Source organism: Microtus pennsylvanicus, chromosome 21, assembly GCF_037038515.1.
Source record: "Microtus pennsylvanicus isolate mMicPen1 chromosome 21, mMicPen1.hap1, whole genome shotgun sequence".
Taxonomy (NCBI): domain Eukaryota; kingdom Metazoa; phylum Chordata; class Mammalia; order Rodentia; family Cricetidae; genus Microtus; species Microtus pennsylvanicus.
Genome location: NC_134599.1, coordinates 12549733 through 12693911, shown reverse-complemented (window position 1 = coordinate 12693911; position 144179 = coordinate 12549733). Strand labels below are relative to the sequence as shown.

Sequence of the window (144179 nt, the reverse complement as noted above, 5' to 3'; positions counted from 1 at the left end):
CTGTCACTTTCCAGGGCGACAAGACAAGCACACATCAGTTTACAGCTATTCTTCAAGCTAAGCTCCCCTCTTGGGTTAACTGCCAACCAACTCCAGAGCCTTTGGGAGGGGGCAGACTCCAGGCTCCAGGACCTGGACATCCACTGCCACCATATTCTAAGGTAGTGGCATGGTCAACATCTTAAGGACACCATTTTGGGCAAAATTCCAGATTATTTTCTTCCCGTGTCCCTCACAGCTCTTTTCGCTCACATACTTCCTACGGCAGCCACAGCAGGACGGTGTTTAAAGCTAGCAGAGCAAATACCCTTGTTTCGTAGGAAAGTTACATGACTTATCACTGTTTGCAGCCAAGGACTGAGGTCTCCGTAGTCCTGGAATGCCTCTGTGGTCTTGGGGAAGAGTCACACTTTTCTCACTGTGGAGCAGGCCCGTTTCCATAACTAACCAACCACAGGCTGCTTGCCTTGGGCCCCCACTGGGATAAGAACATTGACAGAATGGGTAGGGGCACACACAGGTGCACACAGGAAGGGATACACACAACAGCAGACAGAGGGAGGTTTGCAAGGACAGTAGATTTGCTGACGCCTAGGGGCTTTGTCATGGAAATCAGCCACATCCAGGGACCTTTGCTCTTCCTGACCCCGCCCCCCTGGGGGCGGGGAAGCACACAAAAGACTGACGAGAGTTGTCAGTAGCCCGCTGCACCACTAGGGGTCTTAACTCAACTTGTACAAATAGAGAACACTAATATGATTGATACCAAGTATATTTGGCCAAAGTTCAAATACGTTTTTGATAAAAACCCAGCTTATATTAACGTCCGAAGATATGTTAATTTAGATTTGAAGCCTCTGTATAAAATTCCTCATGATGGAGCAAACTGCTCAGGTGTCTTCATTTTACCTCCAAAAGTCATTTATTTGTGTGGTCTATTATGTTTAAAAGGAAGTCACCTGCCCTGGACCGTATCCCCAAGACAGAGAGCTCAAGTCTCCCGACGATGAGCAGACCCTGGAAGGGGTGGGGTACTAAGTCTAACTGTGCCAATGGGCGACTTCAAGGGAAAATAAAAACACAGGTAGAAAAGCACAGATAGAATCCACAATGTGCCATCACCCAGCAACTAAACTCCGCAGCGCACCAAGGAACGTCTCCCTTCATGGAGGTTAAACCCTTCATGGAGGTTAAACAAAATGCCCGGACACGGCTGCCATACCATGTACACAAGCTTCTGTGGTGGTGAGTTTGGTTTGCATTTAAAATGCTGATAACATAATCAGATTGCATGTGTGTGTCCGTGTGTGTCTGTGTGTGCGTGCACGCACGCACAACATTCCCACACTGGATGCACGGAGGAGTCAAGTGCTCTGAAGGGGAGTTCTTGCATCCTAAGTTATGAGAACCCAAGACACGGGAGGGTCTCATGATGGCATTAGAGAATGTCCTAGTACTTATTGGTAAAAGGATGACAGCAGTTACTTCTGAGAGCTGTCTGTGTGTCCTGATCATCAAAAACATCCCCTTTAACTAAGTAATCCCCTAATTATGACTCCCACGTTCACATCACTTTACAATTTCACTACATGGAGGTTCCCTAGAGTATTTCATTATCATTTTAAATAAAATAACTCACTGGGAGCCTTTCCTTGACATTCTCTAAAGAATAAAAGATTAGGAAAGTAAAGGATTTCATTACTACTAATTTTTTCCTGGTTTATTTTCCTATTAGATTTCATCTATGGCTTCAAAGCTTAAGGGTCACTTACTCGGATTCTGGTTGTTTTCATGATTTAACAAGTTGCTGTCTCATCATAAGAGAGAAGGTGAAGGTTTCATTTCATATGCAGGCTTAGAATCAGTTTTAAGGAATCAATAATGTATATCTTTCACCCCGTCTATACTTTCCACTATGAGAATTTAAAAGTGGCTTTGGACTTAGCACGTTTTAAAACGATCGAACAACCGCGGAACATTTACATTGACCAGTGGCTGGCCGCTACATGCTCAGGTAACCAATCTAACAGTGGAGAAACTCTCCAAGGAGCTCAGCCGCCCTCACCCTCGGCATCTGCGCTTGCGCAGTTCACGACTAGATAGTAAAACTCATGCTTCCTAAGCAAGACCTTTCACTTACGGACACGTCAAAGGGACATAAAAAGTGCAGGCTGCATCTCTCCTCTGTCATGCTTTTCCTCAGCAAGGTCCCCTGTGAGGACTCAAAACACATCCTTAATACATTCAGCGTTCTCTGCATTCCAATCAGCAAACGTTAATTCTCCAACATAAACTCAAGAGGGAACGGGCAGCCACAACACGGATTCTAACTTCAAAGTGGCAAAGGCTACCAAGACATCTCCACAGAAACCCCGGCAAAGCGGGGCAGAAATTCTGATCACTTCTGAGCGAAGCTCATCACAGAAATGGTTTGGTCATTTGAAAGGTATTTCATTTTCATTTGGATGTCAGGAGCCAGATGTCCTGTTTTGAAGAGCTAATACAAAAAGCTACCCCAGGAGTACAGGACCCCATCGGGGAGCACAGGACCTCATGGGCAGCACAGGGCTTACTCCCCTTCCGGAAGGCGACCTAGGAGTTTATTGCTGACTGACCCCCATCTGGGGGTGGTCCGCCTCTGGCTCCTCCTCCACATCCGCACTGTAATCTTCAAAGGCGTCGTCTTCATCTGGAAGCCCCAGCAGCTACAGAGATACAATTGGACAACAGCTGTAAGGATTGCCAGGACTTCAGGCAGAAGACCAAAGACACCGGACCCAAATTCATCTGTACACAGCAAGTATCCCCCTGAACTCAACTCCCCACCACCACCACAGCTTCTACAAGACACATCGAAGCTTCATGGATTATCAATTTCACGGGGTACCTCTGAGAGGCTCCTTTTTAAATGTCAAAGCACAGAGATCCACAAACCACACCTATATGAGGTATAGCCGGCATGTTAGTGAATCTCACTATGCCCAGTGCTAATGTCCCTTCGAAATGTCCCCAAATCAATCCTCTGCTTTATTTACTCCCCCAAATACATGGGGATATTTATTAAGAGAAGCACATAGATAAAAATGCTAAGACAGCTAGGATGTTCAACAGCAAAGGGTTAAATTTTATGGCATGTTAGTAAGATAGAATCTTACATATACTTAACACTGAATTTTAAAATTAATGATAAAAGGCACATAAAATTAAAAACATGATAAAATTACATTTTAACTATGATACACATTTTCTTAAAACTCATATGGATGCACAGGGGGAAAGCTGTAATTAAGTATATTCAAAATTGAGTTTTCTTTAAATTACATTTATTTATTTTGTGTGTTTATATGCACTTATATCAGTATGTATATGATCCTAGGACAATTTGCAAGAGTTGGTTCTTTCCTTCCACCGTGTGAAGCCTAGATGAGAATTCAGGTCCCCAGCTTTGGCTGTAAACACTGCAACCCACCAAGCCATCTCGCTGGTGCCTTCTATTTCTGTAAACATTTAGTGTGTGTGAGTGTGTGTGTGAGTGTGTATATGTGTGTGCACACGTGCACGCATGGGGGATAAGAGTTTCTGTAAGATTGGGATTGCAGACAACTTTTTTCCATTTCATCTTTAAAAATCCTTTGACATGTATTTATGTATATGACTATTTGTGTGTGCTTTATGTGCATGCACAGTACCCACAGAGCTCAGAATAAAGCATCAGACCCCCTGAAACTGGGGTTAAGGATGGTTGTGAGACTTCGGGTGAGTTCTGGGAATCAAACCTGGGTCCCCTGAAAGAGCAACAGGCTCTAAACCCTTTCCCCAGCTTCCTTTTCATCTATGTTCCACAAATCCTTTATGGATTATGATATGGGAAACAAGGTAAATTCCAGAGAAATACTTTTAATTATGTATGCAGGTACGTGTTTCGGTTAGGGGCAAGCGAGTGCCGGTGTCAGATCCTAGGGAGCTAGCATTCTAGGCAGTTGTGAGCTGCCCGGTGTGAGTGCTGGGAATCGAACTCAGGTCCTCTGGAAAGAAAGCACTTAACTATCGAGCCATCTCTCTGGCCCCGGGATAGCAGTAGTTTCATTAGAAACTGAGTAGTACTAGTTGGTTGTGAGCAATATGAACTGAGACTTGTGTGCTGGCAGAAAGCCATGGACTTGGGGGCTCCTGGGTTTTTTTTGCACGTAATGACTGAGCAGAGTGACCAAAAGACTTTTCACATGGAGACCCCAGACTTGTTACCTTCAGGCCTCTTAGCCAAGGGGCCCCAATGACCTAAACTTTAGCTGCATTGAGACATTAAAGTAGGCCTGCTTATTCCTCACACGGCTCCTCAACCCTTCTGCCACCCTTCCTTCACTCTCCCTGTGGCTCAAATGGGGGAACAGGAAGCCAGAAGCCCCGACTGAGACAAGGTCTACACTCTTAAGTTCTAAAAGTCTCACAGCCTCAGAGCCTTAGGAAAGGGTAAAAATCATCTGTGAAGCATTGCTGGTCACAAGGCTACATGGCCACGGCCAACTGCAGATGTGAGTTGTCCCTGTCCAGCTCATGACTGCTGGTGTCCCTTGAAGGAAAGGGCAGGGAGAGGTTGTCCAGCCCAGGCCCCCAGGGATCTCATGTGTCCTTGGAAGACTAGAGAAGCTCCTTTGTGTCAGCATTGTCTCCTTCTCGCACTCTAATGAGAGAGAGGCTAAAACTGCCTCCCGCGAGAGAAGACAGCTGGCTAGTCACGGTGAAAGCGGACGGTTGCTGTGCTGGCGGTCAGCTTTTAGTTAAAGAGCTGCTGATGACACAGCAGAGTGGAGGTGTCAAGTGACAGAAACGCTGCAATATCTGTCACAGCAGGGCTGCTGCAGCAGCTTCCACATCGTCTCAACAGCAGAAGAGGAGACACAGGATCACCGAAGAGCAACGGACCACTAATTATAAAAGTCAAAGCATCCATCCCATTTGATGAATCTGAGGTGCAACTGGCCACTTGGAGCGTTGGGTTTGGGAGGATTCTGAGGCTCAGTGGGAAACTGTAGTTAGCCATGACATTCATGGGTGAGAATGGTACAGCCGAGGCATGCTTGTACATGTATGTATCCATAATGATCCTTCCCATAGGACGCTTGGGTTACTCACCCCAATTCAAGCCATGCCATAAGAAGCTCTCAATCCCCTCCTAGACTCAGCACGCCTTGCTGAAAAGCATCTAGCAGGCTTACTGGCACAAACCACACCTTTCCCCCTGCTCAGCTCCCTAGCTACCCCCATGACTTCAAAGCACACAGTTCTAGCCTCAGAGAGCCAGCCTCAAGGGAAGCCCTTCCCAGAGGGCAGGAAGCATCCTCCGCTCTGTGAATCTGAACAGCCCCTGAGGTTTCAGAGTGGGGAAGAGAAGATACCATTCATAGTGGTTCTGGACTTCTAAGGGTCCTTGGTACAGATTCTACAAACACCCCGAGAGGATGGAAGATGGTTCTTGACCTGCAGTCTGGAACCTTTGACCTTTGGCACACACTCTTCTCTGTACAGTGATAACTAGGACACTGGCTGCAGCTCAGAGGAAAGAGCTAATGTCCACAGTGTGTCCACTGTCCAGCCTTGCAGGTATGCATCTCGTTGGGCTGTCTAGGGAGTTCTCACTGCCCAAGTAGGCCCATTCCAGCCTCCTATTTCTTCCCTGCAGTGCTGACTTAGGGAGGTCCTCGCTGTGAATGAGCACGCTAGGAAGCAGGAAGAAAGGAGAACTCCCCGCTAGCCTCTGCGTTCCATCCTAGAACTTGCTCTTAGCACTCCTGGCTCACCATGCTTCAGACTGAATGAAAACTGTATGTGCCCAGTGCTATCTCAAGCATCCCCACGTGGTTCTCAAGACCAGGAGATGCTGCGAGACTATACAGAATCACCCAGGAGATGACAGAGCCAGGACTCTCTCTGGTGACAGGCCTGCAATCTTCCCACGAGACCTACCAGGCTGGCTACTGTAGAGATGCCTGTCAATGCCGTGCCTGACACTTGGAAGCTTCTATGTTTTCCACTGGGCAATGAATGTTTCCAAAATGTATCCCTAGTAGGAAATGCATGCAACTCATTTACATTATGACAAACCAGAAGCACAGGCAGGGTGGCAAACTACCAGGAGGTCCAGAAGCCCCATGCAGAATGGAACAATCCAGCACTACTGTCACATGCCAAGGGTGGTGGGGGATCTAAATCAGAGGTAGGGTGACAAACAGCCTGGCAAAGAGCTGGAGCCCTTATTGTGACTGTGCCCACTGGTTCTTACGAGAATATGGAAACAGCAAAATCCCGGCTGACAGGCCTGGGATGGCCAAATGATTCGCGGTGGCTACAACTGTGCAATCCTAGTTTTGTGACTTTTTTTTTTTCAGCAGCCTGGGACTCAAGTTTCTGCCCATTGCGTACAGGAACACACCAGCACTTCCAGGCCTTGCTGACCACAGAACTCCCTTGAACAGTCCACAATCACACAAACTGCTAGGCCCATCGGACCACGCAAGCCTCTACTGGAAAGGAAGAGTTGGTGACACTCAAGAATTAAAGTTCTCTAGGCCCTTGTCACCTGTGGGACTAATTTCAGGTCCTGGGGACAAAGGTGCAAATCACTTGAGGCTGTGACCAGCAGGTAGCACCCCGGAAGGGCACACATCAGGCACTTAGGGCTGGTGAGTTTATGCTGGGAGAGAAGGCATACATGGCCTCTATAAAGTATCCTGGATCAGCTAGGGCTTTGGTGTGTATAGCATGTCCTTGGGGCTTCGAGCATCCCGGCACACTTCTTCCAAGGGAGAGGTAGCATCTCTCACACTTAACTGTGTCTCTGAGTCACCAAGAACACTACCTACAATGCAGACCCTGGCTCAGTGAGCCCGAGGGATCTCTGCATTTCTAACTTGCTCTAAGGGCGTCCAGAAGTGCCACTATGGGCAGCAAGACTGGCTAAAGCATTGCGGGGTTCAGAAACTGTTTATCTTAAAACTCGTGTTGGGTTTCAGCCTTCTCCATATCAGAATGGAGAGGCCGATGCGAGACGAGAGTCAAACGGGCAAGAGTGGCAGATGCGCCGCTAGAGGGGACCTCGTCCGTGCCAAAACTCAAGCTCGGAGATCTGTCTGCTTCTGCATTTTGAACCCTGGGACTAAAGGTGTACGCCACCACTGCCTGGCTAAAATATGACAAGGTTTGAATGTCCATAACAGGAGCAGAAAACAAAAGATACGGAAAAGCTAAATTTCAAAATCCACATGGGCAAAGTTTTCCTTGGACTTTCTGTCCCACTTTGGCAAGCCCAGCACCAGGGGATTCTTCTGTTTCTTCAAGGCTATTGGCCATGTAGGAGGAGCAGAAGCAAGATGGCACTGTTCTGAGCCATGAGGGATATTCTTGTGTGGAGTCATCACTGGCTCCTGGGCCACTGGATGCAACCTAAAGACACTGTTTTCCCTCAGGTCAGTGTCCAGACTCAGGGGAGTATTCTTCTGGTAAGAGCCCCTTCTTGAGAAAAGAAACAATGTAACAGCCTCCTCCTCAAGAAGACTGGGAGAAAGAAGCCATGGGAGCCTCAGGAACAAAGGCCAGACTGGGCCATTACTGCAACATTAGCCCAAACAGCATTCAACACTGCCATAGCTACAGTGATAGGACCAGATCTCTATGGCGGCTGGGGGGCGCGGGGCAGGCAACTCGCTGAGAGAGTAGCAATCCTTCATGTTCATGTAAATCCGGGAGGGTGTGTGTGGGGAGGGGCGGAATCTGGCATTAGGAGACCCTCTCTCCTCTCCTGCTTTGCTTGCTTACCAGCAATAACATCTGACATTTGCCATCAAATAAGGGATGAAAAGAGGCAGAAATGACTGGCAAGGTCGCCATTAATGAGGATCGCTATCACTGGCCCGTTATCTAGATCTCTCATGCGAAGGCCAGGAATAGTCACCCGGGAGTCACTTAAGTGAGGAAAATGACTGTCCACGTTTATCAATGGTCTCTGGAGTCATTACCAGAGCAGTGCTACTCTCGGATGGGGACAGCGAGTGTTGATGCTGTCTGCATTTGTGTGCCACCAGTGAGGGGGGAAGAGTTGGGCTTGAGATCCTCCTTCGTGAGCCCAGAGGCCCTTCCAGTGGAGAGAAACGGGGGTCACTCTAGGTGAGAAAGATGGACTGTTACACCCAGTCCATGCCCTCGGCCCAGGGCAGCTGGACTTTGACAGTCCTGTGTTGACGGTCAGCTTTAGACATTGCCCATGGATCCACGGGGGCAGTGAAACAGAAGCTCGCCCTATTTTAAAGATGGGAACACAAAGGTTAAGAAAACTGCAAGATGTCCCATAGTAAGGAGCAGAGCAGTCTCTCCTCCCTGGGGTTCTCTAAGGATTCTAAGTCAGGCAGCCAAGATGGACCCTGCTTGGGTCAGCTCTCCGCCTATGCTCAATGTGGCCAGCGGATCTCTGCAGGAGGGCACTGCTTGGCACTCTGAGTCTCAGGCAGTCCCTCCCTAATTTCTAGCATTTTTGACCCATGTAAATTATACAGATTTCTAAAAATATATGTTTTATGATTATGTGAATATGATAGGACTCTTAGAGAATAGGGAAAAGAAGAAAATAAAAATCACCCACCACCCGGAAGCTCTTCAGTATGTGCCTCTGAGTAGACATTTATCTTCTTTATAGACATCACCTACCATGTACGGTGGGTTTATTACTGTGCAAAAACCAGGGTTGATAATCTTTTTCTTGACCCTTCCATTACCTTTGAAAGGTTCCTTATCCAGCCATATATTTCAGTTAAAAATGTTGAAATCACTTAGCAAGATATTTTTCACTACCCAAACCCTAGATTCGCTACATAATGCTTCACCAGGCCGGACCAACTCTTTGCACCTGTATTTTGCATGGTATACAGCTGTACACAGCAGTAGAAGCATCCGTTTGGTGCCTACTGTGCACAGAGGTCACCCCCAGCCAAACTGGGCTGTTGCTGAGAAGATTTAGCAGCTTAGAAACCCTAAGGTAACTGCCTTCATTAGTTTCCTCACCTACAAATGGAGAACCCGAGAAACAGAGGTCAAACTGTCTAAGGCACTCCGCCAGCAAGGGCCAGAACTGGGGTCTGAACCCACGGAGCCTACACAAGCAGCTTGAAGTACATGTTCACAAACAACCTCTCAGAAATACTTCCCCCAAGAACCCACAGAGTGGAATGAGATGACGGGGTGGGCGGCCCCGCTCATTCTGCACAGCATCTCACAGGATGCCTGATCTAACACAGGCTCTGCCTAAAGGCTTCCCCCTGTTCTGTGGCTACTGCTGCTTCTAACCAGTGCCCAGATGGCAAAAGCCAAGTATGCTTTGCTGTCCTTTACTGGGCTTTGGCTATGGATGCTTAGTGCGTTTTGTGGGAAATACAATAAATGAGGAGGAGAAAAAAAAAGAAGTAGGGTGGCTGAAAGGAAAAAGAGTAATTTTTCTTCAGAGATCCAATCAGATGTCAGTGTGTGAGGAGATTTCAGTGTGTGTGGAGCAAGGCTTTGTGACATTATTCTCGTGTAGGAAGTGCAGGCGAGAGGAAGGGAGTGCAGTCCACAGAGGTGCCCTGGCCTTGAGGTGATACCGCTCTGTAGGCTGTAGGTGCCACGCACCCAGCTTTAGCAAGGTCACGCAAACAGGGGCTGCTTGAGGCTCCATGGGGCATCCATCAGAAGGCTGTGGCGAGATAAGCCCTTATCCCTGTGGAGAGACTGCACGGGGCAGTGGCTGGAAGGGGGCACAGTGACATTTTAAGGTCCCACATCTGCACACCCAGAAGGCAGCTATCTGAAGGTACAGGTGAAGGCAACCTTGGGGATGCTGCCATGTGGCCACTGACACCCAGGGAATGCGGTGCTGGCTTCCTGGCTCGCAATCCGCCTAACTGGATAAGGTCTTCTCTCCACTAGAATAGCAGCAGCCAGATCCTGCCTAGGCCTTCTTTCTAAGATCAAAACCCCACAACTTCACATAGCGGTGAAAAGCAGGGGACAAGGGACACAGGTTCCCCCCTGACTTCCCAGTCCCACAAAACGACATTCTAACAGCTCCAGGCCCATGCATCTCTTCCTGCCGCCCTCCCAGCCTCAGTCTACCACTGTGACGTTCCTCCAGTGCATGGCAAGAAAGTCAGGTTCCACCTTTCTCTCATTTTCTCATACTCTACTTCAACCCAACAGCGAGGCCAGCTGGGTCTACTTTGTAGCCATTTCCAGCATCCGAGGTTCTTGTTCCACTTTTGCTATTTTTTGAGTTGTCTTTACATCTGCCTGGAAGATGGCACGGGTCTTGCTGCTGCTAGTCAATCTGAGCACTTCAGTCTGCAAGAGGGAACCTCTCAAAAGAGGGTATCAGCATGGCCTTCTTGCTCTAGTGTCTTTAGGCTCTGCAGGACTGGTAAAGTCAAGTCCTTCCACAGCTACGAGATCCAATGTCTTCCTCGACTCCCCTCTCACTGTGCCCAGGTTCCCAGCTCCAAACTCCTGTAGCTACATGGATACCTCCTGTACCCTAGGCTTTCAGATCTGCTAGTCTTTGTGCCTGGACACTCCCACCCCTTATGATCATTGCAGACCCCAAAATATCCTCCTCACTGAAGACTCCTTACTGTTGTTTTGAGACAGGGTTTCTCTGTGTAACAGCCCTGGCTGTCCTGGAACTCGCTTCATAGACCAGGCTGGCCTCAAACTCACAGAGATCCACCTGCCTCTGCCTCCTGAGTGCTGGGATTAAGGGCATGCACCACCACCACCCAGCTCAGGCTAACACCTCTTCCCCTCATCCCTGGTTTATTTCCTGCCAACTTGGCACCTGTTGCGGACACACCCAGGTGTACTTGCTTATCTTGTTTTCCCCCAAGGGAACACAATGTTTTCCACCTGGTTCCTATGCTAGACCAGAGTAGGGAATGGTCCAAATGAGTTGGCGGGCATTCACCACTCCTGACAAGCCAAAGTGGCTTAGAAAATTATCAAGGAAAAGACTAGAAGGCCAGATTGGTGACTGAAATAAGAGAATGTGACAAGAGCCACTGAGATTCCATTTCTCATGATGGCAGGCTGAATGATTAGGACAACCCTTCTCCTGAGAACAGCTAGGACCATTTCACATCAAGTACGGAATTAGCTTCTTAAGTATGGGGAGGTCTTGGAAGCCAGAGAGGTTGGCCTAACCTGACTGGGAAGCAAGAAAGTATATATATACTGTTCTAAGAACCATGAAGAAGGGCTGGAGAGATGGCTCAGTGGTTAAGAGCATTGACTGTTCTTCCAGAGGACCTGAGTTCTATTCCCAGCAACCACATGGTGGCTCACAACCATCTGTAATGAGATCTGACTCCCTCTTCTGGCATGCAGGCATACATGGAGGAATAATGTTATATACATAATAAATAAATAAAATCTTAAAAAAAAAAGAACCATGAAGAAGGGAGTCAATGCCTAGGGCCTCTACGGGAACAGAACACAACAGGGCCCCCACTTTAACCTGGAGCCCTCCAAAGGCCCACACTCCTGGAACAAAGATGAGCTAAGAGAGACAAGATCTGAACCCCATCTTTTCATCACCTAGAATGTCTGGGAACTACAAGTATTGAAGACCACCCCAGGCTGACAGGGCTCTCAAGGCCTGACAGTACCAGCACAAGTCCTCTCTGGATAAGGTACTATCATCTTGGGCATTTAGGCAATGCCACACACAACTGAGGGATACCAGAAGTGCCAGTCAGGAGGCACGAAAGATGCAAAACACTTACCAACCCTGAGATGTCAGAAAGGCAGTTATGCAACTGACCTCCTTGGACCATAAAACAAGCTTGAGCTGCTTAGTGGAGAAGTAGAGACAGCAATTCCACAGCACAGCACTGAATGCAGGGACTACATCCACAGTGGGCAGGGAAGCAAATGAGGGCGGGGTGGGGCGGGATGCTAGGCATGGCTTTGGGAGAGAGAGGGAAGGGATCACCAAACTAGGGGCGAGTATAAACTTCACACACCATCAGCTCTCACAAAAGCAGGCCATCGGTGTACCAGAGAAATAAAGTCCTAAGTCCCAAGAGGGGACGCAAGCTTTATGAAGCGCTTTTGAGAACTGAGACGAGAAAAAGAATCAATAATGCTACCCTTCCCCACAGACACAAACCTGGATGGGCTTTATCTAGATTTGTGGCTATCTTCCTGATACAGGCACGGCTATGATAAAACAAACAAGCAAGCAAAACCTGCACTACTTCCAGGTGCATTTGGGGTCTACGGGGTGAGAAATGGACTACTCCACTATCTCGCAAAGGCTCTGCTTCTTCCACCCTCTCAGTACTTCTCATCTCAAGTGATGCTAGAGAGAGCCACCATTCCCGCACCAACCAGCCCTGCCACATCCCACCCTCGGCCTCCCCACTGCCCGCTACCTTTATACCGCAGGGCCTACAGTGGACAAGAGAAAAGCAGTCATCCCGGGTTTGCCTCTTTCCCAACCAACCCTGCTATCAAGGTGCCCTACAGAGGGGGACAGGGCGGCTTCAGGAGCCACGCAGCACCTACAGGTCGGAAGGACTTGAAGACCTTTTCCAAGATTTCATGGAGCGTCTTCTTGCCGCAGGAAGAGATGTAGTCCTGTGCGAGCTGCAGGAAGGGCAGGCAGTCCTCGCTCTCGCTCCACACGTGCTGGGGCCCCACGGGGGCAGGAGAGACAAAGAACACAGGTTGGTCACCCTAGAGTTTCACCGAGTCATGCATTCAAGGTTGGGTGAAATCCATCCCCCCTCCCCGGGGGTCTTCATTTGTTGGCACGGCAAGGGATCAGAAAATGTCAAATCCGTAGCTCTTTCCCAAGCTTCATGCTCCCAGTCTCACCTGCCCTGTCTGCCATCTGCTCACACATGACCAGAGAGCAGGGAGGCAGACAGACATCAGCCCTGCTCGCCGTCACCCCTGCTCACCGTCACCCCTGCTCGCCGTCACCCCTGCTCGCCCTCACCCCTGCTCGCCGTCACCCCTGCTCACCGTCACCATTGCTCACAGTCACCCCTGCTCGCCGTCACCCCTGCTCACCGTCACCATTGCTCACAGTCACCCCTGCTCGCCGTCACCCCTGCTCACGGTCACCCCTGCTCACCCTCACCCCTGCTCACCGTCACCCCTGCTCGCCGTCACCCCTGCTCACCGTCACCCCTGCTCACCGTCACCCCTGCTCACCCTCACCCCTGCTCACCGTCACCCTGCTCACCCTCACCCCTGCTCACCGTCACCCCTGCTCACCGTCACCCCTGCTCACCCTCACCCCTGCTCACCGTCAGCCCTGCTCACCCTCACCCCTGCTCACCCTCACCCCTGCTCACCGTCACCCCTGCTCACCGTCACCCCTGCTCAGCGTCACCCCTGCTCACCCTCACCCCTGCTCACCGTCACCCCTGTTCACCGTCACCCCTGCTCACCGTCACCCCTGCTCACCGTCACCCCTGCTCAGCGTCAGCCCTGCTCACCGTCACCCCTGCTCACCGTCACCCCTGCTCACCGCCACCCCTGCTCACCGTCACCCTGCTCACCGTCACCCCTGCTCGCCGTCACCCCTGCTCGCCCTCACCCCTGCTCACCGTCACTCTGCTCACCGTCACCCCTGCTCACCATCACTCTGCTCACCGTCACCCCTGCTCACCGTCACCCCTGCTCACCGTCACCCCTGCTCACCCTCACCCCTGCTCACCGTCTCCAGCAGGCACACGCACTGCACGAGGCTCATTTCAAAAGAGGAGGGAGGAGAAAGCAGAACCTCGGCCTTCAAATTCCTTTACTTTGCCTTCAGCTACCGCTGAGGAATTAATTAACCATAGTCTGGAATCACGAACTCGGAACAAGGTGTTCCCTCTGCAGACCGCCCCATGAATGGGGGTGTTGGTAAATTTCTTCAGAACGGAACGAACTTGGGAGAATTTGCAAGGCTGGCAGGGAGTCACTGGGAAGCTTGGTTGTCCCTCATGGCACCATAGGTGGGCATCCTACCTAGGCATCGCTGACCAACCTAGTATACGTGGAACCTGTATTTAGGGTTGCTGTTGTTACTGAGGCTGGGGAACATTGCCTTACGTGAGGAAAGCCATCTTAACGCGTCTTTAAAATGAACACAAGTTTTTCCCACAATGGTCAAAGATGCAGATAAGCTGGGGAAGCAGACGGCGAGGTCTGGATGAAGAAGGCCTAGGTCTGCAGAGCCAACCAGTCAGGAACACAGGGCAGCCCTCAGGTACCAAGGGTCTGTCTCGAGGGTGTAAACTGAGGAGACAGTGCTGAGGCCTGGGAATGGAAGGCGTCTGGTAGACTGGAGGAGACACAGAGGCTAGGCAGTAGGAGACAAGACCTCGATAGAGAAGGACTCCGAGGGGTCCGTGTAACACCACCTGCCTACCACCATTCCTGTACGGAAGTGGGGTATCCCCCTAGGAAGTTCAGTTTGTTATCCTGTGAGCGCATCTCATCGCCCGCCCTCTTAGTCACTGGAGGATGAATAGCTGTGGAGACTTCTAACACAGTTGGGGTCTAAGTGGGGATATGACAACTAAAAAAACCCACCATTTATTAACTGCTAATCAGCTTATAGCTACTGTATTTAAAAATAAAAAGGATTTCATTTTGTTTAAACTACTTCTCTCCCAAACTAAAGGTATCTAGCAGTGTTAGAATACAAGACAAGGTGATCTGAGAAGTCTGGAGAGAGTGTGTGTGTGTGTGTGTGTGTGTGTGTGTGTGTGTCCAGCAGGAACTGGAGAAGCTGGCTGCAGTCACAGAACTAGCTTAGGTGGGGGTGTCAGACTGAAGAATACTAGCTGCCTGTGGGTACAGAGGGTGCTTGGAGCCCATGGGCACAGTGGGCTGCAGGCTGCCCCAGATGGCAGAAGATGCCAAGGAGGCCAAAAGTGAAGTGGAGCAGGTGACAATCACCCAGAAGCTTGTAACGATGCAGATTTCCAGGCCCACTTCCCAGAGTTTCTGAATGAGGCAGGCTACGTTTCAAAACTTTGCATGGAGAACTCAAGCAGTTTTGATACTAACCAGAGCCATGAGCTGCAGCGAAGTAGCCTCCACGGACCACACCCTGAGTGGCCTGCCTCTCCCACAGCGAATGCCTGATGTGAACACTGTGATTACAGGCCCTCTGTGACTCTCCTCTCTCTTACATCAGGCCTGAGCTCACCCAGCTAAGACAAAACGAGCATGTCACTTTCAACAGGAAGGGAGCGTGTTCTACTTTCTATATAGAGATGACAAGATCTGGTCATCAAAATGTGACATTAGATCAGTAAGACAACTCAACCCTGCTGAGTTCTTCTTGTCCTGAAGGGCACACTGCTAGACTTTTGGCTATAAACTGGTAAAGTCAAGAGGGCTCGGAGCACACCCCGGACTCTGTCTGAGCACCTGTTGCCTGCGCTGTGTGCCTTCTCTCATTGCTGCGTAACCATCCTCCCACAGTCGCAGGTTCTGAGCCGTGCATGCAACCTGACCAGGACAGGAATGACTTGAAGGGAAAGACAGCATCTGTACTGAACATGCGATGTTTGTCTGGCATTAGCCTGAACAACATAGAACAATGTGTATTTAATTTACATTCCCACTGTTGTAAGCATCCTCAGTTATCTAAGACAGCATACAGGGAAATGCGTGTAGGGTGTGTGTAAAGATGCCAAATCACACAACAGCTCTGAGCAGTCTCAGATTTGGGCAGCTGAAGAAGGTCCTAAAACCAATTTCCCCATGGACCATCTGAGCTGAAGTCAGGAGTGCCTGCTATTCTTGCTCTTTTTGGGGGAGGGGAGGTATTGCTGGTTCTTTGAGACAGGATAACAGTCTTAGCTGTCCCGGAACTCACTTGTAGCTCTATTTTTAATTGGTGTCTCTTAACCTCAAACTGATGTCTGTCTGTGGAGCAGACAGAACAGAAAAACCACAAGCCACCTTGTGGTACCCAATGTACTAGCACACCCACTGGGAAGAGCATGGTTAGCCATAACTAAGGCAGCCTGCTCATTGTGTTGAACATTCTGTCGGGGAGGAAACTGAGGTTCAAAAGGCTAAATAACTTGCTTGTGGTTACATGCACAGCGGAAGGCAGGGAGCACCCCTTCTTGCATGCATACCCTCAACTACCTCTGTGCAAGCTGCTTAAGGGACCCTTGACTCAGTCACAGGTAAGTGACAGACAGGTTATCCGCAGAGGGGGTCTGAAGAGCTCAGGTGTCCGCCTGCAAACTGTCTACCATTTAGCAGATAATCAGCAACTGCTTTTCCCCATTATTTGGACTCACAGCACCCTGACTTTACCCTCTTCATGATTAGCTGAATATACAAGTGGCTTTGTTCTCCTCTGAAATAACATCTAGGAATAAGGCAACGCCACAGCACACAGGACTCTTCGTACAGTGCTCACAGTAAGAATGGCTTAGCGTATGATTAGTCCACTCGGTGGGTAGGGAAACCAAAAGGAGCAGGCGGAGGGAAGTTTTCCCTCCTTCACACCATCACAAAACCACAAGGCAGCTCCATTTAAAAACACCACAGAGACACGCTCACAAGTTACAACTATGTAAACATACATAGAAGAGATAGCCAGAGTCCCTCTGTGAGCATTGCTTCTTTAAGAATATGACTATTGTTTCTGTGTGGGTTTGAGGGTGGATAAAAAAACTGCACAAAAATGTGGATGCACATATGTTTCTTCTGGGTTGTCAGAAAAGGTGGAACTATTAGGTAAACAGAGCCCTCCCCACAATCAGTAATTTCTAGTGTAGGTGATGGTAGGGTATTTCTCAGTTAACGGACAAGGAAGGAGAGCAACCAATTGGATACATACCTGCATATCTGCTCATGCACACACACACATGCATGCGCTCTCACACACAATTCTGTCCACCTGGTACTTGAATGGCTGCCCACATTTCCCTTCTCAGACTTGATAGCCACCAGGACCTTCTGAGTTGGCAGAAGAGGGAACTGCCATCCAGTTGCTGAGTGCCCACCCCTCTGCCTGGGTGGTACAGGCCTTCCTGCCACTTGCAAAGTCACAACTCCCAGCATGGTGGTCAGTTTGAAAAGGGGCTACATGGGCGGGTGGCCTGAGAAGTGAGGAGACAACAATGAGCTGCCCAGAGGAGTGGTAATCAAAAGAAACTTTGTCCTTGGGTCTCTGGAGCTACCATGGGCCAATCTTCAGCAAGGGCACAGAGGTCTGGGCTATCAGAGTCTCAATTTCCTCACCTATAAAATGGGTATAACATCTACCTCATAGAACTTTCATGAGGCCCAAAAGGCATCATCTTTCAAGGCTGAGCAGATGGGTAAAGACTGGCTCAGTGGGTAAAATACTTGTGGTACAAGCATGTGGTCCTGAGTTCAGATCCCTGGTCCCCACTTAAAAACTTTTAACCCCAGCAGTTGAGGGTAGGATCCTCAGATCTCACTGGCCCTGAGGCAGAAAGTGCCTGTGCTATAGGAACTTAGAAATGTCAGGAGATAGGTCATGCAAAGGCTTGAGATCCCCCTACCCCGCCTTCTAAATGCTGGGCTTACCACCACCATGCCCAGCTCTAGATTGTATTTTCGATACTCTAGAGAGACGCTGGTGGAGATGGCTAGGCTGCTTTCACAGTCATGGAGGGCACCGCACATGCCTTACCCACGATGCTGGCACAACTCTGATGATCTGGACCGCAGAAGTGAGGAAGAGGAAGTTAGGAGGTTTTTAATTGGGGCTAGGATCTATCATATGGATGGCAGCAACATTTACAGTGATTGCCATAACACAGGCTCCCAGATATGAGGGCTGAGCTCAAGCCAGACACGTTCTCCAGCAGCCCCACCAGGCACTGACAACAGGCTGCCACTTTAAGTCCGGTAACAGGCCACAGATATTTAAGCTGCCAGAGAGGGGTTCAAGGATGTCTCTAAGCACATAGAAGTGGGAGCTTGGATGTCTAAGCAGGAATCAGGGCTGCTATATCACTTCTGAGCTAGCTAAATGTCCTGATGAGCACAATGCCATTTGTATGTTGGCTAGCCCTGACCCAGGAAAGATCAAGCCCCTCATCAATGTTTGCAAGTTTTTCAATGATCTAAAACTTTGTAAATTGAGAGGTAAACAGTAAAGTTACATTCCTACTGTTACCCAAATCTTCAGATAGCAGAGATGCCACTTAACTCAAACTTCTTTGGATGCTCTAACAGATTTTCCGAGAAAAACGACAAGACCCAAGAGGTGAGCGCTCTTAGCACACTCAACCTGGCAGATTCGAGGAGCAATATGGCTAAGAAAACACCTGTGGTTGGCAACTTGTTCATCACCGTCTCCAGAATCTTTGCAACAGTGCTAATGTGTCCAAGGAGTTATCCTCTCTTCCTCATCCCCTCCTCCAGATGGTCAGCCAACGCTGTAAAGACAGCTGAGGCGTGCTTACATGAATCAATAGTTTAATCTGTCTCCACTGGGAAAACTGTTTGGGGGTGAGGTCTCAGGATCCTAGGCTGACAGGGAATGTAGGGATCACACCCCCACCCCCCCATCCCCACTTCTGCAGTGCTGGGGCTCTACACATGCTACTCAAGAGAGCTATCCACCAAGCTACATCCTTTATTCCAGGCAAGGGGTTTTAACAAAGGGAGTGGGGAACACCGGGTCCCAGAACTTTAAATTTGCAGGACGCATGCTGTGCCTCAGACTGCTAGATGTACCTAAATGATCGCCAGAGAACTGGTATTAGGAAACCAATTTTGTGGATAGGCAACTCAAGGCAAGTGGACAGAACTCAAATCTAGCTGCCACCCAATGCCAGGAGAATATTGGCCAGGTGTGCACCCAGCCTATGCCTGTCCTGTCTGGGTTTGAGAAAGGTCTAGCTATCTTCACTGTGAACTGTTCTACCGGTGAGATACTTATTTTGAGATTGGGTCTCACGGGTCTTAAGCTGAACTTCCCCATGAATGGGTCTGCGGCGCAGGGCCTGGGGTCCATGTCCAGCTTTGTCATTCCACCTGATGAGCCAAGCCAATTGATGCACCGCCCATCTCCCTCCGCAGAAGCAGCAGCGGCAGCAGCAGCAGCAGCGCCTGCTCCAGCCACAGACCAGCGACCACACGATAACCCTCATTCCCAGCTGCCTCCATCTTACATTTGGGGACTATTATTTATAGTGCTTACGAACATTCCATGGCGTGCCATCCCCGCCCTGCTTCCACGCCTCCCGTCACAACCTCGTGCTCTCTTCCTGCCCTTCCTAAACTGTCAGCGCCAGGATCCCTAGTGGGCGGGATGCAGGCCGAACGTTTGGTCACCGTAATTCCTGGTCCTGGTCCCTCTGGGCCGGGTTGTGTAGGTTCTTTCTCTGGAAAAGCCGAAAGGCCTCGGTGGGGTCACAAAAGCCTCATGGCTGGCCAGAACCTGCACTGGGAACACACACTCCCTGGCAGCTCATTGAAGAGCTAGGGAAGCGTGGAACCGGGAATAGGCGTGCCCCCACCCCGAGAGAGCGCGCTCGCGCGTGTGTGCACGCGCGTGCATTTTCAAGCTCCTGGGCGTAATTCCGCAAATAGGTTCCAAAAGATCTAGCGTTGCGGGTGTAGACAGAGGCTTTGTGTCTTTCCGAGGGATTTGCAGCCTGGGGCGGGGACCTTGCCGGGGAGGGGCGGCTGCAGAGTTGTGTCTAAGACCCCGAAGGGTAAGAACATCTCCCTGGACCGGACCTCGGATCTAGACGCAGGGACTGTGCGCCCCGCCCGGTGGATGTCACACAAGGACTCCCTGGGGATGCTCTGATCCACGCGTCGAGCACGGGGTGGTCGGGGAGGTTGCCACACCTTGGCTCTGCGGCCCCAGGCGCCCTGGCGCTGCCACTCCACCCCACCCAGCCTCCCTGGAGGAGCTCGGGCACAGCGGAGATCGCCTTCTCCAAGTACTCACAAAACTGTCGCCGCTGCCGTTGTCCGGACACAGCACGTAGAAGGATACGCCCGGGTCGGCATAGAAGTCCATCCTGCGCTCGGTCTCCTCGGCTGCAATGAGCTCGAAGGGTGTGCTGGAACACCACTTCTCCGCGACATCTGCCAGCTGCTGGAAGTCCATGGCGGCGCCACCCGCGCCTCCTCCGGGGCTCGCGGCTCCCGGGTCTGTTTACACCGCCCGCTCCGCCTCCGCCCCGCCCCCACCCCCGCCGCCCGTCTTGAAAGGAACCCAAGCACCCGGGGGCCCCGCCAGCCCGGGGCCGCCCCGGGATCGTGACGTCACGAGCCTTGACCAATCCCCGGAGCCCGACCCGGCGCTGCCCGGAGTTCGGTGACGTCAGGATGTGGGCGGGTCGCCCATCTCCGCAGGTGGTGGCGGGGTGGGGCGGAGCTGGCTTCGGACCCTTGGTGTGGAGCCAGTGTAGTAGTCTTACCCCAGCATCTGAGTCGCTCCCAGAACTACAAACAGATTGGCCCTTGCCGGGGTGGATGGTAGAGGTGCTGCGAGAGCCTAGGAAAACAGCTTTGCTATCTTCAGAAATCAAAATTCGGCCCTCCAAGGAACCCTGAATGTGTTTTCTACACTGATTTGGGAGGAAGTGTACTCTTAACACGCAAAGATGTGCTTTTTAGAAATACCTTTACTATGATTCGGCCCCAATTTATGTTGAGTGTCCTAGAATGGCCAACGATTGTGTTGGTTGTTGATTTTGGGGAGTTGGGGCATTGTTTTGCATTTTGAGTTCCTAATGATTGAACCCAGAGTCGTGCTTTTCCCATACAGGCAAGCTACCACTGATCCCCAGCTCATTGGAAAGCATGTGGCCTGACCATTGACTTCACCTGTTGATTGTTCTGGATGCTGCGTGCTCAAGAGACACACTGGACTGCAGGAAGTGCACTTGAAAGGACACATGAAATAGCATCCATTCTATGAATGGCCATCCGTGGTTGTTTTTAAAGTGGGCCTACTGACCCAGGAGGCTTGCTAGCCTCAGTAGGCCATGGCCCAAGCAAACTGGCTGTCTAGCCAAGTCCAGCTAACGCACCTCTTATTCCCGAAAGCTCAGAGGTGTTGTTCCACAGTTATCTGCTTAGATCATTTCCGGGGTAGGAATTTTTCTTTCTCTTGACTCCCCTTAGTCAATTGAAGCCCAAAGGCATCGTGCACAACACAGCTGTCTGGATCTTTTCCTTAGCTTGCCTAGAACTTGACCATGTAAAACAATTTTCTGATTCCACCTGTCTTCCTTGAAACCAGTGTAGTTCAGTAACTGTGGAGTATCTGTTGGGTACCAAAGATGCATGAGGCACAGCTTTGCCCTAAAAAAGCATACTGCTCTATACAGAACCTAAATGACCCCTAAGATTTCTGTCCCCCTGGGTGTACACACGCCCACCAATTATCCTGTCAGATACTAATCTAGGTGCTGGCCTGCAATTCTGCAGAGGTGCTTAAGGCACTTGAGAGAGAGAGGATCCTCTGTGAGCCTGGTGACGTGACCTCTTCACATGTTCTGGGTACTTCCTGGGAGATATCCCTGCCATGGGTTCATCACTAGGAACGGGGGTGGGCACCTGGCTTGGAACAGGTGCTAAGAGCAATCCTAGCCAACAACCAGTGAGAAAGCAGACTGCAAGAATGAGCTGAAATTGACTTTCTCTCAAAGTTTCCAGAGAGAATTGTGCCTGGCTAAGGCCACAGATTCACTTTTGAGAGCCGGTTGTGCACGACTGAGCTGCACTCTCGGCTTCCAGAACTGACGACCACTAAAGGGGTGTTTTAAGTTGCTAAGTTTGTTTCAATTTCTCTCATAGTAATAGAAACAAATAGAGGGGGAAATGAAAGAAACAAGAAGAACAATTACAAAACTTCAATAAAAAATTAAGTGGAATATACTATTACAAAGTTGCAAAGTGGGCAGCACAAGGTTATCTCAAGCATCCTTCCAATTTTACCTGGCTCTGACGTCTAACTATGTTCTAATCTGGAGGGCAAAGTCGCCCTTCCTGGAGAGGCACAGGTGGAGAAAGGAAAGCCTGGAAGCAGTTCTGCTTTGATTACATACTGGGTGGTTCACAGCTTGTCCATAAATCATAGTCCAAATCTGTTCCCGAAAGTGTTTTACTTGAACCTCCTTTCCCTACATGCCTGGAAAAGTGGCCTTTGCTTAGATAAGATTATCAGCCTTCATCAAGCCTCCACCTCCTTGGGCTGGTCTGGGGGGAGGGGCAGTCCAAGTATTCCAGGCCCGAGGTCAGGCCTGTGTCCACTTCAGAGCTTCAGCCTGGCCTTTTGTGTTGTCCGAGGGTGAAGGAACTTCAGGGCCTATAGAACACTTTTTTCTTGTGTTCCCATGAGCCTATTACTATTGTCTGGAAGTAGGAGGAAATGAACGTTTATTACTATCCATGAGCATAGAATTGAACAGTCTTCACTGTACTTAGAAATATATTTCTGTTTCGAAGCCCAGGCCCCTGTGCCCATCCCCCAACTCTTTACCATATATAAGCTGTACCCCATCTCTAATAAACGGAGGCTCTGACAAACTTAGCATGGCCTTCTTTCTCTCTCTCAGCCCATATCTTACAGATAGTGCCTCTCCGGGACCCTGGAATAACTGACTGCCGGGTGGGTTACAACCCCTAGACTGAGTAGCCCACCCAAAGGCAATCAACAGACCTAGATGGTCCAATATCCATGACAGCATCTGCTAGCTGAGATGAACCTACCATACAGGATACCAATGAAATACCTGATTAACAATACCCCCTGTGTTATTCTGTATGATTATTTTGGGTCTGAAGGGCCAGGAAATGAACAAGCTGTTTTTGTCTATATCTATCATTTCTATAGTTTTGAAAGTTGCTTGCTCTTCACTCCCTGTTTACTCAGGTAATAGTTTATCTTTCTCAGGTGTCTTATGGGGATGAAGAGTAAATTAGTTATAGTTTTACAGTTTTCATTGTCACCAAATTCAGTAGACTCTCACAAAAGAGATGTAAAGTTTATAAAGTCAAGAGACATCAAAGCTTTAGCTGTTTAATCTAAGAAAATGTTTTAAGCTCAAAAAGAATATTTTTAAGACTGGTAATACAAGTTATGATTGAAAATGGTTTCAGTATAAAACTTTACTCATTAAAATGGGATAGATAATAGCATACTTTCTCTGAATTTGGCAAATATGAATAAACTGGGCATTGTGAATGAAATTCTTATTTAATAATTGTTTTCATTGTATGTAGTTTACCTGTGTTAGAGTTAACACCTTTTTTTTTATTTAAACAAAAGGGGGAAATGTTGTGGGATGATCTTTTTGTCTACCATGAAGCTGCATCTCTGCCAAGGCACCTTCTGATTGGTTTAATAAAGAGCTGAACATCCAATAGCTAGGCAGGAGAAGAGAGGTATGACTTCTGGGGAGATAGAGGAACTCTGAGAAGAATCTGAAATGTTTGGGGTTTTCCAGCCAAATACAGAGAAATAGGACACATGATACTGAGCAGAGGTAATGAGCCACAAGGCAGAATGTAGATCAATATAACGGATTATTTTAAGTTTTCAGAGCTTGTTGCGAAAAGCCTACGCTAAGGCTAAGATTTCAAACTTAATAAGTCTCAGTGTCATTATTTGGAAGCTGGCAATCCAAAGAAAGCCCATTTCTACATCAAGGGATTCAAATAACCTTGATTCAGAAATACTGGAAACTGAGTTTTACGGCACTCTACTGAACTTGTATATTTTCTTTGTCAGGAATCCATTTAATACAAACATGGCTGCCTTATGAAGAGGGGCATTTTCTGTGAAAGAGTAGAGCTGGGCGTGCATTCCACATAGCGCCTATTCCACCTGCTCAAAATAAGTACCCACGGGAGATGGAGAGGTGCGTCAGAAGTGAAGAGCGCCCTCAGCTCTTCCAGAGGACCTGGGTTTGATTCCTAGCTCCCATATAAGACAGCTTACAAACCCCTGTAACTCTAATCCAGCAGATCTGACGCCATCTTCTGGCCTCTGCTGGCACTCCCATGCATGTGGCACGCACATGCACAGACACGCAGATAAATACAAAGAAGTCTTAAAAAAAATTACACGAGTTCATAGCAGCCCCAGAAAGAAAGAAGAACTTTAAGGTGATGAGACTCAGGCTACTTTTAACAGCAACAAAACAACCTCGGAAGAGGGCATATTCAAAGGATATAGAAAGCTGAACGTGAGTCATAGCAAGACTTTTTAAGAAATCAAGTAGGGAAATGACACCATGGGAAGTATAGCTCCAAGTGTGACACACACAGCTTTTAGGGTCTTGCCTGATTCATGCCCACTTGGCAATGAGGATACCGAAAGATCCATATATAGATATGACGGCATTTCTTTACCAAAGAGAACTAGAATAGCCAGATGGACCAATCCCCATAGCAGCCCACAAGCTAGTGTGATGTGATTCGGCATCTTAGAAAAAGGCCATTGGATGGAAGCCCAGAAAGAGCCAGATTCACCCTGACTATCTTGTGTTCTTGGGTCATTCTCTATGCAGATGCATTTATGACAAACTGCCTCCTGCTGGAGCGTCATAAATGGATATGATGTAGCTCAAAGATACAGCTAATCTATTACCTGCCTAACATGCTGGATTACACACAGCTGGCTCCAGGATGCCATTTTTTCCCCCTCAGGAGAATAGGGCCAACTGAGACCTGCAGTTTTACAGCATCCTTCAACATAGAGGGAAAGATTGCGCACATCACTAGCTTGGGCATCCTGCGCTCCATCTTCCTTAGGAGGAAGTATCTAAGCTAGGGTAGCTGCACATCCAGAGAGAAAACTAGGCATATTTCTTTCTTCTAAGCCCTACCTGGCTCAGCCATTTTCCCAAGTTCAGAGTGACTGCCTTAGCTAGCTAGATAAAGGGAATTCTAAAAGGCTTGAGACAGGAAAATATGAGCACCATTTCCTGAAGGGGAGATTCATGCTGATGAGGCCAGCACTTCTGGAAGCAGCAGTCGGCTAGTTTGGGATCTTTGACATTGCTTCTTCATCGATTTAGAAACTGAGACAACATCCTCTCTAAAATCTTCCTCTGAACAGATAGCCAAAGATTAAGCCACAAATGAATGCTGTCAATTCATCTTCCAGGCAAGGAGCATAGATAAACCTTTTCATCCTGCTGGTATGCCAATCTCTCTCAAGATTTTTTTCTGACCAGTGTCTTCCAGATATCCAATGTGTGTGACCATTTTAGGACCAGCTTCCCCGTGAAGGAAGTGAAACATATCCTGGCCCATGAAAACACAGGTTGGCAGAAAGGAAGGCTCTGTTTTCCTCTGCAATCTTGCAACTCAAAGCTTCTGAGCCTAATCCTAGTACATAACTTTGGCTCTGCTTCTGGGTCTCGATTTCATTTCTCTTGGGTAAAACACATGCACAATGCACACTTGACATTGGCATAGAATGAGACAGAAATCTTACACTCAAGGGGGTGAGACTGGATGAAACTGTCTTTGAGGTACAGTTCCAAGAATGAGAGGCTGAAGATGTTCTGGGCATAAAAATTTTGTCCTAAGAATTTTTGATGAATTCTGTAAAACCTTAAAAACATACTTTACTTTTTTTTTAATTAAAATAAAGATCATCATTTACTCCCTTCCCTTTTTCCCTCTAATCTTTCCTATGCCCCCTACTCCCTCTCCAATTAATGGTTATGATCTTTTTCTTTAGTTGTGATATATGTGTGTATTATATTATTAGCTATGTAATATATGAAATAAATATATAAATATGACTTGTGGGACTATTTATTGTTGCTTGCACATATATGATTTTATAACTGACAGCTTGGTATTGGATAACCAGTTAAGGGGCTTATCCCTGGAAGAATAATTCACCCTTAGCGTTCCTTAGTATCCTGTAGTTCTTTGTCTAGAGGTGGAGCCCAATGACGTGTCCCCCTTCCACATTAGCTTGTCTTCTCTTTGTTCATGTCTTGTTTAGGCATCCACTTTTGGTGCAGGACAATTGTCTATATTCTATCAATTATGTTTTAAATAAATGCTGATTGGCTAGTAGCCAGGCAGGAAGTAAAGGCGGGACAACCAGAAAGGAAGTAGAGGTGGGTCAATGAGAACAGGAGAATTCTGGGAAGGAGGAAGCCCATTCTTCCCCAGTCCTGTCCCAACCACAGAAGAAGGAAGATGTGATTACCCTGCTGAAAAAGGTACCGAGCCATGTGGCTAACATAGATAAGAATAATGGGTTAATATAATTTATAAGAGTTAATAAGAAGCCTGAGCTAATGGGCCAATCATTTTATCATTAATATAGACCTCTGTGTGATTTCTTTGGGGCTAAATGGCTGTGGGACCTGGTGGGAGGACAGAAACCAGGCAGGACAGAAACCCAGACAACACACTCTGTTGAAGTATAATGGGTGAAGCTTTCCTGTCATTTCTAGGAGAAAAGCAATCTCATAGCAGATGCCCTGTGTCGGGGGCTCTGGACCCCTAGACCCTGAATTTTCTGTGACCCCTTGCCTGCCTGAGTAAACATGCTTGCAGCTGCTCTGAGCAAACAACTTACTTTCCTGTGTTTGCAGGTGCTGTGAGCAGGAGACAGGGGAGTGGTTTCTGGTGGGCTTGCAGCTGAGAGTTGGGGTGTGGCCACTGGTCAGGGAGATCCTATATAAACTGCCCTGTAACACAATAAAGTGGGCATTCTTGATTCAAGGGGACATTCTTGTTTCAAGAATGACCTATGTCTCTGTGTCTTTGTGTTTTTAAATCTCCAGGCCCTTGCCCAAGGCTCACGAATGCAAATGCCTTGTAGTGCAGGTGCCGCACTACAGGCATAGTACTGTAGTACACATTGTACCGTAGTACATGTAGTACCGTAGTACATGTAGTAAGATGAACGGTACAGTCCTGGTCTTCTGTTTCTTACATCTTTCTGTCCCTCTTTTTCCATGTTCCGTGAGCCCTACTGGAATGATTTGTTATAGATTTACCAGCTGGGGGCGGGCACCCCCTGGTCAGTTGATCTCTGCATTTTGACCAGTTGTTCTCTGCAACGGTCTCCATCTGCTACAAAGAGAAGCTTCTTTGAAGAGGGGCGAGAACTCGAATTATTTGTGGGTATGAAGATGAATACTCAGAATGCAGATAGTAATTATGCTGGTGTAGTAACGTAGCAGTAGAACATTCTCTAAATCCAGGACCTCACTAGTCTCCAGTAGTTGGCTGATTTCCCTCCTGTTGAGCGGGCCTCACGTCCGCTTAGAGAGCCGTTGGTAACTGCTAAGATATGAGAGCCACTACTGCATCCTTAGGGCTATCTTGCCACGCTGGTTACGGTTGTGGGTCACAGGCATCACAGCCGGGTAAGGCTTTTTAAATCTCATTCATTCACTCAGATACTAGAGAAAGAAAACTGTTGGTTTCCTTTGCAAAGAGGTCCTTAGGTGTTTCTTGGGAATTATGGTGAAACATTTATACTTTTCCGACTGTTGTGTAACAATCATCATTCTCTTTTACAATGTTTTAATTGCTTCGGACAAAACCCATATTCATTTTGTTAGTCATATCCTATCCTCCTCTCTCCTAACTCCTAACCACCAATCTGCTTTCAGTCTCTGTGGCTTTACCTGTAAAGACTTTGTACAAATGGACTCATACACTGTGTGACCTCTTACATCTGACTTTTTGCAATGACAATGTTTTAAGCTCCCGTGTCATAGTTTTCAGTTGTGTCATTGCTTCGTATGGTGGAATCCCATCCCATGGCACAGACTTAGCTCAGTTTGCTCATCCATCCATCACTTGATGGACACCTGAGCTATTTCACTTTTTGGCAAATGTCGTTTTGTATGTGCGTTTTCTTTAAACATCACTTTCCAGGTCTTGGGGGTCTACACCCAGGGGTGGAATTCCTGGGCCCTACAGTAGTTCTATGTTTAGCCCACTGAGGAGTTGCCCAAATGCTTTCCCAGAATAGCTGTGCCATTTACACTCTTAATTACCCACAATGCAAAGGTTCCAATTTTTCTGCATCCTTGCCTTTGCTTGTTGCTCTCTGGCCTTCAGCCTCTAATTATAGACATCCTAGTGAATGTGAAGAGATATCTTATTGTGGTTTTAACTCACATTTCCCCATTGGCTAAGTTCTTGCCAATGAGGTCATAGAAGACTAGTTTCATAATGTGGATTATATTTTAGAGAGCTAACACTCTCAGGGTACAGTAGATCAGTGCTCCTTGACCTTCCTAATGCTGTGGCCCTTTAATACAGTTCCTCATATGGTGGTGACCCCCAAGCATAAATTTTCATCACGACTTCACAACTGTATTTTGTTACTGTTATGAATTATAATGTAAAATATCTGTTTTCTGATGGTGTTAGGTGACCCCCTGAAAAGGGGGGTCATTCAACCTCCGAAGGGGTCAATACCCACAGATTGAGAACTACTGCAGTAAATGGAAGAGTGCTCATTACCCACAGATAGCTTTTCTGCAGACGGGATGAGCTTTGTATATCAGCTGGGTACTCAAAACAGTTACATTTGGCTTGGAGTCAGGAGAGCAATGGACGTGAATACATCCTAAAGGCTAAGACAAGATGCTGGCAAGCTAGTGAATTTACAGCCCAACACAAGCCTTTCTAATCCATTGGACTAAATGGCGGCTGAAGGTCAGTCACAGCTAGCACAGATATCAGCCACTGTTCTTTTGTCCATTGTCACTCTTAATCACTTGTATCTTGGCGGAAACCTCTCAAGGAAGATGGGTACCCATGTCTTAAAAGGTTTTTGTTGTAGTAATGTGAGCAGAGCACTCTGATGAGAAGACCGATGAGAAGACTCTGATGGAAGGCCGATAGGCTCTTATTAATAGTCTTCCGGGGGAGCATTTACTGTGTGGGATCCTGCCCCGGGCGAGTTATTAGTAGTTGAGGATGCACAGCTTGCAGACATTCTATCATTCTTAATAACAGTTGTCTCCTCGGCAGCAAGCTGATTTTTTTCTAGGTTCAGGCCCGAGTTCCGTCACATGCTAGCTAGTTTCTATGAACACCACTTTCATTATCTATAAATATGGAAATTAGCATTCCCATCTCTTAGGGTTGTTTTCAGGATGTGTAAAGACAACCCATTTAACTTCCCACACTGCTGGGTGCACGGACAAAAGACAGCCCGCGTGTTACCTTTGCCTCCCCTCAAAACAGGAATTGAGAGATCCTCTTTACTTTGTGGCTGGGGAAAGGGAGGGATCAGTCCCACAGAGGTCACCAATTTTGAGGGTGCCTTCCTAGCTCACAGCCATTTCCAGTTCCCGGATAATTATGTGCTGGCTCAAAGTGGTGAGCACATAGCAGTGATGTCAGAGCCCTTCAGGCCACTTTGGATTGAACACAGAGATAGAAACGGGACCAAAGTAGGCCAGTCCCATTCCTGTGTGAGGGTTTGGGAATGAGGTCGTAAGACAGATAGTTCCAACTATTTGTAGCTAGTACTACACACTAAGCTAGTATGTATGGCACATGGCTTAGGAACGCTGCCGGGGTGTTAGCTCCATGGTGGGACAAGAGGAGGTATATTCTCAGAAAGAGCAGAGGAGAGCAGACAAGCAGCAGGCAGTATCGATTGCAGCGGAGGGAAGTCCAGCAGCCTCCCTGCTTCTGGAGTTGGCCCTTCCTGAGTGAGCCCTGGGCTCTCTTTCATTTGGGGTGCAGCCCACTTGCTTAGTTATAACTAAAGCCTTCAGGTGGCTTTTCTGATTTGGTGGGCAAGATTTTCACAGGTTACCGATTTAACTGGGCAAGCTTGATGTAATGTCCCATTTGAGACCTCCTTCCATTGATGGCAGAAAAGTGTATCCTATCCAGATAAGAAAGCGTATCAGCTCCAGATAAACTCAGACATTTCCATTTGCTTAGACACTTTAGGGTTCACCCAAATTCAGGATATTCTCATAGGTGACCTTCTCTTTGGGATGTCATGCATGACTTCTTGGGTGTACAGGTATAAAAGAATTATTATAGGATCACCCTATTGTTTATAATACAAATCTTAAGAACCTCACTTAGACTTGGCATGTTACAATCCCAGTATTTGAGATATGAACACAAGATGATCAGGAGTTTAAGAGCAGTCTCAACCGCATTCGAAGCTTAAGACCAGCTCTGAGAATGAAGTCTGTCTCAAATAATAGTAATAATAATAAAAAAAATAATTGTTATAAGGCATCTCACTTGGAACTAAATTTGAATGGAATTGACTTGCATAATCATCATCATTGTCGTTGTCATTGTCATCATTATTATCAAGAACCTGACTCAGAGTTCAAGTATTTTGTTGAGCCATTTCAGTGTGCCGACAGAAGCGGAAAGCCATCAGGTGACTTCTAGGGTGTGCATATACTCTATTCACCAGGCTGTATGAGTTTGAGCTGATTGCTTGACCGCTGGGATCTGAGAATCTGCCTCGCAAGAATACTTTCCATCTTGCAAACCTACCACCCCGCCATGATTCCAGGATCTTCTCCTCCCGGATACTCAGTTTGCGTTCATTCCTCAGTAATTCTGTCACCTGGAGGAGATAAAGGCTAAGCCAATCATAGACTGTCATCTGCAAGAGCAGCTAAGACATGGGACCCATTCTCTTGAAGCCAGACCACTTCTAGTGGAGGAAAGAAGTGCCATCCCATCTGAGAAGATTGTCACTTGTCACTGAGTTATCCTTGTGTTTTGGCATAGCAGGAAGCTTGTCAATCCCTTCTAGTCCCTCCCAGCATGTGATATAGGTAGTTGTAGGCCCACTTCAGACATCCCGGCCTTGTTGAGCAGTATCCACCAAGAAAGGCAGAATGAGGGGGTATCTAAGTGTGGAAGACGTTTTAGCACACAGGCAACTAGAAATAATAGTTGAGTCACTCAGAATAATCATTTAAAACCATGGTCTTTAAATTACATCCTTCAAATATATGGTGTCTATCAGGGCTATAGAACTAATTGAAATCACAGGGATCTTAGCTTGGGTATTTCTTTTTGAAATATCTAAGTGGTAGGTACAGAATAGAAAATTTGCAGAATAGCCAAATACATCCTTGAAGCCTCCCATTTATCTTTTCTCCTGTCTGTTTGTCTGTCTTGTGTGTTTGCGAGGGGTGTGCACCAAAGTACACATGCGGAAGTCAGAGAACAACTTGGAGAGTTGGTTTTTTTCTCCCAACACAGGGGTTCTGGGATGAAGCTTAGGTGGTCAAGCTATATAACAAACACCTTTGCCTAATCTTTAGGCATCTCAGTGACCTCCATTTATCCACAGAAGTTTTTCTTTCATTATAATAAAATTTTGATTTTATAAGAAACACACAATAGGGGAGCTGGAGAGATGGCTCAGCGGTTAAGAGCATTGCCTGCTCTTCCAAAGGTCCTGAGTTCAATTCCCAGCAACCACATGGTGGCTCACAACCATCTGTAATGAGGTCTGGTGCCCTCTTCTGGCCAGCAGGCAAACACACAGACAGCATATTGTATACATAATAAATAAATAAAATTAAAAAAAAGAAACACACAGTAGTAAGTAAAAATGACACATATAAATACTTGTATACTTATATGTTGTGTGGAGCGGCATGCTGCGTTCCCGCCTGGCTCCTACACAGCTAGCTTTATACCCGAAATAACAACACACAAATTGTATTCTTTTAAACACTCCTTGGCCCATTAGTTCTAGCCTCTTATTGGCTAATTCTCACATCTTGCTTTAACCCATATTTTGTAATCTGTTTAGCACCACAAGGTGGTGGCTTACCGGGAAAGATCTTAACCTGCTTCCATCTCAGAGAGGAGAGCTACGGCGTCTGCCTCACTGCCTTCTTCCTCCCAGCATTCTGTTCTGTCTTTCCCACCTACCTATGTTCTGACCTATTAGGTCAAGCAGTTTTCTTTATTAATTAACCAATGAAACAACAGATAGATAGAAGACCCACTTACATCACTTACAAACCCAGTTATGCCATACACACATAAAATAAAAAAAATAAGGAAACATACAGCCATATCCAGTACTATTTTTTCATTTCATTCCAATAATTTTATGAATGTTCTTGACTTTTCATTACTGCAATAACAATGAAGTTTTTTTTTTAAAAGAGTGGGAATGGGACTTCTGATTTTCATATATGTAAGGAAGAATAATTTGATAATTCTCTTTTGCTGCACTGTCTAAGAAAGCTGCACAAAATCTATCAAAATATTTTAATACTTGTATAAACTGCATGATTAAAAAAAGGCCCAGGTGTGTGCCTAACAAAGAGGGGAAACCATCAGAGAGGATGTGAAATGTTCCTACAGCTGGGATTGGTTAAAAGCTACCATGGTTTCTAAAGGGCTGCACCCACAATGAAATCTCAGAAAGCCGTCACTACCACAGACAGACAGAAAAGAACCTGGATGCTCTTAGTGGACAAAAACGATCGTGTGAAAAACAAAATCTTTCTGGTTGGTTTTCTCCCTGAATGTAGATTCAAGTTTGCAGGTAGCCCAGGACAAGATGAGAGCGCCTTAGATGATGATAAGTGACCGAAGATGTGATCTAGGAACCAAGACCTAGAGTGTTCCCCGAGATCATAAGTCATCAAAGAAGCAGTCCAGGAATCAAGACAATTTGTGCCCCATTAAATGATTAGTGACCATAGAAGTGGTCCAGAGAATTTTCTGTGGTGAGTGAAAAAGAGCTCTTGAAGAACTCATCTACAGTGCAGGCCACAGGGACAGTCTCATTGGACAAGTTTGCTAAAGATGAGCTCACAAACAAAAACTATGAAATGCAGGAAGATTCCTTCTGAAGAGTCAAGAGACACACAGGCCAGCGCTTGAAGATCCTGAGGATTTCACATGATAAAATGATGATGTAAAAGAGATTGTCAAGCAATCATGTTTCAAATAATTAAACCCTAGAACATCTAATTAAAACACTAGTAAAAACCCAAAATGGATGAAAGCTGCTTTCGCATGGTAGCTAGGGGATAGAAACTGGAGCTCCAGTCACTGTGTTTGGAAGTCAACACTACCATCTACTGCCCGAGAAGCTTTGGGAGACTTACCTCATACTCTTAGGTTCCTCATATGGCAAGTGCAGATATTAGTAGTGCCCACAGTGATGGGCTGTGAGGATTAATGCCTCCCTCTATACTGCTTAGAACATTGCAAATATGCTGGGAATGGGTGGTTGCTATAGTTTGATTGCTAAATCTCTCTGAAGGCCCGTGTGTTAAAAGCTTGGTCCTCAGAGCTGTGCTGTTGAGAGGTTCTGGAACGATGAAGAGGAAGGGCTATGTAGGAGGTCTTTAGGTCACTGGAACTATGCCTTTGAAAGAGATCATGGACCCCAGTCTCCCTCTTTATCTTTCTTTCTGGACAGATGAAGAGTTTCACCACTCTATTTCCACCGTGCTATCCTTCCTTAGCAAAGGCTAAACCCAACGAGGCCAATTAACCATGGACTGAAACCTCCTGAGAGTTAAACCACTTATCTTTAAAGGCTAATTGTTTTAGATATTTTGGTACAGTTACAGAAAGTTCACCAGCACCACTGTTATAATTATCAAAAAATGGGTAGGGGGAGATTTCGGAAAGAAACAGAATGTCTAGAAACAACACAAGTCACTGAATTTATTTATTTATCTATTTATTCTGGCAATCAAATCCAGAGCCTCACACATGCCGGGTAAGAGTTCTGCCACTGAACCACACCCCAATGTTGCGGGAGCTCCTTCCGCTCCTTCAGCCAATAACCGTTGAGATACCAGCCCATTGGGGTGTGGGCTCTCTTCCTTTAAAAAAGCGGCCACTTCCCTCTCCCTCTTCTCTCTCTCCATGAGACTCTTAATCTCAGGGTGGCGGGTTCGAGCCCCACGTTGGGCACCACTCTGTAGTAATATGAGTGGTGGGGCTGCATCCCCAGCATCCGGCTGCCTGCATGGCTAGCTTATGCCCCGAAATAATTACACAGAAACTGTATTCTTTTAAACACAGCCTGGCCCATTAGTTCCAACCTCTTATTGGCTAATTCTCACATCTCGATTAGCCCATTTCTAATAATCTGTGTGACACCACAAGGTGGCTTGCCAGGAAAGATCTTAACCTGCGTTTGTCTGGAGTGGGAGAATCATGGCAACTGACTGATTCGGCTTCTTTCTCCCAGCATTCTGTTCTGTTTACTCCACCTACCTAAGGGCTGGCCTATCAAATGGGCCAAGGCAGTTTCTTTATTTAACCAATGAAATCAACACAAAACAGAAGACTCCCACATCACCCCAAGACATTGAAATTAAAAGTGAACTGATGAAAAAGAAATTGAAGAGAGAATTAATAAATTAGAAGGACCACTTAAAGAAATTACACAAAATATAGCACGGGGGTAAAGACATGGAAAACATGAAAAGAGTTTGAGAGACCCAAGACTAAGATGGTTCAGTATGTACAGAGGAGGGAGTCAAAGAAAGCAGCAGGGAGAAGCGTGGGGACTGCAGAGAGCCATGATGAGAATTCCAGGACCAGAGGAAGAACAGAATGCTCAACCGAAAGGCACATAATCAATCTAGGCAAGACTTGAAATAACTCTATCCTAGACAGTGTGTGGGAGAATCGCAGAATACACAGGAAAGAGGTTGAAAGCATGACCAGAGACGAAAGACTGCCATCCAATACAACAGACCAAGTGATAGCAGGTCACTCACTAGTTACAGCCAAAGGAGACAACGGAAACCTATTTTCAAAATGTAGAAGGAAAGTAAGCTACAATTTAGAATTTTGTAACTAGCTGAACCAATCAAAAGCGAGGCAGAAAAAGAGATTTTGCTTTTTAGGTAAAGTCTAAAGGAATCTATCATTCATAAAGTCTTACAGAAAATATCACCATGGGTAAACTCCAGGAGGACATAACCAACATCAGAGGGAAAAGGAAGAGAGAAATAGCAATCACCAGAGACAAACAGGCAGGTAAACCTGCCCCACCACTGGGATGCTAATGATCCAATGGGAGGAAAGAATGACTAGCGTAACCTGAAACCAAGCAAGAGCACAAGGTTAGGAAAAGCAAGGACAGCGGAGGGGTATTGAAGTATCCTAAGGTCACATAGCCTTCCGAGAGGAAGACAGAGATAATGGTAAACTTCCAACTGTCCTGTAATACTTGCTAAAAGTTCAAGGGTAACACTGAAGGAAAAGAAACGCAGTATCGCCAAACAAAGGTAAAGGGGAAGAAACCTCAACCCAATGCAGAACAGGGAAGGACCAAAGAAGTGGGGTGAAACAGGATAAAAAGCAGGCTTTCTCTGGTGTTCTAAGTGAACTAAGCTACATGGGTAACTCATATATACAGGCATGCACGCACACACATATGCATATACTTATTACACCTACAACATAAAAATAGATTTTAGATATGAAAAACAAAAACCCAACAATAGCCTATGATGGGCACATTCAAAATCCAACAGTCTGTAACGAGTGAGAAGAATAAAATCACAGTAATTACTCCAAGTTAGGAACCCATGGGGCACGGCTTAGAGGCCACAACAAAAGCCAGAAGAGAGTGGAATTACATTGGTATTAGATAAAAGAAACTTTTTAAAACCTACGGATAAACACAGTGTGTGTCAAAGAGAACTCTTGAGGAGTGAGCATTATTTAGCCCTAAAGGCAGCTTTAGGTTGAGGCCCATGGCTATGGTAACACCGGAGCCATCGGTGGCCTTCATGCCATATGTTAGGAAATGAAATCCTGACAGATGTCGAGACTAATGCCCAGTTTATAGTTTGAGAACAAATACATAAACCCAAGAATCTAGAACCTAGAAAATAACAAAAACAAGAATGTGAATTGATGAAAGTGAAAACAGAAAAAAAATGATGAATGAAATCATAAACCTAAAGCAGTAATAAGAAAAGGAGCAAGATGACACAGACAAGCAGACTGGAATAAGAACCATGCTGGGGGACGTTAACCTTCTCCCTTAAAAACTGACCACAGAGTTGCAGAGACTAAGCTAGTATGACATGGAAACCATAATATTCAGGATCAAAGGATCAGTCAAACATACTGAGGAATTCAGTGGGAAAAGAGGACTCTTCTTTGCAAATGGCATCAGAAGACTCTCAAATGGCCGAGAAACACTTATAAGGAGATTTTCAACATCCTTAGCCATCAGGAAAATACAAACCAAAATGACTCCGAGATTCCATCTTACACTTGTCAGAATGGCTAAGATAGGATGTAGAGCAAGGGGAACACTCCTCCATCGCTAGTGGGAGGTAATGTGGGATGTTCTTCTGTATGTTGTGAATTTGTTTTATTACCATTGGTTAATAAAGAAGGGGCTTTGGCCCATAGCATAACAGAATTTCAGTGGGAAATCCAAATAAGGATACAGGGAAAAAGAAGGCAGAGTCTGGGGGATGCCAGCAGCCACCGGAGAAGCAAGATGTGAGGTAACAAGCCACGAGCCTCATAATAAAATACAGAATAGAAATGGGTTAATTTAAGCTGTAAGAGCTAGTTAATAATAAGCCTGAGCTAATAGGACAACCACTTTGTAGTTAATATTAAGCCTCAGAGGGATTATTTGGGAACTGGAGTACAAATATATACAGCTACTTAGGAAGTTGGTGTGGCCATTTCTCAGAAAACTGGGAATCAGGCTACCACAAGACCCAGCTCTACTGCTCTTGGACATATACCCAAAGGATGTTCAATCATATCACAAGGACACTTGCTCAACTATGTTTATAGCAGCTTTATTTGTAATATCCAGAACCTGGAAACAACCTGTATGTCCTTTAACCAAGGAATAGATAAAGAAAATGTGGTATATTTACACAATGGACTATTACTCAGATGTTAAAAACAAGAACACCAGGAAATTTGAAGGCAAATGGATGGAACTAGAAAAAAATTATCCTGAGTGAGGTAAACCAGAGCTAGAAAGACAAACATCGTATAAACTCACTCATAAGTGGATATTAACTGTAAAATAAAGAATAACCATGCTACAATTCACAACCCCAGAAATATTAGGCAACAAAGAGGGTTCATGAGGGGATGCCCGGATCTCCCTGGGAAGGGGAAATAGAAGAGATTTAGTGAGTGGACAGAGTGGGTCCACTCAGGTTAGGATGGGGACAAGAGTGATCAGTTTGGGGTGTCAGGGGGAGTCCTGAAAGAGAATACTGGAAAGGTGGCTCATTTTGGAGTCAGTTTAAAACCTGGCCCAAGGAAATCTCCTACGAATCTACAAGGAAAACCCCAGCTTAGACTCCTAGCAATAGTAGATACATAACCCGATTTGGCCATCTCCTATGATCAGATTGGTGCCTATCCCAGTGGTTACCAGAGAGGCTTCATCCAGCAGCTGATGGAAACAGATTCAGACCCACAGCCAAACATTAGGCAGGGTTGGGTGGACTCCTGCAGAAGAGGAGGAGGAAGGATTGTAGGAACCAGAGACGTTAAAGACGCCATAAGAAAACCCACAGAATCAACTAACCTGGACTCATAGGGACTCACAGAGACCGAATCGACAACCAGGGGGCCTGCATGGACTGACCTAGGTACTCTGCATGTATTACAGTTGGTCTTCTTTTGGGACTCCTAACTGTGGGAACGGGGCTGCCCCTGGATCTTTTACAGGCCTCTTGGACCCTATTTCTCGTACTGGTTCACCTTGCTGAGCCTTAAGACACGGGGAGGAGGTTAGTCTTACTGCAACCTGATATATCATGTTTTGTTGACCTGCTCTTTCCTAAACAGAAACAGAGGAGGAGTGGATTGGGGGGTAGCAACAGAGAGGATGGGGGAAGAAGCTGGGAGGAGAAGAGGGGAGAGAAACTGAGGCCAGGATGAAAAATAAATAAATACACCAATAAAATTATTTTTAAAACCTGTAGAAGAAAAAATATGGGGAAAAATTTATGATCTTTGATAAAACAATAACTTCTGAGCCGGGGCGGTGGTGGCACATACCTTTAATCCCAGCACTTTGGAGGCAGCAGCAGGTGGACCTCTGAGAGTTAGAGGACAGCCAGGACTGCTTCATAGAGAAACCCTGTCTTGGAAAAAAAATGGAAAAAGAAAAAAAAGACATTTTTAAACACAATACAAACCACAAGTCAAATGTGCTTCAAATAACACCATAAAAAATAAAAAAGATGAAACTATTGACTGAGAAAATGTTGAAAACTATGGATCCAAAAGGGGACTTACATTCATAATATATTTGTGAATTCTTGCAACTCAAAAAACAAGAAAACAACTCAGAAGTTGGGCAAAAGATTTGAATAGAACGTTTCTAAGGAAAACGTACAAAGAGCTAACAAGCAAAAAGAGATGTTCAAATCCATAAGCCACTAGAGACTTACTAAAGTGGCTATAATTAGAAACAAAACAAAAATCCATAATAAAAAGTGTTGATAAAGGTACAGGTGAGCAAGAAGCACGAGGCATTGCCAATTACTGAGAAACGATGCGATCACATCAGAAGAGGTGGGAAATTTCTGAAATGTTAAACATGAACTTACCACACATGACCGAGCAATTCTGTGTTTAGCCTACACAACAGAAATGAGATACATTCACACAAAACTGGCACACAAATGTCCATAGCAGCATTATTAATAATCAAAAATGGAAACAGTCCCAAAACTCATTAATTGGGAGTGGGTAAACAAAACTGTATCCATATAAGGGAATAACACACAGCAATATAAAGGAATAAAATAGATCTAAATTACAATATGAATGAACCTGAAAAACTTGCTCACTGAAAAAAAATTAGTCATAAAACACCACATATTGCCTCAGATAGTTCACTCTAGGGGTAGAAAACAGATCAACCAGTGTCTGTGGCCAGAGAGGGAAGAATGGATAAGGGCTGTGTATCAATTACTGTTCTTGCTCTTGGGACAAAGCACCCGACCAGAAGCACACTTAAGAAGCAAGGGTTCATTTTGCTCCCCAGTTTAAAAGAAATGGTTCATCATGTTGGCGAAGGCAAGTGCATGTGAACCCAGAGCATGAGACGATCGCAGCTGGAGGGCAAGTGCTCACATGCCTGTGTGCACGGAGACATTCCTCGAATCGCGCTGGCCAGCCGCAACAGCTGCTTAGTGGGTGTGGGGATTCCTTTAAGGTTAACGAAGACAGTCTGAAGTTACGGTACAGTAAGGGCTGCTTTGTGAGGTTGAGAAAAGTAAGCCTTTGTGAGTGGGAGAAAAAGCACGGAATCACACAGAACGTTGAGATGAGAAGTCCATGAACGAAATGCACCCTGGCTAAAGCCTGCTTGCTCACGCTCACTCGCCGCCATCACTGGCTGGCAGGGTTGATTAGCCCCTGCAGGGCTCATGCTCCCACGGGCCATCCCTGGTGGCCAGTTTAATCAGACACGCCGCTGCTAAGCAACAGCATCACTGCAGGGTGATTTCACTCAGGCAGGGGAAGACTTGACATTACCTTTCCCAAGTCACAGCAGCATAGAGAAAGCAAGCTTCAGTGCTCCGCTGACAGACGGTAGAGCCCAGGTGGAAACCCTGTGCAGCTGAGTCCCGACAGCTCCCTGCACAAGGCTGGCTCCAGATGGCGGCTCCAGACGTCCCATTTGTTCAGCTGGACTGGGAAACTGTATCACTGTGAGTTCAGTTTTCCTCTTGAGACCCAAAAGAATGTTACAACACTCCCGAGTTCCATAAATTGTGCTGTTTGGATAACTAATATCTCCCTGTGGGTAAAGGAATAGCAACTCTGGTGAGGAGAGGAAGTGATTGGCTAGGTAACATGGTAATTTTTCTGTCACTACGACACAATGCCTGTGATAAAAGGAGAGACGACTTAGTTTTAGGTTCATGGTTTCAAGAGGTTCCAATCTGTGGTCATTCGGCCTACCGAACACAGTGGCAGGGAACAATGCCAGTCACTTCCCGGTCACTAGGAAGAGAGTCGGGTAGGAACAGGCCCCCAGTGACCTGACTTCCTCCACCCAAGCCCCAGCTCCCCCATAGCATGTGAAGCCTGTGACCAAACGTCCAAGACAGGCTACACAGGACATTTAAGATGTGACTGATACTATCAAGCCAGTGTCATATGAGGAACAGGGCACCCCACACATACCTTCATTTTAGAGCAATGGCGCCCATCCTTTATTCTTCCTTGCATGCTGGGGAAGGACCTAGGAGCCTTGTGCATGCCCTGAGCTGCACTTCAGTCCTTCCCCAGTTGTACCAGGCTTTTATTTTGGGCCACCAACCAACTCCAAAGCATACCACGAAGATTTACTGTTAATTTTGAATGCCTGGCCTAGCTTAGGCACACTTCTGGCTAAATTAACCTGTTTCTCTTCATCTACCATTTGCCTTGGGTCTCAGTAGCTTTCTTCTGTGTACTTTACTTTGATTGCTTCCCTTGTCTGGCTGGTGGCTGCCTGACTTCTGGCCCCAGGTGTGTCCCTTATTCTCTCCTCCTTCTCTCATTCTTCCATTTGTTTTTTTGAGCTTAGTGTTCTCCTATTGATTCTCTCTGCCCACCCAGCCCCACCTATCCTTTCTCTGCCTAGCTACTGACCATTCAGCTCTTTATTAGACCAGTCAGGTGCCTTAGGCAGGCACGGTGAAACAGATGCAACACATCTTTACATCGTTAAACCAATGCAGCATAAACAAAAGGAACCCATCCTTACACAGTTAAAGTCACAGTCATGTTCTGCAGAGTAAACAGATCTTACATATTTTTGCCTAGTTAGAATTCCAAAAGACTTCATGGTTTTCAAACAAAAACAAGCAACACATAAAAAAAAAACCAGACAAAAACAAAACTAAGAAAACCAAAAACAAAACCATAAAAGCCAAAGCAAACTACCGTCTTGATTTCACACGGATGTCTAAGTTGTCTCTCTCTACCCAGACATGGTAGAGAGGTGGAGAGGGTTTTTATAAACAGTTATATTTTAAATTTCTCATGTTGACTTCTAATCACATTTAATCTTTAATGAGAAAGGATCCTGCCAACTTGTGTGTAAATATTCATAAAAGATAAACTGAAGTGAAGCAATTACTAAACTCTAAATATCCCTTTGGGACAGGGGTTATCCCTCTGTAGTGTTAGGGCCCTGAGAGATTATAAACTAGTCATGTAGAATGCGAGTCTGTAAGAAATAGTCAGCCAAGGAGAATGGAAGAGACTCAGTTCTACCTCAAACCACCGGAACAACCTGAGAGGCTGGGGTCCCCAGACGCTGCTGCAGCTAAGTACTCTAGGGACTGAGGAGTCTGTTCAGGGTTTGGGACTTAGCCATTGTAGTGTAGAGTGGGAAGGAGTGCCTGGCTTCCTGCTGCCCAGAAAGGGCTTGTGGGTGGGTCGGATTGCCTGTTCTTGTGACCAAAAGGCTGCAGGCTGAACCAGCATGCCTATTTTTGCAAACTCCTGGCTCCAGGGCCAGTGTGGTAGTGGGGGAGGAGGGTCACTTTTCAGAAGCCCATGGAAAGCAGGTTTCTTGAAGCCTGGGTCATGTTTTGGACTGTGGTTTGGGACTGAGGGATTTCCTTTAGAGCCAGCTTGGACCACACAGGGAGACTGTGTCTCAAAATACAGAACAAGAGTAGAAACAATAAAAAGAATAAGTTTCTGCTCCACACATTCAGCCTGGGTGGCAGTAGCTGCCTGGCAGGGGCTTGCAGCTCTCCAGCCTTCTTTCTTCACCTGGGTCAATACCTAATCTGACTCGAGGCACCTTTGTCTAGAAGGTGGACTGAGGTTTTAATTTCTTAATTCTTACACACAGGTTGCTGTTCTGCTGAACTGCTGGTTCTTTCTATCCAATGGCTTCTTTAGAGGTGTGCTTCAAGCTCCCCGCATGCTTAGCAAAACATTCTGCTTTTCTCCTGCCTGCAATCATGCATAGTGGTTTTTCTTTTTTTCTACCCAGAACTTTGGAAATGACCTTCTGCTGCTTTCTGCCACTAAAGCTTTTTGTTTCTCACTGAATCCAGGCCCCTGATGACTTGCTTTTATGGAGCAGTGGTGAAGCAACTTCCTCAGAATATTTGAGAGTCTAGCATTTTCTAGTGGATTTCCTAGAACAAAAACCATTCATTCATTGATATCTATTTTTTTTTGGTAGCATACAAAGCATGGCATTGTCATGTATATGTATCATTATATATATTTTTTCTTTTTCTCTTTTTTCGGAAGAGGGGTTTGGAGACAGGGTCTCTCTAGATAGTCCTGGCTGTCCTGGAGTTCAAGATGTAGACCAGGCTGGCCTCGAACTCACAGAGGTCCACTTGCCTCTGCCTCCCAAGTGCTGGGATTAAAGATGTGCACCACCACACCTGGCATTATGTGTTCTCTCCTTCACTCCCACCCTACATGACTGTCCTCCCATGTAGTTCCTCTCCCCATTTTGTTGGTTCTTCCCACTCATTTCCGTGACACACACACACACACACACACACACACACACACCCCACTCACTCTCGTTCTTCTCCCTTCAGATCTCTTCCTTCTCTCTCATGATCCCCTTTGAGAGTTGGTTTATTTTGGCTAACACCATGATCTCCAGGTCCATCTTGTAAATGTCATAATTCCATTCTTCACAGCTGACCAAAATTCCACTCTCTATATGCACATTTTCTTCATCTGTTGGTCTGTTGATGGGCACCTAGGCTGGCTCTGTATCGTCCTGTTGTGAGCAGTGCAGCAATAAGCACGGTGTACTGCTATCTCTGTGGAGGGCTGGTGTACATCTTTGGGCATACATCCTCCCAAAAGAGGCAGAGAAGGACCATATAGCAGGTCTAGCCTCACTCTTCTGAGGAGTCACCATGCTGCACCAGTTCCCACTCCCACCAGCAGAGTGAAAGAACAGAGTGTGTTCTTCTCATGTAATTCCTGTATTATGCCTCTAAATTACGCTCTGCTACCCTTGGTCAATTACTTTTTATAAGTATGTTTGCTAGCCTAAGCTCTATGCTATCAATTTAATTTTAAACATGTTTCTTACCTTTTCGGGGGGGCAGACAGGGTTTCACTATGTGGCTTTGTCTTAGGGTTTCTATGGCTATGATAAAACATAAACAAAGAAACTCGGGGAGAAAAGGGTTTATACTTTCACATCACAATTCATCATCAAATTAAGTCAGGGCAGGAGCTTGGAGGGGGGCTGCTTACTGTCTTGCTCCTCATGGCTTGCTCAGCCTGCTTTCTTATAGAACCCAGGACCACCAGCCCAGGGATAGCACCACCCATAATGGGCTAGGTCCTCCCCCATCAATCAATAACTAAGAAAATGCCTGACTGGCTTGCCTACAAGCCAATCTTATGGAGGCATTTTCTTAATTGAGGCCCCCTTGCCTATGATACTCTTGCTTGGGTCAAGTTGTCATAAAACTAACCAGTCCTGGCTCTGACTAGCTTCAAATTCGGGATCCTCTACCTTCACTTCTTAGGTACTGGGATCATAGGCGTGTGCCACCACATCTGGGTCTTTCTAGCTCATTTATTTCTTCTACAATATTCTCTGCAGCCAGTCTTTTTCTCTCCTGTTGTTCCTGGTCATGTCTGAATACATGTTTTAGGCATTCAGGGTCCAAGTTCTTAAGGGCAGAGTACACCCGCAGGGACTTCTACCTCTTGCATGAGCTTCTCTTCTAAATTGGATCCACCTGTTCCCCACACATCCCCCTCTTCTGACTATAGCATACTTAGTTGCCAGATCATTTTGTTTAAAATTTCTCACATCTGTGGTATGCTCCTCAGTTCAGACCGCTTGTTGATTTCATACAATGTTAGTGTATTTGCTTTGTTAAAATACCTACATGTCTTAGTTACTGTCCAATTGCTGTGAAGAGAAACCATGACCAAAGCAACTCTTACCAAAAAAATAATTTAATTAGAGGCTGTCTTACAGTTTGAGAGGATTTGTCTGTGATCATTATAGTGATATTGTGTTTGTGCTATAACAAATAAAGCTTGCCTGAAGATCAGAGTGCAGAACTATCCACAGTAGTTAGCCATAGAGGTCAGGCAGTGGTGGTGCACACCTTTAATCCAGCCCTTGGGAAGCAAAGACAGGTGGATCTCTGAATTCAAGGCCACCCTGGGCTATGTGAGATTGAATCAATCTAAAAGAGTCAAGCAGTGGTGACTCACACCTTTAATCCCAGCACTAGGGAGTGGAGATGGAAAATAATATGGCTGGGTGGAGAGAGGAATATAAGGCAGGAGGAGACAGGAGCTCAGGATTCAGCCTGAGGTAAGAACTAGTGGCTGGCTGTTCTGCTTCTCTGATCTTTCAGCTTTCACCCCCTAATATCTGACTCCAAATTTTTATTTTATTTTATTATTATTTTTCAAGACCACGTTTCTCTGCAGCTTTGAAGCCTGTCCTAGAACTAGCTCTTATAGACCAAATTGGTACCTAACTCACAGAGATCGACCTGCCTCTGCCTCCCAAGTGTTGGGATTAAAGGTGTGTGCCACCACCGCCCAGCTAGGTTTTTATTATTAAGACCAGTTAAATATTGTAGTACAGCTCATCACAGCAGGAAGCAGGCAGGCAGGTGCTGGAGCAGAAGCCGAGAGCTTTACATCCTGATCACCAGGCAGCAGGCAGAGAGAGACTAAACCTGGTGTGGGCTTTTGAAACCTCAATGCCTACCTCCAGTGATATACGTCTTCCAAGGCCACACCTCCTAATCCTTCCTAAACAGTTCCACCTACTGGGGCCTGAGCATTTAAACATATGTGCCTATAGGGACCATTCTCATTCAGACCACCAAACCTATTGGCTCATAAACAAAAAAGTTTTATTTGTTGTTTATTAAGTTGTTTATTATTTGTTTCCATCCGGAAGAAACTGGTCCTATTGATTTGGGCCTGTGATAAGTCTGAAAACCATGGGGGATAATTGTGAGTGTGTGGCAAAGCAAGGCTGTTTACAAGTCAGAGGAGAACAGGGACAGAGGCAGAGGCTGTGGTGTGTGTCCCATGATCCCTTTCAAGAGCACACCTCAGTCACCTAAAGATCTTTCAGTAGGTCTACAGGTTCTATGAAGGGACATAGTCTCCTTCTGCTGCCTGTGGGTCAAGATGTAGAACTCTCAGCTACCTCTTCAGCACCATGTCTGTCCTCAGGCCACCATGTCCCATCATGATGATAATGGACTAAACCTCTGAAACTGTAAGCTAGCCCCAATTAAATGTTTTTGTTAAAAGAGTTGCTGTGTAGCCGGGCGGTGGTGGCACACGCCTTTAATCCCAGCACTTGGGAGGGAGAGGCAGGCGGATCTCTGTGAGTTCAAGACCAGCCTGGTCTACAAGAGCTAGTTCCAAGACAGGCTCCAAAACCACAGAGAAACCCTGTCTCGAAAAACCAAAAAAAAAAAAAGTTGCTGTGGTAATGGTGCCTCTTCACAGCAATAGAAACCCTAACTAGGACACTTGTTATATTCTGATAAACAAGTCCAATAAATTCACTGATTCACCAAGATGGGCTTAACATAGAATCCTTTCTTTGGTTTCTTGTTGACCTACCTGGCGAACAGACATTTGGTCACACCACCTCAGAAAAAAAAAGGAATGCATTGAGAAATGCCATGCTGGCTGCATGCCTGTGACACTCTTAGCTGAGGATGCCATGCTGACTGCATGCCTGTGACACTCTTAGCTGAGGACGCCATGCTGACTGCCTGTGACACTCTTAGCTGAGGGTGCTGACTGCATGCCTGTGACACTCTTAGCTGAGGATGCTGACTGCATGCCTGTGACACTCTTAGCTGAGGACGCCATGCTGACTGCATGCCTGTGACACTCTTAGCTGAGGATGCTGACTGCATGCCTGTGACACTCTTAGCTGAGGGTGCTGACTGCATGCCTGTGACATTCTTAGCGGAGGATGCTGACTGCATGCCTGTGACACTCTTAGCTGAGGATGCCATGCTGACTGCATGCCTGTGACACTCTTAGCTGAGGATGCCATGCTGACTGCATGCCTGTGACACTCTTAGCTGAGGATGCTGACTGCATGCCTGTGACACTCTTAGCTGAGGATGCTGACTGCATGCCTGTGACACTCTTAGCTGAGGGTGCTGACTGCATGCCTGTGACATTCTTAGCGGAGGATGCTGACTGCATGCCTGTGACACTCTTAGCGGAGGATGCTGACTGCATGCCTTGTACTCTTAGCTGAGGGATGAGCTGTGCCCTAGTTTTTTACACTCCTACAACTGCATTCCCACCTCAACTCTACCCCAGAATCACTCTGCTCAGAGGAAGACAGAAGGATGCCATTACAGCAAGAGTTTGTCAACTCTGACCACAGCGCTTGCTCTGAAGAGAAGAAGACCAAGTATAATATGAGCCAGATCTGAGTGGCCTGGGGACAGAGATTCAGGCTCCCCTGAATGGCACATTCCACTGTGGAAGCAGTTACATAAATCTGTAACAGAAAACTCAAGCATTTGCTAAATATATTGGTGAGGACTCAAGTAGGTGGGTTACAATTAAGCAGGGGAATCCGTGATATGTGTTTCTGAGGCTGTTGGATGTCGTTCTTAGCTTTGGGGTGAGTGGTGGAAACTAGCGATCTGCTTATGGCTCAGTGCGCTTCAAAGGTTTCCCTGATGGAAACATGTCCGGTCATCTGCACAGATGCACATGAAACAGCGAGGGACCCGAGGATAGCAGAGGTGATCTGCCTCTTCACCTGCAACATCCCAACTCTCCAAAGCCACACAAGTCCTACCCAGTCTGGAGAATCAACATGGCTTTCTCAGGGAACTTCAGCTTACGTTACTAACCAGCTCCTTTCTAACCCCGAGATTTTAGTGAGATTCCGGATTTTCCCTCAGTGGCAAGGGGATTAAGAGCTATTCTGTCTTGATGGGAAATCTAGTCTTTATCTTTGGCTAGTACTCTGGAGTTCAAGGCACAAATGCAAATCTCAGTTCCTTCCACTGCTTGATCCCTGGAAACTTTCAAAGTTTTTTTTTTTTTTTAACTTTTTAGAATTGTATTTATTTTGATTGCCATGTTGTTGGATCTTAAGAAAGAAGCTCTGCAGTCTGGATTCATCCTGAAAGGCCCCATGGACAACTGTAAAGTAGCTCAGAGGATTTCAATCAGGGATGGGTGTCAGGATTACTGGGGAGAGTTTAACAGCATCAAGGACAGGCCACACTCCTGAGAACTGACGCATAGGGAGGGCCCCAGACATTAGTGCTTTTAGACTCCTCCCACCAGCTCTATATAGAGCTGAGAACCATGAATTGGTCTAATCCTACCCTTTCATAATTTGACATCAAAATATCATTGACACATTTTAGTAGAATTAGCAAAGGCCAAGTAATATTATACATAGACATACTGACAGACACACTCAGAGTCTCATGCCTAGACACATAAACATAGACGCACACAGACACACAGATGCAAAGATGCATAGCCATACAGACACACAAAATCAGCCCTCCACTCCTGACTCTTCCTTCCCTCCAGCCCCATTGCAGCCAGTCTCTCTGAGTATTGCTTAAATAATCAGGGCAGCGGGGGGGGGGGGGGGGGGGAGGGGCTGCACTGTGTGGGGCACTACCTCATATCTATTTTCATGTAGTTGGATAATAGAAATAATTTATCTGAAAGAATTAGGAAACACCATTTGAGGTGACAGATAGCTTGTAAAAGTCCTTGCAGAGACAGAAAAAAAGCACCATCCAAGGCAGGGTATACGAACCTCAGAGTCAGTGGTAGCTACACCAGTAACTAGACATGACACCAAAGAATTAGCTTAGTAACCTTGGAAGTCATGCCGCCTGCTCCCAAGTCCTCTTGACGTGGTATCGTTTAGACACATAGGAGTGTTAAAGAAACTGGCAGCTAGGATTTTGTGGCTGGGAGGTTTGGAAGTGTTTTCCTGGAGTGGCAAAGGGGTGTGGCTTTCCAAGTTTATGCAGGGGCTTGAGTCACGGCATGGAGCTATGGGAGCATTTCCAGGTTTCGAAGACGCGTCAGGCAGGGTGAGAGGAAGAGGATTGAGAGGTGATGCAGCTTAGGGAATGTGGGTGTCAAGGAGACCTTGAAGACAAAGTAGGTACAGAGAGTGAGGGAGAAAGATGAGGGTATGTTCACTGACCTCAGCTGGAAACATTTAAGGGGCAGCCAGGCTCTCTCTGGGGTCTTCGGGGAACGAAGGACTACTGAAAGGAAGATCATCAGGAGACAGGTGGGTCTAAATGGAGTCACCACACTCAGTCCGGCTGTAATTTAAAGACCATCTGCGGGGAGTCTAGGCTCTAGGACCACCCAAGTGTGCAAAGAGGACAGGAAAAAGAGGACTAACTCAAAGCCAGTGGGCGGGAACATCATCCTATGTTCCCCAGTGACTGACGGAACGTGGGCACACGTGGGGGTGGGCAACAATGTCTAATGGTCAGAAGATGGAGAAGGCAGAGGGCCCAGCATCTGAGTAATCTATGAAGGGCTTTGAACACTTAGAAATTTAAAACCATTTCAACCATTCTGACTCTACAGACAAACAATGGCCTACGGTAGGCCACATGTCATCAAACACTTGGCGGCTCTGTTCTCTAAGGGGGACAGCTTCACACAGCTGCCTACTTACCTACCTGCAAAGCAACCTGTGCACTCAGTCACCAGGGCCAACATGAACACCATCGCTCCGAAGGCTCCCTCCTGTGCCTCTGGAAAGATGACAGTGGTGGGTCCTGGTTACACACCGATGTGTGGTGTAGAGGGTATCTCATCTGCTGTACTTGTATGAATATAAGGGGAACTAAAATATCAGCTCTCAACCCCCCTCCCTTACACCTGAGGTGTGCACCATCTCTTCTCTCTGCTTGATGAACACTAATTTTGCTTCTGTTGAGTTCTAAGATTCTTTTCTGAGGTCTTTAGTTCTAAGATTCTTTTCTGAGGCAGACAAGGATCTGGCTTCACTGGAGTGGAGTTCTCTAAGGGAAGACCTTCCCAGGCTCTGGGAGTAGTGCTGGGCTGTGACATCACTGCTACTCATACCTCTAAAAACAAAGAAGAGAACCATGTCTGAGAAGGGCTGGTCTTTCTAGAATGCCCAGATCACCAATGCAGATGCCACTACACTGGCTGATGCTGCCAGTCTTCAGAGCTTTGTGAAGACCCTGGAGCTGGCGGTTCTAGGTTTGTAGCCTGTCTCCAGTCTTCAGCTGTGGGAATTAGGCAACAAGCTGTACCTGGCTTACAGTCAGGAGGAGAAAATGGTTAGTATCAGTCAAGGGCTTGGAATGATGACTAGCTGACGTGGGAGTTTCATAAACAATGCATATCACTGGCATAGAAACAAAACTCATACAAAACCTCTGAAGAACACTTAATAAAATACTCTAAAAATATGTTTATTGTAACTAATGAATATAAAAATTTTACAGACTGTTTTCAAACATTCTCCAAAGGAAGTAAAACCCTCCCCTGTCCCACTTTGCATGATACAGAATAACAACTTGGACAGAGAAGCAGACAAATTTGCACACAAGATTTCCACTCAACAATTGGTCCTAAAAAGCTCCAACACATTTCTAAGTACAGGTCCATTAAATTAAGAAGCCACAGCTGTTTGATGCTTTTGTGGTTTGACTTGTTTCCTATCAGCATTCTGATGTCCATTCAGAATACTGAGAGACAAGAGGAGGTGACACACGATTCTGTGACAGATACTCAGGGCATGTGGCTCTACAAAACTACAAACATTCATGAGGATACAGACTGTGGAATTAAACATTAACGTGGAAAGGAATCCGAGAAAAATCTATTTATAGTTTAGCCTTTGGCATCTGGTATAACATGCTTCTTCTTCATAGAGACATCACACTGTTCAATTTATTAACCAGAATAAAGTTCTCTGAACACATTTCCCACCTGACACAGATTGTCCACAGCCAATTTCACATGAGGTAGTTGGGCTGTTGAATGACATTCTAGTGAAATTCTCATGACACATGGGAATCGTACATTTCTCGTGCCATGAAGCTGGCTCATCCACAGTCTAGATCATCCTTCTCGTCATTGACTCCACCTACTGTGGGCACACAGAGTTCTGTGTGGATGAGATGAGCTGTGCAATAAAGCCATCCATGCTAGGGCTGACGGAACCATCCACCACAGGGTGAGGGGACCATCTGACCCAGGGTAAGGAGAGGAGGACACTGACCACACTTTAAGTACATGAGACATTTAAAACAAGCCGGATATTATGCCCCCTACAGCTCAGCTGGAAATGCCTTTCACTCTGAAGAGTGACTCAAGGATTTACAATTTACAAAAATCCTGAAAACCTCACATTGCAGAGTAGGGGCATATCTTCTTTTCCATTAAAGGCTATAAATAGACAATGGAGAAGAGAGATCAACGCATGTGTCATCTGTATGCGAGGCATCACCAGTGACTGGTTGATCACACCCTAGATTTCTTGAATGCAGCTGTGCAGTAAGAAATCATGCAAATGGTCTTCAGGCTAGTCTAGACGGGGTTGGACTGGGAGCATTCCTGGGGAGGGCCAGTGAGCAGTGAAAGGACCCTCAACTAACATTGTACATCTATATGTAACCTTGTTACGGATAAAGCCTTGGGACACCATCAAACAGCTACTGGATAGTTCCGTCGTTACTGTGACAGCCCTGAGGAAGCGACTGCAGGTCACACAGAAGCACACATTTCTCAGTACAGCACTTCATGTGTACTTCTGGGGTCTGCCGCACACAGCATGCGGACTAAGCAGTGTCACAAAGCATCTCAGGTCTGGTGGTCAACAGATTGTGGTTACATCTAGAAACCTTCAACTTTACTCATGTTTGGTAGTAAAATTAGGGTAGAGAGTCGAACTGTTGCAAACCTGGGACTAAATCAGAAGCAGTGGTTTGAACTGATGGTTCAGAAACACATGACAGGACATGGTGGTCTAGCCGGCAATTCACAAAAAAACTGTTCTCCGGAAAGTCTCTAAAATGCCTTCTATCTTGTATTGCTCAAAACCCTCTCACGTCTCTGTTGCTTTATCTGAAATCTCTCCTTATATATGACCTTTAAAATTGGACTAGTTTTCTTTAGAAAAAATTCTTCGGCTCTTCTCACTTCCAAATTTAACATAGTGCACCGAATTTCCCAACCCTACCATACATTTCTCTTACCTAAAAAACTGCTCGGCAGGTAGAAAGATGAACACATTGACTGTACAAGGAATAATCAGAAGCAGAGGTGTGCACACTCCCTGTGGCACCCAGCACTCCCACCGTGACCTTCCCCCTACCTTACAGCTACAAATGTGCACACAGCTCTCCCCGAAGCTCTGGCAGTCTGGGTAGGTAGGCAACAGATCCTGGACCAGGCTGTGGCTGCTGCAGCTGCTACCGGGTAAACAAGAGCTAAGGGTGGAATCGCTGAGGCAAGTTAATGGGGGGGGGTGCAGCTCAATGCTAGCAATGCACAGTAGCAGAGAAGAAAAAGCCCCAAGGCTGAAAGAGGGGGTATAGATAATGTCCCCCATTATGGAAGTGACATGAAGTGATGCTTTCCCCCTCAGCATGACTTGGAAGTAACCAGCCATTACATACTCAAAGCACCCTTCATGTTTCCGGTTGTGTCAAGAGCTGCCATCGGAATCACCTTTGCCTCCCTTACAAGCTGGTTTCCACCCTCAACGGTGCCACACCTCCAAGTTAGTTTCTTTCAGTAGGTTTTGGTTATAATCAGATTTGTTTTTAAAAAACAAAAGCCTTGTCACAATTGATGCCAGGCAGTGTGGAGCTGAGCTTCATGGGGTGGGGAGAAGAGCAGACTGATGGAATGCACAGTGGTGGGGCGGTACTCCATGAGGAAGAGGTCAGCCAAGGGGTCAGCCAAGGCTACTTAGTCAAGCCTGCTAGTGTCTAGGGAGACGCATTTCCCTAGTCTCCAGCTCCTCTCTTAAACTTACGCTAGAAAATAACCCAAAAACTGCTGTTAGCAATGAAGACAAGGTGAGCATTCTGTCAACAAACACACCAGTCCTTCACCTGTTAGGGTGAGGGTGGCTTAGGGATGCCAGAGCTCTTGGAAGGCCCCTGACAGCACTTTAAGGATCTTTTCTTATTAATCCTTTCTTAGCAAGTAACTGAAAATCAGAAGAAACAAAGCCCGGCTTTAACTAAAATGAGAAACAGGCAACTAGCAATCCAGGAAGAACGAACTACAGACTGCCCGGCATGGCAGCTGTGTACTTGAAGCCTCACTGCAGACCAAGGTGTTCTCAGAGTGCCCCAGCCCTGGGTTCTAGAGACCACAGAGGCACCCAGAGCTGCTTAGTGCAGCCATGCTTAGCATCAATTTCCTGTTAGCACGGCACGGACGGCACACCCATTCTCAGAGACAGCAGACTAGCTGCCTTTTCTTTCTGGTCTTAAGAGGTTATGCCATGGACAGGAGGTCTAAACTACGCCCTAGTTCCTCCCTCAGATCTCCACTAGCCAGGGAAGAGGATCCATAGGAAGCTCTCATGGGAGCAAAGCAGCACAGTTAGTAATTGCAGCCCCTTCCTCCTGCTCCTGTTTACTTGCTACAAGCTCTCATGTAAACAAAATGCTTGCTTCACGTAAGCTTTTTTTTTTTTTAATATTTTAAGAGGCAAGGTCTCTTGCTATGTTGCCCAGATTAACCTCCAAACTCTGGGCTCAGGTGATGTTTCCACCTCATACTCCTGAGTAGCTTGGACTTCATGCACCACTGTGGTCCGCTCTACTGCGTCAGTAACTTGAGGAAATGCCCACTTGCTTAAAGATGACAAAAAACAAAGCCAGTACCTTTCCCTGCACAAAACTCCCTGCAGAGCCCTAGTGTGTGCAGCAGGCACAGCCACTCCCTTCACCTGTACCTGGAAAAGGGGTCACTTTCCTTGGGGGACTGCTTATGCTGGAATGACCTTCCTTGTTACGGAGGAGCATTTCCTGGAGAGGGTACTCATGGCTTCTCCCCTATGCATACTCTAGGCAGCTTGGATCATTACTGGGAGACAAGGGCAACTTGTCATTCTTTATAGAAATGCCACAAGCAATGTTACCCAAGCTGCTGGTCTACTCACTCTCCATTTAATTACTTTACTTGAATGATACCCCCTTCCTCTTGGGGATAGAGGATGGATCATTTGTTTTTTGCAGGAGAATGGAAATTCTGAAAAACTAGAATTCAGTTGGTAGCTCAACCAATTGAGTATCACCTGGGAAGGTCATCAAACAGCAAATTTCCTATTTCACCTCCAGATGTGGGTTCTTCAGGTAAGTTCTAGGACTCTGTTCTTTGAAACATTGAGTGACTTCAATACATGGGTGATCTAGTTCACATTTGAAAGTTACCTGGCTCTTTTGCTGAAGAGAGTTCGTGAAGCTAGGCAAAAAATAAATAAATAAAAATAAAATAAACAGAAACAAGATACTCCATGAAAGTGAGCAGACCTTCCTATTACAGACTTTACCACTGAAGTAGGATAGGAATCCTCATTATGCTATGCTGTCCCATTCAAACAACACACAGGAAATGTACTGGATGAGAGCGGTGGCATGTGCTACCCAAATGACTTACCCTGCCTTCCTATTCTGGTCTCAAGCATCTCCTGGAACCACGGTCTCACCTGACAACAGGCATGGCAGTTCTTGTGTGTGTTTTCCCACAAATGAAGAAATGCCTTCACTACACAGCCTTCTCATCAGCAGAGTCACAGAGAAGGGACCCACTTGGGACAGTCTAGGAATAACAAACTGTTACATGGCAAGTCCTTTGACACAGCGGCCTACACTCCCTCCAATGCTCAGTCAACCCCTAAGCTATTTTAAACACTGGCTTTGTGTTAGAGTCCTGCATAGTGCTTGGGTTTGGGTGGTTCACTAAAACCGCTAACTGAAACAGAGCAATACAAAGTGTGATCCCAACAAGTCCGTTTGTTGATTTTGCTCTTACTGCTTGCTATTCAAGTCTATGACAGCTATGATTTGGTTTCCAGTAGGCCTGTTGAACTGAAATATTTAGCACCTTGATTTTTTAAACACACCAAACACAAACGCATTAAAACAATTCTATAAAAGCACTAGGTTTCACTTCCTCCTGTCCATCTCCCCAAGGAAAGGAGTTGGAGGGCATCGAAGCTGTTGCTGGAAATTAACTAGGGCGACACAACACTTTAGCAAACTTTATTCCCTGAAGTTAGGAGGTGCTGTCCTGTAGCCGTCACACCACCTCATCAGACTCCAGCCCGTGGATCTCATATAAAGTATCCAGTATGGCCAGCTGCTTTTCCATAGCGGGGAGGTAAAGGCTGAGGTCCCTCTGCATCCCGGTACTGAAAGCTTCTTTCTGGTGGTCGCCTTCTTTTATGGTTAGCGCTGCCACAAAATCTTCATAGGATGGTGCTGCCCTCAGTGCTAACTGCAAAAGAATTACCTGTGAGGTTCTGCAACACAACTGTCACTTGCATACTCTTAGACATGCACGCGCGCACACACACACACACACACACGGGAGGGGGGAAGGAGTGGAGAGCTGAGGAAACAAGGGTAAACAAATATGAATGCCCTTCTAATTCACAGATAGGCTAGAAAAGGCAGGGGTCTACTTGGGACAATTTAATGATGACTGCTGCCATGAATCCTCACAATCAGTATGCACATCTGTCTGCTGGCATGTGCATGCTGATACTGCATACCACCTGTCCAGCCTTCTGGAGTACTCTATTTGTATCTCACTTACATTTCATTTGTCTTATCGCCTATTATTTCCCAATATGGATATTTCCTATAACTTTTTATATTTTTTCTAATAAAGAAGGAAACTTGTAATATTAATAATGATTGTTACCCTGACAGGCCTAGGAGACAAACTTTTAGGCATGTGTGTGAGAGAGTTTCACAATTGATTGACTGAGGTAGGAAGAACCACACTATACATGTGGGTGGCATCATTATGTGTGTTGGGGTCTAGGAAGAAAAAGAAGAAATGAGCAACATTCATCTCTCTTACTTCCAGACTGGATGCAGTGTGACCAACTGTCTCATGCTCCAGGGTACAGGACTACACTCAAAATTTAAACCAAAATAAACTCTATTTCTTTAACTGCTTTTGCTGGATACTTTGTTGCAGCAATGCTAAAAGTAACTAATACAAAAGAACTAATACCAGGAGTGGGCTTGTTACTTGATGAAACTGACCTCCTGTTTCTTGGACCTTTGGAACTGGTTTGAGGAAACAATGCAGAAAAGTGGAATTTCAGACTAGGAAAGCCTTAGAATTTATAAACAGAGTTTGGTAGACTGTTCTAGTATGTGTTTGTAAGATTAAGAAGCCAACAGACTGTGGGCAGTGGAGGTCTAGGTGATGCAGTTTCAGAGGGAAACAAGAACTCTACTGGGAACTGGACTAGAGGCCAGTCACATTATATTCTGGCAAATTGATTATCTGGCTGCATTCTGCCGGTACTGAGACTCTGAGTGAGGCTGAACTCAAAGATTAGGCAGAGGAAATCTCAGGATAGTTTGATGGTTTAAAAGAAAATGGCCCCCAAAGGGAGTGGTACTATTGGGAGGTGTGGGTTTGTTAAAATAGGTGTGGTCTTGTTGGAGAAAATGTGTTGTGGGGATGAGCTTGGAGGTCTCTTTTGTTCAAGCTTCATTCAATGCGACACTCGGTTTACTTCTTGTTGCTTTTAAACTGAGAAGAATTCCCCAGCACCATGTCTGCCTGCACACTGCCATGATGATAGACTAAACCTCTGAAACTCTAGGATGCCATCTCAGTTAAATGCTTGCCTTTATAAGAGTGCTTATGGTGTCTCTTTACAGCAATAGAAACCCTAAGACAGAAGTATGCTGAGATAGGCGTGGCCATGCTTTTGTTTGGAGAACTTTAGACTTTGCTAGTTTGGGTTAGGAAAGCAGTGGAATGCTTTTAAGAACTGCTTAACAGGCCATACCAGTCGGAGCATGGTAGACAATAGTGCAAAGGAGTGATTTGAACTGTTAGGGGCTGGCTTGAGATTTCAGAGAATTTTAGTACGTTGCCTAGAGATCATGTTTGTGATAGTTTAGTGAAGAAAGTAGCTGCTTTTTGCCCTTGTCTAAAGAGTCTGCCTGAGGCTAAAGTGAAGAAATTTGGATTAATTCCACTGGCAGAAGAGATCTCAAACAGTCCAGTATTGACTCTGCTGTGTGGTAGTTATTACTGGTCACTCTTTAACAGATTTATAAATTAAAAGGAGCAAAAAATGCAAAATTTGAGAAGGAAAGGAACACCAGTATGTGGAATGGGGTTAAGTTCTGTGATCAAGGAGATAAACAGATTTAGAAATGGATTAAAGGGAGTAGTGACCTCAAGGTAAGATTCCATCCAGCTAAGTTTCCAACTTGTAGAAAAGAATTAAAGAAAAGTTTAGAAGCTGGGCAGTGGTGGTGCACGCCTACAATCCCAACACTCTGGAGGCAGAGGCAAGTGGATCTCTCTGAGTTCAAGGCCAGGCTGGTCTACAAAGCAAGTTACAAGTCAGCCAGAGCTGCAGAGAAACCTTGTCTTGAAAAACAAAACAAAACGAACAAACAAAAATAAAACAAAAATGAGAAAAACTTAGATTCAGCTGTGGTGTTGCACACCTTTAATCCCAGCACTCCAGAGACAAAGGGTGGTGGATCTATGAGTTCAAGGCCAGCCTGGTCCACAGAGCAAGTTCCAGAACAGTTAAGCTTAGGCAATGAAGAAAACCATAGAGAACAGAAGGCTGGAGAAGATGTAACTGAACAAGAAAGTCATGTTCCATGCCCAGTAAGCAGCAGAATTTGGCAGCTTCAGCTTGTGGTTCTGGAGTTAAGGAAAAAAGAAAGCGGCTATGGAATTTGCCTCTGAGACTAAGGAAACCTGCTGAGGCCAGGCATGTGTCAGCGCTGGCCCTGAAGGGAAGTACAGAAGTCACTGATAAAGCTGTGAAACTGAAACCTGAATTGCCATGGAGACCCCAGGATGTTAGAGATGTCAGAGCAGTGGGATACCTGCTAAGAGGGAGTAGAACAAGCCCAAGAAAAAGAAGTTGAGTTGCAGTCAACAAAGCTGCCAGGACTTGGAGATCTGAAGAGTGTTTTGGCATCAGACATGAAGATGCAGTGTTTGGTGTTTGCCCAAATGGTTTTCAGTGTTGCTTTGGTAAAGTATTTTTCTCACTATGCTCCCTACCCTATGTGTATCCTGTGCCATTATATGTTGGAAGTATGTGATCTGCTTTTTGTTTTGATTAAGAGATTGCACGAATCTCAGAAGAGACTTTGAATTTTAAACTTTTAAGTAATTTTGAGGTTGTGATATGAGACGATGGGGACTTTGGAAGTTGGACTGAATGCATTTTTGCATTATGATATGGCTACAAGCCATGGAGTGGAATGTGATGGTTTGAAAGAAAATAGTCCTCAAAGGGAGTGGCACTATTAGGAGGTATAGCTTTGTTAGAGTAGGTGTGGCCTTGTTGGAGGGAATTTGTTACACTGTGGGGGTGGGCTTTGTGGTGTCCTTTGCTCAAGCTTCTCACTCAGTGTGACACTCAGTTCACTTCCTGTTGCCTTTGGATCAAAATACAGAGTTCTTCAGCACTACATCTGCCTGCACACTACCATGCTCCCTGCCATGATGATAATGAACTAAACCTCTGAAACTGTAAGCCACCACCTCAATCAAATGCTTTCCTTTATAAGAGTTGTCGAGGTCACAGTAATAAAAACCTGAAGACAGACAGCATCCAGGCTGTAGCATGTTCTGGTCTGATTCTATAGTCAGAGAACAAAAGGGAACAGAAATGTGGTATCTGTCATAGAAAAGAAACTCAAATTTGTAGATAAGGCCAGTATCCAGAAAGCAGCTAGAATTGTACAGATTAACATCATTTAAAAAAAAAGTCTAAGACAACAGGAAAGGTACCCTGAGGGAAAATCCTGCCCAACAAAAGCTCCATCTTGTATAAATACAAATTCATGGGGAGGGGGAAGGGGAGAGAGAGGAGAACATGACGGGGGGGTGACACACAGACACCTGGTACTAGGGAAGTTGCCAGGAATCCACAAGGATGATCCCAGCTAAGAACCTAAGAAATAGTGGAGAGGGCGCCTGAACTGGCCTTCCCCTGTAATCAGATTGATTACATAGAACCTTCATCCAGCAACTGATGGAAGCAGATGCAGAGATTTACAGCTAGGCACTGGGCTGAGCTCCCAGAATCCAGTCAAAGAGAAGGAGGAGCGATAATATGAGCAAAGAGATCAAGACCATGATGGAGATACCCACAGAAACAGCTGACCTGAGCTAATGGGAGCTTACTAACTCTGGACTGACAGTGGCGAAACCTGCATAGCGCCACATTAGACCCTCTGAATGCAGGTCACAATAGTGTGGCTTAGGCAGTCTGTGGGGCCATTGGCAGTGGGAACAGGATTTAACCCTAGGGTATGAGCTGGCTTTTTGAAGCCCATTCTCTATGAAGGGATACCTTGCTCAGCCTAGATACAGGCGGGGAGGGCCTTGGTCCTGCCTCCAAGTGATGTGCCAGACTTTGTTGACTCCCTACGGAAAGATTTATTCTCTCTGAGGATTGAATGGGGAATGGGCTGGGGGGAATGTGGAGGGAGCAGGAAGAGGGGAGGGAATGGGAACTGGGACTGGTATGTAAAATGAGAAAAGGTTGTTTAAAAAAATAAAATTAAAAAAATTAAATTCATTTGAAAGGAGACCCTAAATCGAGAATACCACAAAGAGGTTCCTTGGTTAACTACAACCACCTAGGGAAGTTTTCCCAGGGTCATCCTGGAAGACCCACAGAGGCCCATGCAACTGGATGCTGGGATGTCAGGCTACATTTTGTTGCTGACAGCAAAACTTGGGAATACTGTCCTTGTGTTACTGGCCTTACAGCCATGACAGATGCAAGAGTGAGGAAGTCACACAGGCTTGACTGAGATTCCAGAATGCCTGAGGCCAAGCTACACAAGGCAAGGTTGGCTTCCTTTCAAGAAGGCCCAGGGAGCCCACTGCATAAAGCTGCCTGCGAACAGGAAGCCCAAGCTGCAATGGAGAATTCAAGATGATGGAGATGCCAGGACCATGAGATATCCACTGAGGAAAGCTAGAGACATGGGTTAGAGGTGGCTCAAGAGAAAGGCTCCATGTGCTACAGTCGCAGAGCTGCAGGGCAGGGCGGCCAGGCACTATGGAGTACAGTGAGTCTATCGTGTTCCCTAGATACCACATTTGGAGCTACAGAATTTGGTGTTTTCCCCTCTGGGTTTTAGTCTTATGTTCCCATGTTATGCCCCCCCCCCCAACTTCTCTCTTCTAGAAATGGAATGTCTACTCTGTGCCCTACTATGTGTTAGGTTTCCATCACCCAGTGCTTTGGCAAAATGTCTAATCACCCCAAACGCTGGAACTTCCTGGTTTGAGGCCACACATGCGCCATCAAGCGCTCAGACAGTTTACATAGCCACCCAGGGTCTTCAAGCCCTACATGATATACGTGCTGCATGGTCACATGATCTACGCATGAGACAACTACAGCTAGGTAGGCCCCTGTACACTTGAGCTAGGCAGCCTTTAAAAGCCAGACATGCCCACTCCATGCTCTCCTTCCGTCCCTCTTCTGAAGAGGTAACTACTGCCTTCCTGGCCCGCACCACTTCCTCAGGCCTGCGCATGTGTCTTTCTCTCTCTTAATAAACTCTTAAAGTGGGTTTCGTGATTTGTTCTCACTTGTGCCCGGTAATTTCACTATGTATGCTGGGAGAATGTAAGTTGATTTTTAAAAACTCTTTAGTGACTCAAAGTTAAGGAGACTTTTGAACAATTTTGGGATTGTTAAAGACAATAAAATGGTAACTTCCGAAGTTGGACTGAATGCATTTTGTGTGATGGGATGGCATGAGCGATGGTAAAAAGGGTAGACTCATGATGACAACAGTGTCAACATGACAGTATACAGGATCTCTAAGGGGACAATCTTGTGAGCACATCTGTGGGTAAGCTTCAAGGTGGGGCCAGTTCAGGCTGGAGAGATTCACTTTCACTGTAAAAGGCACTATTCCATGGACTGGGGCCTCAGTCTAGGTGAAAAGGGAACACAGCAGAATTCACCTCTCTGCTTCCTGACTATGGAAGTCATGTGACCAGCTGCTTGAGCTAGCTGTCATGGCCTCTCTAACACAACGGCACCCTCAGATTTTGAGCTGAAATTTGCTTTCCTTTCTTACTGCTCTGTCAGGAATTTTGTTGCAGTGACAAGTAACTAATAGAGAGATAATGTTTGCTTTGGTACTGATATTATAATCGTAATTTGTAAGAACCATGAAGTTTCTATCTCTATTCTTGTATAAACACTGTAAGTCTCAGGCACTCGGGACCAGGTCTGAAACCTAGGCTCACTCTGTGCTGCTTCTCAGTGGATGACTTCCCAGGTTCGCTCCCCACCTCTCATTGCAGTTTGGCTAGTCTGGCTATTCCCAGCTGGCCAAAGCCCCTTTCTGAATTTCACTAGGCTTGGCTCTCCTGGACAGCAGAGGATCTTTAATGGTTCCCCATATATTGTGAAAGCCTTTGAGAGTCCCTTCTACCCACCTGTGAAGCAAGAGTGGCTTGTGTCATTGAATCTCAGATTTTTCACATACTCATTTGAAGAGCTGAGCAAAGTGTTTAACTTCCTAGAACCTTACTTTCCTCAACTATAGAAGGTAGCTGAACTTTCCTTTTCTTATTTTCAAGATTAAGATCATATGAAAATGTTTTACCAAAGCCTGGCACATAATTAACATTCAGAAGACAGGGTAAGTATAAAGGCGAGAGACAGAAAAGTAAAATAAGGTAGTTAGTTATTCAAAGTACAGTGTAGAAAATCTTCTAGTACTGAAGGGCAGGCCCTGTAATTTAAATAATGAAAAACAAAGAAAAGCTTATCATGAAATTTTAGAGCATAAATAAAAGGAAAGTATACATAATTCTCCTTATCTTGATGGCAGATATAGCTGATACAGACCAGGGCTGGAGATACACTGAATTTTCTAGCAGTGATAATGGAAGTTGGAGACAATAGTTGAGGCTTCAAAATCACTAAGGAAACAACTGTTAGTCTAAGTCTTTACTCAGTCAGACCAGCGCTCTAGGAAAAAAGAGGCAGGGTCAATGCTGAGCTCACCTCCCAGTCTGGCTGGAGAGGAAACAGGAAGGTCAAGTGACAGCTGGGTATCAGCAAGCTGGTGGCAGAAGCTTGGCTGACATCTGTTCAGACTTGACGTGTTTGAGGATTAAGGTTCACTACTTGGTTGGCAAATTAGTCAGATTCCAGAGATCGAAAGATGTATTCTCTGAGCCACTGAGATCGGCCAGTTGGCACACTAGAAAATGCAATAAGCCTTTCAAAGTGTGGATGACCTGAGGAGTAACTATGAGGCTGTAAGGCCAGTGAAGCTCAGACTTGACCCATCTACAGCAAGTGCTTTGTGACCATATGCTTGAACTCATGCATTGCTTAAATACCAGCAACATCAAACAGCAGCAGATGGGCTAGCTCCATCTGTGTCAGGTCTCTGACTACAGCAGGGAAAGGCAGTTATCTCCGTGTTAGGGGACTACTAACTTTGTGTCCTAACGGAAAACAGCGTTTAGTGCATGACAGGTGCTCTAAACTGTGAGCTGTAGATGCAATGCTTGGTATTTGATAGGCAATTCTTTCAGCAATCTACTTTAAGAAAATAAGAATTTTAGTACAAGAATGTATGGGAGCAGATTCTGTGCTGCTGCTATGAACAAACTCACATATTATGGAATGTATTAGGCAGTCACTAAGAATAGGATTTATTTTTAGACTATCAAGATATCAAAATGGTCCTAACAGGGGCTGGTGCAATAGTGCCTGTTTAGCACATGAGACTGAGGGCTTGATCCTCAACAACAAACAACAACAAAAGTCACCACAGAATCTATTAAGTATGCATAAAGACAACAGAATTATACTGTAGCAAAATGTAAAAATATGAATTTATATAATTATATACATTCCATAAACATATATATACTTATAAGTAGAACTATATATTTAAAGAAATATATAAACTAGATCAGTATTTAAAAGATTACATCAAAATGTATTTTTAAAAAGTTAGGAAGGTAAAACAAAATGCCAGGAAGAAGAAATGGCTGGTAGTAGGTGAACATGCATACAAGTATCTAGTGTCTTCACTGTGATAATGACTGTTTAAGAAGGGATGACCAGCCCTGCCTGGTGTACCCACACAGTTAATATTTGACACAGATAAAAACAGCACCGGCAAAATGAACCAAGAGTTGAGAATGAATAGGGCTGACAGAATGGGCAGCAAAGGGAGCCGGCAGCTGGAACTCATAGCTGGACCTAATCTCTCCTTGGTGGTACTGGAAACCACAGCCTGCACCCAGCTCTCTCTGCATGGCTGCCCAGCCTCTCATTCCCTCTAGGAAGACAGACTGCAGAGCTCAAGTGTCACTGAAACGCTCTACTCACGAGTCTTTGCTAGTCTGTGGGAGTGCTGATGTTTTCTACTGCTGACAGTCCACATTCCAAAGGCCGACAAGCATAAATGAGCTGGCAATTTTTGTTTTCTCTCCAGAACTAAAGCAAACAGAAATAACAAAACAAAACACACCTTCCTGATCACGAAACTTTAGAGGAAAGGAATGACTTACCGCAAAAACCCCGCGAACTACCCAGCCATGGTGTTGCCGTAGTGTTTTGCCGTATGCGTTATCTTGAAAAAGAAAAGATTTTTGTGAGGTGTGATCTGTACAGTGCACTGTTTAATGCACACTTACGACTGGGTTAGAATCTAATTCCCAGGCTTTGAACCCCCCGTGCTACAGAGGAGCACACTCAGACTGCCACTTTCCCCTCTTCTTTTCTTGCATTAAGAAAACCAGGCATTTTCACCTGTACTGGGGCCACTGTATCTGAACTTCAGTTTGTTATCATAGTGGGAAAATGCTCATATAGAAAGCAGTTAGTACAGAGAAAAGGTACAGGAAACTATGACTAAATACAATTAGAATGTAATTAACTTAAAACACAGTTCTTTGAAATGTAGCCTAAGCCTGGGCCAGGCTTATGTACCTTCTCTAACCACCGTCTCTCCCGTAGTGAAATAATCTTTACGTTCTTGACCTAATTTGCTCCTGAGATAGCAAACCTTTTTCTTAATGCCCTATAGCCTTGCATATACAATATAAAAGCCCCAAACCTCTGAAATGTTATGGAAAAATCATGGGTACCATCTGTACCTGATGTGGGAGTGTCATATATCAATCTGTTGATTTCCTTGGTTAAGCAATAAAGAAACTGCTAGGCCCATTGGATAGGCCCACCCTTAGGTGGGTGGAGTAAACAGAACAGAATGCCGGGAGGAAGAGGAAGTGAGGGCAGACTCCACAGCTCTGCTCTCCGGAGCAGACGCAGAGAGAGACGCCATGCTACCTGCTCCAGGGAAGACGCACACCATGCCCCAGCTCCGACCCAGGATGGACTTAGGCTAGAATCTTCCCGGTAAGCGCACCTAGGGGCGCTACATAGATTATTAGAAATGGGCCAGAGCAGTGTTTAAAAGAATACAGTATCTGTGTAATTATTTGGGGCATAAGCTAGCCGGGCAGGGCAGGGCAGGCGGCTGGGGTGTTTGGGGACGCAGCCCTGCCGCCGCCCATATTACTACAAATGACGCCCAGACGTGTGGCTAACTGAGTCCACAAAAAACTTGAGAAGGCTTAAAAATAAGGGAGAGAGAGTTTAACACAGATTTTTGCTGTTTGTTGGTGGCGTGCGGTAGAGAGATTTCCTGATTCGGCAACAGCAGCAGAAAAAACGCTGTGTCATTTTAAAGCGCGGCTTCCTGGGGCTTTGCCGCCAGTGCAAACTCTGGCTTTATGTTTGTGTTCCCGCTTGGGATCGGAAGGAGAGTGCTCTGAGACGGTGCGGTGCGATGACTCAGAGCTTCCCGCCTGCTCCTGGGCAGAAGGCAGAATCAGGCTTAGGCAGGCGGAAGAGCATGGCGGATTCCTGCCGCCATACAGAGACGTGTTTTTAGACTGCGCAGTGCTCTGCCTGTCAGATTTGGATGTTACTTGGATGAAAAGAATTTCTGTGCTGCACGCTCAGTCTCAGAATTAAAGTGCTGAGTGCCGCTCCTACCTGGTAGCCCCAAGAGGCTTCCTGACTCAGCTTTAGCTGCAAAACCCTGTGGCTCATTAAGAGGTCCTGCCACAAAACACTTAAACAGTGTTGAAGAAAAGCTGAACACATGCTTTTCGGTTTTCAGCCGTAGCAGGAAAAAAGCTGCGCATTTAAAAATGCCAGCTTTCTGGGCTGTCCTGCCAGGGCAAACTCTGACTGTTTGAGGCAGGAGGGCCGGCTACCGAGAGAGGATTTGAGTGTTGTCTGTTGTAGCTCGCTGGCTGGCAGGGACCTTGCAGCCTGTACCTCAGCCATGAGGCTGGAAAGCTAAGGAATGGACTGGATCTAGCTGGCAAAGCCACGCCTTTAGTCCTACTGATATTGCTTGGCAAATTAAAGGCTCTTGTCGTCAGAAAAAGAGAGATATACAGTAAAGAGAGATTCAAAGACAGAAAATTTCTGAATGGTTTAAAGTGTGTTAAAAATATATGCAGACTAGGCCGGTTGTGGTGGCGCACGCCGGTAGGATTTGCTGAAGGAGGCAGAGGCAGGAGGATCACGAGTTCGAGACCAGCCTGGTCTACAGAGCTAGTTCCAGGACAGGCTCCAAAGCCACAGAGAAACCCTGTCTCGAAAAACCAAAAAAAAAAAAAAAAAAAAAATATATATATATATATATATATATATATATATATATATATATATATATATATGCAGACTAAAAGTTAAAATTCTTAAAGCAAACTTCTGTGACTTCAAGGTGTGGTAGCACACGCCTTTAATCCCAGTGCTTAGAAGGCAGAGATAAACAGATCTCTGTGAGTTCAAGGTGTAGTAGCACACGCCTTTAATCCCAATGCCTGGGAGGCAGAGACAGGCGGATCTCTGAGAGTTCAAAGACAGCCTGGTCTACAGGGTTATTCCAGGTCAAAGATATATGCTCAAAAAGCAAAAAGTTAACCTAGGAATGTCACAGCTTAGATTCTTAAGCGCCTAGTGATTTAAAGGCGCAAATCAAAAGTGCTCCTGGATGGTAAAAAATTGCAGATTCACAATAGGACAGATTCAGACCACTGAATGAGTCACACTGTTGGACGAATGTACGTAGGCTTGGGAGAGAGAAGAAAAAGAATATAGAGAATAAAGTTAATGGTTAAAAAAAAAAAAAGTAAAAGTAAAGTCTTTAAAGAGACAGAATAAAGTAAAGTGATAGAGTAAAAATAAGCCGCGTAAAGATGAAAAATTCACAGAGAGTCTGGATTCTTTGTATTATTGTGTTTTCTTTAAAATTTTTGACTGTGAAGGAGCTAAGTACAGAGAGACATTTCATTATATGGGCTGCCAAGTGGAACCAGAACGGATATCATGAGGGTATGACTTCAGAATTTGGGTCTAAGGATATGATGCTTTGGAGAGAGTCTTCTTTTGTTTTCACAGAGGACCAGACCCTTTGGATTTCTTCTATCCCGATTTGGTATGATGGACCACGTCCTCCTGAAGGGTTGCTGTGAACATCTTCAAAAAATTGCTTTGCTCAACTGCCAACTGAGATAAACCTGGCACACAGGTTACACCCTAAATAATCTGATTAACGACGCCCCCATTCAGCAGGAAGCAGTTTGGAGAGAAAAAACTGCGCCCATGTTCCCAAATATAGTTTATAAATGTTCTTTTACATTTAAAGGGGGAAATGATATAGGTATGAATAATTTGTATTGATAGAGATTTACGGTCAATTTTGTTATATGTATGAATGTTTCTGATGTAATTTTTACTTGATAACTGTTTCGTTATATGTAATTTTGCTATGTTAAAGTTAAAGCCTTTCTTTTTTGTTTAAACAGAAAAAGGGGAAGTGATGTGGGAGTGTCATATATCAATCTGTTGATTTCCTTGGTTAAGCAATAAAGAAACTGCTAGGCCCATTGGATAGGCCCACCCTTAGGTGGGTGGAGTAAACAGAACAGAATGCCGGGAGGAAGAGGAAGTGAGGGCAGACTCCACAGCTCTGCTCTCCGGAGCAGACGCAGAGAGAGACGCCATGCTACCTGCTCCAGGGAAGACGCACACCATGCCCCAGCTCCGACCCAGGATGGACTTAGGCTAGAATCTTCCCGGTAAGCGCACCTAGGGGCGCTACATAGATTATTAGAAATGGGCCAGAGCAGTGTTTAAAAGAATACAGTATCTGTGTAATTATTTGGGGCATAAGCTAGCCGGGCAGGGCAGGGCAGGCGGCTGGGGTGTTTGGGGACGCAGCCCTGCCGCCGCCCATATTACTACATGTACCTACAGCTCCAGCCACTCTGCAGGCTAAGGCAGGAGAGTCATTCAAGGCAAAACCTTTGAGGTCAGTCTAAGCAACAGAGAGAGACTATCTCAAAACAAAACAAAGCAAAACAAAATGTCTGAACAGGATGGCCTGAAGTTAGTCATAAAGCAAGTGTAGAGAGCTGTTAATAAAGTTATTCACATGCTATATGATAAAGATAACTGCCTATTATTCTGGTCCCAAGTGAGATTTTAAAACTGGTATATAGTAATTTTAATTTAAAAAATTCTAAGAGCAAAGGATGGTATTTTATGCAAGGGATATATTTTCTGAAATATTGGGCAACTTAATATATAGAAAATTCACATGAGGCAGAGGCAGGTGGATCTCTGTGAGTTTGAGGTCAGTCTGGTCTACAGAGCTTGTTCCAGGACAGCTAGGGCTATTGTTACACAGAGAAACCCTATCTCAAAAAGCAAAAAAAAAGATACAGAAAAGAAGAAAATTCAAAACTGATTTTCCATCATTTCCACAAGATAGATATATCCTCAGAAGACAATCTGAAGCCCACCATGCACCTTCTTCCTATGTTTCATCCGTGTCTACACATCGTCTCCAGGAGCACATGGCATCCTTGGGTTATCTGCACAGCGCACTACAGGGGGGCTCGACCTTTAGCTCCATGTTTTTCCTGAGCACATCTAAGTTATCTATTCCAAACCTATCTACCTTCCCGTGCTACTCAGGGTGAGTGCGGGTACTGTACCAGTGAAGGCTTAGGTGACACCGTGACAGGCTGTACAGTCAGCTCGGCTCTGGCCAGGGCAGACGCACAGAAGACAGATCCTAGAACTACGCCCATGAGTTCCTATGTGGGGAAAGCAGTACAGAGCACAGGACACTGTGCTCAGCTGCTAAGCACAGCACTGCCACATGGCTGCAGCTTAGAAGGCCTACAGCCTACCACAGCTTTAAAATTACAGAATTTTAGCCAACTTCTAGTCCAATATTTTGGATAAGGCTTTATTAAAAATTTCAGTGTGTATTATCATTTCCATTTTGCATAATTGGAATTTGTACAAACATATTTCTATAAAAGAATGCTTCAATATATTTTGTAACATACTTTATACGTAAGACTCAGATTATAAATACAACGGAATCCCTTGGCTATCTAGAGTCTGGAACAGGATGAGATGTCAGCATTAGTGTGGTAGCTCATGCAGAAGGGAAAAAATTAAATGCAATTATGGAGAAATTCTTAGATATAGTTGAAAGGAGAGTCCAAGGTTAAATTTATTTTTTCCCCTTAGGTACATAGTATGAGCAGGCCAGGACCTGGTTAAAGGCACAAATCCTCCATGGAAGCCTGACACTTAGCTGACTTTGGGACAGCATGTGGGAAGTTTAGATGGTACCCAGGGCTTTGGGGATGACGTCATGGGAAGAGCACTACTGACTCACACAGTACAGAGAGTACAGCACAGGCAGGCAGTGCCAGACATAGTCCTGAGGAAAACCAGTACAACAGTCATACGTCTAACCCTCTTAGCTATCTAAGGAGCTACTTGGACCCGTAATTACTGGGGGAAGGTAGTAAGGCTCCTTGCTTTCCTGTGACCCTAATTCAGCCAGTGTATTAAATGCCATTATGAAAATCTACTCTAAGCCAGGCAGTGGTGGTGCGCACCTTTAATTCTAGCACTTGGGAGGCAGATCTGTGATTGTGAGGCCAGCCTGGTCTACAAAGCGAGTTCCAGGACAGCCATGACTGTTACACTGTATAACCCTGTCTCACAAAAACCGAAAAAAAAATGAATATCTATAGTGAAAGCTGTTTCACTCACCAAGAGTTCAGAGTTCATCTACTACATTCCACACACTGTGGAAAGCAGTGGATTTCCAGATGAGTTAACCTTAGTCAGTCCTCTGCCCTTAGAACTTACTGGATCCAGAAGGATCTGGACTGTTAGCACACCATTATCCTATAAATACGTTTATATGACAAACTGTACTCTAGTGCCAAAGGAACAGACACTAACGCAGCCTTGGTACAGCAGCCAGGGCTTTCAGGGATCCTGAAGGCTGGAGGGGGTATACAGAAGGGAAGATGAGGCTACTGATAAGGACTCATGGAACTGGGCCAGGCTGTGCAATCAGGAGCAGCTCATTGGGACAGGAAAGAGGCTGGGATCAAACAGCAAGATCTTTAATCACTAGGTCATGGATTCTGAGTTACCTAGGGCTCAGTGGCAGTTCTGAAAACATGAACATATCCCTCCCTGGTTGTACAGTATCTAACGGAGAAGAGAAAGAGCATGGCAACATGGTGTGGACCCTGACATGTAAAAACTCACATACAGTTTTTAAACGTGGGGGCTAAAGAAACTGGTAGATTAAACTAATATACAGCATTCCAGAGAAACTCTCCTTTTTATAGAAAATGTTCCTATACAGAGTATTATTTTTATATATAAACAAACCCATCCTCATCTTAATTACAACTGTGGAGGGAACCGACAGGCTGAGATTCACTTCCTTACACTACACAGCAAACAGTGCTGTTCTGGTCTCAAGCCTCAGCTACAAAGGCCCTGGCTGGAAAACTGCTCTGGATTCAGTGTTCTGCAACCTCTGGGGGATCACATTTCCTGCATTGTGCCACCTAAGTCAACCATTCCAAACCCTCTGGAAACCCTTCTCCATGCCCTTCTTCTAAAGGGCAGGAAGTAGAGAAGATCTAAAACGTGGGCAGCAGCCTAAGGCCAGGGAACATCTTACCACAGGCCACCTGTGTTTCCCACACAGTCCAATCAGAGGAAGTGGCTGTTCCTTATGCCTGCACCCTGACCTTGATGGTGAGTGTTCTACCTGCTATGATGGAGAAGAGAGAAGATACAACTTGGGCTGGGTCCTAACGGAAGTCTAGGAAGACTAAAATGAAATTCAAAATATTTAGACAAACTAAAAATGCATAAAAAAGTCAAAAGTTCTTAGCTGACTACTAGGGCTGCAAGTAACTGTCATGTGAAGCTGTACTGAAATAAGATGAAGTCTAACCTGATCGAGTTTGGTTACACAAAGAAGGCTAAGTAATGAGAAGCATTAATCTTCACTGGAATTCTCATTACCATGAGGCATGCTCTGTGATCTGGCAGGATTTTTTGGCCTCTAAAAGACATAAATGAACCTGGCATGGTAGCACACACTTCTAATCCTGGCACTTAAGAGGCAGAGGCAGGTGGATCTGAGTTTGAGGCCAATCTGGTCTATACACTGAGCTCCAGGACAGCCAGGACTACATAGAGAGACCCTATCTCAAGAACCCAAAACTAAACTAAGAAAGAACTCCACGAAATCTTGTGAAGCTCTAGTGAGGAAAATCACAGGAGGAAGTATCAATTCAGTAACCAAGGGCAGATACTGAGCAAGCCCCCAGACACGCCCCATGTTAACTTGGGACACTGTCATGAGCACACTTGTCATAAGGTGACCCTGCCAGTTTAAGGCCTGCTGTGAATTCCTGCCCCTTCATGCTTTCAGAATAATTAGTCATGTTTTGATCCAATATTAAATATTTTCCCTGTATTCTCATTTAGTTCTGCTTGTCTAGGATGGCCTTTCACATTAAATACCTGGCCTAGCATCCTTTAAACTTTTCTTACTGTTTTGGCCCAGATCTTGGTTTACATTTACAAAGCTGTTACGAGGTACTGTGTGTGAATTTGCCTTCCTGCTGAGATACAGGGCAGAGCAAGTAACGTTTAGAACAATGATGCTTGGAATGCCAGGGCTGCTTCTGCACTTCCACTGCCAAGAATGGTTTTCAAAACCTTTTGATTGTGGCATCTACAATTGGCTCCATCACGGGGCAAACCATTGGCCCTATCACTGTGATCTGATCCTCCTGAGATGATCCTGAGTGTCAGGGGACACTAACAACACAGAGCCATTGCTGATTGAGACCACCCCAATTGTTTCACTCTGATCAACTCCAAGCTCAAGAGCAAACATGGCAAAATAAAGCCTCAGGTTTCCCTCTGGGTGTTGGGAATTATTCCTTAGATTAGTATAAGAGCACTCTCTCAGCATGTGTGAGGCCCTGGTTTGGACCCCTAGTACTACCAGAAAACAAAGCAAACAAAAACCAAACAGTTACTGTTATGGCTATAGTTGGGTACTATTTAGTAGTAGCTAAATTTAAATAAAGTTTTAGAATTTAAAGAAGCAAGCTAATTTGCTTACATGCAGCATATAAATGGTATAGTGTTTAAATGTCTTATGATATATCTGTAGGAGTCTGTATATATAACACTGTATGTGCGGGTTAGGGGACGACTTGTGGGAGTTCTACCATGTGGGTCCCAGGAATCAGAGTCAGGCCACTGGACGTGATGGCAAGTGCCTTTACTTGTTGAGTCATCTCAGTGGACCCTGTAATACACTATTTTATCTACAGAGTCACCTTAATTCAAGTCAGACAAGTTAGCAGCTCCACTTACAGAGGCTATAATTTTAAATAAGACAAGCAAAGCTGTTGTTCCGGAAGAAATCTACATCAAGGAGCCTCTAAGGTCTGAACAACTTAGTGTAAATGGTTCTCTTAAGACCGTGTTTGCTATTTGCTGTGGGACAATGGTTTGTACCCTGTCAATTATATTTTAATAAAACGCTGATTGGCCAGTAGCCAGGAAGGAAGTATAGGTGGGACAAGCAGGCAGGAAGTAGAGGTGGGGTGACAAGAACAGAATTCTGGGAAGAGGAAAGCTCATTCTGCAGTTGTGACCCAGCCTCAGAGGAAGCAAGATGTGACTGCTTCACCAAAAAAAGGTACCAAGCCACATGGCTAACTCAGACAAGAATTATGGATAATTCTTATAAGATATAAGAATTAGTTAATAAGAAGCCTGAGCTAATGGGTCAATCAGTTTATAACTAATGTAGGCTGCAGGACCGGGCGGGACAGAAAAACCTCAGCCAATGGTGAACAAGCCTGCCTGGGGTGCCTAAGAACCTTAGCATGCACTGACAGACTAGAGCTCATTGAGTCTGGGTCTGTGACTGGCTTTTCTAAGGCCCTCCTGCTGAACACTGGCTTCTATACTTTAAAGGGGAACTCAAAGTGTGAGGAGTATTTATGGAGAGGGAGTTCAGCAGGAGTGGAAGAGGATGAGAGAAATATGGATAGAAGTGACAAAATACTATAGGTGTGAAACAACACGGGAGAATACACACACAGGGATGAAGTAAGAATTAAACCATGTCTGTCTGTAGTTTGTCTGCAGCCATGTATGAGGGATGAGGGCTAGGGTACTTTATCTCCTCACACTGAATGGTAGCGGAAAATAGGGTTATTACAAAGACACCATTTAAGACCTTTGAAATAAGCCTGAATGTCAGAATGACATTTCGAATTCACAGTTCCCTTTCTTTTCCAAGAACAGCACCGAAGGGAGAGTGGGGAGGCCTGGCTACGATAATCTTCAGTTACATAGCAGCATCGGCCTTCAGTTTCTCTTCACAGAGTCAACATCTTCTGGGGCCGGTCTGCTGCTCAAGTCAATGTACCAGCCAGAGTGCTGTGGGAATGGGTAGCTCGGGGGAGAGTGCGTGCCTGGTGTGTGTGAAGTCCTGGGTTTGAGTCCCCAGCCCCAGCACTGCAAGAACCAAGAGTGCTGATACAGGCCTACAAGCCCATCACTTGGGAGCTGGAGGCAGAGGGGACCCAAATTCCAAGGGTATCCTCAGAAGCATATTGAGTTGGAGGCCACCCTGAGCTACATGAGATACTGCCTACAAACAAACAAACAAACAAACACAAGTTCCGACTAGAGAAACAAATGCAGAAAGGTCAAAGCCCTCCTGTTCCAGCACAGCAGTGTGAGCATCAGGATCCTTTCTCCCAGCTGCAGCAAAGAGCACCATCAGCACTGCCCTGGCTCATGGGTGTGACCTGCGAGGCACAGAGCATCATCTCTGGCCCTTCCTAGAGGGAAGTCACCCTTTCAGTAAGAGCGTTCCAAGCTAAGAAGCTGGTCTGAAGAGGAATTTCTGGTTTGGCATCTGAGATAAACAACCTTTCTACTTGAGAGTTGGGATAAGTAAGCCCCATTCTCTTGCGATTACCAATGTCATGTGTGATGTGATGACTCTGGGATCTGCAGCAAGTATTTAAATCTCTCACAATTTCAGTTCTCTCCTGAGTGAAATGGAACTGACATAGTTAAGCTGTGCCTATTTTTAAAGTGCTACAGAATCGCCAGCATAGCCGTCACATGGCACTTTAGCAGTTTCTAGCCAGGACAGACAGGACAAATTTCAATGGGGCAGGGTCTCAGAACTCATGTCAAGAGGGAAGACAACCTCTAGGAAACTGAAAAAAGTACCACAAAGAATATTCAAATTCTCCCAAAGGCACAGAATTTACTAATTTTTCTGTTTATAACTATGGCCACATAATACCTGACTTTGTGTCTCAACACATAATTAATTATCCAGGCTTTAGAATAACAAGAATTTCACTCCCTCCACACATCCCAAGACTTATGAAGGCCTGGTGTGTTGGCACATGCCTATCATTCCAGCACCCAAGAGACTGAGGCATGGGATCATGTGTTGGAGGCCAGCCTGGGCTACACAGTGACAATAATACCAGAGAAAGTACACAAACAAAAAGACTCATGCAACATGATTTCCACAGGCCCAGAGTGAGGATTCAGTCATGTTATAATCAGTGCATTGTGAAGCTGCTATGAAGTTTAGTTTGTCAAAACTATTCTAACATATGCACCAACCCACAACCCATTTACACACTAACAAGTTACTATAGTATATAGTATAGTTACCACACTGTGATGGACATACAGGTCCATCTCCTCTCACAAAGGCCTTTCTTGCAGTCTTGGCTCTATCACTACGAAATGGGCATGTGGAGGAGCGCAGGATGACAACCGGCCCCTAGCTCCTCCAGATTCCCCCTTCCGCCTACTTTCATGCACTCTAAAATGAGCTGCTCTTCAAATACCTGCAAACTCATGTACAAAAGCTAACCTCATGGTAAATTAGGACGATAAACTGACTTTTAATAAGCCAGACCTGGATGACCTAGTCACTGCATAGGTACTTTCTTTCCCTCCCTTTATTCTGTTCTTATGACAGAGGGTTTGAACCCAGGGCCTCATACATGCTAGGTAAATGCTCTACCACTAAATCACATCCTCACATTTAAAGAAAGCATGTAAGAAGAAATGAAATTTTAAAAAAGGAAAGAAAACCAAACCCACGGAAGCAGAGATGTCCCTTATGCTCTGTCCCCACCTCCAGGGTCTCCATCTCAAGTCTACATGCAGACAATAAAAATATGACAAAGCACACTTACTCAGTGCTGTCTGGATATCTTTTTCCCCATTTTTCACTTCTGTCAAAAAGCCCTTTAAAAATTTGAGACCTCTAAAATGGAAGAGAGAAGAATATTATTCAAAGTTCAGATGGCAGATGCTAGCTTTTATATAAGTGTCTCAGGCAAGGCAGGGAGCAGACAGGATGGACAGAGGCCCTTCTGACTGGCTTCCTATTAGAAAGCTCTGGACACTCCCCTCACCCACTCTGATATTCCGAATGCAGTGCTTCAAATTATAGTGCTATGTTGTGGCTTTAGCATCATCTAGAATTCATTAGAATGAAAATTCTAGAACCCCACACCAAATTCAGGGGTTCAGAAACTGGTTATGAGTTCAGTGTTTCCCCAGGCACTGCCATTCAAGCGGAAAAACACTCACTTAAAGAGAAACTCACTGGCTTTCCTAGAATTCTGATCTTACAAATACTTCCACGATTCATAGCTATCACTATGAAGCTGATCAGAATTCTAGAAAGTCTAACGTTTGGTGGATCCTTTATTCCAAGGCAACAGTGAGCTGTGGCATCTCGGCTGAGCTGGACTGAGCATGTATTCGCTCCACTTGACTGCCTCACCTCTTCAGCCACAAGAGGGCTTCGGTCGCTGAGTTCCTAACCTGAGCTACATCCGCCTCCACCTCATGCAGCACTATCTTCTGGAGGGTAGTAAACTCTTCCTTGTTGGTTATGTACTTCTGATTCACCTTCTGGAAAACGAAAACAAGAAACAGGACAACTGCCTAAGATGAAAACTGTATATTACCAGTTGTATCAGTACAATATTCAAATTTAGAAGCAAGAAGAGTCTAAGAAGCCAAAGCGAGACTTTACTATCCTCCTTATGTTTTCAGGGTGAGTGTTTTAAACATTCCAAAAATTCTATGAGGCTTTAAGCAACATCAACAGTTTTAAGCAATATTCTTGAGGGACCTTTGCCCACCTCTGAACATTCACTGTGTGAGTGACCCCATATACCTCACCACCTCTCCAAACATGCCAGAAAGGTATCCACAGATACCTTCCAACTTCTTCAACATAGCAAACCTGGTGGTGGGGACTGTATTCTAATATATTTTTGAGACAGGGACTCTCTACATAGCCCTGGCTGTCCTGGAACTCACTCTGTAGACAGGTTACCACTGAACTCTCAGAGATTCTCATGCCTCTGCCACGCAAGTACTGGGATGCTAGATGTAATACAAACAACTCTGGCTTTTCTGGGAAGGAGGCTCAGACTTCCTGTTGATGACGGCTCCACAGATGTACCAGAAAGCTGGCCTTTTGAGTAGCCCCAGTCAAATGATAGCTATTGCTAGTGATATTTGTGGAGAAATGTTCCTTGTTATTGTTTAACTCCAAAGGGCATGCAATCATTGCCGACATGAGTGACCCTCCACTGACCCAGCTCTGACCTTTAAAGAGGTCAGCCTACCAAAGGCTTGTTTATATCACATATCAGGGCTACCTCAGTCATTCTGTTCCTGAAATTTCCCAGTGTGAATGATTTTTCCCCCTCTGATTTACTCTTGTCAAACACAAAAGGAGTGAAAACCATTCCTTTATAGACATGGCTCTACAGAGACAAGTCAGTATATTCACCTTGATATTTCCAACAAGATCCATTTTCACAGGTGCAAACACTGTAGGACCAAGTTTGTCTGAAAGACAGTAGTGGAAATATTTTTGAAAAAAATTTTTTAAATGTAGGAAACACACACATATAACAGAAAATATCTGTACAGTAATAACACGTTTAGAAGATCTTTTCTCCAATATTACTCTGACTTCTAAGTAATTTTCTAAGCATAGGCTTTGGAACTGGACTTGGTCAGCAGCGCTTCTCTCTCATGCTGCTGAGATGAGTCCCAGTAACCAGGTCCTATGTGGTACATCTGATGAAAATGCCTCTTAAGTTTACAGTACCCATTTGAGATCCTTTAGGTTGGCTTCATACTTGCTGAATTGAAAGCCTAAAATACACTATTAGATTTTAAAGATTTGTTCCCAGAGAATGAAAATTACTTCATTAATGGCTATCTGTAATAACTGCATGTTTCTATCACATTACAGATATGCTATATCTCAAAAGATATATTAATTTTTATTTTACTATTTTAATATAGCTTCTATAAACTGAAAATTACATGTGGTTTGATTACACTACTAATTTTAATTTTTGCTAGGTCTAACTTGCTAATTTTAATTATTTGGGTTTACTAAACATAATCTTTAAAGTATAATATAAAAGCAGCAGAGAAAAAATAATGAATTCTAAAAAGTATCTGATTTTTAAAAAGGTTCAAAACAACATAGTTAAAAACAAACCCACATACGAAACAAAACAGCATACTGAAGAACAATAGCTTCATTGGCTCAAAGCCAGGAAATAAGAACAAAAAGGACAAAACAGAAAACACAAAATAAGATGGTAGATACACAGCAAAACAGGAATGAATGTAAATGAATATAAAAATGTAGTTCGTTATATAGGTAATTACCAGAAAAACATAAATTTCAATAGCTGCAGAAAAAAACACTTTATAAAATTATCTGATTTCATGACTATAAAAACAACTACCAGCATACAACAATCAATGCGTCTACATATATTAATAGTACATATGTAAACATGAAACCCATAAAATTCCGAAGTTTATTCCAAAAAAACCACAAAGTTTTTATTTAGAGAAAATAAACATAATAAAAGGTATATATGTATATTTATATATTTCACATACTTGTGTATATAAAACTACATGCATTAAATTAACACACACATATACATCATACTAATGGACTAAAAGGCATAATGTTAGGTAATTTTCCTCAGATGGCTTACAAATTCAATGCAGTTTTAATCAAATCCCAGAAGCCTTTTAATAGGTAAGATAAAACTAAAATTATACATACCTGTAAGGGACCTAGAATTGCCAAAAAACGATCATGAAAAGAAATAAAATTGGAAGACGTATAATCTCTGATTTTGAGCTTTACATATTTAAGACTCTAAGGAAATACAAACAAATCATGGGAGCAGAAAAGAGACCCATTTTATAGGTCTACAGGTCTGGGAGCAGATGGCCAGGGCAACCTAAGAAGATACTGGCCATTGTTTTTCTTGGCAAATGGTTCTTAAATAGCTAGATTATAATTAAGACAAAAATGACCCTCAGTCATCATGACACATAACGAAAACAAAGTCCAGCACGGACTATGGGGTGCGGAGGCTGGAAAGTCCCTCCCTGCCTTTGGTCCCTAGCACTCATGGATGGGGGGATGGACTAGGCATGGTGGCACATGCTGACAGTTTCAATATTGGTGGGGACACTGGGGAGTTAGATGCAGGAAGATCCTTGTTTAGCTACAGGCCAGTAAGATACTTTGTCTCAAAAAACCAATGTGGGTGGCATAAGGAAGACCACCCAAAGTTGTCCTCTAGCTTCCATAAGAATGTACACTTGTGCACACGTATTCTAGCACACATGTGCACACACGAAAACATGCGTGCACACACATAAACACACATACACCTATACACACATCATAAATATAAAAATTAAAAATCTAGAAAAATTATGAGAAAGCATCTTTATGACCCTTGATTAAAAGTAACCATAGGACAACTGAAAATATTAACACAAAAATCAATTTTGTCAAAATGTAAAACTTAATTTTCAAAAAACAGAGTTAGAAAATGATATTTTAAAACATAAATAGGCAAATGAAGAGTCTGTGGGAGAAATATTTTTGATCCATGTCTATAATGGGATTTTACTTGGAATATTTAAAGAATTCTCGAAATTCAATAATACGAACATCTTCAGTAATAGTACCCTAAGTAATAAAAATAAACAATTTTAAACAGGCTAAATTTGGAGAAACACATCACAACAAAAAATATTTCAGTGGCAATAATTGTATGATAACATACTCAACACCACAGTCACTGGTAAATGCAAATTAAAGCTACTACGAGGGCCACGGAAGACACAAGGATGGCCTAAACTTGAAGTACCTACACCAGCAAATGTGAAGAGGTGAAGCAGCTGCAATCCCAGCATGAGGCAGCTGTGAGTATGCAGCTGTGCTAGCGTCTGCTCCTAAGGGCTATCACAAAGGGATAGTAATTCAGTGACTCAGTAGCACTGGAAGTTCTTGTCCTAGACACCCGAGAAAATGAGGAATATACACACCATGGGGATGAATCTCCAAACACAAAGAGTGAGAAATGCCAGATACAAGAGTAGACAACAGGATTCCACTCAGATAGACAAGGAAAAACTAAACTATGGTGCCAGGAATCAGTACAATTACTGCCTCAGGCTTCACATGAACTGCGAAACAACTGGCACAGGAATGTTCTAGGGTGATGAAAATGTCCTCTACTTTGACAGGAATGTAGAATATATACGTAGGTGCATTTATCAAAATTACAATCACAACACTTAAGTTCTAGATGCAAGTTATATCTCAATTTAGAAAACATGAAGAGGGTTTGGGAGATGTTTAGTGTATGGAGCACTTGTTTAAGTGTGAAGGCCAGGGTTCAGGTCCCCAGACCTCATGCCAAAGCTGGGAAGGTGCAGAAACCATCTATAATCACAGTATTTGGGAGGCATAGGATCTGACAGAGGAGCACTGTAAATAAAGTGGAGACCGATGGAAGAAGACACCTGACATCAACCTCTAAATCCTACATATACGCACACACAGTGCACCCACTCCCTCACACATATTAACACACATACATTCACATGTACCACATATTCCAACATATGAGAAACAAGGGAAAACATACATAATAGATCATAGAGTAAATTTCAACACATTAACAATTTATTACCTTTATACTAAGTAAATTAAACATATATATACACACACATGCAGGATGGAGAATACTCCAGTCAAGACTCAACTATAACCCTAAATTTTCTCAGGGTCCCCCAAAGATTACCAGCAGCCCCAACCAACAGGAAGTAGTCTAGAAACTATGTCCACATTCCCCCAAATGGGTTATAGATATTGATTATCATTTAAGGGGGGGTTGATTACAAACTGTTACTGGTCATAGTCAGGAAAAAAGCTAAACAAGGGAGTAAAATTCAAAGATCTCTTTCTAAAGGAAAAAAAAAGAAGGATAGGATTTAGAAATAATACAATGAAAGGGAAGATTATTGAATCTACTTTAATCTAAGAACAACTATTAATCTTTAAAATTTTACATTGGTATGGATTTTGGCATGTAAGTTTAAAGTTAATTTTGTTATACTGTAGGTATATTCCTACTCTTATTTACGGTATTGTGTTTATGAAGCTCATTTAAAAATGTAATGTATAATTGAAAAATACAGACTAATAGTCATCTATAATAGTTAAACTTGTAGTCATGTTAGGTATGTTTTCAAGGTCATGCAGATATATTTAGATAGATAGACAGACAGACAGTCTTCAAACATTTCAAAGACCTACAGAATATGGCACTTAATATGTTTAATAACCTAAGGTTTTTCATGACAATGAGACACATCTGCTCTTGGCAGCACCAATATACTTCAAAGAAGATGATGGGATTGAAGAAACTCCATATGCTGTTTGTTTTCTTTATGGCAAAAGCTAGTTATGCAGCCAAAGAACTTGCCCTTGCCCCAATTGCTGACAATATACTGTCCGAACTGAACCAGCAGTAGGCAAGAAAGGCAACGCGAAACTTTGCCAAGACAAGGTAGGACAGCCCTTTAGAATTCCTTGCTTCAAAGGAAAGGCTGTCAGATATACGAGGTCTGTAGGCCATAGCTGGATGCCCTAATGTCACAAAAGAACCTAGGGGCCTTTGATGGAGCTGAAGACTAGATAGTTATAGTTTTCCTTAGTTATGATAAAAATATAAATTATATATAAAACTTTAGACTCATCAAGATAAGATAAATAATAGAATATCTTCTGTAATTTTGCCAAATACAAATGGACTGGCTATTTCAACTACAATTTTTGCTTAATAACTGTATTTTTTGTATATAATTATACTATGTTAAAATTAAAATCTTAGGCAAAAATGGGAAAATGCTGTGGAATAATCCTTTTGTGTACACTGTAAAGATTTGCCACTCGGGTTTGTTAAATAAACACTGATTGGCCAATAGCAAGGCAAAAAGTATAGGTGGGGCAATCAAATTGAAGATGCTGGGAAGAAGAAGGGTGTAATCAGTGGAGCCACTGAAACAAGACTTGCAGAAAATGAGGTAACAAGCTATTAGGCATGTGATAAAACATAGATAACAAATTTGGGTTAATTTAAGTATAAGAGTTAGCTAGTAAGAAGCCTGAGCTATTGGTCTGGCATTTGTAATTAATATTAAGCCTCTGAGTGATGATTTGAGAGTGGCTGCGGAACAGGAAACTCCGACTACATATACATCTACATATATACACACAATTTATCTTAAAAAATTCTTTTGACTGGTAAGATATTTCCCCATAGTACTGTTCCTGGCCTACCTCCACTTTGCAGTACTGATGAAAGACCTGTTCCTGAACTACCTCCACTTTGTATGAATATTTTCTAGAAAGCAGAATTCCCTGTTTTCATTATACTACCCTAAGATCAATAACTTAATCAATTAGAAATGGAATGGGAAAATACAAGAGTGTTTAAGTCACATAGTTTTCACTGTGTGGCATGTGATGCCAAAAGCTGAGAAGAATCAACTTACTGTACATAGTCCAGACTATTTATCATTTGAATTAACTGTGATGGGAAAACAGTCTAGAAACTAATGAATACAATGCAACTGTAGCAATCTTACCTAGTACTGGAACCACTGCATAACAAGATGCCAAGAATGCTTCTGTGGGAATGCCACTGTCTTCCAGAAGTTCAATGTCACTAAAGCTGAACAATTTGGTGACATGGAGAACGGAAGATTAAAACCACAACAGCACTCTGCAGTTCAGAGATGTTACAGAAACAGCTTTTTAGGAAAAACCACTTTGCCTGATTTTTGAGTAGCCCCAGACATTATTTTTCTATTATGAAACAATCAATTAACATAATTTTACAGAGATAATCCACCCTGATAATCCAAATCCTTGGTCACAATTGATTTCTCACAGGGGAAGACAGGGTCTGATTGTCGGGGAGTTTAAAGGGCCTGGAATACCTGGCACTCATGGCACTGAAGAAAGTTGGGATAACTTCTTCATTGTTTTCCCAGACAGATTCAGGCGAGGAAACTGAGTCTGGCCCAGGCTGTGCCAGCTCACTGTCTTGATTCCCCAGGTTTTTCTCTCCATCTTCCTTCAGTATCTCACCTTGGACTACAAAGTAAATGATATCTATCACTAAGTTCTTATATATTATTATAAAAATTAACACACAATCATTAGTGGAAATTTCTAAAACATAGAGCAGGAAAAGCACACACACACACACCTGTATGTATAATTTTTCAGTCATCAGTGCATCACAATTACTTCACTATTGTTCAGTACTCTTCAAAAACATGATGCATTGGTTTTCGCAATATATTTATTGATATATTTTGCATATATGTGTAATCAGAGGACAACTTGGAGGAGTTGGCTCTCTCCTCCCACTATATGCATTCTAGGGAATCCAACCCGAATCATCAAGCTTAGTGGGAAATGCCTTTACTCACTCAGCCATCTTGCTGGTCCCTGGAACATGATTTTAAGGACCTCATGGTAACAGCTACAGCAATGCAAGAGGCTTTAGTGATTTCTAAGATCTTTCTCCTACAAATATAGCCAGTCCTGGTTGTAAGCATATGCTTTGTCTGTGGATTTGCCCACTTGTTAACATTTACTTGTGAATCCCAAATCAAGACTTGTGGTGCTTTTTAGGTAGTCTTGGCAGCGCAGGGTGGTACAAACTTGTTACCAAGGATGCATGGGCTTAGGTGTTTGTCTTGCTTCAATTCTCATGCCACAAATGCCTTTATTTACTACCATGGTTTCTGTATGAGTGTATCCTTTGTAACTAGTTCTGCAGTTCAAAAAGGCTCCAGGCAGTAATACTATCTGGAGTGTATAAACAAGAAGTCTGAGATACACCTTCATGAAAAGAGTATGTGTGTGGACAAACTTCATTTAAACATGAGTTACAGTTGATGGCTGATGTCTGCTCTGAGTTCGATGTTTATCCAGACCACATAGGAGTTTTTAAATAGAAAAGGGCGTTAGAGCAATGTTATTCATTGATTTGCTAGCTGATCAAAACCACAGAACTGTGGAAAGCAAACTATTCCCTTAGAGCACTCACATACTGCGTGACTTCACACAGTATAAGCACAATACATGAGAACTGACACTCATGCTTAAAGAGCCTGTCCAAAAGTCTGTGGCCGCAGACTCCTATAGGGAATCTTTACTCAAGAGATCAGACTTTTAAAGGACGTGCGTTACTTTTATCAGATCCACATCTAACAGCTTCTAGGATTAACACAATTTTAAAAAACTTGACTTGGCTAGAAAAATAACAGAACCTTTTATTTTAAGACAACTATAGAAGAAATTAACTCATTTAAGTACTTAGACTTAAAGCCATTTAGTAAGCACCTAATACACAACTACAAGTTCTAGTATAGTTAATCTGGCTGATAGGAAGACAGAGCTTTGTGATTAGTGCCAATGCAATTAGTAAATCTGAAAGGACATTATTCCCAACTACACGGGTATTACCTGGAATTTGGCGTGACTAACTCACAGAAGTATGGCGGCTGGTAAACTGTGACATCCTCAGGCTCTACTAGAAACCAGAAGATTGAAACACTTAAGCTGCTCTAATGTTATACACCAGGTCTGACATCACAGTCTGGGTTCAGTAGAAGCTGGGATATTGTGGGGGAGTCAGTGAACTACTTAGACCTGCCAGAACACAGCCATGACAACCAGCGCCAAGACGGGGTAACAGAATGCTGAACAGTTCCGCGACCTGCGGTAGCAGGCTCCCTTAGGTCAGCGGCACACTTGGAGGCTAATCTGTATCAGTGTCCTCCTGAGTCTGCTGTTCAATACAGCATGGAAAACTTTCCTTTGACATCACCTGTCACATGATCATCTGTGTTTTCTTCACTTGACATGCTGCAATCTACCTCTGTGGATTTCAAATACAAGGAACTCTTGGTTTTCATCAGGATTTCTTCATCACCGTTTACTTCCATATTTAAAGATCCATTTTCACAACTGTTCAACTCCATCTGCCTAAAACAAATGGTTTAAAAGAAAACGTAATTTGCCACAGGTTGCCCAGATGTTACTCTAAGGGACGGGAAGATCCACAATCACTAAACGCTGATTAAAAATAGATATCTTAAACTAAACCAAACCTCTCAGTCTCCTGAAGACACCAAAGCAAGAAAAGAAACCACACCACTAAAGCTGAGTATGGGGGCTCATGCCTGTAATCCTCTTTCTTAGGACACTGAGGCAAAAGGATTGTCACCATCCTAAGGTAACCTGGGCTATAGATTAATACCCACTTTAAAAAAAAATAAACAAGGAGCCTTAATGGCTTTTCCTATGCCACGTGTCGTCCTGGTGACATCATCTTAGGCTAACCTGGGCTATAGATTAAGACTCTCTTTTTTTAAAATAAATAAAGGAAGGAAGGGAGAAGGACCCTTAATGGCTCTTCCTGTACCATATGACTCAACCTCCCTGCTTTCCATCAGCATCAGGAAATGCTCAGGGCAGCTCTTTAGTGTGCAATAAGCTTTCTCCAGGTGCCACATTTAACACTTAGCTGACCTTCTTCAACTTCTCCCTGGGAAGTTTTTCCTCATTACACTGGCTACTTAAACATATTTGCTCAGTAGTCAATTATCTCAAGAGGCAGCTGTGGCCAGCAGAGATTTCTCCTGTCAGCAGGAGGATCACAGGGGGACTGAGAATACACCAGGGCAGCAGAAAAAGCTGTTTGACACTTAAATGAAACAGCTGATTCTGTTAAAAGGGATGTGGTATCTTATACCCAGTCAAAGTAAAGCAGTAACAGGACAGCATCCAAGCTACACAATGATTCCAGCAAAAGAAAAAATTTATTTCAAGTGCATATACAAATCTACAATAAAAACTGTGGACACAGACAGAGCCAAAGTCTGAAAAGAAACAGAAATCTACAAAAATGTTTCTAGTAAAAATATCTGAAAAGGAAAAAATTAGCGACCAAATTGAGGACAATCTTTCTAATAACAAATCCACATACACACACACAGCATATAAAGGGATGAACTTAGTAATTTGAAAGGATAATATGCACCATATCAATTCGTGGAGGTGCTTACACAACTTTATTCTTTTTATGAGTAAAGACCCTGACAGCTGTGTAATGGGAGCTTTTCCTTTCTTGGTGGTACTGCAGAGACTCAAGTCCACACACACAAGCTAAGTGAGAATTGTACCACTAAGTTACACAAACTTGCAGCACGTGTGTGTGTGTGTGTGTGTATTTATTTATTTAAAAGCAAAGAATAATTTAGAGGAATGGTACTAGTTTAGATTTTGCTAGCAAGTTATCCTTCCACTTATGGAGCTATTTAAAATACTTTTGTCTAAATAAAACAGAGAAGCAGCACGAGTTTTCCTGGGAAAACCACACTGCAGCCAACACCGAGCTCTTCGACATGTTCTGACTCTCAGCAACTCTAGACAGATCTAGTCAGGGGATGTGACAGCAAATCTGCCTAATTCTGCCGACTGTAGTTTAGCTTTACACAGGGAAGTCTGTAGTTTGCTTCTGGTACCATCTCAAATCACATCACGACACCACTGTTTCTTTAAAATGAGGAACACAGTATACAGGTTTCTAACTTTTAGAAGGAAGAGGAACAAGAGTTACTATACCTTTCCATTGAATTATGAACTGGTATGATAGGATGTTTCATCTTAAAAAAAGCAAAGAAATGAAAGTTCATGTGTTAAATGGCAACAGTGTTATTGAGAATACCATCACATAGGAAAGTGGTCAATACAGTCATACTACAGATTGCCCTCCTCAAGGAAAGAATTCTAAGTCCCCTCCAAATAAAGTGAATCCAAATATCTCAGGAAAGGAAGATAGGTTTTGAAAGATCTCATAGCTAAATTCCTAGTGACTAGCTCTTTTTGTAATTTGTTAGCCTTACTCAGCTTAATAGTTAGCAGATTATGGTGAAGCATTATATCCAACACTAGCAGCATGAAGGTAAGCATTATGGACATTCCTGCCCTTAAGCCAACAGAAGTTAGGGAAACAGGGGAGTGTATGAGAAGAGATCTTCTTAGTCCAGGGTAGGGACTGAGGGAAGATTAAAGAAGACAAGCAGGGGCTAAGCCGGGAGAGAAGAGTACATTCTCAGCACTGAAAAATGACACAAGCAACAGCACACTCAAGCTAGGTACCGTCAGGGGGAAAAGCAGGTGATACAGGAAAGGGCTACACAGTTTTGGGCTGAGCTTATAGGCCATGAGGGAAAGATCGAAAGGTTTAGATAAAATCCAATTTACACTTCATTACTATTGGCTAATGGAAGGGCCAGACTGACCATGACTAGTAAGGGTAACAGTATTCTAGGGAAGACTCTTTGGGGTTATAGAAAAGAGGTTAAAGGAGAGTACAAGGAATCAAACTACTAAAAATAACTGACGAGACATAGGGGACCAAGGGCAAATACAAAAGTGTAGGTAAAGCAAACTGCTCTATAAACAGTATTAGCCGTGAAAGGATGTGTCCTTAAACGTCTAACGTCCCACAATGCTGCTGGAGAGAAACTGAGCTGGTGGATTCTTACCTTGCTGGACTTAAGCACCGCTAGCTGAGGGGATCCTGGGGGAGTATGGTAGAGCAGCTCAGAGGTGAAGGCTGCATTTGCAATCTGCATGCATTCCTCCAAGGTCTTCAGGAAAGTGTTGCAGGTTGATTTCAGCAGAGTTCCCACATCGATTCCCTCCTACATAACAACCAGAAGAAGAGTCTTTTGTCTTGCTACAAGATGAAAAACTCAATTGTGTTATGTCCTGAGAAGCTTAAATTAGCAAAACAATACTAATATACCCAGTCAGACTGTTGCTGGATAAATATGCACATGAGTTACAAACAACAGAAATGAACTAGCCCAAGTTATCATATACACCCTCTCTGTTCTGACCCTTCATTTGCTCACCGCTCCAGCAAATACCAGTTCTTTTGGCTCTGCACAATAAGCTAGGTGCTAGGTGCTGGGCATAGATGCAGGCACCGTGCATTGTTTACTCCCAGTGTGGATGATTCACAGGCTTATGATAACTGGAATTTTATTTTCTTCTAAGGTAGTTTACTTGTCTGGGTGTTTTGCAGCTGTATATTGATATATGTAAGATGTTCATGAAATATCTGGAGCCACACTCTTGACTAGAGATTGAAGAGATGGCATGTATTTTTAATAACGGTCCCAGGTGATGCTGTCAGTTGTAATCCATATTTGTTATCAAGTTCATAGTCTCTCATTGTAATTTCTTTAATTACAGACTGCTATGTTCACTCTAGATCTGGTTTCTATCCTGGCACCCCCGAAACTTTGGGTTAGTTAGTATGTGTGTGTACTTCTGTATGGTGGTTTGAATAGGAATGGCCCCAGAGACTCATATACTGAATGGTTAGTCATCAGGGAGTGGCACTCCTTGAGAGAGAGCAGGAGAAGAGCCTTGTGGAAGTAGGTGGCCTTGCTAGAGGAAGCGTGTCACTGGGGGTGAACTTTGAAGTTTCAAAAGCCCAATCTAGGCCCAGTGTCTCTCCCTTCCTGCTATCTGTGGATCCTTCTGCAGCACCGTGTCTATCTAAATTCTGCCATGCTCCCTACAATGGTGAAAATATATTCAACCTCTGAAACTGTAAGCAAGCCCCAACTAAATGCTACCTCTTATAAGCATTGCCTTGGTCATGGCATCTCTTCACAGTAACAGTATAACAACTAAGACAGTCTTTCTGCCTGTCTGCTGCTTACAGGGGTAAAATCCAATTCTCCTGCTCATTCAAAGAAGTTTAGTAGTACCCCTGGATTCTAAATAGTATATACCAATGGCACTTCCTCAATCTTGACGTTCAAAATGTCCCCAGATACAAAACCTGCAGATTGGGAGCCCATGCTCTAGAATATAAATCCTTTAAGAACAGGAATGAAATGGCTTTTGGTTCTTCTCTTCCGTCATTCCCACAAACACAGTGTGCTACATCTATCAGGCAGCTGATACATGATCTTAAAAAGTCAAAGAAAGTGAATGAAAGTGAGTTAAATCAGCCTAACAGAAAGGCTTCAAACAGCATTAGTGAACGGGTTTTCCAATCCCTAAGGAAATGAACTGACACTCGTACGTATGAGCTCTGGACTCCCCAGGCTGTAGACCAAAGCTGCCTGAGAGCGCTGCAGAGACCCTCTCTGAGTCAAGGCGAGTAATCCCACACACAGACGAATGGCTCCTTTTCTGAAGCTTTGAGATGACTAAACAGCAACTTTATTAACAAATGGTAAAGTTCCAGATCTTCAACTGGGCAGGATGCACCTGCCTACAATCCCAGTACTTAGAAAAAAAACTTCAGTAGGAAGGTTTAGAGTTCAAAACTAACCTGAGCTGAATAGTGAGATCCTGCCCCAAAATAAATAAATAAATAATCAAAATCCTTGCTGGCATGTATCCGTCTCTGAAAATATGGAGCTATTTCAGAGCACATTTACTGTGACAGAGAACAGTCCTGTCAGTCTCACCAAGAGTGACAGACAGACATCATGCTGACATCTTAGTAGGCACATGTAAAGAAATAGTTCAGTTATACAGGTAAGACTAGCTATTTAAAAAGCAGTGCAGCCGGGTGGTGGCAGCTGACGCCTTTAATCCCAGCACTAAGGATGTAGGAGCAGGCAGAACTCTGTGAGTCTGAGGCCAGCCTGGCCTATAGAATGAGTTCCAGGACAGGCTCCAAAGGCTAACAGAGAAACCCTGTCTCGAAAAACCACAAAGGGGAAAAAAAAAGACAGTACAAACTGGGAAGAAACACACTTTCTTTTTTCTTAATACTAAAGCTAAAAATCCCCCATATTATGGGATTTTTATAGATTCATCCTAAATTCCTTTGAGGGTGGGAAAGTATGTTCTTCCAAGCAGTGCAATGCATGCATTTCTGTGCAGAATTCTGCCACTATCTCCTAAAGAACAGTCAATATCAAGATAGCCAGGAACTGTTAGAGAATAAATGCCCGCAGGTGATCTGGCACTACTTTTCCGTATTATTTCAGTAATGTCACAAAAACAATACTTTACCTCAGAGTCAGCAACACCGGATGTGGCCACTTCTTTTGTTTTATCAACTTGCTGAACAAGGAGGTCACAGTATAGCCTTAGTTCCGACATTTTGGTTTTCAAGTTTTCAGTGTTTTCTGCAAATTCTAAGTTAACACCAAGAAGAAAAGGTAAAGCAGACACCAAAAGGAACAGCCATGTCCACGTTAGTAGCTGCACAGAAGTAGAGGAGTAACTAAGGCCTTAGATGAGGGTTATGGTGTATGTTTCAGATGAGATAGGTAAAGGTATGGGAGGGACAAAAGAGGGTATACCCTAGCTATTTCTAGAGACAATGCACTAAACAATCACAGATTCAGAAAGAGAAGAGTCTGGGGAGCCCCCTCTCCTGGGAACTGGGAGCAGAGCCAGAGCTCAGCGTTGTGGTCTGAGTCTGCCTCTCTGTACTATGGGATCATAGTTATCTGCCCACCGGGAACAGCGTTCCGTCTGAGGACTGGTTGTACATGCGCCCATCAGGGTTAATAGCACCTAGTTGTAAACAGCGAGGCTCTAGTCACCTTAGTGCTGAGGGATCAGAAACAACGGCTCCACTTCTGCTTCCTTTTCACGCAAGTGTTACACATTATCACCTGCTTTGAGTCCAGCCAACAGCTGACCAAAACAACCAAGGAAGAGGCCGCTTTACTGGGTCTACTTGAAGAGCAGGACTTCTCCCTCTGTCACATGAAAGGCTCCGTCAGCACAGCCAATTCCCTCTAGGTACACATAGGCTTGTGGAGTTCTGACAGTAGTAACCAGGGGCCAGGAAGCAAAGCCCTGACACTCTGAACCAGTGCAAAGAAAGTCCATCACGGTGCTCAGACCAGTGACATCAGTGAGCATTAAGCAGCAGCACCACGGTAACAAAGTCTCCACCCACCATAGGGGGGAAAGTGGAAAGCAGGTGTATACTGCAGAGAACACTCTGACCCTAGGCTTCTCTGGATCACCCACTCTTCGCCAAGTTTTGTGATACCATTTCATGTCATCAACAGACCTCACAGTCATCCTTAGAAGGCAGAAACCATCACCTTTGCAAAGATGAGGTGAATGAAGCTCAGAAAAATGAAGTGACCTATGGCAGAATCATTCAGCTATGAAGTACTGATACATCATTCAAGCCAGGTGTGTCTGGCTCCAATGGCTTCATGTTTTTTTACCAAGCGAAGAAAGCAGAATTGGAATTAGGTAGGGACCCTGGTGTAAGTTATGCTTAAATGCATACATAGCATTTCAACAATACAAAACGCTGGGTTAGAGAATCCAGTGATGCCTCTGGGTAATTCCCAAGGTTCTGGGAGAAGAGGACAATCAATACTTGCCTTTTTCCTTCTGGGTCCTACTATCTGTCAGGCAGGCCTTAGCAGACCCCAGGGCCACTAGCCACCGCTGTCTCTCTGCCACACTTCTGGCTTTTAGATAGAAATATTGTTCCCCAGGGATGATCAGGTCCATGCGAGTGTTATCCACAGAATGAACTAGAAGCAAGGAAAGAGAGGGTGAGACTAGCTCCCTGGGCAGCTCCACCTCAACTTCCTATTTTGTTAAGATTTATTATTTATTTATTGGTGTGCTTACATGTGCGTGTGTGTGTGTGTGTGTGGTAGGGTGCATATGCCTGATGCCTGTGTGTATGCCAAGGCCAGAAGAGGTCAGCTCTTCTCCTCTATCACTCTCCAGCTATTCCTCTGAGGCAGAGCTGCTCCCTGAGCGTGTGTTCTCACAGCTAAGGTAGAAGTCAGCAAGCCCCAGAGATCCTCCCGTCTCTGTCCTTCTCAGATCTGGGGTTACAGGAGTGTGCAAGATGCCTGGCTTATTATGTGGGTGCTGGGATCAAAATTCCAGTCCCTGTTATTGGGCATCAAGTGCTTTTAACCACTGAGCCAACTCTCGAGCCTCCTGACAGAGAGAGGGCCCAGTTCTTACCAACTCTTCTAGTGACACTAATTTCTGTCCACTTACCTTTCTCGACAGCTTTGCTGATCAAGAAGGGTACAGTGGCACACACCTTTAATCCTAGCACTTGGGAGGTAGAAGCCACTGTTTGTGGAGGTAATTACACAGTTCTCACCGGGTTCTGATTAGTACTTGAGGGGGGTCATTACACAGGAACAAAGGCTCCTCCCTGGTTTTTCTGGCTTCCTATGTGAACCTGCCTTCCCTGCAATCTATCACATGGTGCCATCTATCACGGTATGGCGTACCCAGTGTGCCCTAACCAGAGTTAGCACTCTCCTATTTTAGACTTTCATATTCTAATAGTATTAGCTAAATAAAATGATTTTCTTCATACGTTACCCAGACTTGAGTATTTTATTATCACAACGGAAAACAGACCAATATACCTGCTAACAAGCAGGGGTACAATCTTTATCTCCTTGGATATTCTAGGAATCAAGAACACATTCCCCCTTTCTACTTCCCTTGAGCAGTCAGACCAATGTGTGGGTCTTAGAACCCTTAGGGCTCTTCCAGAGAAACCGGCAAAACATGTTCTCCTTCACTTTCCCCAAACTAGTCCCACTGAATAGTTGAAGAGTTAGGAACACCTCAGCCACATAGCTCGCTGTCTCAAGATTCCAAAGCTAAGAAGCGAGGACTATTTGCTGGCTCCAGAGGTATCTGCTTACTGTGACTGTGATTTAAACACAACCGCATTGATGCCAGAGTAAAATCACTGATGCCTTACAAACAATCTCTGGCCCCAGGTGGGCAGGTAAGGAATGGGTGCTTACACCACTCTCATCAGCTCTTCCTCTTTATTTCTTTTTCCTTTTTTTTTTTTAAATAAAACAATGTTTTCTCATTTTTACATACCAAGCCCAGTTCCCACTCCCTCCCCTCCTCCTGCTTCCCTCACACCCCCCCCCCCCCCCCCAGTCCTCAGAGAGGATAAGGCATCCCATGGGAGTCAACAAAGTCTGGCAGAGCACTTTGAGGCAGGACCAAGCCCCTCCCCCTGTATCTAGGCTGAGCAAGGTATCCCTCTATAGGAAATGATGGGCTTTTGGATCAGTCTTAACCCATCCTGGAAAAGCTGGCTGCAGTTTTAGATTTCTTCCCAAGGCTCTACTGCAAGGACACTGGACCTCATACCCCAGTGTGTAGTGCAGGAACAGCACAGAAAGCTCTGTGGGGCCAGTGCTTTTGCATTCTTCTAGGAAGGTACAAAAAAAAAGTTGCCACATTGCATGTCACTCACCTTGAATCTCACAGACTGCCATCTGGATGCTCCCTTTACAACCCTTCCAGGCATCTTCAGGAGAATCATAGTAGGACAGTATCCCCCCACAAAGAAGGAACCATCGAGGCTGCCAACCTAAAAACAGGGGAAAAGCCAGGGCAATTATTGTTGGTGTGTAAGGTGTCAACCCAGGTGTAGAAATGGGACCTAATGGGCTGGAGAGATGGCTCAGAGGTTAAGAGCATTGCCTGCTCTTCCAAAGGTCCTGAGTTCAGTTCCCAGCAACCACATGGTGGCTCACAACCATCTGTAATGGCATACAGACAGAATATTATATACATAATAAATATTTATAAAAAAAAGAAATGGGACCTAATAATGAAGGCTACCAAATCCCAGATGTGAGGCTCTTTTCGTTGCTTCTAAGAAGGAAGCAGGTTAGAAAAGACTTGTCTATTGATCCTATTACTGTAAAATTAGAAACTGATGTGGGAGTGATTTCTTTCTAATCTGTTGCTTTTGTTGGTTAATTAATAAAGAAACTGCCTAGGCCCATTTGATAGGCCAACCCTTAGGTGGGTGGAGTAAACAGAACAGAATGCTGGGAGAAAGAAGCTGAGTCAGGGAGTCACCATGGTTCTCCCACTCCAGACAGACGTAGGTTATACTGAGAACTCAGGAACAATCGCAGTGGGTTTTTGATCCTACTGCACGTACTGGCTTTGGGGGAGCCTAGGCAGTTTGGATGCTCACCTTTGGAGACCTGGATAGAGGTGGGCGGTCCTTGGGCTTCCCACAGGTCAGGGAACCCTGATTGCTCTTCGAGCAGATGAGGGAGGGTGACTTGATCGGGGGAGGGGGAGGGAAATGGGAGGCGGATGAGGGGGGGAGGCAGAAATCCTTAATAAATAAATAAATAAATTAATTAATTAATTAATAAAAAAAAAGGTCTTTCCTGGTAAGCGCACCTCGTGGTGCTACATAGATTATTAAAAATGGGTTAAGAGGCTAAAACTAATGGGCCAGGCAGTGTTTAAAAGAATACAGTTTCCATGTAATTATTTCCAGTAAAGCTAGCCGTGTGGGCGGCTGGGTGCCGGGGAAAGTAGCCCGCCGCTCCTAACACAACAAGAAACAGTCCCACAGGCACATACTTTAGTTATAGGAGATACAGAAGTTGGGAAGGATCAGGAGCAAAGAAGTGATGGTGAAGCTGGGCAATGGTGGTGCAGGCCTTTAATCCCAGCACTTGGAGGCAGGAGCAGGCAGTACTCTGTGAGTTCAAGGCCAGCCTGGTCTACAGAGTGAGTTCCAGGACAGCCAGGATTGTTACACAGAGAAACCCTGTCTCAAAAAAAAAAAGTGATGGTGATAGGGCTTACACAGATTTTTAATTTTTATTTTCATCCCCCAACAGTTCTAATAATCTATATTTCTTAATTTTCCTAAAGATAAATAATTACTGTCATAAACATCATTGTCATCACACATCCATTCCCCTTGTCTAAGAAATATCAGGACCTTAAAAACTGTGCGACAAAGATTACGGTGTCATCTAAGCAAAGGTTATGCACTGTCCAGACTAATGAGCCTGCCTAGAAGCCCTGGGCTCTAAGGACAGATTTCTCTGACCATTTAGTATCAATCAACCAAAGCACAGCAATCTTTAAACCCTCAAGATTTAAATGAAGCGAGAACCCACAAAATCTGGTCAATAATTTATAAAGGGGTGCAATGGAAAAACAGACCCACAAATACAGAACAAGGTAGACACCGCTGCTGATCAGTTGCGGCTGTCCTGCCATTCTGCCCAAGGGCAATGAGGACTAACAGAAAGACTTGCTACTACTCTGATCACCTGAGAGAGAGGTGGGGGGGGGGGAGAGAGAGCGCAAGCATGCAATCCATCTCCTCCATTTTATCCAGTAACATATCCAGAAAAAAACCACGCCTATTGGGCTAGTTATTCCCCTCCAGACACACACACACCAACAGGCATCTTCAGTTAGGTTTTCCTCTTTGAGGTACCACATTATCTTTCTCTCATGTGACTCTACTGTGGCTGAGGCATCCAGAGAGAGGGTTGTGGGGACTTGGAGCAGAGCTCCAAGGACAGAGCAGACATAAATATCTATCCAATGGGTCCTTGGGGATGGCATAACCATATCAGTAGGGGCTAGAGAATAAGGAACACTTGCTGTTCTTGCAGAGAACCATGGTTTGGTTTCCAACACTCACATGGTGGCTAATAACTGTTCCAGAAAAATCTAATGCCCTCTCTGGTCTCCATGAGCACCAAGCAAGGCATAGGAACATACAAATGCAGGCTAAACGTTCACATGCATAAGAAAACATTTTTTAAAAAATATGGGTACAACACCAACTGATGTCCAAATGACAGTGACTTATTTTGATGTTTTGGGGAGAATGCTGTACTTTCTGGAGCCACTCACTCCACACTTCACTCCCCCAGGCTAAATGGTCTGCACTAAATCTAAGGGAAGGAGTCGGGAGGACTGCTGAGATGTCCTTCCTACTCACCAGGGCCTGTTTTTCTAGGAACTGCAAGACACAAGCCTGCCAGGAAACATGTCTCTTGCTTCCTTAAATAAAACTAGATGAACATTAAATCTCAACATTTACTCTTCAACAATCCCTGAACTCAATTACCTTGCCATATAATGTTTTTCTGACCAAAGATAAATTTTTTTTTTCAAAATTGCAGCTATTCCTCCTGTCACACTTTCTGTATTGAAAGCGTCTGCCTAAAGATGAAGATCCTTTGTTGATTGTATGGAGCCTCATGGTCTTATCATGGCCACAGCCCACAGTCCTAGCAAACTTGTTGAGATGAATTCATAAATATATGTTGGAAGACGATACTTTGTAATCTCAACTTTAAGTTTTACTGAAACACAAACTTGATGGTCACCATCGGCACAACCAAGTACACCCATCGCTCATCTGAGTACACCGCTACTCTCCTGGCATCAGACATCACTGAAGCATTACACCTCTGCAAAAGAATCTGATTGTTTACGCCACTATTTAGGCCACTTCCCCCTCACTGAAAACCAAAGAAGTCTTTGAAATCACCTAAGTCAATTTGTTCAATTTATAGATAAATAAACCTATCCCAAGGTATGTCCTGTATACAAGAGAACTAAAGAGAAAAATCATGCCTTCCTACATTTCCCTTGTGAGCACACAAACTCCTAAGCCTTGGCTCCCTGCTGGCAGAAAGCCATCTCAATACATAATAGTGTTTTCACTTAGAGCTCAACTCCTGCCACTTTGACTTGTGTGGACACTCCCTGCCCCCAATATATACCACAATTCTTGCATAGGAAGCACTTAAAACATACATGATAACTATTTCAACAAGTTTAGGGTTTATTTGCTTTAGCAGTCTCCAAGAAAAAGAAGCAACAGGATCACATATTGACATACAATATAAATTACTATAAAGAATCAGCTCATCCTAAGATCTGCAGTCAGCAATGGGGGGCATGGAGTAGGTTTCAATGAAGGTCAATGCCCCACCCTGTTCATTATAGCTGGGCAGGTGGCGCCTTCTTACTCAACCTTTTTGTTTTAATCTGGTCTTTAAGTAGCTAGATTAGGCCCTATAAACATGATTGGAGGAACATTCTATTTACTTGATCTATCAATTCAAGGGCTAATCTTACCTAAAAACTCCTAGACTCATTGAGAGTGTTTCCGCAAAAGTTTGAGGATTCAAGCCCGTTGACTTTCCATCACTATGACAAACATCCTAAGATAAATGAACTTGCAAGGAGGAAAGATCTTGGCTTAGTATTTTACCAGATGCTTTAGGGACTCCACCGCCTTTGGACAATGGTAAAGTGGTACAAGATGGTAGTGGTCAAGAGCTTGGTGATACAAGATGCTTGCCTCACAGTAGCTAGGAAGCAGGAGAGGGACAGCATCCAACTTTTCCGGAGCATGTCCTCAGTAACCCCACATCCTTCATTTTTCTAGGCTCCTCAGAAAGTTTCTGCCACCCGACAACAGCATGAAGCTGAGGACCAAGACTTAACTCGTGGGCCTTTGAGGAGCATTCCATATCCAAACTACATCAGCCTCCTGTGGCCCAAACTGACATTAAATAAATCACATCAATTTCAAGACCATTTTTAATGTAGCAAAGAATTTTAATTAATGCTAATTAAACAAAGACAAAACACTAATCACAATGTGATTCTAGATTCTGTAATAATGATAAACTTGAAATTAAAAAAGAACATACTAAGCTAGCTTTATCTTACAGGGCTCCTAAAATGCTGAAAGTCCTCCCCTCTCTGCACAGCCCAGCTGCAGTGAGTTTTGAGAGTGGCTGGGGATCTGAACTGTGGGAGGCACAGAGGTCCTAGTACTCACTGAGAAGCACTGAAAGAACCAGGAGTGTTAATCACACAGGGTGTCTCCTCAGTGGAGGAGATACAAATTAAATATCTACATTCCATCGAGGAAGCTGGAAATGTAGGCTATTAACAACCTGGCTATCTGAAAGAATAGTGTCACCCTGGTTCTCCAGAATGATCATCCCAGACTCTCTTTCCCTAGTCCATTCCCATCCTTAGGGGAGATGTCACAAGTACTTTATCCCTAGATTTAGGCCTTTTTAGCTGGAGAACCCATCCTCATAGTCATGTGTACTTTGTAAAGAGTCTTTAATTGGTCACACCTTAAGCTTCACTGTACACCTGGAATTGGACCATTTGAACTGAAGCAAAACATGTGTTGCAGAGTACTTCCCACTTTCTCTATCAGGTTCAGTGTGTTCGGACTGATATTGAGGTCTTTAATCCATTTGGACTTGAGTTTTGTGCATGTGATGGGATTTTGATGGGGATTGCATTGAATCTATAGATTGCTTTTGGTAGAATTGCCATTTTTACTATGTTGATCCTCCCAATCCAAGAGCAAGGGAGATCCTTCCATTTTCTGGTGTCCTCTTCAATTTCTTTCTTCAAAGGCTTAAAATTCTTGTCAAATAGATCTTTCACTTCCTTGGTCAGAGTTACCCCAAGATATCTTATGCTATTTGTGGCTATCGTGAAAGGTGATGCTTCTCTGATTTCCCTCTCTGTTTCCTTATCCTTGGTGTATAGGAAGGCAACTGATTTTTTGGAGTTGATCTTGTATCCTGCCACATTACTAAAGGTGTTTATCAGCTGTAGGAGTTCTTTGGTAGAGTTTTTGGGGTCGCTTATGTATACTATCATATCATCTGCAAATAATGAAAGCTTAAGTTCTTCCTTTCCAATACGAATCCCCTTGATACCCTTATGTTGTCTTATTGCTATTGCTAGAACTTCAAGCACTATATTGAAGAGGTATGGAGAGAGTGGACATCCTTGTCTTGTTCCTGATTTTAGTGGGATGGCTTTAAGTTTTTCTCCATTTAATTTAATGCTAGCTGTAGGCTTGCTGTAAATAGCTTTTATTATATTTAGGTATGACCCTTGTATCCCTAATCTCTCCAAGACCTTTATCATAAAGGTCTTGAATTTTGTCGAATGCTTTTTCAGCATCTAATGAAATGATCATATGGTTTTTTTCTTTCAGTTTATTTATATGGTGGATTACATTGATAGATTTGTGTATGTTGAACCAGCCCTGCATCTCTGGGATGAAGCCTACTTGATCATAATGGATAATTTTTCTAATGTGTTCTTGGATTCGGTTTGCCAGTATTTTATTGAAAATTTTTGCATCGATATTCATGAACGAGATAGGCCTGTAATTCTCTTTCTTGGTTGGGTCTTTGTGTGGTTGGGTTTTTATTCTTATCACTTTGAGTGGTTCTCTTCCCTGAATGACACCTGCAGAGACCCCTCACTCACTAATGACTGAGGCAACTCCTTCACTACTGTAAGGTGTTTTTACCCGGGGGAATATAATTATTCCGGGGAATTCAATATGGCACCACTTTATTCTTATTTTGGAACTATAGAAACTGACAAAAGGAGCTTTTTTAGAAGCTCAAGGTTCCTGAAGTCTCAAAAGATACGTTAAGAAACCCCATTCCTGTTAGACGAGATGAAATGCTGGGATGGAAAGTCCCATTAGTGCTGGACACGCTGTTCTTTTTAATGCCCAATGCTGACAACCTGGGCTACAGCCCAGCAAAGGCGAACTGAACAAGAAAAGATGCATGAATGGTGAGGTGGCTATTGATCTACTTCACATTTCAAGATCTTCTGCAGATAGCTGGGAATGGGAGACGATGAAAGACTCAAGTTATCAGAAGAATGGTGGAAACTACAGGTCTGTACCATTCTCCTTATCCTGTCAACTGACTCATCTTCCTGTCTAACCCAAACCCCTTTTTGCTATTTTCTATTGAGAAGGAACATGTTTCCAAACTACACACGTGAGCCAAGAAACTAGAGTTTTAGCTCACACCCTCTGTTATTACCAGAGGGGGCAGTCATCAAGTTCAAGGCCATCCTGGTTTCTGTGGTGAGTTCTAGGACAGCTAAGGCCACATAGATAAGACCCTATCTCAAAGACAAAACAAAACTCTAAACAACAAAGTGTTTAAGTCCTAAACATCACCACTCCCAAACTACAGTCTGCAGGTGTGAATTTCAATGTTAATTGCGTTTTAAAACTTTAGCAGGTTTGGTGGCATGGTAGTACCAGCTACTCTGGAAGGCAAGGTAGAGGGATCCTTTGAGCTTGGGATTTTGAGGCTGGACCAACACAGCAAATGGTTGTCAGAGATTAAGTGTCGAAAGCATCTGCTGTGTGAAGGGACAGCAGACTGTAAACAGAAAGAGAGAGGAAACGGGGAGGGAGGGAGGCAGAGGCTGCCTCTTCAGAAGAAAAAGACAGAGAGAGAAAGAGGAGGAGAGAACACAGGCATGCTGGAGATCAGTTTGTGTTACGGGAGGTCCTCCCACTCCTCCAGCCTATCGCTGCTGAGATACCAGCCCCTTGGGGCGTGGTCTCTCTCCCTTTAAAAAAGCGGCCACTTCCCTCTCCTCTCTCTCTTCACTTCCTGCTCCGCCGGTGACTTGACTTCCTTCCTGGTTACGCAGAGGGCTGACAGTGATCTGTAAGTTTTTTCCCCTTTAAATAAATACCACCCTATTAATCATAATTCCAAACTGGTGTGGCATTGTTTATGACTTACGTCTTCAAGTTTGCCTCATTGGTAAGGGGGAGACTGGGAGTGGGCAGAGCTTGTCTCTTAAAGGTACAGGGTCCTCAGGTGACAGGGCAGGCCATCAGAATTCTAACAGTCCTATCTTTCTTATAATAAAAACGCAAGGAGTTAGGCATGGCAGGTTAAGGGGATGAGGGCATCAAGTTCTCAAGACTTCTTCCTGCTGATTTGTGGACATCAGGGTCTTGGGGGGTCTGAGAAAGCCGGGTGCTGGTCATGGGGTAGCTGGTTGCTTCACTCCTGTACAGGATTTGTGGTGTGGAATTGTCTGGTGTCTCTTGGACCTGGCCATGGGGTAGCTGGTTGCTTCACTCCTGTACAGGATTTGTGGTGTGGAATTGTCTGGTGTCTCTTGGACCTGGCCATGGGGTAGCTGGTTGCTTCACTCCTGTACAGGATTTGTGGTGTGGAACTGTTTGGTGTCTCTTGGACCTGGTCATGGGGTAGCTGGTTGCTTCACTCCTGTACAGGATTTGTGGTGTGGAACTGTTTGGTATCTCTTGGACCTGGTCATGGGGTAGCTGGTTGCTTCACTCCTGTACAGGATTTGTGGTGTGGAATTGTCTGGTGTCTCTTGGACCTGGCCATGGGGTAGCTGGTTGCTTCACTCCTGTACAGGATTTGTGGTGTGGAATTGTCTGGTGTCTCTTGGACCTGGCCATGGGGTAGCTGGTTGCTTCACTCCTGTACAGGATTTGTGGTGTAGAACTGTCTGGTGTCTCTTGGACCAGGCAAAATGTTGGCAGAGTAGAGGACAAGGTTAAGTTTAGAAAGAAAAAAAATTTCCTTAAGTTCTGGTAATTGAGGAGGAGGGTGTCAGGACCAGGGAATTGAGAGTATCTGACATGTTTGAGATGAATCCTTCAATTTGGCTCCCTGGAACTCACAAGAATTCTTTGAGTTTGTGAAAACATAAATTTTAGAAACATACATTGTATAAAGAGCAGCATATTTATGCCATAATGACTGTGACAGATGATTTTGTACAATGAAAAGTATCTTTAGAAAATGACCAAAGAGAATTCAAAATCTTGATCTTGCAGTAGTGGTAGTGGTAGTACTCTGCCAGAGTTAGATTAATATAGCTTATCAGCATTTTTTTGATAATGTTAAGACTGTGAACGGCAGTATAATGAGAGAGAGATCCAGTCAATGAATTTTGACTTGGTAGAAGAACAGACTTTTCAGCAGTGTCTAAAATGGCCTTGAAACACTTCTGCCATTTTGTGCTATGTGTTTAGACAAAGTGGCATTCTCTGCATTGACCATTATACAATCCAAATGAGTTGAGTCTAGTGGGGTATGCCTTTAACCCCAGTACTCAAAAGGCAGAGGTGTGTGTGTGGGGGGGTCTCTGTGAATTTTAGGCTGTTCAAATCTACATAGCTAGCTTTAGCCCAGGTAAGACTCTATCTCAAACACTGAAGATGCTCTGTCCTGAAATATCATATATTCAGCCAAGATTTCATTTATATAAAAATAAGCCAGCATATATCTCTTATTAATGTGCAAAGTTACTTCTCACCTTTAATGCTAGAATTATATATATATATATATATATATATATATATATATACCAAAAGATTTGTTTTATAATAAACTTCTTAATGATTTATTATCACTAAATGCTAAAGTCACACATAAAACGAGATTATAGATGGAAGTGTAAGAAGCCTTGCTGCAAAATTCTTCACAGACTACCAAAGAACAATACTCAACTTCACATGGAAAAGCAAAAAACTCAGGATAGCCAAAGCAATCCTGTACAATAAAGGAACTTCTGGAGGCATCACAATCCCTGACTTCAAACTCTACTACAGAGCTACAGTACTGAAAACAGCCTGGTATTGGCATAAAAACAAACAGGAGGACCAATGGAACTGAATAGAAGACCCAGATATCAATCCACATATCTACAAACACCTGATTTTTAAGAAAAAAAAGCAAAAAAAAAATCAAATTAAAAAAAGAAAGCATATTCAACAAATGGTGCTGGAATAACTGGATATCAACATGTAGAAAAATGAAAACCGATCCATATCTATCACCATGCACAAAACTAAAGTCCAAATAAATCAAAGACCTCAACATAAAGCCAACCACACTGAACCTCATAGAAGTGAAAGTGGGAAGTACACCTGAACGCATTGGCACAGGAGACCACTTCCTAAATATAACCCCATAGCACAGACACTGAGAGAAACAATTAATAAATGGGACCTCCTGAAACTGAAAAGCTTCTGTAAAACAAAGGACACGGTCAATAAGACAAAACAGAAGCCTACAGAATGGGAAAAGATCTTCACCAACCCCACGTCCGACAGAGTTCTGATCTCCAAAATATACAAAGAACTCAAGAAATTGGTCATCAAAAGAACAAATAATCTAATTTAAAAAATGGAGTACAGACCTAAACAGAGAACTCTCAACAGAGGAATCTAAAATGGCCAAAAGACACTTAAGGAAATGTTCAACATCCTTAGTCATCAGAGAAATGCAAATTAAAACAACTCTGAGATTCCATCTTACACCTGTAAGAATGGTCAAGATCAGAAACACTGATGATAGCTTATGCTGGAGAGGATGTGGGGCAAAGGGAACTCTCCTGCATTGTTGTTCGGATTGCAAACTGGTACAGTCCTTTTAGATATTAGTGTGGCGATTTCTCAAAAAATTAGGAAACAACCTTCCTCAAGACTCAGCAATACCACTTTTGGGTATATATCCAAAGGATGCTCAACTGTACCACAAGGACATGTGCTTAACTATGTTTAAAGCAGTATTGATTGTTACAGCCAGAACCTGAAAACAACTTAAATGCCTCTCGACTGAAGAATGGATAAGGAATATGTGGTACATTTACACAATGGAGTATTACACAGAAAAAAAAATGACATCTTGAAATTTGCAGGAAAATGGATGTATGTAGAAAACATTATATTGAGTGGGGTAACCCAGACCCAGAAAGACAATTATCATATCTACTAACTCATAAGCAGCTTTTAGACATAAAGCAAAAGAAACCAGCCTACAATTCACAATCCCAGAGAACCCAGACAACAATGAGGGCCCTAAGAGAGACACACATGAATCTAATCTACATGAGAAGTAGAAAAAGATAAGATCTCCTGAGTAAATTGGGAGCATGGGGACCCTGGGACAGGGCAGAAGGGGAGGGCAGAGGAAGGGAGAGGAGCAGAGAAAAATATATAGCTCAATTAAAACAATTTAAAAAAAAAGGCATGCACCACAGAAGGAGGAGAAGGAGGAGGAGGAAGAGGAGAAGGAGGAGGAGGAAGAAGAGGAAGAGGAAGAGGAAGAGGAGGAGGAGGAAGAGGAGGAGGAGGAGAGGAAGAAGCAGCAGCAGCAGAAGCAGCCTTGCTGCAGCATAAGGCAGCCATTTCACCTGGGGGGAGCCTGTTTACTTGTTTAAGAGAATCATTATTGGGCCAAGAAAAAAAAAAAACCCTTAAACACTCTCAAATAGGAATTCTGAAAATCTGGGGCTAGAGAGATGGCTCGGCACTGACTGCTCTTCCAAAGGAGTTGGTTTCAATTCTCAGCACCCACATGGAGGCTTACAACCATCTGTAACTCCAGTTCAAGGGGACCCAACACCCTCTTCTGACCTTCCCAGGCACCAGACACTTATGAGGTGTACAGACATATATGCAAACAAACAACTATACCCACACAATACAATAAAATAAAATATATTCGGATACAATCCAATCCAAAGATAATACTAATTTAATATGTACAGGCTGAGAAATGGCAGTAGGAACAGAAGCAAGCCACTATATATTTTTAATATTTTTATTTGTTCTTTCAAAGTCTCATAAATGTATACAGTGTTTTGCTCATATCCACCATCTTCTCCCTCCAAGTTCCCTTAGTCCCACATTTCTCTCTTAAAGTCCTGTCCCCCATATTTTGTTGTTATTGATAAGCTCAGAGTTCAAACAGTGCTTCCCACAGGTGTATGGGTGTGGGCCATGCACTGAGGCCATGTCCCCAAATGAGTGTGATTTTTCCATCCCTCAGCAGCCATCCACTATAGTCTTCAAAAGCAGAAAGCTTGATATGCCCAGATAAAAACACCCAGTTCCCGGCACACACTGGTTTTAAATCTAGGCTGAGATGTTCCAGGCAGCATTTGTAGACAGTGTGTGCCATGAAAATAGGGACAGTGAAACTGCACACCATGCATGTTCAGACCAAAGACGGAATGAAGGTCTGCCATGGAGCACAGGTGAGCTCATTTGATCCTGAACTGATTCTTGAACTGTGGGTAAAAAATCCTTTAACTTTGGTGCAACTCCCTCAAATTCAATTATATGACTCTCTACAAAGTTGGGACCCACAGTTTTAGAATCTGGGTGTTTGAACACATCATTCTGCCCATCAACTCACCAGAGTGCCTTAAAGATGTTAATTAAGGTATTAATGGGCACCAAGCATTTACAATCTCATCATTAAGCAGGAAGAACTGTAAAAAAAAAAAAACCATTGGATTTATTGAGTTTTTAAATTCACAAGAAATATTGCTGTATAGAAATTCAGGGGGGAAAAGAGAAGAGCATTACTTAAATCCTTTACTGAAAATAAAATTAAAAGTAGAAAAAAATGCACTTCTTGATCAATAAAAGGAAAATTCAGTGACTTCAATAAATGGGCCAGATTGCTGTAGTGAAAGGCAGCAAAGCCCCTTAATTCACCTCCCGAGCTCCTGAGTAAACCTCCTGAGTCCCTGAACTAACCTCCTGAACCCCTGAGCCAATCTCCTGAGTGCCTGAACTAACCGCCTGAACCCCTGAGCCAATCTCCTGAGTGCCTGAACTAACCTTCGGAACCCCTGAGCCAATCTCCTGAGCCCCTTAACTAACCTCCTGAACTCTTTAACTAATCTCCTGAGCCCCTTAACTAACCTCCTGAACTTCTGAACTAACATCCTGAGCCTCTTAACTAATCTCCTGAGCCCTTTAACTAACCTGAGTCCCTTAACTAACCTCCTAAGCCCTTTTACTAACCTCCTGAGCCCCTTAACTAACCTCCTAAGCCCTTTTACTAACCTCCTTAGCCATTTTACTAACCTCCTGAGCCCTTTACTAACTGCAGCTTTAGCTTTTCCCATAAAACTTCTGTGAAGTCTGAATGTTCCCTAAGTTGCTGCAAGGTTTTTTGTTTGGTTTTGTTTTGTTTTTCAAGACAGGGTTTCTCTGTAGGTTTGGAGCCTGTCCTGGAACTAGCTCTTCTAGACCAGGCTGGCCTCGAACTCACAGAGATCCGCTTGTCTCTGCCTCCTGAGTGCTAGGATTAAAGGCATGTGCCACCACCTCCCAGCTTTGCTGCAAGTTTTAAAATATGTAAATCTCACCCTCATAGAGTGCAACAGAAAATTTAACTTTCCCCCAGATCATGTAAGGCTAAATGACTAATGTTAAGAAAAGAAATTGAAATTAAAATTTTTAAAGAATTGACAAATTTTCTGTAGTAAGCCAAAATTTAACTTTTATCATAAAACTATAATTTTTATGTTTTTAACCCATGTTATATATAATACAGTGTTAGAATGATCTGAATACGAATGGCCCCTACAGACTGATATATTTGAATGCTTAGCTATGGGTGAGTGGAACTATTTGAGAAGGATTAAGAGGTGTGGCCTTGTTAGAGGCAGTGTGTTGGAGGGGTGGGATCAGAGGTTTTAAAAAGCTCACACCAAGTCCAGTGTTTCTCTCTGTCTGCCGCCTACCGATTAGAATGTAGCTCTCAGCTACTGCTCTAAGGTCATGCATGCCACCATGCTCCTACCATGATGATAATAGACCAATCCTCTGAAACTGTAAGCAGCCCCCAATAAAATGCTTTGTTTCCTAAGACTTTCCTTGGTCATAATGTCTCTTCACAGCAATAGAACAGTGGGTAAGACAAGCATATATTGTTTATGTTATATAAATGCATTAAGAATGAATCATTTTAAATGGAAGTAAAGCATGCACTGACCTCAGGTGTCCCCGACCTCCACAACCATTCTGATTGGCTGTGACATCTAGCCTGGCACTCACGCCAGAGCTCCTCAGAGCCCACCTTTACCTTCACATCTCTAGCAGGGCCCCACACAGAAGGTGGCTAGCAAAGCCTTGGGCTCCTGTGCCAGGCCAGTCAGTAACTGAGGAGGAGGAAGAGAAGGAAGAAACACCCCTTATCATAACAGGGAAGCTGTGATTAGTCAAATTACAGGCTCCTTAGCTAATACTAATTAATGCTCAGACCATGTTTTTAGCAGTTAAAACTGTCAAGCTTAGAGTCTACAGAAAAGATCCCAGACCTCAACAAGTGACAGGCTTGTAGAGAGTGGGGATGCGGGCGGTGAGGGGCTGAGTACAATCACCACTATTCAAAACTCTTTGGACCCTCCTGTATGGTCTGCTCTGTTACCTCTTTTGTGCACACTAGGCAAACAGACGGCACCAATATTTATCATGTAGTACATGATTTCTGCATGCTAACCAGACATTCTGGTGCAAGTCAAGACTCCTGATATACAGCAGAGTCAGAGCTGCATGCCACTCAGTTGGTCTGAGCCTTCTTTGTAATTAACTGCGGCGCACTAAATGGCTTTGAAGTTTCCTTCCAAGTTGAGCACATCATCTTCCCTCTTACTGGGTGTCTTTCTGAACAGATCTGACATCACCATCCAAGCTGGAAGCCAGAAAGCCAATTCTGCCTCATCCTCCAGGCCAGTCACTGAGCTCCTCCACTCCTGATATTTCTACATGTGTTTTCAGCATCCCACTGTGCCACACTGGGACACAGAGTGTGAGGTCACAGACAGGATGGTAATGCAGGACGGGCTCACTGTCTCTAAGTTATTTATCGTGTGAGCCTTGGTTTACTCATCAGTGACACGGGAACATTGCCCTTCTCCCCACCTCCACTCCACTCTTTCCTGTCATGCCCAGCCAGGTCAGTCTTCCTTGAAGACTGTTTTTACCCACTCTTTCTTCCTGCTCTGAGGTCCTAAGCGATGTCTACCATACAAACTCCACACTTCCCAGCTTGGTCTAATGATCTAATTCTCTCCTCACACTACTCCGTCATTTCCTCTTCTGAAAAGAACGTATTCTTGGTCTTGCTTTGTCCTTGGTAAGCAAATTTTGCTCCTTCCCTTTCCCTGTATCCACACCAATTCTACTACCCCCTTCCATCTTACCTCTTACAAGAAGTTTTTCCTTCATCACTGCTAAAAGGGGGTTCTTAACATTTCTTTGACAAAAATATGCCTTTCTTTTAGCTAATTTTATACTTTCCTCTTTGTTTTTTTTTTTCTTCCTATTTTCTGGCCTGCAATGCCAAGCCAGATGGCCCAAAACGCTAACAGTTCAGCAGGTTAGAGGTAATCCAACATTGCTGTCAAAATCTCAGTAAAGACACTAGAGTGAAAGGTGACACCTAAACTCCTCTAGAGACAGCCATGTACATGTGATCCACCACTAGAGACAGCCATGTACAGTGTGATCCTCCTCTAGAGACAGCCATGTACAGTGTGATCCTCCGCTAGAGACAGCATGTACAGTGTGATCCTCCGCTAGAGACAGCCATGTACAGTGTGTTCCTCCTCTAGAGACAGCCATGTACAGTGTGTTCCTCCTCTAGAGACAGCCATGTACAGTGTGTTCCTCCGCTAGAGACAGCCATGTACAGTGTGTTCCTCCGCTAGAGACAGCCATGTACAGTGTGATCCTCCGCTAGAGACAGCCATGTACAGTGTGTTCCTCCTCTAGAGACAGCCATGTACAGTGTGTTCCTCCTCTAGAGACAGCCATGTACAGTGTGTTCCTCCGCTAGAGACAGCCATGTACAGTGTGATCCTCCGCTAGAGACAGCCATGTACAGTGTGTTCCTCCTCTAGAGACAGCCATGTACAGTGTGTTCCTCCTCTAGAGACAGCCATGTACAGTGTGTTCCTCCGCTAGAGACAGCCATGTACAGTGTGATCCTCCGCTAGAGACAGCCATGTACAGTGTGTTCCTCCTCTAGAGACAGCCATGTACATGTGATCCTCCACTAGAGACAGCCATGTACAGTGTGTTCCTCCTCTAGAGACAGCCATGTACAGTGTGTTCCTCCTCTAGAGACAGCCATGTACATGTGATCCTCCACTAGAGACAGCATGTACAGTGTGTTCCTCCTCTAGAGACAGCCATGTACAGTGTGATCTTCCTCTAGAGACAGCTATGTACAGTGTGATCTTCCGCTAGAGACAGCTATGTACAGTGTGATCTTCCGCTAGAGACAGCCATGTACAGTGTGATCTTCCTCTAGAGACAGCCATGTACAGTGTGTTCCTCCTCTAGAGACAGCCATGTACAGTGTGATCCTCCTCTAGAGACAGCCATGTACAGTGTGTTCCTCCTCTAGAGACAGCCATGTACAGTGTGATCCTCCTCTAGAGACAGCCATGTACAGTGTGATCCTCCTCTAGAGACAGCCATGTACAGTGTGATCCTCCCCTAGAGACAGCCATGTACAGTGTGTTCCTCCTCTAGAGACAGCTATATACAGTGTGGTCCTCCAAGACTCATGAAGTCACAGCCCTGGGACAGCCACATAAAAACTTGTATGTCCAAACCCACACTGAAGTGGAAGTGAATCTCCATGACTGAGAAGGTCCCCCATCAGACTATACTTTCTTAAGAACAAAGACTCCGTCCTGCTCCAGACACGGGTCCTAGCACTCAAAGGGTCTGATGGATGAGAAACTCTAGCTCAATAAGGGTTTCTCAGATGAATAAATAAAAAGCAGGTACTGGTGTTGAAAGAAAATTTGCGAAATCATTTCTCTGATTTTTAAAAATAAGGACAGCTTCTTGTCTTAGAACATTTCTAGCTGAAGGAAATGGAGTGTATTTCAAGCAAATACCCAGTTTCCTGTTAGAACACTGAGAACAGTTAGCTCTCTGAAGCAGTATTCTCTCTATATTTGCATTTCTTGATCTTATCAGGTGCTGCCACACACTCCACAAGCCTGACACAGGATCCAGAAAACATCCCAGCATTGCGGTATTTAGATGCACCTGACTTATCTGATACATCTGTCTTGTGCATGATGTAACACCACAGCTGGTTTGTCATCTGTCTTAAATCTGGTTTTAATGGGACTTGGCTGACTTTTGCTCAATCTAAGCAAAACCAAAGTGATGGTAACAGGAAATGGTAAGGATTAAACACCAAGAATACTATCTGAAAAACAATCCCCACTCTTCTTCAGTTCACAGACCTAAGACTCTAGATCACTCCTAATATACCCAACCACAGGACACAGCAAACAAGAGTGTGGCACTTCTGACTGGGTGGTCACCACCATAAGCCACCAGCTATCCCGCTATGCTTGTTTTGTTGTCTGGAGGGAAGAGCCGGACTACAGAGGTCTGGTCTAGTAGACATCTCTAGGACACAGGAATGTTCTTTAGGGAATCAGAACCTTAGTAACTTCCTTGCTCTGTTTTCTGGCCGTGAAGTAAGTGGTCTGCTCTTCCGCCACCTCACCACAGGCCCAATAGATCACAGGCCAGAACCTCCAACATTACAAGTCATTCTCTTTATGGAGTTAATGACCACATGGATTTCACCACTGTAGCAAGAATCGAACAACATACTCAGACACTGAATCTAAAATTTTGTGTAAACGTTAATCATTAGGTATCTATGTGTGAAAGAATGAAGTTGCACTGCACCTCACATCAGATATGAAAGTGAATTCAAAATAAACCAGAGATCTAAATGAAGAACAAAAACTATCAAAAAAAATACTTTTATCTTCATGGTCTGGAGTTAGGCAACAGTTTGGTGTCAATGGTTATGCTATTAGAAGTATAAATGAAAATACCTGATAAATTAGACTATATGAAAATTTAAAACTTTTGTGCTATCAATGACACCCTTGAGAAAATGAAAAAGCCAATCCACAGAATAAATATTTAAATCCATATATCTGATAAGAAATTGACATCCAGGCTGGAGAGATGGCTTAGAGGTTAAGAGCACTGGCTATTCTTCCCTGAGTTCAATTCTCAGCAACCACATGGTGGCTCACAACCATCTGTAATAAGATCTGGTGACCTCTTCTGACCTGCAGGGATACATGCATGAAGAACACTGTATACATAATTAAGTAAATCTTTTATTTAAAAAATAAAAAGAATTTGACATCCACTCTAAAGAACTATTACAACTCCATAAGGAGAAAGAAACCCAATTAGCAAGTGAGCAAAATGTAAACGGACATTTCTAAATGGCTTATAAGCAACTAAAAAGATGCTCAAGAGCTATAGTTAGGGAAGCATAAATCCATTTGTGTCAGTAGGGTTAGCTATAACATGAAATCAAGTAACAAGTATCAGCTAGGATGTAAAGAAACTGAACCTTGATTGCTAGTGAGAATGTAATGTGGTGTGGAGACTGGAAAACAATCAGGTACTTTCAAAATTGTTAAAAAGAATTATTGTACAAAATAACAAATCTACTTCTAGAGATATGTATGCAAAAAAAACTGGCACACAAGTATTCATTATATTATTCATAATAGCCCCTATATCTAGAAATTCCACTGTCTACCTATTGAAGAACAGATATGCAAAACACAGTGAAGTATTGTTCAGTGGTAAGAAATTAATTAAAATATGCCATGACATGGATAAACAAAAAAAGCTAAAATCATGTGATTTGTTTAAACAGTGAGAATCCAGCTGTTCAAACTGTTCTGGGAAATTGTGGAACCTTCTGGATGAGACCCAGCTGGCAGAGGTGAGATTTGAGGATTATGGGCCAGCTCCACTTTTGATCCAAGCTTCTGTTTCCAGACTGCCTAGCAACGTGACCAGCTGCCACATGCTCTTGATGCCACAGCCAGGGCAAGCTCACACTGCCATGCTTTTCCATGCATGGTGGACTGTGTTCCTTAAGCTGTTAGCCAGAATAAGTCCTTCTTTCTTTAAGTAGTTTCTGTTAGGTATTCTGTCAACAATAAGGAAAGTAAATGACACAGAAAATAGCTAGACTAGGCAAGCCTATACAAATGCAATGGGGGTTGCTAAGGCAGGAGGAGGTAGGGCCGTGAAATGCTTTAAAACTGAGGGTAGTAATGGCTGCACCGTATGTGTGTACACACAAGCTGCTGACTTTTATGCTGCAAAAGGGTGGATTTTATTGTATCTGAATTATTATTTCAATAAGAACGTTACAATTACAACAACAGAGAACGTGAAAAAGTAGGTATGAGACCATAACTCCTACTCTGGGTCACCATGTTCTAGATGTCCTCCTGGCAATTGTACAACATAAAGGTACAGGGCAAGAGTCACTTCTACCACCTGCGGGAAGCATCACAGTGTCTCCTCACTGGCAGCCACCTGGCAGCATAATGCAAGCTTTTGTTATTTCTGGAGAGCAGTGCCACAATGTTTGTGCCTAACCTGCTTGCAGCTGGTTATAGCTTGAGGTGACAGCCCTCCTGTCTGCTAAGTGGGCAGGAGAATCGGCAAAGCAGAAAGCAGAGCTTCAACCTTTCTGTGATTCAACAAACTCCGAGGATTCCAAGTATCCATACTCAAACCTTCCCTCACTCCTCGACTCCTCCCCAGCTCCTCCCCTCCATCGTCCTGCATTCTAGGTCAAACATGCTTCAAATATAGGTACATTATGAATCAGCTAGCATTATATAATGATCAAGCAGGAGGGACCTTTGACAGTGTTATGTAATAGAGCGATGACTCTGGAGCCATTTATTAACTGCGTGACCTTAAGCCCAATCTATTGCTGTGATTCAATGCCTTCATCTCAAAAGTGGAAATGATAAAGGCTTCTCAAAGTTAGTGTTAGGTTCAAACGCAAACTGTTCAGAACAGCAGGTAACACATTGTAAGTGACGTGTTTTTATACAGTCTTACAATTTAACTAGTAAATCACACTCTTTTTATGAGGGAGGAAGAGATTAAAGTTCAAAATGGGCCAAGTGACTGGCACTGGCAGTGATGGAGATGCTGTCCAAGTCCAGCTCTCATTGACCCTAGCCAATAGCCCTGCACGGAAGACACTGACTACATTTTAGGTTTTAAAAGATATGAATCGTGAGAAAACAGTGCCTAGCAGTCACATACCACGCATATCACAACACATATTATTGATTCATTTAAAATATTCCAAATTAGCTGGGCAGTGGTGGAACGCGCTTTTAATTCCAGCACTCAAAAGGTAGAGGCAGGAGGATCTCTGATGAGTTCGAGGCCAACTTGGCCTACAGAGTAAGTTCCAGGACAGCCAGGGCTATATAGAAAAACCCTGTTTGAAAAGAAATCAATCAATCAATCAATCTCCCAAATTTAATTTTCTGAGATCTGAAAATAAATTTAAACAAGTCCCTTAGCATCTAATATTCTGTACTTTAAAGAGCAATGACTAAGTAAGACTCGTCACTGAGTGAAAGAGGCCTTCTCTTCTGTTCCTGCCTCCTTGAGTCAGATTCATGCTAGAAATTTAAATGTTTTTCTCAGGATCTGATGCTTCTAACTTTCAGTAAAAGATGCCTATAAAATAACCTCACTGTGCTGGACAGTGGAGGCGCATGCCTTTAATCTCAGCACTTGGGAGGCAGAGGCAGATGGATCTCTGTGAGTTCGAGACCAGCCTGGTCTACAAGAGCTAGTTCCAGGACAGGCTCTAAAGCTACAGAGAAATCCTGTCTCAAAAAACCAAAACCAAAAAGAAAAAAGAAAAAAAGAAAAAAAAAACCAAAAAACTCCTCACTGCTTGTCAAAACACAGTAAGTGCAGTAGATACAGTAGAAAGAGAAGGTCTTACTATGCAGCCTAGGCTGGTACCACGTCTCAGGATCCTGAGTGCTAGGATTACAGGCATGTGTCACTAGTCTACCTGGCAAAAACAAAATACTTGGCTCTTTTATGCATGGTAGGCAAGCTTTTCCAGTGAGCTGTGACCCCAGACTTGTAGCTGGAAAACATAGTATGATGCAAGTAGAGCAACTCATTTAAATTTCACATACATGCACACTTGTGCGTGCACATAAACACTCACACCACACCACACCAGACCACGCGGCTTGCATGGGCCATGGTAATGCTTCCCAATACCCTAGCACATCTGTTGTCCCAGTCAGATAGATTCTCTTCTCTCCAAGACTCCCGGTCCCTATCTTGTCTGAAGCCCCCACGCATCTCCTGTGTCACAAATTCTTCCATGCTGTCTTCCACGCACAGCTGTCTTGGCCCACGTGCCTAGTTAGGTTGACTTACCTTCTGGCTCAACTTACTAAAGCAGTTTTCCCCAACCACCAGACCACTTCCTAGATGTCCCAAGCCCACCACACACATTTGGAGCCTGCTTCTAACTAACCCAGTCTTTCTTACTGGCCAGACCACAGGCACAGCAGTCTGCTTGTTGAACATTACTTCCCCTGTTCTAGCATAGCGCCTATGAACAAGCAGTTGGCAAATGAAGTCATCATCAGGGGGTCGCAGAGGGTAAGAACATGTACCCAGCAACATGAGACCTGGGTTGATCCCTGGTATCACAAAAGAGAAATTAATACATTCATTCAATGGGTGAATGGATATTCTAAAGTTTCTCCACTCAAATTTGACACCTCCTTTTTGTTTGTTTGTTTAAGACAGGGTTTCACTATGTAGCTCTGGCTGTCTTGGAACACACTATGTAGACCAGGCTGGCCTTGGAATTCACAAAGATTCAGCTGTCTGCCTCGTGGGTGCTGGAATTAAAGGTGTGCATTGCCACACCCTGCGCCAGACACCTAGTATCTCTTAATCTTTTCACAAGCAGAAATACCCAAGCTACATAAAATGGATAAGTTATGAGCTTGTCTTGGAGAAAATGTCACAAGAAACCTCAGGTTATATATTTTTAAATAACTATATGTAAACTATAAGCAAAAAAGTTTTTAAAATAAGCTTTATACACCACATAATTGAGTCACAGAACACAGTGATCAAACTGGTCCTCAACCTACTGGCTAGCTTTCCTAGTGCTGGAAGGTGCTGTGCACTCTAGTAGGGGAAAAATGCAATCTTCATTCTCACTCAGCTGTGATCTCTTGGATCTACAGTAGTGATGGGCTTGACAAGGACAAGATAAGCCCACGTGCAACAGTGGCATGAACATTAGGGACATAACTAAATGTCTTCTGATTGAGTCTAAAGCCTGCTGTGTGAAATGGAACTCATTTGTGGTTGGATAGGTGACAGGCCCAAGAGGACAATCTAGTATTATTATTCTGATAAATGGACACAGCATTAAACCAACTTTTAATGGCTTATTTCTGCATCCATAGATCAGTACATTGCTTAATACTAACCAGAGAAGTTTCTCATCATTGTGGACAGCAATTAACACAGAGACCCTCAAATGGTCAATGGATAGAGAATTAAGAGCCTGGAGTGCTCAATCCTAAACGGCACAAAACATATCACACCCTACTCCTAAGGCTCAGGGAACTTAGTGGAAGAGTAGGTGAGAAGATTATAAAATCCAAGGATGTAGATAACAACAAGGAAACAAATGTTTTCCGGGCACAACATGACAGTTGCTCATAAGCACTCAGTGATTGTGACAACACCCACAAGACTTGCGCAAGCTCAAGCTAGACAAAATCCCAGCAACAACTGAGGAACTAGTGGCATTTCATAGACACTAGGAGAGGGAGAGTCAGCTTTCCTTAACGGTATGGTCCCTGGCAGGCCCCCTCTGGAGAGTATTTGGACAACACTAGCTGGAGGAGAAGGGAGAGGAGAACCTCGCTTTGTGTGCGGAGTGAGGGTAGAAAGGGAGGATATGGCAGGAATTAGAGAAGGGGAAGCAGGGTGAACATCAACAAAATAAATTGTGTGACATTTTCAAAGAACTACTAAAATATTTTAAAAACAAAAGCTTCAGAAGAAAGAAGGTAGTAATGCCTCCACCAAAGCTCGTCATGCACACACACACTCTGGCAACTGTGGGAGACCAACAGCAAAGGAGACCAGAGGAAACAGGGACCCTTAGGACCTTCCTAAGCCAGTGCCATTCACTTCCAAAGTAAGTTCATCCTCTAATGGAAGACAGTGTGCTGAGCCACAGTTCTCAGCATATCCAGAAGAGAAGCCAGTGGAGTGAGGACCTTTAACGAAGGGCAAGGGGCTCGCAAGCCAAAAGAACAAGTAGCAATGACTCCGGTGCCCATCCTCAGGCTTCATCCAGGAACCACTCAACAGTTCTAAGAGCTCTTACTCAGGGAAGAAAAGAGTAGACTCAACATCAAAATGGATGACATGGGCAGCCCAGAACCAAGATTCCCAAAGTCTCTTCTAGAAAAATGTTGGCACAAAGAAGGATACAGAAGAGGGAAGAGTTACTATCAAAACTTCCCACGCTGAAAGGGGAGGGAAAGGAAGAAGAGGATTAAGTTGGGGCTGGAGAAGAAAGTGAGGTGTGAGTTTGTTGGTTGGGGGTGTAGTTGACTCAAGGATTGACGATTAAAATGCATACCTACCTCTCAGAGTTTAGGACAACCTCAAAAGGTGAATGAATGGCCTGGCCTCCTCTCTGCAGATAAACAGCACGCTAATAGGCTCTCAGAATTCAACAAACTGAAGCTCAGCTTTGAGTAATCCACACCTAACCTAATCTCTCTGCAGAGGGCTCCGAAGATCTGTGAAGTAAAAGCCAGGTCTTTTTAAGGGCAACACCTCCCATCACTCCCTCCGACAGTGATTATTAAAGGGCAAACAAATAACCCAGTGCTAATTACTGCACTAGCGAGAGAGAGAGAGAGAGAGAGAGAGAGAGAGAGAGAGAGAGAGAGAGAGAGAGAGAGAGAGATTTCTACACGCCAACAGGTGTACTTCCGCCCGTGCAGTGCTGTGACCTCCTCAAAGGTACTGGGCCAACTCCTCGCAGCCACGTCCGTCCTTACAACAGAACTGTCCCATCAAAGCGTGGGGAAATTCCAACTCTAGCTGGGCAGATTTCTGGTTTCTGCATTCTCACTGACACGTTCAATGTTACCCATTTTTCCATAATAAAAAGTTTAACTTTAAAAACGCACCCAGTACAGTTCATAGAGCAAACAATTTATTAAATAGTGCCTGCTCGGATGAAAACAATGCTTCCTGAGAACCATCTTCACGGCTGAGGAACAGTTCTAACTTCTAGATAGTTGAGGAAAGTGCTTCCAACAGCTAGAAGGGGGCAGGGTGCTATTTTAAGCCATAGTGCTGGGCAAGGCAAGGACACGGTTGCTAATATCTGCATTCATTTTATGACAGAGTCTGAAACAAAAGAAATACTCGGAGAGAAAAGCCGAACGCCAGCTCACACTTCGTGGTTTCGGACTGCGGAGCTGGAGTTCCGCTACCTCGGTAAGCAGGGGGATGACCCTGAAGGTGCATAGGGAGAGTGTCTGCGTGGAGACTCTAGAATACCGGCGGCTGCTGGCACTCGCTCGGCACCCTGCAACTGGCCTAGGGCCCAGGCGAAGCCGCCCCCCGCCCCATTTGCGAGATTGGGGTGTCCCCGCCGCGGGCCCGGGTTGCCGGTGGCACCCCAATCCCGGTCCCAGCCGCGAGCCGGCGGAGGGCGCCGCCTGGCGCAGCGCGCACAAGGAGGCCGGCACTCACCGCTCAGGTAGTTGGTCCACTTGTACAGCACGCCCTCCATGGCGCCCGCCGGCCCCTCGCCGCCCCGGCCCGCCGCGGGGGACACCGGACCGGCCTCACATCCCGGGCCCGGGGGCGGGGTCACCGCGACAGCCGAGGAGCACCCGCTTCGGGTCGGGGGTCTGCGCCTGCGCCAGGCGCGATCGGCGTGGACTAGGCGGAGCGGCCGGCGGAGCGAGGCGAGGGAGGCGCGGCCCCTGGAGCGACGGTCGCGGGCGCCTTACCGCGGCCACCGAGCCCACAGCGCCCGCCCCGACGCGCTCGCGCATGCTCACTGCGCCGGGCGCACGCTCCCAATTCCACGCCGGGGTTTTGGCCGCGGCGCCGTGGGGCTCTCGGGAGGGCGAGGCGCGGTTGCGGACGTGGGTGGGTAGTAGCGGTTCATTCCTGGGCTCTAGTCTTCAGGGATCCAGCTTTTAATATCAAGATGATCAGTGTAGAATGATTCGGACTGAGACCCGGATGAGGCGAGTCTGTAGTGCGTTTCCGGATGCACTCCAGTGTGAGATGCTATTCAAAGCGCAGGGCCTCTTTGGTCCGCTGGCATTGACTTCATCTAGGGTTCTCTTAAAAATTCAATCTCGCCCGGGTTCCAGACTTTTGGATCAAAAAAAAATCTGCATTTTTACAAGCTCCCTAAGGGGAATGCCTATGCACAAGAAAGTGTGGAAATTGCACTGTTGTCAGGATTTTTAGCCAAGAAAAGTGTTAATCACCTGTTAAGTGAAAAGAAAATGTTGACAAAGATACAACCCAAATGTCACAGAAACGTGCTCTGAAGTGCTAAAGTTTGGGCATTTTCTTTTCCTTTAATGTAAGGTTGACAGGCTCAGTAAATAATAGATAACTTAATTGGTTATTTACCTGAACTGCACACCTTACTTAATGCCCTGTTTACTTTTGGTTTAATCTAGAGATCTTCCTTTGGAGATTCCCAGTTTCTTCTCAGTCCTCTACAATGGGCTACGTCTGAAATCAGGGCAACCGTGTAGAACTAGGAACTTTAAGCTGTATAATTCTTAAACACTAATGCCATTTCTTCTTTAAAGAGAGACGTCCTTAGCTATATTTACTCTATCCTAAGGCCACTCAAGTGATGAATCGCTAACAGTCATTAACAGTGATGTTTGTAGAATGAATCAGGTCTAGCCTGAAGGCAGAGTGCAAATTCTTCATGGTCAAGTGACCTTAAACAGGACACTAACTTCTAGCTTCAATTTGTCTATCCTCTGTCCTGGCTAGTTGAATGTCAGCTTGACACAGACACGAGTAATTTGAAAAGATGATCTCTGAACCGTCAGAGGATTTGTCTGTAGGCAAGTCTGTAGTGTATTTTCTTAATTACTGATAGAGGATCCAGCCCATGGCCTGTGGTGACATCTCTGGGCTGGTGGTCCTGGGTGCCATAAGAAAGCAGGCTGATGGGCAGATCTCTGTGAGTTTGAGGCCAGCTTGATCTACAGAGTGAGTTCCAGGACAGCCAGGAGAGTTTCACAGAGAAACCCTATCTCGGAAAACAAACAAACAACAATAGGAAAAGAAAAAAGAAAAGAGAAGCAAAGAAAGGAAGGAAGGAAGGAAGGAAGGAAGGAAGGAAGGAAGAAAGAAAGAAAGAGAAAGAAAGAAGGCTGAGCAAGCCAGTAAGCAGCATTCCTCCATGGGCTGCTTCCAGTTCCTGCTTCCAGACTCCTGTTTTGAGTTCCTGCCCTGACTTGACTGAATGATGATGGACTGTGATATAAAGTGTAATCGATAAAAATTCTTTCCTCCCCAAATTGCTACTGGTCATGATGTTTTAATCCAGGAACTAAGACACTGTCTAAATGGGAAAAGTAACCACGTTAAGTTAGTGAGAATCTTGCCCCAGAATGTGCTTTGGGAACCTTAAAGCATTCTTCTAATTCTGAGCCATCGTTTATGGTATCCTGGAGTGTGTGTACGTGGTGCTGGGGTCCTCTCTAGTATCCGGTCTTTGCAAAAGCCCAAGTGTCACCTGGCCCGGGGCTCTTCAGTGGCTCAGTTGGAGTTCTTCACAGAGGCAAAGCCCTCCCGCAAGGTGTTAAGTGTTAGCTCAGCACCCAGCTGCCCTCCCAAGGTGGGAGAATCTCCTAATCTGCCGGCTCTAGGACTACTCGGAGAGGGCCTTCTGACCCAACACCACACCGAAACACTACACTGTTGCAGTGCCATTGGCTGAAGAGGAGCCTGAGTGACAGCATCGCCAGCCAGTAGAAGGCAGTCTTTCCCCAGCAGCCTCCAGACCAGAGCCAATCATGTTGTGATGGAGCTTAACTCTTTAAAGGTGAGTTCACAGTGTGTGGGAAAGTTGGTAGTAAAAGTGCCACGTCTTCCTGGGAGGTTGAGGGGGGGAGTCCTAAACTTACCCGAGGCTGTTGCCGCTTTCGGCACCTTTTTTAACTCTATGAAGTCGGGGGCCCTTTCTCTGCTTTGGTAACATGAGTTTTTTCTTGTGGAACGCGATCTTGACACTGTGGGTCACGGCTGTGAGTGGAGCTTTGATCCCTGAGCCAGAGGTGAAAATCGAAGTTCTCCAGAAGCCCTTCATCTGCCATCGCAAGACCAAGGGAGGAGACCTGATGTTGGTCCATTACGAGGGCTATTTAGAAAAGGACGGCTCCCTATTTCACTCCACGTAAGTAATTATGCCTCGCAGGCAGAACGATGACGGACCCACCCAGGCACCCCAGCCCTCCTACTGTAAAATTAACAGTTCCTTTACCTCTAAAAACAGAAACAAAACGCTGAAACATCTGCCTTACCTATGGGGAAAGAAAATTGTCAAAAGCCAGTTTTAGAGAACAAGGCCTTGAAAGGACTTTCTGGAAACTTGTTTTGATAAGTTAAATTCCTTACAGTTTTATTCTTTATAAAATTAGATCTAGAATATTTGAAGTTTTACAGAACCACAGTAAGTCGAAAAGGCTTAATAGAATCGTCTACCTACCACTCCATTCTCTAGGTAAATTATCTGATTCCACTTTTAATTGGTCATAAGAGATATTAAAACGTGTCGCTTTGCTTCAAGAGCAAAATGCGCAATCGTTTATTGGCCGCCTTCTGAAAGATGCACAAATGCTCTTTCATCAACCTGTCTAACTGTCTGGCGGGTGGCATTTTGGTCAAAGCACAGGCTGGTGATTTCAGGAGTTGTTCCTTTCTTTTCAAAAGCCAGGCTTCCTCGATGGAGTAGGTGTGGTTTTAGAAGTCGTAGTGTAAGTGTTTAGTGAGCACTTCCTCAGGGACACTCTGGAATTTCACCTTCTCACCCCCTTCATCCATTCATTCATCCAGCCTGTGAACCGCTCATTGAAAGGGGGCATTTCAGGTCCTGGAGATGCAGCGTTTACTAAAAATAAGTTCTGGTCCTCTAGCAGCATTCCTTGTGCAGGGAACGGGAGATGGGACAAGGCTCACTTGGTGGAGAATGCAGAATGTTCAGAGCACTGGCAAAGCGCGGGGAGCCTGTGGTCAGTTGTGCCGAGGCGGAGGGTAAAGACACATTCATAACAGAACAGCCTGGAGAGTGATGTGTGGAGATCATCAAGGCAGAGCTGCAGAAGGACTTTGCAGATGAGGGAATCCTATGCTCTAAGCCTGAAGCTGTAGCTCACCTTAGGTTGGCTTTGTTTTAATAAACTGCTTTGAGACGTGGTCTTTTGTGAGGGTTGAGGATAGTGAATGACATATCTCTCTGAACACTGTTTGCCCTGGTAAAAGGTTCCAAAAACAGCAAGCTGGGAGGTCGTGGCACATGCCTTTAATCCCAGCACTTGGGAGGCAGAGGCAGGTGGATCTCTGTGAGTTCGAGGACAGGCCCCCAAACCACAGAGAAACCCTGTTTCGAAAAAACAACAATAACAAACCAAACAAACGAAAAGTTTCCAAAAACAGTTTGTCATAGCTTTGTCCTCGCCAGTAAGGCCAGTGCATGGCAGATAGCAACGGACGCTGTCCTTCAAGATTACAGTTACAGTCTTGCTTCCAGTCTGGTCTCTTTCATATCTAGCCTGGTCTCCTTCCGGTCTCAGAGCCAACAACCTGGGTGGATATTTTGTAGCATTTCGCTATTATGTTCCGGAACTTTGGGAAGGGACTGTCGTTATGCAACCTTCATGTAAAATCATAGGCCTGGCTAACTGGGTATAATGATAATGAAGAAATATCATTAAATAAGCCTGCAAAGAGTGTTTTGTCTTGCCAGAACCATCATCTATGTGATGAATAGCTTAGCTGTAATAAGAAATGTGGCCAAATGTAGTTAGTGCTGATGATTGCTGCTTCGCTGTTCTTTTTGCCCCATGATCACGAGGGAACATGCAGGACAGAAGGAACGCCATTTACCCAGTTTTTGTGACCATGGTACCCACCAACCTAACACAAGGATGTTTTATTCACACCCAAGAATTATTCTGAAATAGGATTCTTTCCTTGCTCTCTACCAGTCGGACTAAGCTGGTCTCTCAGGATGCTCAGACATTTTTCTGTTCCTTTACCCTCCAGAACTCGAGGGGCTACTGCTCCAGGATTTGCCAAGTAGCCCCATAGTAGATCTCTGGAGAGGGTCTGGGCGTAAGTGGAGATTTAGGGTGAAAGCAGAACCATGAGTAAACTGTACATCAGAAAGGCCTGTGGGCAGGAAGTAAGATAATCCTGTCTCTGGGTCTGGGGTCGAATAGGCCTTCACGATTTAGCAGTAATTCTCATAGCCTTGTATCTCCTTCTCAAACTCAAGACATTCCCTCAGTTTCTCCTTTGGTGTGTGGCCCTCCTGGGAAGTCACTAAGACCTTGAACTTAGGGGTTAGGTATATCTGACGTCAGATGTTAGCACACTTAACTTCAATTTTCTCTGTACAAAATGTTAATACTAGTACAGCTGGCCCTGTCTGCAGGTTCTGTGTCCCTTGATTCAAATTTAGTATAGAATCCAAAATATTTGAAATATAGGTGTATGTGTGTGTATTGAGCTTTATAGTTTCCGAGTTTATAAGCTTAACCACTGGTGGGTAGGAAAAAATGAAGCCCAGCAATGCTCTTTATTATAAAGTTCCTAAAACTATCTCTAGTGTGTAGAGTGCTTACCTAGCATTTGTGGGACTCTGGCTTCAATTTTTAGCCGGAGGTGGGGAGGGGGAGAACATAATTATTTGAATTCTGATGTGTTTTCTTTCTGGTAGTCACAAACATAACAATGGTCAGCCCATCTGGTTCACCCTGGGCATCCTGGAGGCTCTCAAAGGCTGGGACCAAGGCTTGAAGGGGATGTGTGTGGGAGAGAAGAGAAAGCTCATCATTCCTCCAGCCTTGGGCTACGGCAAAGAAGGGAAAGGTAAAGTTGTGTGACCTTCACTGCGGTGCATCTCTGAATGCTTCCCCCCCACCAGACGGAAACCCACCCGCTCACTTTAACAGTGCACAGAAAGGCCATCCAGCAAAAGTGTCTTGATGATCTGACCGTTCAGAATATAGATCATCGGCTATGATCTGAGGTGGTGGCTGTGTTTATAGCCAGGAAATCTTCCATACTGTAGGTCTCATTAGGAGTCCTTTCATTCTTGCTTTTAAATGTATTTGTAAAGTTTTCAATAGATTATTTTAATTTTATTTATTTATTTTTGTGTTTTCAAGACAGGGTTTCCCTGTCCTGGAACTTGCTGGCCATCTAACTCAGAGATCTGCCTGACTCCACTTTATGAGTTCTGGGATTAAATATGTGTGCCACCACTGCCCAGCTCAATAGCTTATTTTAAAATAATTCAATGACTTGAATTAAAAATAATTCCCTCTGTGTTACAAACTACCTGGCTGGTCCATACAGCTTTTGTATCAATTTGTTTCAAGTCACAGCCTACCTGGTGTTTAGGATGAGTTCAGGTAGCTCTTCAAGGGCTCTTTGGTGCTCTCCAAGGGTTGTTTGGTGATGCTTATCAGATGGGCCCAGCTGTAGTCTCTTCCCTGAAATCTGCTCTGAGCCAATGGCCAGGTCTGAAGCGACAGGTTAGTGAACCAGGCTGTCTACCACTGTGTTGTTTCTGATATTAAAACAATTGGAACCAACCCAACTGTGTTATCACCAGAGGTTAGCCAAATAAAAGGTATCCTTCTTATTAAAAGTGCCGTTTGCAAAGTTTGTGTTATATATGAAATGCGTGTGGTGTAAAAGTAGCTGATAGATTTTCTATATGTCTAACTTTCCCCGTGAGTGAAAGGGGGAGTATATGCACATTGTATCCCAATGAATAAAATGTTCATAGTGTACTATGATTCTAAGAATTGAATTCATTTCTGATTCTATTGTCCAAATTCTCGATGAAGAAAATGTAGTAAGTGTACAGTGAAGAAGATATTGTAAGAAGCCATCAGAAGCAGATAGAGAATCACTCTGATGTGGTTTAAATAGATTTTACACCATTTGTCCGCAAAACATAGCCCTCGACAAAGTGGGGATCAAGCCTCTTGCCACAGTTTCCTAAGGAGGTTGAGTGCTGTATATGAATATGATGTACCCCAAAGTAGGATCACTATCTAAGCCATGTCCCACAGGCTTGGTTATTCACCAAATGCAACTCTGATTATATTCTCTATAGAAAGCCATCCAGTATCTAGGGAAGGTGTCTCTAATGCCTAGATGTAGTCTTTCTTCCCCGTGTCTTTGTTCTTTTGCTCTGAACTTTATGTATGCAGAGCAGCCGTAGTTGTCCATGACGTACTTAACTCAGCTTTACTTCATAGGCACTCCCCTCAGTGTCTTGAAACTAACTCTTCTAATCTGTGTTTGCCACTGGTTTTGTAGTGTGTTAGTGCACGCTTGCATGCCTCCCTGGGAAGACACCAGCTTTCCCACCGACCTAGTGCATGCCCCTTCCCTGTACCAGCGTGACGGTAAGCTCTGCCCCACCCTGTCAGCGTTGCCCTCTTCTTATTGCCCTTCCTTCCGTGGAACTTTGAGGAGACGGGGGGTGTAGCTAAGACTTGGCTAATGCATGTGTCCAGACCTTTCTGTTACATAGAGTTGTAAGAAAGCAAGTTTGAAACAAAAATAAATGCCCACAATTCCAAGAAGGGTTTGTTTCTTTGATTATTAATTGGACTGTTTTTGTTTGTACCCTGAGAGATTTTTAACAAATGCATAAAGCTCTTTGTTAGGGAGGTATTTCCTAAGTTGTTGAAAATTTTGAATGTTCCTTTATTATTTTTAAGACCCGTAAGAAAATTGTGTCTTAGTAACATATAAGGCACTTACTATTTATCAAGAATAACACTGAGGGTTTTATTTTAGTATGAGTTTTCCTCTTATATCCTCCTCATGGACTCCGAAGGTAGAAAACATTATCAATCTTATTTTACAGACAAGGAAGGAACTGATGCCTAGAGGCGGCAGATGTGAACAGAGCTCACACTATTATATACTGCCTCCCAGTGGCAGACACAGCACCACCTCCCCTATGTGCTTGAAGGTCAAGACTTTCTAATCTAAATTAGTAAATCTCTTGTAATATAATTAAGTCTGAACTACTCAAAGCCCTTTAAAAGTCATTCTTGACGTATAACATGAAGGGCTTTAATTATATTTGAAATTTAGCATCGAGACTTTTAGAAACATCTGCCTGTGTGCATGTATTTCATTGCTGCTCCAAACTAGAGTGCTTTTGTTCTGCCGTTTGGGGTTAGTCCTTCTGGTGACCTACTTTTCATTCCTGGGTAAAGTGTAGTTATAGAATAAGTGATTCCCACCATCTGTGACCGTCAAAGAGTCTCTCCATTTACTGTAGTTAAAATGTCTGTTACCACAATTGATTTTGTTATGAATACTTTTAGATCTTCTAAGTAAAAACTTCCCTATCTCTTCATCTCAGGCAAAATTCCCCCAGAGAGCACACTGATATTCAACATTGACCTCCTGGAGATTCGAAATGGCCCACGGTCCCATGAATCATTTCAAGAAATGGATCTGAATGACGACTGGAAGCTCTCTAAGCATGAGGTGACCATATCTTCTACCTCTGTGCTGTCTTCTTCTGCTTCTTTAAGGCTCACCCTTACAGAAATGCATGAGCTGCTGGGAGAAGGAAGACCAGCGTTCTTCAGTGCAATGACACTGGGCATGTTAGCCACAGTCCAGGGAAGGCCTCGTGTTCAGGAGTAGTGGCCAACACCAAGTTGACTCCCATGGCTTTTAGTGACTTTATTTTTTAAAAAAAGAGAAAGAAGCTGGGCGGTGGTGGCGCACGCCTTTAATCCCAGCACTTGGGAGGCAGAGGCAGGTGGATCTCTGTGAGTTCAAGGCCAACCTGGTCTACAAGAGCTAGTTCCAGGACAGGCTCCAAAGCTATAGAGAAACCCTATCTCAAAAAACCAAAATAAATAAATAAATTAATTAATTAATTAAATAAAATAAAAAAGAGAAAGACCGTGAAATTGGGTGAAGGGGGAAATCTGAGAGGAGTTGTGGGTTCGTAAAATATGATAAAATATACTCCATAAAATTCTCAAAGAATAAATAAATGAGGGAAATTTATTTTTGTTTAGATAAAATATTATTCACGGCTTTCCCTGAAGTGCTTTGAAAGTTGCCTTTTCTGTAGGAACCCATATTGTAAGCTGGGGATTTGTAGCCCTCCTGCCCACACAGCAAATGGTCTTATCCACTGAGCCATCTCCCCAGTCCTTGATTATGTTTTTAAAGACAATAGAAAATTGTAGCACAGGCAATCGAAAGACGCTGCTTTGATTTCCAAGTTTACAGGGTCCTGGTTAGGCTCCGCTGGTGTGGCATGATCACAGCCAGACACACCGTTCTTTCTACTTGTAGCTGTGGCTTCAGACGAAAAGGGAGAATGTAATCTTATTCTAGGAGGACTGTCTAGAATTCTGACTCTTCCTAGAAAGAAAGCCTGACGAAACCAATGTGTCCAAAGGCAGCCATTGTCCAGGCGCGCAGCCTCGTTTGCATTCTGACCAGAGCGGGCGGTATGCATTGTTGACCCAAGCTGGCCCAGGAACACAGCTTCAGGACGGCTCATCCCAATGATCACTCTGTAGGCCACATTGCTGCCTGTGCTGTCTTTGCTTAGTTATTATCAGAGAAAGGTCTGTTCCTTGGCAGCCACTTTTGCCAAAGCCCTGGTTATTTGCAGTAAATTTTGGAGAAAGGTCTATTGAAGGAAAGCCGGAAATACTTGCATGCTCTTTATACTTGCATGCTCTCCGGGAAGAATACTGGAAGTGACAAAATATTTTTTACAACTATTACGCAAGCGTTAGGTGAACTCAAGACAAGTTCTTGTCATTACCTGACTTGTTTCAAACGGTTCTATGATAGGGTCAGAAAAGCGTAGATTTGAGGCAGCAGTGTTTTGGGGAATCCCAGAGTAGAGAAATTTGCATATGGCTTTCAAAATAAATTTTCGCCGGGCGTTGGTGGCGCACGCCTTTAATCCCAGCACTCGGGAGGCAGAGGCAGGCGGATCTCTGTGAGTTCGAGGCCAGCCTGGTCTACAAGAGCTAGTTCCAGGACAGGAACCAAAAGCTACGGAGAAACCCTGTCTCGAAAAATCGAAAAAAAAAAAACAAAACAAAACAAAATAAATTTTCTTACACACCGAGTCATATATTAGCATGCAAATCCTGCTGATTAGAATGGATGCTTTGTCTTCACAATACATGCTTCTTAACAGGGCTTTGCTCCAGTTTGTCGCTGCCCCATCATGGAGCACAGTTGGCACCAACAGAGTGTGACCTCATGCCCTGTAGATCTGCCTTGCCTGGATGTAGCCTGTGGCAGGGAGGGAAGAAGGGAGGAAGGGAGGGAGGGAGGGAGGGAGGGAGGGAGGGAGGGAGGGAGGGAGGGAGGGAGGGAGGGAGGGAGGTGGATAAGCACATTTTAGAAACTGGAATCAAGTAAGCAGTGGGAGAATTTGATGAGAGAAAAGAGGTGACAGGCAGTGCAGGGGTGACGGGAGGGTAGGAAGAAGAGGGAGTGATGTCTGTGGTGAACCACTTAGAAATAAACCCCTGGACAGATTTAGATGGAGCACAGATGTAAAAGAAAAGTTGCTTCTGTCAAGCATATTATAATTTTTTTTTCTAAAAAAAGATTTTTCTTTACCTGATTTGATTCTAGCACATAATTATTTCAAACCTCTTGATTATAAAAGCTTAGATAGAACTTTTCTAAGAGCATTTTCTCATATGTGTGAGTATGGGTGTATGTGTGTGTGTATATATATAATGTACATATATTTTAAAACTATTAGCTTTTGATAAGTATAATATTTCTTTTGTATTTGTTTTATGTTGTTATTTTCGAGAAAGGGTTTCTCTATGTAGCTAGCCCTGACTGACCTAACTCACGATACAGACCAGTCTGACTTTGAATTCAGAAGTCTACTTACTTTTGCTGGCATCAAAGGCATGTACTATCATGCCTGGCAGTCTAGTATTTCTTATTACACACTTATCTCTTAGTTTCAACAAAGTGAATTATGGTGTTCAAGCAAACCAGGAACCATAATTTGTTTAAAGTTTTCTTTGGTTCTTGAGGGTCAAACAAATAAACATAAAAACATCCAGTTTAGGGACTGGAGAGATGGCTCAGTGGTTAAGAGCATTGCCTGCTCTTCCAAAGGTCCTGAGTTCAATTCCCGGCAACCACATGGTGGCTCACAACCATCTGTAATGAGACCTGGTGCCCTCTTCTGGCCTGCAGACATACGCACAGACAGAATATTGTATACTGATGGTCATTGGTTAAGTAATAAAGAAACTGCTTGGGTTCATAGGTTAAAACATAGGTGGGAGGAGTAAACAGAACAGAATGCTGGGAGGAAGAGGAAGTGAGCTCAGACTGACAGCTCTGCTCTCTGGAGCAGAGACTCCATGCTACCCTCTCCCGGGCACACGCAATGAAGCTCCGACCTAGGATGGACGTAGGCTAGAATCTTCCCAGTAAGCGCACCTAGCTGTGCTACATAGAATATTAGAAATGGGCTAGTCCAAGTGTGAGAATTAGCCTAGAAGAGGCTAGATAGAAATGGGCCAAGCAGTGATTAAAAGAATACAGTGTCCGTGTAATTATTTCGGGATTTCGGGGCATAAGCTAGCCAGGCGGCCAGGGTGCTGGGAACGCAGCCCTGCCGCTCTTATTACTACAGTATACATAATAAATAAATAAATATTAAAAAAAACCATCCAGTTTATAAGAATGCTCGACTTGGGGGTGGAAAGATAGCTCAGTGGTTTAGAGCACTGACTGCTCTTCCAGAGAGCCCAGATCCCATTCCCAGCACCCACATGACTCACAACTGTCTGTAAGTCCAGTTCCAGCAGATCTGATGCCCAGTGGCCTCTTTTGACCTCCAGGGCACGAGGCACTTGTGTGCACATGCAAATATGCAGGCAAGTGCTCAGAAAATAAAAATAAATCTTGAAAGTTTTCCTTTTCTATATGTTAAACTTTAAAAGAATCCAAGGTGGGTGTGGAAGGGTGGCAGTGTAGTCTCAGAGCAGGCAGGTGGAGACTGGCAGCTCCCTGGAGGTTGCCAGCCAGTCCAAAGTTCTAGGTGAGAGACCATAAATAAGACTCTGAGAAAAGAGACTGACTTCTGGCCTCTGTATACATGCATACACACGTGCATACACGCACAACCCCACATGAACAAGCACATGCACACATACCTGAGAGCACACACAAATTTCAATGAACTGCCAAATAAAACAGCTTCAATTAAATGCTGACTTCTTAATATGAAGCTCTAAGAATGAAAGTGAAGCCAGCTTAAAACAAGCAAAGGGACTGGGGAGATATGGCTGTGTGCGGTAAGTGCTGGTCTTGCAGGCCTGAGGACCTGGGTTGGGATCCTTCGTACCATGCAAAAAGCAGAGTGTGGCAGTGCATGCCTCCAATCCTGGCTCAGAGGAGACAGAGACAGGGAGCTCCCTGGGAGTTGTTAGCCGGCCCGGGTGGCAATCAGTGAGCTTCAGGTTCAGTGAGAGATCACATCTCAACCTACGAGGGGCGAAGAGTGGTGAAGGGACACACACAGATACACACACACGGATACACACACACGGATACACACACACGGATACACACGGATACACACACACGGATACATACACACGGATACACACACACACGGATACACACACGGATACACACATGGATACACACACACGGATATACACACACGCGCGGACATACACACACACGGATACACACACACGGATACACACTCACACGGATACACACACGGATACACACACACACGGATACACACACATGGATACACACACACGGATACACACACATACGGATACACACATGGATACACACACACGGATATACACACACGCGCGGACATACACACACATGGATACACACACACGGATACACACACACGGATACACACACACGGATACACACACAAATACACACGGATACACACACACACAAATACACACACGGATACACACACACGGATACACACATGGACACACACACAGATACACACACATGGATACATACACATGGACACACACACAGATACACACGGATACACACACATGGACACACACACAGATACACACGGATACACATACATGGATACACACACACGAATACACACACATGGATACACACACAGATACACACGGATACACACACAGATACACACGGATACACACACACAGATACACACGGATACACACACACGGATACACACACACGCACTTTTTTTTTAAAAGGCAAAAAGTCAGGTAATAGGTTTTAATAGAAACCTTATATTTGATACAAACATGTATGTATATTTGAGTATGTATTTGTATATATGATATAAGCATTATTTTCAATTCTGAAAACTATTTGGTGTCTCCATCATTCCTATAAAGCAAAGATTGCTTTTCTTCCGTTAGGAATGGGTCACAGAGTTGCTTTGTTCTTGCTGTGCATCGTTGCAGTGATGCAGTGTGGATTATTCTTAACGAGAACTGTTATTTTGCAGGTTAAAGTGTATCTGAAGAAGGAGTTTGAGAAGCACGGTGCAGTGGTGAATGAAAGTCACCATGATGCTTTGGTGGAGGATATCTTTGATAAAGAAGATGAAGACAAAGATGGCTTTATCTCGGCTAGAGAATTTACATATGTGCATGACGAACTGTGAGGGTGCACCTGCCATTGTATAGCATCCATCTGTAAAGGGAAGACGGTTGCAGTTTTGAACAACATTCTGATCTTGCTTTGTTTGCTTTCAGTTTTATGTTATTTTCTGTTATTTAAGAAACCCCATAGACTTTGTAAATATCCATATCATTCTTTTAAGTTATTGGGAAGAAACAGTCATCTTTGAGTAGACTTCTGGGCCATTCCAGGTTCACACGAAGCTTGTCTGCCCGCTTCCTTCTCACAGCAATATTTTGCAGCTGGAAACGTGCCACAACAAACGGACAGGTGGTAGCACAAATCAGCGCCCCAGGGCTTGCTCCTTTCAGGTAATAATGAAGTTTTTTCTTTACCTATTTTTGAGTCCCTGCCTGAGGAGGCATATGGTAGGCCTCATTCCTAAACAGTTATGGCTTCACTGTGTAGATGTGCAGTGTTGGATGATTAATGGAGTTAGCAGCTCGCGAATAGGTGTGCATCGAAACATTCTGCCCAGACTTCATAGTGGCTAATGGCCTAGTAAAATAAGTCAGACAAATCATTTATGTGTTTGTTTCCTTGTAATCAATGATTCAAAATACGGTGGGCCTGGCAGAGAGTTGTATTTATGGTCAATGTTTACTTTGAAGGCTTCCAGATTAGCCTCTTGGTTCCTCACTCAATAAAGTTTACAGTTAGTACATGATTTCACAATAACAATGAATTATGAGAGAAGTTAGTAAATCAACTAGACTATCCCTTTTCTGACTCATTGAAAATGGGGCCGACCTATACCAACTTCTATCACTACTTATGCTGAGTTTGAAAATGGACTTTTTTCATTTTCTCTCAAATTGACTTGTAAAAATGACAACTAATTCTGTTTTTAAAAATTGATTTTATTCAAATTGGCTGTTATCTTAAATACCTACAGCAGACTTCCCAGATCTCCACCTGTTAGACATAGGTTCTCATAGTTTATAAAAATGGGTCACACGCACTGTTGTCTGACCGTTGTTGTTCTTACACCTTTGGGAAGCTGCTGGGTCTGATGGTACCTCTTTACGGATGAGAGATGCTGTTCAGAGGTGACGGATGAGCCTACCGCTGGTGGTTCAGCTGCAGACGCATCTCCAGTCCCTGAGTTCACTTTTCTACTTCTGTGTTAAGGAAGAAGCAACGAATTTGTATGTATCAGTTGGGCCCCGTTGCCTTTCGCATCTTTACCTCTGGGAACAGTTCCTGACTGATCCTGGCAGATCCCAGCTCTCCTCGGGATTCAGGAATGCCTGTGTTCTCATAGAATAATCTTCATATTTGCTCCCAGTGAGAGGGGTCAGGTCTTAGTTCACCCATTCTCATCCCCTCCTGTTGTTTGAAGAAATTAGATGACTTCACCACCTACGCATTGACACTTTCCTAGCCAAAGCATGTCATTGGGAAGACTATACTCTAGGACCTGTTCTTGAAGATTTCAGGTATAACCGTGAAATGATTGTCAGCACTGCCTTTTTCTCGACCTTGGGAGGTTGTGGAAAGGCCCGTGACTGTCTTGAGAGGACAGTGGGGTGTCTTGAAGCCTGCCTTGCACCGAAGCTGCAACCACCATCTGTGTTGGAACAAGGAAGGAGAAAGAATCTTAATTATCCAATTGTATAAATTTGTATCGGTCCTCAGCTAAACAGTCAAACAAGTGTGAAAGAAAGACATGCCGGTAATAATGGTTGCTTAAGCCTTCCGCCTTTTTTTTTTTTTTTTTTTTTTTTGGTTTTTCGAGACAGGGTTTCTCTGTAGCTTTGGTGCCTGTCCTGGAACTAGCTCTTGTAGACCAGGCTGGCCTCAAACTCACAGAGATCCGCCTGCCTCTGTCTCCCGAGTGCTGGGATTAAAGGCGTGCGCCACCACGGCCCGGCTGCCTTCGCCCGGCTGCCTTCTGCCTTTTGTATAGCAATATCATTACACCCTCCCATTAGCGGGAATAATCAAACACCAACTGTGACTTCACATATATGTCATTTGACTCATAACTGTTCCATGTGTCATATTTAAATTTCTATGTCTATTGTGATACTCCTTTTGCAAATAAAGTTTATTTGGGAAATAATTGGTTTTGTAAAAAAACTGTTTTGCATGTGTATACGTGTGTGGTGTTTGTATGTGTATTCACATATGTTGGGGGCACATATGTGTGTGCAGGTACAGGGGTCTTCCTGGATTTTTCCACCAGTGCATGGAGGCAGGATCTCTCACTGAACCTGGAACGCTTCGTTTTGGCTATCCAGCTCGCTCCAGGAGTTCTGTCTCTGTCTCCCAAGCAGTGAGGTTACACCTAAGCCAGTTTGCCCACCGACTTTCTTATGTGGGTTCTGGGAAGCTGATGCTCAAGGCACCATCCCCATTCATCCCCTCAACCCTGATTTTATGGGGAAAAAAAGAAGAACAATATTAAAGCAGCTTTGCCACTTCTTCCCCCTCTCTCTCCCTCCTGTCTCTTCCATGCTGAGGATGGAGCCTTCTGTGTGTTAAGCCACAGACCTACCCCGTAGTTCCTCTCACGTTTTAGTCTCGGTTTCATGATAGAGTGAGCAAAATGGACGTGGTAGGAGATGGGCATTAGTGGTGCGGCCAGTCTCTGGGGAGCTCCGCTGTTGGCATTTGCCAGAAAAGCTGTTGCTTCAAGTTAGCGGGAAACCTGATCATTAAGGGCAGTGGTTGATAGTGAACTTCACACAGGGCTTGTGGGTAGGGGAAGGCAGGAGGGCGGGTGTTGTCCCTGTTGTTTAGGTTTGGCGCCTGATTGTGTGTGTAGCAGGTGGACAAGGTTTCTGCCTGTTGAGTAGATTGGTGTCATCAAGTGCCTAGGTGATGACATGGGATGCCCTGGTTGTCACAGAGAGCAAGAAATGATTTCTGCTTCAGATGAAGCAACTAGCTGTTTGGAGTTCTGCTTGTGCCAATGAACTGTACTTATGAAGTGAATTAGTTCCACAGTGTTGTTTAGAGTTCGGCATGCTCCCTCTGGCCCCAGAATTGAACAGTGTGTGTGTGTGTGTGTGTGTGTGTGTGTGTGTGTGTGTGTGTTAGAAGTGTTCCTTGGTGTCTGAAAATTCCAAGATGGGAAAGTGTCGATTTGATGACATAGTATGGAGGAAATTCCGTCACCTTTTAATTGAAAAGAAAATTAGCATTGTCATGATAACTCTAGGGAAAATAACTTCTTTCCCAAAGAAACAGAGCACTTAGCTGTGGCCTTTTTGTTTGGTTTTTCGCTTTTTACCCGCTTTAGCTTGGATTGAAATCTAAATTATCAGCCATTATTTTAAGTGTGTATGCCTGTCTAAACACGTATGCCTTGTGCAGGACCATCCGGCAGCCAAACTGCTTCAGTCTTCCAGAGTCCAACTGGGCCTGCCCACCAAAGATCATCACAGCTGGCCTTGTCGAAAGAACACACCAGGAGGATCATGGGACCCTCGCCTCACTATCCAGCCACCACCACCCCCAACCACTTGTATGCAATTATGACCTAGTTGAATGTGGCCTTGGGGTCTCTAGGAGGAGCTAGAGGATAGAGGTTGGGAAGGATGAGGGGAGGAGGTTTCAGCTATGCAGCGTGCAGAAGCCATGATCCTTGCTGGGTGCCCATCTACCTGTGTGACTGCTTTAAGGTCACCCATGCCCCTACCCGCAGTCCCTCACCCATGCCCCTACCCGCAGTCCCTCACCCATGCCCCTACCCGCAGTCCCTCACCCATGTCCCTACCCGCAGTCCCTCACCTGCTGCTTTGTGAGCCAGCTTCATAAACTCTGGGGAACTTTGGTGGAATCATACCTCAGTTCGTCACTGGGACTTTAGGAGAAGCGGTAGAGGTTCTGTATGTCTCTCCCCGAGGGAAGGAATTTTAGTGACCTGCTTCTTTCTCTGGCTATCTGTATGTAGTATTCATAGGAATATGATTTCTGCATCCCCTTTAGTACAATAAAACCCACAAACTCTTACCTATGTAACAATATGAGTTGATAGGAGTTTGGGGTCTGTTTGACGGGGCTTTCTTATTCTGTCGTCTTGGGGGCAGGATGGTGGAGGGACAGCTGAGCAGAAGTGTGCTTTCCTGGCACGTGCAAGGCCTTGGGTTCTGTCTCTGGAGCCACAAAGGTTACACGATGCCATCTTTTTGTCTTTCTTCTTTCCTCTTGTTCCTTCTTGTTCCCTCAAGTTCCCTGCTTCAGAACTGCAGGGAGAGTTTGGCTTCAGAGCTCAGTCCTCAAATCGATGACAGGCATCCTTGGTGCCTACAGGTGGCAGGACCCTAACAATGGTTCCTTCCTTTGAGGTACATGAGAATCATATGTGGCATTTTAAAAGTGGGCATTACTGATTCCTCTCCTCAGGAATTCTGATTAATTCCTGTATCTAAGTTGTATTGAAACCCCTTGTGATGGAGGAGTTACTTTCATTTAATAAAGAAACTGCCTTGGCCTATTTGATAGGCCAACCCTTAGGTGGGTGGAGTAGACAGAACAGAATGCTGGGAGAAAGAAGCCGAATCAGGCAGTCGCCATGATTCTCCCACTCCAGACAAACGCAGGTTAAGATCTTTCCTGGTAAGCCACCTCATGGGCTACACAGATTATTAGAAATGGGTTAGATCAATATGTAAGAGCTAGCCAATAAGAGGCTGGAACTAATGGGCCAGGCATGTTTAAAAGAATACAGTTTCCGTGTAATTATTTCAGGGCATAAGCTAGCCGTGTGGAGCTGGGCGGGAATGCAGCCCGCCGCTCCGGGAGCCCTCCCTGGTGGTGGGACACAGTTCACCGCCACTCCTATTACAACACCCTTGCTTGCTGATCCCAATTAAGAAAATCCACAAGCATAACTGGAGGTAGTGAACTTTACACATCTACTCTTGAATGTAGACTAAGATTGTTCATTCCTACAAATAATTTTCCCCTTATTTAGAAAGCAGTGTTCCAATAATTGTCTGAGAATCAACAGATAGCCAAAAGGATATGAGGAGTTACTATTTTCCCAGAGTTAAAAATATGTCCTAAGTTGAAAAAAAATGAACAGACAATTAGCTTTTGTGAGCATCTCCCCTACAATGAGACAGTAGGAAGCACTGGGCTTTCCTGAAGTTACTCTTTGATATTCTTTATGAAATTATCTACAGACCACATCTCTAGAAGAATGCAAGGTCAGATTAATAGAATAGTGAATTATTCTCTTAATGTGGTATGTGGATATGCATATCTGTGTTTGGGGGTGTGTGCGCAAGTGTGTATGTGTGTGTATGTGAGTGTGCAACCTGATGCTAAAAAGTTTAGGACTTGGAGCATTTGGGGTTTGGGCTTTTTAGGTTAGGGATGCTCAACTGGTAAAGGTTTTGGAAATGTTTTTAAGATTTATTTCTTTTTTTTATGTGTATATAGGTGTGTTTTGCCTGCATGTATGTCTGTTCTCCAGAAGTGAGCCTCGTACCCTCAAAGGCCAGAAGAAGCCATCAGATCTCCTGGAACTGGAACTGTAGTTGCAGACTGTTGTGAACCACAACCATGTGGGTGCTGGGAACCGAACCTGGGTTCTCTGGAAGAGCAGCCAGTGCTCTTAATCACCGAACCATCTCCTCAGCCCCTTTACAACAACCCATGAAAGTGCAAATGCTTCAGATCCAGAGCATTTCCATAAGGGATAGCCAGCCTCTAATGTGAAGCATGTATGATATTTCATACCAAATACGATAATGGACTGTTCTCTTTAGTACATGACTCCCTCTCTCTGAAAATGTGTCCTTACTATGCAGTTATAATTCCTTGTGCTCCTTAGCATCCACCATTCCACACTGAGCCCATATTTCTGTGTTTTAACCACACATAAATTATACTAGAAGCAGTTGTTTTCCTTCTGATGCAACAATGACTTCTCTCCCGTAGCTTGAGCTGCACTGAAGCCAAGTGCATTTTCATTTCATTTACTTAAGTTATTGCTAAAGAAAGGGTTAAAGCCACTTGGAAGACCGAGAGATCAACAAAGCAATCGCCCTGGGGAGTCTTTGTTTACCAGTTCTCTGTGTTCCTGTGCTGCTGGTAAAACTGCTGATATAAAATGCATGGCTCAGTGCATTGAGTTAGCCAATCATAGTGAAGCCAACCTTAAGTGCCTGCAAGCTAGACTAACATCAATTTTGCTTTACGATGTGAAGAGAGATGACAGGAGACCTTTGCTGAGTTCCCTCCCCCAGTAATTCAGAGTAAAGTAAATGGGGTCCCGTTAGTCTCTGGTAATAACTAAATTATCCCCTTCTCTGGTGACAGCTAAATTATCCCCCGCAAGGGGTTTCTGGGAATTTATAAGGCATTTCATTAATTGGAAATTCCATGCTATAGCAGGAAACAGATAATTTCTTTAGTAAACAGTTGCAGTAAAATGGGCATGAGCACAATGTGAAGCGAGGTACTGAGAACCAATTTCATGATCACAAAGAAGGTAAGGGTACAGACACCCTTTTTGCTAAGTTCCAGCTTCTGACAGAGCATTTTCATGTATTTTCCAGCTCTCTTTTTGCAAGGTGTGTGTTATGTAACCTCCTGGTTAGGAGACCAGAATAAAACGGTCCACTCTGTACTTGTGACTCCTTCTCATATGATTATGTGTTTTCTAGAATTGTTATGCAGTAATTTTTCTGCCAAACACAATCTGTTTAAGGTAATTTTCAGGTGGCCCTTCAGCAGCTAAATTTAGTGAAGTCAATAATTAAACTGATGGGGGTGGGGAGATGGCTTGGTGACTATGATGCTTGATGTGCAAGCCCGCAGACCTGAGCTTCATCTCCAGCACCCAAGCGAAGGTGGAGGAACATTGCACACCTGTAACCCCAGCATTAAGAGAGGGCAGAGACAGGTGGATTCCAGGGGCTTGCTGCAGCCAGTCTAGCCAAAAGGGTCAGCTGCAGGTTCAGAGGGAGGCTGTACCTCCAGAAACCAAAATTGAGAGCAACAGAGAAAGACCCAAAATTGACCTCTGGACTCCATACATGGGCAGGTGCAGCCCCCAGCAACAACAACAACAACACACACAGAGAGAGGAGAGAGAGAGAGAGAGAGAGAGAGAGAGAGAGAGAGAGAGAGAGAGAGAGAGAGAGAGAGAATGCTAATAGTGATTAAACTGTGTAGAATAGCCGGGGGAAATAACAGTACAAAACTAAGGAAATTCCCCTTTAAGAAAGCTAACATTTACATGTAGAATAACTTTGAGAAGCTCTTGCAATGAAATTTCCATCTGTAAAAGCCCATTTTTCTGAGGATCGGTGTTAGTTCTCCTGCCAATGGTTCCTTGAGAAGGTTTGCTAAAGTTCCTGCCCCCTCTATTATTTTGGCTGACTTTATAAGGACGGAGTCATCCAGAAGATGCCCTACATTCTTTTTTCTTGCCGCCTGTGGCAATAGCCAAGGCTTTCTGCTTTGTGTCGTAGTCTTTAAAGAGAATTAAGCAGCTTGCTAAAGTTAATTGATTCTTACATTAAGACTGAGCAGTAAATCAACTCTGCTTGAATTTTATCTAATATTTTATTGCTATGGCAACAATATCTCCAAAGCTATTAACTCTTTGAGGTTTATTTCCTCGGACCTAGGCATTGTGCGTTGGCTTTCTAATATCTCTTTTCTTTAGAGAGTGGAGTGATGTTTAGTAAAGCTAATATGTGCTCCAATAGCCCCCCCCCGCTGCAATGTGCTAAGTGCCTTGCTCCTCTACTGTCCTTATTTTATTCTAATTGGGCTGACAATCTCATACATGCATAGAATCCATTCATACATGTCACACTCATCCCCTCCACCCTCTTACCTTCCACTCCCACCACCCCCCTTTTTCCCACCCAGGGAGGCAGTGGTGTGGGTTGGAGGGGGGTCTGCTTGAAGACAGGAAGTCACTGCCTTCTGTGATACAGGACTGGGAAGTTACGTTTCTGTGACCAGCTCCACACTTATGTCCACATGAGTGGCCTTTATTAAACCAGGTGGGTCACCAAACAAAAACAGCCTTTTTATGTATGTGTGAGCGGATCTTGCCAAATAGCTCAGGGGGCTTTGAAATCATGATCTCCCCGCATGTCCATCCCTAGTAGGGGTTTAGAAGTGAGTACTGCCATTCTGGTCATGAGCTTTCAGACCCATCAACTTCAGGTTGGTCACATAACTCTAACCTTCAACATGGTTATAGGACATTTTATCACCTCAAAAGCAAAGCCCTGCGTGATCCGCAAATTCCCCCAGGACTAAATAGGCACAAATTTGCTCTTTCTGTGGATTTCAAGCATTTACAATAAAGTTCAACCCTTTCTTTCTATCAAAGTACGGATGGATAATCTGAAAAACGGTCATTTCTATTTTGGCCAGGCAGTGGTGATGCACGCCTTTAATCCCAGCACCCAGAAGGCAGAGGCAGGTGGATCTTTGTGAGTTCAAGGCCAGCCTGGTCTACAAGAGCTAGTTTCAGGACAGGCTCCAAAGTTACAGAGAATTTTTGTCTCAAACAAACAAACAAAAAACAATAAAATAAAAACATTAATTTCTATTTTAAATTCTATGTTAAAGTAAGTACTATTTGAAATTAAAAGGTGGACTAGCCGTGGATCCCAATCCTAAGGAATAAATCACACCACACAGTTGGAATGTCAGATTCTGTGCACATATAAGCGCTAGGACCTATGGGCCATGGGTAGAGCATGAACAGTGAAAACCTGGGTCTAGGTTTATACTCGGGGTCCAGGGCAGTGAAAAGGGAAGTGAAGAAGGAATTTAAAAACTAAAATGTTTGCTATGAATCTGCATTACTTCCAGTTCCAAGAGAGCCAGGGGAGTTGATCCAACATGACGTTAAATGATACCTTTATAAAATTTTCTTTTCTTTTGTTTTCGTTTGTTTGTTTGTTTTGTTTTGGTGGTTTTGAAAAATTAAAAAGTACCCAAACAGAATTCTTTTTCTAAAGCTAGAGAAATTGTGTAATTCTCTCAACAATGGAGTCACTGTTGAATCACTCATAGCAAGAGACAAGTGTTCCTTTAGTGAAGCCAAAATTCTTATCGGACTTTAGACCAACTGTCTGGTGGTCTGAAGAACTGAACAAAAACTTATAGTCATCTCCGTGTAAAATGACTTTGTAAGCGAGCAGTGTTAGTACTGCAGGTTGAAGATGCTCACAACAAAATACAATAGGTAAACCTTAACTATTGAAAATTGTTTGTGGGGGTTGGAGTGTTGGCTCAGCAATTAAGTGCACGGGCTGTTCTTCCATAGGACCCAGGTTCTATTCCCACCAACCACATGACCGATTCTACTACCAACCACTCTCCAGTTGCAGGGGATCAGACATCCTCTTCTGGCCTCCAAGAGCATCAGGCACTCATGAGGTACACATATATACATGAAGTTAAAACACTCATAGATATAAACTAAAAATAACTAAATCTTAGAAAGTGGTCTCGAATATCACTAGAATATTAAAAACAAATTTAAGTTTTTAAGCTGTACATACTACAAGGTGGACCATTTCCACACAGAGAAATGTGTGCAGAGAAATGTGTATGGTGTGTGTGTGTGTGTGTGTGCGCGCGTGTGCATGTGGAGAGAGAGACAGAGACAGAGAGAGTACACAGAGAGACACAAAGAGAGACAGAGAGAGAGTGTGCGCGCGCACACACACACACACACACACACACACACACACACACACATACACACACTGTATGTCACCAAGGAAGGGTTAGGATAAAACCTGAAGTCTGATTTGAATTTTTTTGTGTGTGTGTGATTTTCGAGACAGAGTTTCTCCGTAGCCTTTGGTTCCTGTCCTGGAACTAGCTCTTGTAGACCAGGCTGGCCTCGAACTCACAGAGATCCGCCTGCCTCTGCCTCCCGAGTGCTGGGATTAAAGGCGTGTGCCACCACCGCCCGGCCTTCTGATTTGAATTTTGACTGGGTTTCGATCGTTGGAAAACCAGCTCTTAGCGCCAAACAGCTAAATTCATGAATGACTTCTGGGTGGTTTGAATAAAACTTGTCTTCTGTAGGTTCACATATTGGAACACTTGGTCCCCAGTTGGTGGCGCTGTTTGGAAGACTGTGGAACCTTTAGAAGGTAGAGCCTTGCTGGAGGCAGTAGCCACTGGGGATGTGCCCCGTACAGTGTCGCTTGAATCTTGGAAGCCTTGGATCTTGGAGCTGTGAGGGAATGAAGCAATGAAAGACATGAAAAGTCGGAGTCCAGTGGTCTGTGAGCTCGGATGGAACCACACCTACTACTTCCACAAGGAAGATGTCAGTGAGTTTATTCTGTCAGCACAGGGGAGGGTTTAGCTAGTCTTGGCAGGGGGAGGGGGTCTCTGTTGGGTGAGCCATCTCTGGTTTGTAAACGTCCAGAAGGAAGAAGCTGCAGTTGCTAGTTTTTGTTTACAAACTGGTCAGTCTTTTGTAAACACTGGTGCTTGGACCAGAGGAAGAAGGCGGTGCCAGTTTCAAGCCTGAGCCACCAGGGGAAAGTCATTGCCAATTTCCCATGGGTCTGAGGCCTTGGTCCATGTCATGGCTATACCCATGTCACCAATGCATATCCACTCAGGACTCCTGCTCCTTACAGGGGTTGGTTCTATGTAAAAGTCTATGGCTTTATTCCATCTTGTTTGTAAGTTGCTCTTGGTCATGGTATTTTGTCACAGCAACAAATAGAAACTGATACAACTCCTAAAGGTAAAATAGAAAACAAGTGTGTTCTTTAAACTAGGCACAGACTATTTATGAGCTGTATTTTGTTTTAAATTAATTATAAACCATTGGCTAAAATGTGTCCCTTTGCCCAATGCAATTCACATCTAGAAGGCTTGATGGATTATTTAATTCCCAAATGTGATTAAAAATAGAGTTTAGGAACAAACGCTTGTGTTTCCTATGTTTAGCCTACATAGTAATTCTGTAAGTGGCTTTAAGGGCATCCTAAAGGCTGTTACTATGGTAACCTTCTCGGCACGGTCCTTAGCATGGCGGTAATAAGATGAAGATGGGTGGCTCTTGAATCTTGACTAGTGCTGTTCTTTCTCATCTTTCCGTGGCTCCACTGTAGCTCCTTCCTCTAAGCTAACTCGGGGACAATTGTGAGGCTTTCTTCCTTGCACATAAGAGCTGCCTTCACATAAACTCATCCGGCTCATCCCCGTCAGATTTGTAGGCTGACAGGTCTATTCTTCTCTCTCCTCCTGCTATTATACTTAAAGGAAGCACTGAGCAGAAAAGGCCCCTACATGCTTTGTGCTAAACATGTGTCTAACTTGCCTGTATTTCAGACCCCTTGAAATCAGAGCACAGTGGAATTTTAGAGTTTAAAAAAGTGGCCAATTGGTCAGGGATAATTTTTAAGTAGTTTGTTAGGTACTCTTTATTTAAGACCATCTTCCAAAGTTGTTTATATTTCTCAGTACACTGGAACAATACACTTGTCTGTGTTCAGCCCTTGCATTCCCCAAATAGCACATACAATAACTATATGCACACGGAGACAGCCTCCGTGTCCTGAGGCTTCACATCTGTGGCTTCAAATACACAGGTAGATTGTTCGCTCTGGTTCATTTTATACCCCATTCCTCTCATATTATGTGTTTCCTTCTACATTCCTAAATATATTTGTCATATTCTAATACTGGTTTTAAAGTGTTAGAATATATTAAATATTAAAGATAGGCTAACTCTATTATTTCTTTCAGTTTTAGTCTGTTTTTATTGATTAGTATGTTTTCTCTTTGTCTTACAATTTAGATGCTAGACTTATTTTATGTTGAATTTTATACTGGGAGTGGTAGGTTTTTAAAACTCCTTTAAGAGGTGCAGGCCTTTGCTCAGCACTCTGTCTGGCTCTGTTATTCTTCCTACTAAGGCGCTCTGCAGGCAGAGTCTCTAGTGACTGCTCCACACAATCCACAGGAGGAATGTGTTTTGTGGACATGTGAACACCTCCTATGCGTTATGGGACTTATTTGAGCTCCCCGGTAAATGGTCTTCCTGCTCAGGCGACTCTGTGTCCCAGCCTGGGAATTTCACCTCCTGCATGCACAGTGGACATCCAGTCAGTTACTTCCAGGGAGCTTATGCAGTTTCCAACGTTCTTTCCCCAATTTTGTCTTCCTCAGTGTGATGACAAATACTAGCTGCCCTGACCTCCCTGAACCCGCTTCTTCAGTCCTCAAATCCACCCAGGCAGTAAGACTGCTCCTCTCCCCTTGTCTCCATCCTATGGCCCTTCTTTCCACTCTCCATTTCCTTCTCTCCCCTCCCATCTCCTTTCTTTCTCCCCACTTTGTCCTCTCTCTCTTTATTTCTGACAAGGTTTCACTCTCTTGCCCAGGCTGACCTTGAATTCCTGAGAAAAAGCAATTCCCCTGCCGTAGCCTCTTGAGAAGCTACAGTGCACCCGACTCTTTCCTCCTTATCTGCCCCTAAGGAGAAAGCTGGAGTGCTTTTCCTCTCAAATACCACGTTCCTACTTTGCCTGTTGTCCAGTGTCTAACAACAACAGGTTTCATACAAATATTCATACAAAATGTTGTCTAGTTTTCTAGTTATTTACCATGGCTAGCTGGTTTCCTAAATTTTCCCTTCATGGGCAGATGTAACAGTACAGGGACACTAATCCGATCTTAATGCCTCTAAGGAACACAACATCCCCAAATACACTCAACTAGAGCTTTGGTTTTTCCTTGAGACAGGGTTTCTCTGTGTAACAGCCTTGGCTGTCTTGGAACTAACTCTGTAGACCAGGTTGGCCTCGAACTCACAGAGATCCACCTGCTTCTGCCTCCTGAGTGCTGGGATTAAAGGCATGTGCCACCACTGCCCAACTAGCGCTATTATTTTAAGAATATCCTCAATATACTAGTTCAATAAGAAGCATGTGTCTAACACCTGTACTGGGGACTGCCACCTCCTCAACTAACAGAGCCAAGTAGCCATAAACTAAAACTTTGAAGCCCTGATTCAAAGTAAAGGTTTCTCTTTGTATGTTATTTATGTTGGTGTTTGTCACAGGGATGGAGTTCTGACTAACAGGAGAAACGGAACGGAACTTCCTTGAGTGAGTTTGCAGGTCTAGCGCTCGAATGTGCCCGATCTCATCTTAGCAGCAGTAATGTCCTTTCTGACTAATCTACAGCCTGCATGTGCTTGATCTTTGAGTGGCAGGAGCTGTGAGAAGGAACAGAATGCATTTGTTTGCACTGTTCCTCCTGAGCGTTGTTAAGGAGGTGCTGGCCAAAGCAGCAGCCGATGAAGAAGAACTAGAAAGCAAACCATTGGAAGGAAGAACTAGTGTATCTGAGTTTGTCATGATTTTGCACAGAGAGAAGGGGAATGAGTGACGGAAAGTGTATGGAAGTGATAAGTGACACTTAGTAAGGGTTTCAGTTTGCTTTCTATTGCAGTCATAAAGATCACAGGCAGGTTTTTGTCAACTTGACCCAAACCTAGACTCTGCTGAGAAGAGGGAATCTCAACTGAGAAGACGCTTTCATAGACCTGGCTTTGTAAGCAAGTCTGTGGGGGCAGTGTATTGATTAATGATTGATGTAGGAGGGTCCAGTCCACTGTGGGTGGTGCCACCCCAGGTTAGGTGGTCCTGTCCTGAGTGGTATGAGAAAGAAGGCTGAGCAAACCATGAGGAGCAATCCAGTAAACGGTGTTCCTCTATGATCTCTGTTCAGTTCCTGCCTCCAGGTTTTTGTCCTGAGTTCCTGCCCTAACACCCTCAATGATGGAGTTTGACCTGGGAGATGTAAGATGAATTAAACCCCTCTCTTCCAAAATTGCTTTTGGTCATGACATTTTATCAGAGCAATAGAAACCCTATGGGAGACTGACCATAGGAAAGCCATCATGGAGGAAAGTCAGAGCAGAAACCTGGAGACAAGATTTAAAGAAGGAAAGTTTTCTTCCATAATTTTGTGCACGAGCAAGGAACTCAGGACCACGAGGGGTGCACCCACACACTGAGATAATGGGGATGTTCTATCGGGAACTCACCAAGACCAAGCTGGACTGGGTCTGAAAAAGCATGGGATAAAACCGGACTCGCTGAACATAGCGGACAATGAGGACTGCTGAGAACTCAAGAACAATGGCACTGGGTTTTGATCCTACTGCACGTACTGGCTGTGTGGGAGCCTAGGCTGTTTGGATGTTCACCTTACTAGACCTGGAAGGAGGTGGGAGGTCCTTGGACTCCCCACAGGGCAGGGAACCCTGACTGCTCTTTGGGCTGATGAGAGAGGGGGACTTGATTGGGAGAGGGGGAGGGAAAGGGGAGGCAGTGACGGGGAGGAGACAGAAATCTTTAATAAATTAAAAAAAAATAGATCTAAAGAAGGGACCAGAGAGGAGTGGTCTCTTGAGGTGAGAACCTACAAAAGCCTAAAACCCAATTTATTAAGGGGTGCAACGAAAAGACAAACTTATAGATACAGAACTAATCAGATGCCTCCACTGACCCAGCTGTCTTCGTCCAGCAGTTCTGGACAAAGAGCACCAAGAGCACCAATGGGCTGTCTCTCTGCCTGCTCTGCTCCGACCACTCAAGAGAGCATGTGACCCTCTCCCTAAGCTGTGAGATAGGCAGACAAGACCACACGCTAGGGCTCCCTGCCCTAAAAGTCATTGGCTAAACCGATTGAAATCCTACCACAGCCTCTTTTTGGTTTTGCATCTTTTTTAAATCACATGAATTCATTATATTTGGATACAAGACAGAAAATGCATGGATCATTAATCAAGAAGATGCCCCACAGACTTGCCAACGGGCCAAAAGATATAGGCCAAAAGATATAGGATCTCAGATGATTCCTCATCTGAGACTTCCTCTTCACAGGTAATTTTAGCTTCAGTTAAGTGGATAAAAAGCTAACCAGTGCCGTCAATAGGTATAATCCTTCATGATAGTTTGAGCTGAGTATGTTTTGCTTTGTTTTATTTGTTTGTTTTATCTTTTTGAGGCAGAGACTCATTATGTGGCCCTAGCCCGGATCTTACGATGTTTTTGCCATATAGCATCATTTTAAGTGGGAGAGCAGCTGTAGACAAGAGTCAGTTGTTGGGCTGGGGAGACGGCTCAGTTGATGGAGTACTTGTCTTGATAGTGCAATGCCTGCCTTTAGATCTTCAGGACCCACATAGGAATCTGTGTGTGGTGGCGTCTACCTGCAATCTCAGCGATGGAGAGAGACAGGAGGTAGATCCAGGTAGATCCCCGAAAGGTCAAAGGTCAACCTAGTCTACGTGGTCAAGTTCTAGGCCAAGGAAAGAGAGAGACCCTGTCTCCAGGGATAAAAGAAAGTGTGGTGTAGAAAGCACCTGGAACTGACACCCAAGGTTGGTTTCTGACTCCCAAGGTTGTTCTCTACCTCCATATATACGCCATGCATGTAGCTACCCACATCCACACAAAACACATATGAAAGACATCTATTGCTTTTGTATATTAGTTACAATTAGGAGTAAAGCAGAAAATTAGCAGTTATAATAGCATCTATAAACATGGAATACTTACTAAACAAAGACTGTTTAAGACTTACTGCTGGACACTATAAAATTCTGGGAAAAAATAAAGACAACTTAAATGAATAGA

At 44.3% G+C, this 144179-nt stretch overlaps 3 protein-coding genes across 9 annotated transcripts in view; 1 reads left to right on the top strand and 2 right to left on the bottom strand.

Annotated features, from left to right (window-relative positions):
• Positions 1-20261, bottom strand: part of Mturn (maturin, neural progenitor differentiation regulator homolog) — a 22252-nt gene extending 1991 nt beyond the window's left edge. Inside the window, exons 1-4 of one of the 2 annotated variants that reach the window (XM_075954990.1) lie at positions 19982-20261; positions 12580-12702; positions 2616-2705; positions 1944-2212 (exon numbers count right to left, since the gene is read on the bottom strand). In XM_075954990.1, coding sequence (XP_075811105.1) covers positions 2096-2212; positions 2616-2705; positions 12580-12702; positions 19982-20143 — 492 coding nt within the window. In that variant the 5' untranslated portion in view covers positions 20144-20261 and the 3' untranslated portion in view covers positions 1944-2095. Of the gene's footprint in view, positions 2706-12579; positions 12703-19981 lie in introns of both variants that reach the window. The other variant, XM_075954989.1, reaches the window with a different exon arrangement.
• Positions 20262-49432: 29171 nt separating this feature from the next.
• On the bottom strand, positions 49433-115458 carry Plekha8 (pleckstrin homology domain containing A8). Of its 2 annotated transcripts, XM_075955757.1 has the most exons (14): positions 115327-115458; positions 91459-91575; positions 89579-89734; positions 88236-88360; positions 85733-85891; positions 84807-84847; positions 83008-83165; positions 81104-81260; positions 80750-80835; positions 75546-75604; positions 74523-74653; positions 73927-73997; positions 62803-62864; positions 49433-54498 (listed from the first exon to the last, which is right to left on the bottom strand). In XM_075955757.1, exons 1-14 carry the CDS (start codon positions 115364-115366, stop codon positions 54301-54303), a joined length of 1560 nt encoding a protein of 519 aa, XP_075811872.1. In that variant the 5' UTR covers positions 115367-115458; the 3' UTR covers positions 49433-54300. The 2 variants fall into 2 exon arrangements, with proteins under 2 accessions (XP_075811872.1, XP_075811873.1); XM_075955758.1 differs by lacking the exons at positions 49433-54498; positions 62803-62864 and adding an exon at positions 62598-62728.
• Fkbp14 (FKBP prolyl isomerase 14) lies at positions 98478-130627 on the top strand. 5 transcript variants are annotated; one of them, XM_075955763.1, is made up of 7 exons: positions 107647-107857; positions 109379-109447; positions 114976-115068; positions 117550-118018; positions 120563-120714; positions 123242-123369; positions 128387-130627. In XM_075955763.1, exons 4-7 carry the CDS (start codon positions 117822-117824, stop codon positions 128543-128545), a joined length of 636 nt encoding a protein of 211 aa, XP_075811878.1. In that variant the 5' UTR covers positions 107647-107857; positions 109379-109447; positions 114976-115068; positions 117550-117821; the 3' UTR covers positions 128546-130627. The 5 variants fall into 5 exon arrangements, with proteins under 5 accessions (XP_075811874.1, XP_075811875.1, XP_075811878.1 ...); XM_075955762.1 differs by having other exon boundaries at positions 117492-118018; XM_075955761.1 differs by having other exon boundaries at positions 116280-118018.
• The last annotated feature ends 13552 nt before the right edge of the window (positions 130628-144179 follow it).

Coding starts and splice junctions, on each gene's coding strand:
- Fkbp14 (XM_075955759.1), top strand. CDS start 115,081: ATGACCCTGAAGGTGCATAGGGAGAGTGTCTGCGTGGAGACTCTAGAA.
- Plekha8 (XM_075955757.1), bottom strand. CDS start 115,366: ATGGAGGGCGTGCTGTACAAGTGGACCAACTACCTGAGCG. Junction 91,576..115,326: donor GTGGACCAACTACCTGAGCG/GTGAGTGCCGGC, acceptor CCCTGTTTTTAG/GTTGGCAGCCTCGATGGTTC. Junction 81,261..83,007: donor CACAGATGATCATGTGACAG/GTGATGTCAAAG, acceptor TTTACTTTGTAG/TCCAAGGTGAGATACTGAAG.